Source organism: Schistocerca piceifrons, chromosome 3, assembly GCF_021461385.2.
Source record: "Schistocerca piceifrons isolate TAMUIC-IGC-003096 chromosome 3, iqSchPice1.1, whole genome shotgun sequence".
In the NCBI taxonomy this organism is placed as follows: Eukaryota; Metazoa; Arthropoda; class Insecta; order Orthoptera; family Acrididae; genus Schistocerca; species Schistocerca piceifrons.
Genome location: NC_060140.1, coordinates 883,633,753 through 883,777,931, shown reverse-complemented (window position 1 = coordinate 883,777,931; position 144,179 = coordinate 883,633,753).

The following is a 144,179-nucleotide window of genomic DNA, read 5'->3' as shown; positions in this document are numbered from 1 at the left end:
TCTGCAAGGCTTTGGCTATGTTTATGTTTGCTGTGAAGTTCCCAGTTTTCTAACTCGGTTGTTGTACCACGGTGGCTCTTTTCCATCTCTTACGATCTTGCTTGGCACATACTCATCTAACGCATAATGTACGATGGTTTTGAACTTTGTCAACTGATCCTCAACACTATCTGTACTTGAGACAAAAATTTTGTGTTGAGCCATCAGGTACGCTGAAATCTGCTTTTTGTCACTTTTGCTAAACAGAAAAATCTTCCTACCCTTTTTAATATTTCTATTTACGGCTAAAATCATCGATGCCGTAACCGCTTTATGATCGCTGATTCTCTGTTCTGCGTTAACTGTTTCAAATAGTTCGGGTCTGTTTGTCACCAGAAGGTCTAATATGTTATCGCCACGAGTCGGTTCTCTGTTTAACTGCTCAAGGTAGTTTTCAGATAAAGCACTTAAAAAAATTCACTGGATTCTTTGTCCCTGCCACCCGTTATGAACGTTTGAGTCTCCCAGTCTATATCCGGCAAAATAAAATCTCCACCCAGAACTATAACATGATGGGGAAATCTACTCGAAATATTTTCCAAATTATCCTTCAGGTACTCAGCCACAACAACTGCTGAGCCAGGGGGCCTATAGAGACATCCAATTACCAAATCATTTCACATTTCGGATCTCCGTCAATTTCCTTCGATACTATTGCACTTCTTATCGCTATAAACACGCCTCCCCCTTCACTGTCCAGCCTGTCTCTGCGGTATACATTCCAATCTGAGTTTAGGATTTCATTACTGTTTTCGTCTGGTTTCAGCCAACTTTCTGTCCTTAGTACTATATGGGCGTTGTGACCGTTTATTAATGAGAGCGGTCCTGGGACCTTTCTACAGACGCTCCTGCAGTTTACTATTAGCACATTAATATTGTTATTCCCTCTTGCATTTTGCCTACTCCTAACTTGCCGCGTCTCAGGAGGTGTCTTGTCGGGCCTAGCGAGGGAATTCTATAACCTAAAAAAAAACCATGTGCACTCCACACGTACTCCGATACCCTTGTAGCCGCTTCCGGCGTGTAGTGCACGCCTGACCTATTCAGGGGGATCCAACATTTCTCCACCCGATAGCGGAGGTCGAGAAATTTGCACCCCAGATCTCCGCAGAATCGTCTGAGCCTCTGGTTTAAGCCTTCCACTCGGCTCCAGAGGACCGCGATCGGTTCTGGGAACGATACTACAAATTGTTAGCTCTGATTCCACCCCGCGAGCGAGGCTTTCCGCCTTCACCAATTCCGCCAACCGCCTGTACGAACTGAGGATGACCTCTGAACTCAGACGGCAGGAGTCATTGGTGCCGACATGAGCAACAATTTGCAGTCGGGTGCACCCAGTGCTCTCTATCGCCGCCGGTAGGGCCTCCTCCACATCTCGGATGAGACCCCCCGGCAAGCAGACAGAGTGAACACTGGCCTTCTTCCCCGACCTTTCCGCTATTTCCCTAAGGGGCTCCATCACCCGCCTAAGGTTGGAGCTCCCAATAACTAATAAACCCCTCCCCCCATGTGCCTGCTCGGACCTTGCTGAAGGAGCAGCCACATGTCCACTCACAGGCAGAGCGGGCGATGCCACACGGCCACCCTGCACATTAACCCTCCGCCTCGTGCGCCGCGAACGCCGCTGAACCCGCCACTCCCCTTGGGGAGAGGGTGGCCCAGCCGCGCCCGGTGCCGGCGAAGATGTCTCGACAGCAGGGACCGTGGGTGAAGCATATAACATCTGGGGTGTACCTCGCGACGCACCAAACTCCCCACTGCCGCTACACTCCGAGGCAGCAGCCTGAAGACTGCTGACCGCGGCCATCAACACGCTCAGCTGTTCACGAACAGTGGCCAGCTCCTCCAGCGTCCGTACACAGCAGTCACACATCCTATCCATCCTAAGGAATCAATTTACTGAAGAGAGTTAATCAACTTTTAACTAGACTGCTAATTCACTAAAGGCGGCTGTTTATTGACTAACCTGTGGTTGCTAGCCACTTCTTGCAGAAAACAATGAAAATAGCACTACCTGTCTCTGGACTGTATTGAAAACAAACACTAGCACTACTGGCACTATGGTTGACTAAAGAGACTCTCTCTGACTGTATTCAAAACAAACACGAAATCTATGGAACACTATTAATAGCACCCGACAATTAAAGCTTCCTAAAAGCAAAAAAACACAGAAGAAGAAGAGACAAGTAAGAAAAATACAGTTAACACTTAAATTAAGGTAGCTCGGTGCACAGCAGACGTGAAGCAGACGGCTTGTTGCATGGTCATAGACAGAGCTGTTTGTGCAGTAATTACCAACGTTATTTTTGACTTGTACAACTGACTGGTAAATGTATTCACATGGAGCAGTTAAAACCCCCAGTGTTCTCAACAGATCTTTACAGTGAGTTCGACTAGTATTTTTGGTTATTATTCTTATGGCTCTTTTCTGGCTCTGTTCTAACTGCAATACTAGAAACTGGCTGGTTTGAAGTGCCAATAAGAAAGTTTTTACTCGTTGATTCCTGCAAAGAAGGAAACAGATACCAGACACTACTAAAACGCTATTTATTTTCGCATGTAGCGCCGTTACCAGTTCCGAACCGACAGTTTCATCTGTGGAGTACTGTATACGTTTATATTAAATTAGTTGTCGTTTACATCGGTTGTTGCAAAAATGAAATATAAACGTGGACAGCCGTCTGAAAATGAACCTGTCTGTTAGGAGCGGTAACGGCTCTATTGGAGTAAATAAAATCGCTGTCCTTTAAGGCCTGCTTTGAAATGTTTATACCACATGTTTGCCCTTGGTTTACTCATAACAGGCTCACCAAAAGCAATATTTAACATTTTTAAAAATTTCATACACTTTATTCCATTCTCATAACAAAATTTAATACAGATTCCCTAATTTATTTTTATATAAAACAAAATGGTTCAAATGGCTCTGAGCATTATGGGACCTAACATCTGAGGTCATCAGTCCCTTAGAACTTAGAACTACTTAAACCTAACTAAGATAAGGACATCACACACATCCATGAACCTGCGACCGTAGCGGTCGGGCGGTTCAAGACTGAAGCGCCTGGAACCGCTCGGCCACAACGGCCGGCTTCGGAGCCTTCAATGTCAAATAAAATTACCGCTTATGCACCACGTCAGTGCAGAGACTCTCATATCAGCAGGAACCGTTGAAGGAAGGAAGAATAGATTTAAGGTACGTCAACATAGACGTCAATGGACGCGGAGCACTAGGTCATTTGAGCGACGGGGCCAGATAGTTACTTCCCTCATCCCTTGTGATGTGGCGTCGCGCTGAGACGCGCGCGCATCCATTGTCGGGATCTACAAGCGCCTAGTGTTGTACGGCGAGGGAGCCGTTCTTCTTCATCATCGGTTTTCATTTTAGTTCGATGCGGCCCGTCGTGATTTCCTCTCTTTTGTGTCATCCTCTTCGTCTCAGAACAGCACGTACACTCAGCGTCCTCAATTATTTGTTGGATATATTCGAAGACAGGGCGTTTATAAATTAGTTAGACAAAAGTAACCTCTAGTTGTGAAAAAGGTAGATAACTGACAGAAATGTTTGATACAGTACTGAATGTAGTACATCTTCAAGTTATATTTGCATATCTTCAATGTGGCTATCTTTTGTAACGTGACAAATGTTCCATCTGTAATAAGTATCCTGCCAAATCCTATGAAGCAAGTCTTGAAATATGATGAAATAAGACTGTGTCTGCTCGTCGACGTTTTCTGGGAGCGGAGGAACAAACATTCTGTCTTTAATGTAATCCCATTCACAGGAGTCCATTGAGGTTAAATTAGGTGATCGTGATGGCCAGAATATTGTTCCACCACGTCCAATCCAACTCGGTACATTCTTACGGAAATACGCTACAACTTCACGACAATAATGTGGTAGAGCGCCATCTTGCTAGAAAATGAGTTTGTGCCCATATGCTGTTGTAACTGAGGCATTAGGTGATGTTTAAGCATGTCCAGGTACGATATGTCAGCTACAGTTGAATCGGTAAAAAAGAAGGGACTGTAAATCTTGTCACAGCTTACAGCGCAAAAACATCTACCTAAGGCGAGTCCTCTAAACGTTCGATTGCGTGGTTTGCGAAGGGTATCATCAACATCTGACTGACGTGTTTAATATCCAGTTCACTTCTAAGTTGTGCATATATGTCAGTATCTGCGTATGTGTTATTATCAGGAAGTAGGGCAGTTAGCAGATATTCTGCTGACTGCCTCCATCCTGCCTCCTTACGAAATGTGGACATGATAGCTGGACTCGCATTCGGGAGGACGATTGTTCAAACCCGCATCCGGCAATCCAGATTTAGGTTTTCCATAAATCTCTTCAGGAAAATGCCAGGATGTTTCCTTTGAAATGACACGGACGATTTCCGTCCGTATCCTTCCATAATCCAAGCTTGTGCTCCGTCTCTAATGGCCTCATTGTAAATGGGGCATTAAACGCTAATCTCCTCCTCCTCCTCCACCTCCATGACAATAGGTCCCTTAACCATTTCAGTCAATAATTTATATGGTCTTCGCCATAAGTCAACTTGCAGTTGCCTTTGTAGAAATTTCACCAAGTGTATTCTTTTAGTTTCCCGAAGCGATGTTTTGTAGCGCATCTAAATTTCCTGTATTCATGGAGCCTAGCAGTGCGCTCTGATTGCGCTAGAGAACGTTGATGAGCTCTTCTTCTCGATATTACCCTTGGCTTCAGCGTGCAAAGTTCTGGGCTCCAAGAGATTGTAGCCTGACTGTTTACCTTTTCCTTAAAAAAAAATGACTCTGAGCACTATGGGACTCAACTGCTGAGGTCAATAGTCCCCTAGAACTTAGAACTAGTTAAACCTAACTAACCTAAGGACATCACAAACATCCATGCCCGAGGCAGGATTCGAACTTGTGACTGTAGCGGTCTTGCGGTTCCAGACTGCAGCGCCTTTAACCGCACGGGCTCTTCGGCCGGCTACCTTTTCCTTAAGAATATGAATGTCCAGTGCTCCTTGCACCCAACTCTTCGTGCATCGGAAGCGATTCCATTGAAAGTGCTGCTGGATAGATAACTAACTCATCCCAGTCCGTTTTCCTAGTGTATAGCCCAAACCTCTCCTCTGCTTGGCTCCCTGTGTTGTTGTCTTTTCCCCCTTCGATAACAACTGCATTATGGTCACTATATGTTAGCTATTGGAGCACTTGCCAATATTGATCTTAACTGCTGCCACGCAGTTTGCTAAAGTCACAACACCTGCTCGTTCTCATATATGCTCGACTGGCCTTCTAGATTTAAGACAATGAGGTTCATGTCCTGTATTGCGTCCTCTAGTATCTCACCTCGTTCATCAGTTTGCCCACTGTGCCACAGAGAGGATTTTGTACTCGTGTCTGTTGCCCCAAGAAAACATGCACCTCGCCCATACAGAGCAACCGCCCCGAGTTTCTCTACATAAGGCACGATGAAATGAGAATACTGCACGTGTATGCTTACTACAACTCATTTTGTCTGCACATCATTCACTTCCACTGCCAAACAGCCGTGTTACCTTTGTCACAGCGAATTTGCTACTTGTAACGATAATGATAGACACTGCTTCGTCGTGGCCAGTAACTGTTTCCATATCTGCAGGAAAATGCGAGAGCTTATTATTTCTACAGTCTGGTTCTTGCAGACTATATGAAAACTCAGTTCTTCTATTACTTTTCGTATTTCAGTCATTGCCAGTTTACTTCTAACAGGATTTATCTGTGGTATGTGTTGTGTCTAGACAAGACAGCCTAGACACAATGAGAGGAAGCCGAAAGGCACGCGCTTAGACTCACGCAGGCTGGCGTGAGGTCTGAAACAGGATACGTAATGAATGCTATAAAGAAAAGTACGTAGCTGCTGGAATACTTAACTTTAATCCACAATTGGCGAATATTGGTCTTGTTGATACAGTATATGCGTCGTTAGATACATAGCAAAGGATAATTGGCGCCTTGCTAGGTCGTAGCAATTGACGTAGCTGAAGGCTATGCTAACTATCGTCTCGGCAATTGAGAGCGTAATTCTCAGTGAACCATGGCTAGCAACGTCGGCTGTACAACTGGGACGAGTGCCAGGACGTCTCTCTAGACCTGCCGTGTGGTGGCGCTCGGTCTGCTATCACTGGCAGTGGCGACACGCGGGTCCGACGTATACTAATGGACCGCGGCCGATTTAAAAGCTACCACCTAGCAAGTGTGGTGTCTGGCGGTGACACCACATTCCTCCCCCGCAAATCGGCGGACGGTTGTGTTATAAGGCTTCCGCCCGCCGTGGAGAGGACCCCATGTTGGCGCAAGCGACGAGGTGGGGAGCCTAACAACAGGCGAGGCTGTGCCACCCGCACCCGGCCATTCGGTCCGAGGGGAGCTAGGAAACGCCTGAAAACCTAGTCCAGGGTGCACGCCAATATGCGGTGTATGCGCCCTTAAAGAGGCAGGAGGGGCCGAAGGGTCGACCTCCATCGAGTCGGAGCACCCGATGGGCGAAGACGACATCAGGTCCGGAGCCGGCAAGGGTTCCAAGTCGGAGGACAGCTGGGCACGGGAAGCGATCGGCGGCGCGCGACCCAGGGAGGCGCTTGGCGGCTGCAGCGACGCGTCCACTGCGGGCGTCGCCGGCGGGAGAACAGGCGGCGGCGGCGGCGCGTCGCCATGGGGCAAAATGGAAGGCAGCGTCGGTAACACCTGGGGCTGAGGCGAGCTAGTAAATGGGTCCCCAGGGCGCTGACCGGACGGCACCGTCGCTGAAAGAAGACGGGGAGCGGCAGAACCCGTGCGACGACAGAGGCGCAGCTGATTGAGATGCCGACGCACCTCACCAGAGGCCCCAAAAACCAGATACATATCGCGGCCGAGGCAGCGAAGAATGCGCTCTGCGAGCCAACGCTGTGAACCGCGATAGTTGCGATAGTATACAACGTCGCCAGGGGCAAAAGCAAGTGTCTGCCGCTGCACAGGAACCTGATGTGGCGGATGCAACAAAGACATCAAGGTTCGATGAGGACGACCGTAAAGCTACTCAGCCGGCGAGCGACCATCGCGGGGCTGAGAGCGATACGAGGACAAAAAGAGCAATAACGCGTCCTCCCGAGAATGCGACTCTTTTAACTTCAACAACTATGACTTGAAAGTCCGGACCAATCGTTCAGCGGCACCGTTTGACTGAGGCGAAAACGGCGCGGATGTCAGATGTTGAATACCATTGGCCTTGCAGAATGACAAATTCTGCGGACATGAATTGTGGGCCATTGTCGGAAACAATAGTCTGTGGAAGACCTTCTATGCAAAAGATAGCGGATAACGCTTGGATGGTGGCAGATGACGTCGTGGAAGACATCCGGACAACAAAAGCAAAATTACTGAATGAATCTACCACAACCAACCATCGAGCATTCCAGAATGGACCAGCAAAATCGATGTGTAAGCGTTACCAAGGGGAAGTGGCTTTCGGCAAAGAATTTCCGCGGAGGTGCGGATTGTTGTTCGGCACACGCCATGCAAGAAGAGCACATATTCGTAATCGCAGCATCGATTCCGAACCAAGTACAGTGCTGACGAGCAAGTTGTTTCGTTCGCACTATACCCCAATGTCCTTGGTGGAGAAGTCGTAAGACAGAGGACTGTAACGAACGTGGGACCACGAGCCTGGACTGATCATTATCAGAACGCAACAACAAAACACCACGTCGTACAAAAAGTCTCTCCTTGTGAGCAAAAAATCTGCGAATCAACGGATCCTCGATCCGTAACTTTGACAAGGGCCATTGCGTAGCAACAAAACGCAAAACGGTAGCAAGGACAGGGTCAGCAGCTGTGGCTGTAGCTACACGACGAAAATCAATCGGAAACGATTCGACCACATCATCGGTTTCCGCATCAATGAACATGCAAGCAAGTTCGGAAGAATCGAATACTCTATCCTCAGCAACAGGCAAACGGGACAACGCATCGGCGTTTCCAGATATCGTAGCGGTACTGCGAGAGGAAAATAGACCAGCGAATGAATTTCTGCGCTGTACGTGGAGGTACAGGCTTGTTCTGATGAAAAAGCGATGTCAAAGGTTTGTGGTCGGTGATGATGGTAAAGTGACGACCATACAAGAAATCGTGAAACTTTGTAACACCAAAGACGAGAGCCAAAGCTTCTTTCTCGATCTGTGAATAATTTCTTTGCGCTGACGAGAGCAATTTGGACGCAAAGGCAATAGGGCGATCATGCGAGCCATCTTTGTGCGCAAGCACAGCTCCGATTCCGAAATCCGATGCATCTACCATCAACAAAAAGGGTTTCTGGGGATCGAATGGCGTAAGGCAAGTATTAGAAAGCAACGCCGATTTCAACTGGGGAAAGGCGCGTTCGCATTCCGTCGACCAGACGAACGGAACACCTTTACGGCGTTAGCGATGAAGCGGAGCTGAAATGGAAGAGGCATGCGGGATAAATTTATGATAATAGTTAAGTTTTCCCAACACACTCTGTAGCTGCTTCAAATTCTGCGGCGAAGGCAAGTCTTGTATGGCACGGAGGTGCTCTGGACTGGGATGTATGCCTTGGGCATTGATTACATGTCCCAGATAGGGTAAGTCACGAGCAAAAAACACACATTTGTCCTTCCGCAAGCGAAGACCATTTTGTCGCAAGACCTGAAATAATGTTCTGAGATTGGCTAAATGTTCTTCTTCTGTCTTTCCGGAGATCACAATATCGTCCAGATAGTTTGCTGCAGTACGGACCGACGCACAGTTTGTAGATACTGCTGAAACAATGCAGGGGCGGATGCACACCCGGATGGCAGTCTTTTGAATCGATACAAACCAAGATGCGTGTTAACCACCAATACGCGCTGGGATTCTTCGTCCACCGGTATTTGCAAGTACGCATCTGCTAGGTCCAACTTCGAAAAATATTTACCCGGGCACAGTTTGTCAAAAAGATCTTCCGGGCGGGGTAAAGGATAAGTTGCAATCACTAGTTGTGGATTCACTGTTGCCTTGAAGTCCACACAAAGTCTCAATTTTCCGGAAGGTTTTGGCAAAATTACTAAGGGCGATGCCCAGAGAGAAGCCTGCACACGTTCAATCACACCATGTGATTCTAAATCGTGTAATGTTCTTGCGACCTCATCACGCAATGTGTGGGGAACATTGCGCGCTCTGAAAAATTTCGGCTGCGCGTTGACTTTCAGTTCCAAATGTGCTTGATAGTTCTTAACGCAACCGAGGCCCGGTGCAAAAATGTCTGCAAATTCTTCGCATAGACGAGAAACACTGTCCGATGGCACAGTCTGGTTCACTGATAGGACCTGATTGACTATAGACAAGTTAAACAACTGAAATAAATCTAAACCAAACAAGTTCACTGCAGAAGAAGAACGAAGTATGTAAAATGACACAAGTTTTGTTTGTCCCTTGTATGTGGCAAGAAGGCTGCACTGTGCTAACACAGGGATATGCTGTCCGGAATAACTATGCAACTTAACATTTGCGGCATGCAACGGAGGTGTGCCCAGTTGTTTGTACGTGTCTTTATTGATCAATGAAACTGTAGCTCCGGTATCGAGCTGGAATGGTATGACGTGGCCATGAATGTCCAAATCTACAAAAAGTTTATTGTCCTGCTGACGACAAGAGCGACTGTCTCGTGCAACGTGAACAGATACTGGTACAGAAGCACTTGCGACTTGACGGGATTTCCGTCGACGTCGACGCACACTTTTTGCGGGACGCACACAGTCACTTTTAGAGAGAGTGGCACTGGGCAGAGTGGAATTAACTAAATGAATGTCCATGGGCGAAAAAAATGGCTCTGAGCACTATGGGACTTAACTGCTGAGGTCATCAGTCCCCTAGAACTTAGAACTACTTAAACCTAACTAACCTAAGGACATCACACACATCCATGCCCGAGGCAGGATTCGAACCTGCGACCGTAGCGGTCTCGCGGTTCCAGACTGCAGCGCCAGAACCGCGCGGCCACTTCGGCCGGCTCCATGGGCGAAGGTTCACGAGCCTGAGTATTCTTGGTGCGATTCCGGCGCGAAGCAAAGGGCCTGGAATGGTTGTGAATGTCCGATCTGAGCTTTTTCTGGCAAACACTCTGAACATGTCCTTTTTTTATCACAGAAAAAGCAAATAGCTTGGCGTGACGTACAATTCTCACGCGAATGTCTAGTAGCACTCCGCGTGCATGACTTTAGTACTGCATTTGCATGCTGGCGCGGGACACGTGGCTGCGCGGACGTGCACGAGGGCTGTTTACAGTTCCGTGCAGCTCGCCCGGCGGGCCGGTTAATATGACACACAGCTGGCGAAGTTTCAAATGATTTCTGAGCAAAGTCAAGTGTCTCTTGCCTATCCAATATGTCTATCACTTGTTGAAGGGAGGGATTGACGAGTTTCAAAATTTGCTCCCGTATATGAACATCAGAAACGTTCTGTGAAATTGCATCACGGACCATAGTATCTGAATAATGGAGTCCACATTCACACTCGAAAGCGCAATCCCTTGTAAGGCCTTGCAAAGTTGCAACCCACTCCCGATGAGTCTGACCGGCCGTACGTTTTGTACGAAAGAACGTATACCGTTTTGCAACTACATTGACTGATTCCTTGAAATATGCATCTAATGCAGACAAAATTTCATCGTAGGACAGAGTTGCTACGTCGCGTCGGGGAAACAATTTCACTATCACATGGTACGTCTGCACCCCTACACACGCCAATAAGTGAGGCTGCCGCTCGTTACCTTGAATTCTGTAGGCGGCGAGATGGAATCCAAATTGGCGTGACCACTCCGTCCAGCTTTCCATTGCCGCATCAAACTGACGAAAAGGTGGTGCAACTGTGGGGTGTGGGTGCGGTAGCTGTGAAGCGGCGGCTGCCGCATCGTTTTGCATCGCACGGTGACCCTGGACGAGCTGTCCAGCGGCATCCAATAAGGCCTGCGTCTGCTGATTCTGCAAGCGATAAAATTCGGACAGTGCATCTGGAGATTGTGGCGAAGCCATGACACAAGTAATCTAAGCAAGTATAAAGAACAAGACCCTGTTTTTACTCGTCGCCAAAAATGTTGTGTCTAGACAAGACAGCCTAGACACAATGAGAGGAAGCCGAAAGGCACGCGCTTAAACTCACGCAGGCTGGCGTGAGGTCTGAAACAGGATATGTAATGAATGCTATAAAGAAAAGTACGTAGCTGCTGGAATACTTAACTTTAATCCACAATTGGTGAACATTGGACTTGTTGATACAGTATATGCGTATTAGATACATAGCAAAGGATAATTGGCGCCTTGCTAGGTCGTAGCAATTGACGTAGCTGAAGGCTATGCTAACTATCGTCTCGGCAATTGAGAGCGTAATTCTCAGTGAACCATGGCTAGCAACGTCGGCTGTACAACTGGGACGAGTGCCAGGACGTCTCTCTAGACCTGCCGTGTGGTGGCGCTCGGTCTGCTATCACTGACAGTGGCGACACGCGGGTCCGACATATACCAATGGACCGCGGCCGATTTAAAAGCTACCACCTAGCAAGTGTGGTGTCTGGCGGTGACACCACAGTATGTTTATCCATTTATGTACCAGCCAGGGTAGCCGAGAGCGCTAACGTGCTGTTTGTTGGACTCAGGTAGGAGCGCCGGCCCTGGATCGAATCCGCCTGGCGGATTAACGACAAGGGCCAGTGTGCTGGCGAGCCTGGATGTGGTTTTGAGGCGGTTTTCCACATCCCACTAGGTGAATACCAGGCTGGTCCCCACGTTCCACCTCAGTTACACGACTTGCCGACATCTGTATACATTCACACTTTTCCATGGATTACGCTAGACACAGACAGTTGGGGTACACTAATTCCTTCCCAGGGGGGTATGGGGTGACGACAGGAACGGTGTCCGGCCAGCCCTTACAATTAACATGCACATCATATTAACCACCAGGCCCCACAAGTTGGGATAAATGCTTGGGAAGACAGATCTTTATCCATTTCTGTGTTTAGACTGTAAACAAAGCACTTCGAAGAGAGGAGGGTTGGTTCAAAGAAAACGCATCCATACGCTTCTACAAAATCCACATATATTCAATGTCAAATGTTTTTTTCCTTCTTGTGAACACCTGCCAAAGGAGGCTACTTAATGGTTGGAACTCTGTTCACAATTTATTTACTCTCAAAAGAATCCTGTCTAATGCTCCGGGTGTAGGATACATAATGGATTTTCCTTTAGGGTGCCTAAATCTAATAATATGTCTAAGAGCAACCTGCAGTACACTGGGATCCACCAAACGACTTAACTGGACATTAACTTCTAAATTATTATAAATTTTCCTTGTGTGCGATTGAAAATCATTTTTAGTAGGGCTCAAAACGCTAGAAATATTTTTTGTATTTGCTAGAAGGACCCGATTTTCACTCCACTTCACTGTTTTGCGATTCTTGTACTATCACAGTTACTACACTCCACATCAAGCGGAAATAGGGGAAACTCTTCAGATGATTTCAATGTTGCATGGGTGTCTGCTGCTACTGCAGATGCGGTGTCGACGTCATCATGATCATCACCATCTCTATCATCCCCTTTGGCAGGAGTTCCATATGGATGAGATGTCAGATTGGACAGATGATAAGACAGGAATCGTTCCATTGGAGGAGTTGCTGCACGAGGAACATTGTAATGTTGTTGCTTTATTTGTTCTGAAAGCGGTGCTGATAGACAATACCATAAAAGTGGGTTAAAAGCTGTGAGCTATCTGAGGAAGTTAACCTTGCATTACTGCGCAACTGTTTCACCAGGTATCCAGTCTAGCTTACCAAATTCCCAACCAGACTAACATTAATTATGATCTTTTAAGAGTCATAGACAACCGGTGATATATACATAAAAAAGAGAATTTAAATAAAAAGAAATAAATCAGTTTATATTTGGACATTTATTTTAACATTGACCATTGAAATTTCAGCATATTAAACTTGATTCATAACTAAACTGGTGCCTTATTTAGGATTGTGAAAATGTGAGTTTGTAATCTTACGGAACACATCAAATATGGTGCCAAGATTGGGAGACTGCATACAACACTACATTCATAAAATAACACACGAAGAACGTTGAAACATATGCAAGAGGAAATTAACCACAACCAACCGATTCAATTTTTACCCAAAGAAGTTACGTTCGTAGCGCAATCCTGTCCGTCATGTAATTACCACACACTGGTATGCTAAATTCATACTAACTCTCTGTGAAATCTTCCCGAAAAGAATAGCTGAGGGCTACTTTGATGCTTACACCACATGCTTCACGTGGTCAACTTGGTTTACACAAAGACTGTAACTCCACAATAATTTTGATAATTAAAATAAAATTACATCGAAACGCAATTTACAAAAGAAAAACCTCGAACTGGTTACTATCGTCTTACTATTAACCTGCTGGGTCAAACAATTGTATAAACACGTGGAACTGGTCTCACAAAGTACACCCCACGTGGGTTGAACATAAAGAAAAGTTGCTATATTGAAAAATATTGTCAAGACGAGACGTTATAATCTCACGCACATTCGCATTTAAGATTGATGATCTTAGTTAGAGTTACTGATCAACACGAGGTTCCACTTTACTCACAAAATAGTGACAAAGCAACTACCGGAAGATATTCTGAACTGTACACTCGAATCACACTGCGTTGCAATTTAAGATAACATTAGATATTTTAGAGCTAAACCTGAAATAAAGGTGATTAAATTTTCAGTTAGGCTGGACTTAAGAAATCCATTGTCCTACGGACTTAGCAGACACGCGCTTAGCCGGAGATCTTACCACTTCAGACGCTCGCCGCGGACAGACTGCTCTGCGCTCCTACCGAGCATGCATCACAAATACAAACGGAAGTGACCAGAGGGGCAGCTCCCTATACCAACATGACAAGGGACGGACAGGACCATACTAAGAATAGAAACCTCTTTGCTTCTAGAAAGCGTAGCTACCTGTTCCGACGTTGGTTCTGCTGCTCTCTAGCAGACAGGCTTGTCTGCTACCATCCAGCATGCAACTAGAAATACTTTTGCTCATTCATCCTCTCACACACAACGGAAGGGGGATGACTGTATCTTATCATATACAGTATATAACAGAAAGCGGATGTAGGTTCTGTATGAGACTGTGTGACATGAATTACATATAAACTGTGTTTTAAAGTGTAGTAGTGTGACAGATCGTTCTTGTTTATGTGTAAAAGTAACACGTTTCACTGCTCAGTCTCCTCTCAGATAGTCAGAAACACCACAGTAAATTTAGAAGAGGAATTTATGCCGTAAATGACAACAGATTTAAGAAATTAACATGAAAGGAATCCAACAGAGACCTTTCAACATCTCTTATATCAGCAGCCCTCGCAGCTTTAGTTGGTGAAGGTGTTGCCCGCATGGTCTCTCCCTGAACGAAGTTCACGAACTTCATCTGGTTTAATTTCGCACGTGATGAGGAAGTGCCTTCTTGTCTCGAGGACAGGTCATTATCAATTATGCTGTCTGTGTTAAAGCTTCCTGAATGTTCAGCTTCACCTGCACAAACTTACTGTAGCTCAAGTTCATTTATCATGCAACACACCTTTGTCTTCATTATTAACATTTTAAGAGATTGCCTTCTAAGTTCCTTTGCGAATGTTGTCTCTAATTTATTCTGCAGTATCATGTCGTCTACGAAACTCATGAAGTCAAGATGCTGATTCTCAATAAACTCTGTAGTAATTGGTACTGGAATATCGTCAAAATGCTACACTCCTCTTCCTGGCAGTATAATCCCGTTGCTAACGCCAAACTACGATATGACACCAGTTCCTGGCTATGTCGACTGAGCCTTGTGCTACCGTTTCCCGTGCAACTTCTCTTCTTTCTCTTGATTTACTTAGATCTGATATGGAGCTGACCACTCTACAGTTGTACAATCCTCTCCCCCCCCTCCCCGGCCCCCAAAGTATGCTCACAGGCTCCCTCAAGACTAAGACAAATCTGAGAAAACCCGGATGTATGTCAGCCGTGAGGTAGAGTAAGGGATTTCCCATGTTTGAGGGTCAAAACAACTATTCCGTATTCAATGTTTTTTCGTTAATTTATCTTATCGTGTAGCTCATTTGTCGAAATTATCTCAATGTTAGATATATATTGTAAGGTGGCAGTATTTTGCACATTACAAAGTGCCTTTCCCTCCAATATTACTTGATTAAGTGCCTACAAGGCGATATCACAATAGATTCTAATTCGTTATTGGGTCATATATGCGACTGACATCGTCAAGTACACTTAGTACTAGCTCAGTGCAAGAAAGAATGGGAGCGCATGCTTATATCAATCCGTTTTCGTTCGAGGAAGCTCTTAAGAAGCTCGTGAGACGTGTAGCCATGGGAAGGACTAGCGGTCCGTGGCGGCCATCTTTGTAGAGTTTGGCGGTGAATAGGGGCAGCAGCTTGAGAGTCGCGAACCCTGATAGACAGCGTGGCGTCCGGCGCGTGGCCGTCACGATCGTAGACAGTATAACGGATTACACAAGGCTTGAGACCCGCCATTACGGCGCCGCTAGCCGTTGACTTGTTGAGCTCGTAGGCACGACGAGTTCCCGTCGAAAATGTAACCGACTTGACGTGGTTCACATTACGTCGACGAAGTAGGGAAATATTCAAATGGTTCAAATGGCTCTGAGCACTATGGGACTTGACATGTGAGGTCATCAGTCCCCTAGAACTTAGAACTACTTAAACCTAACTAAACTAACGACAGCACACACATGCATTCCAGAGGCAGGATTCGAACCTGCGACCGTAGAGGGAAATATTCCCGAAGCGTAGACGCCAAAACCAAAATCTGAGTTGGAGATGGTCGGTGTACAGAAGAAAACGACTTCCTGAAACGTGATCCGCCACCCATGTTTAAAGGAGGGGGGGGGGGGGGGGGGAGACCGAAATTTGCTGTGGGAAACGCAGTAGAGAAACTTGTTCAGCCTGCCGTCTTAGGTCGTTCAGATCGAAAGTGCTCTGTGCAGACGACGACCGCACTTGCTCTCTTGTGCTCTTTTGTGGTAGATAGCTGGTAGGACACTGTACTTGCTGCTATAGTCTGTTGTCTGAGCTTCGCCCACAGCTGGGAGATTGCTTCGGGTTCAGCACGCGGTGATAGAGAGCGCTTCATCTGTTTTACAGTGAAGTTACAAGGCAGCATTTGTCTATAGTCCGCCGGTAAACTGAAGAGTGAGCGAGCGAGTCCCCACTCTGCCAACTCAGCTACGTCACAAAGTGCTTCTACATGGTGTTTCACAACGTAGTACCGACCCTGCCGCGGCGCGCGCTTCAAATCTGTGGCGACGCCGTGTGCAGATACGTCTCGGCTGCGTTTATTTTTAGACTATGCACTAAGACCATAAGGAATACAAAAAACGATAGAGTAAATAATGTTAACATAAGAACGAAAGTAAGGATTCTACTACAAACATAGAACCAAATGTCTGTTCATGTGAATGGATGTTCCTCTATTGCTATTCGAAAAACGAACGGCATACAATGCAATTCAAAAATGGTTCAAGTGGCTCTGAGCACTATGGGACTTAACATCTGAGGTCATCAGTCCCCTAGAACTTAGAACTACTTAAACCTAACTAACCTAAGGACATCACACACATCCATATCCGAGGCAGGATTCGAACCTGCGACCGTAGCAGTCGCGCGGGTCCAGGCTGAAGCGCCTAGAACCGCTCGGGCACACCGGCCGGCAATGCAATTAGTCTGTATAATTTAAGGCTTGTTTTTATTCTGTGTTTCTACTACAAGGTAGAAGTTTTCTTTGAATGACTGCATTGAAACTTAACAATTCTTGCAACACGAAGAGTGTTTAAAAAGTAAGCAGAAATTTATATAATTTCGTGTGTTGTGTTAGTCCGATCTGCACTACTTTTTGTCTGTGTCTTCGTGAACATGTTATGTATATTGGGTATTTACTCTGTTGTCAGCTGTCAAAAAGGTTACATGTGTTTTGGTAGTATTAACGATTATTTGTTTTATATTCGCGGTGGCCGAGCGGTGCTATGAGCTTCAGTCCGGCACCGCGCGACTCCTACGGTCTCAGGTTCTAATCCTGCCTTGGGAAAGGATGTGTGTGATGTCCTTAGGTTAGTTAGGTTTAAGTAGTTCTAAGTTCTAGGGGACTGATGACGTCAGATGTTAGGTCCCATAATGCTCAGAGCCATTTGAACCACTTTGTTTTATATAAAAATAAATTAGGGAATCTGTATTAAATTTTGTTATAAGAATGGAATAAAGTGTATGAAATTTTTAAAAATGTTAAATATTGCTTTTGGTGAGCCTGTTATGAGTAAACCAAGGGCAGACATGTGGTATACACATTTCAAAGCAGGCCTTAAAGGACAGCGATTTTACAAGTATGGATGAGATTAAAAATGCACAGTCAAGAGACCTATAAACTGTCCCAAAGAAACAGTTCCTAAAGTGTTTTGGGAATTGGAAGAAGCACTGGCATAAGTGTATAGTATGTAATGGGGAATATTTGAAGAGGATAACTTTGCTGTAGATTAAAAAATAAAGTTCTTACCAAAAAATAAAAATTAATATGTTTATGCACCTCGTATGTCTATCTTTTTGCTTAGAAGTCCAGAATCGGTGCACATGTTTTGAAGGAAATTTCAGCAGTATTTAGAATAGCTGTTGCGCACGTGTTTTAAGCAATATCTCTTAGAATCAGGTGAGTAGTGACCGAGATAGAGATTTAGTGTTCCATAAGCATAAAAGACTTTACGTGATTTTGAAACTGTCTATAACGATGGATTTCCTCCCAAAAGTATTGATTTTCCTCCGTGGCGATTACAGTAAACCATGCGGCTTATTTTTGCTTTCCTTCCTTATGCGTCAAATTGGGCTAGGCTGACGTCTGCATAAATTGCAGCCCTTTGATTGGGTCTGGTAATATTAGCCAACAGTTCTTTTTGGGTCGCCTGTTTAATACACGCTGTAATAACATTAAAGACGATCGAACGCTCGTTACTCCGCAAATACCTCCTCTTCTTCGTATTCTGCACATTTTCTTGCAATGGTAGACGATTATCCATCACTTCCGTACATCGAAGTATATCAGTAAGTATACAAAGTTAACTCACTGACACTGGCAACTAAGATCCCGCAAACAGAAACGACGTATATCACTGCACGCCGATCTACACCGCTAGACAGGTAACGGGCAACAGCTTTTCGGTGCCCCTGTAGGCCGGTGGCAGCGTTCTTCCGGGAAAGGCCACTTCCCTCACCAAAAACGCTTCTCGCTCTTGAGTTAACAGGCAGACTAGCAGTATTGGGACCGCAGTCAGCCGTCCATTGTTCTCCGAGTCACGCTCTAGCAGTGCTGTTGGCACCGACCTCTTCCGAGAAGTAGCGCTCTGTATTGCCGCATTTCTACGGTTACAGTTATTCAGCGTAAGCTCCGACAGTGCAGGGACGTAATGATAAGTTGCTGAGATTCCAAGTACTATTCTTTCGCCACTGAGATTTCACATTCCTTACTGGGTTAGTAATTTCTTCTGATATTTCGTACAACGGTCATGTCAGTCATTTCGTGTGTACTAGCAGATAGCGTGTGTTAAACAGGGCAGAGCTAAGCAGTGAAGAGTCAGTACCAATACAAGGAAAAACTGTACTCTACATTATTTCTGAGAACATTAATTTGTCAATGATTTCATTATCTGTGGGTTCAATATTAAAAACGCGTGATGAAGACAGTTGCATTCGTTCTTACATAGGTATCAATTTACCCTGATCATTTAATTTACTTGTGTCTGATTTATCTGATATACTATAGCTTTTGAAACAGTTTGAAGGGGACAGGCAACTTGTCTGCGTATCCTGAATAATTAATTGTCTGCAGGATAATTCTAGGAAACGAACAGGTAAACGATAGGCAATTTACTAGGTTAATATAAATAAGATTAACGTCCTCTTAACGAGAGAACATATAAGTGTCAGAGCACCCATCACATTGCACAATAATAATAATAAAGAAAAGACGCACCTCGAATAAAATATCCGAGCGGAGCGGAAATAGGTAGACGTTTTGTACTTTGACGGTCCAGTGCACCAGTTGGACAGAATTCGGCGCAATATCCGTCAGGAAGATATCCAACAACTCGTATCAGTCAACGCCAAGCCGAATAACTGCTTGTGTAAGGGCCAGAGGTGGACCAACTCGTTATTGACATGCTTTACTTGTGAGGGTCTTTCTCTTGATTTAATCACCAAATTTTTCTCTAATTGTAATCATTATTTTGCCTGTATACGTACATCACATCTACCGATTTCCGTCCCATTCGCGTAATTCCTTCGTGGTGCGTCGCTTTTTTTTTTTTGTCTTAGAGCATATTTTAATGTTCAGTGTTTAAAATTTTGAATGTTGTCTAAGTCCTTAAGCAATCTCGGTAGTATTTCATTTACATACAAATTTATTAATACATTATTTTAACATAAGTTTTCTGTTTACTACGTTGTGCATGATCTTACCTCAATAAAACAAGCATCAAATTTGGAGTTATCATTGATGTTCCATATTAAGGAGTTGTAAAAGTTGGTAGCTCTACTTCGATACAGTTTTTGACCTCTGCGGCTCCCTGAAGCGTGATGGAAGTCTTTTCTTGATGTCCTAACACATCTCCTATCGTCCTGTACCTTCTTTTTGTTGGTGTATTCCGTAGATTCCTTTCCTCGACGATCCTGCGTAGAACCGCGTCATTTCTTATCTTGTCCGTCCAGTTAATTTTCGCTGTTCTTCTCTTACACCATATCCAAAAGCCTTCGATCCTCATCTTTTCCGATTCTCCCACAGTCCTTGGTTTTCTTCCACGTAATGCAGAGTACGAAATGTATATTCTCAGAAATTTCTGCCTCAAATTAGGGCTGTGTGTGTGTCACTAGTACATTTTAGCAACTAATGCCCTTTTTTCTGTACTAATCATCTTCTTATAGTCTCCTTGCTTCGTGCGACATGTGTTGTTTTGCCTCCAAGGTCACACAAGTCCTTCTCTTTGCCTTCTACGAGGTCTTCAATTTTGATATTTATCTCTCATCCCATTTCTTCCGTTACGCATTACTTTCGTCTTTTTTTCTTTTTACTTTACTCTCAATTCATTCTCTGTTTCCGTTAGATTGCTCTATCCATTCGACAGGTTCTGTAATTATTCCTTTATTTTTGGTTTAGCCTTGACAGTGATCTTCACCACGCTAAAAGCACATACTGCAAGAAACGTACCTGTTGCCTCGTCCAAAGTAGCCAAATTATAGTCGTTAGTTGACCTATACTTGAAGCTGTCTACGACTGAGCTTTATTCTCGTTCTGATCACCTGATTTTGTGTATGGGAATTATTAAAACTCTCGACAACAGCTCTTCGTTTTCTTTCTTCAACCCAAGATTCAGTATTCCACTAGGACGGTGACTCTGGTGGATGCAAATGAAATGAAGATTCATAGAGCACTCGGTGATTTACTAACTAGAAAAGACACCCAGATGTGAAGTTCTTACCACGACAAGACTTATTTCTTACATAACATTGTTATTGACTGTATCCGAGCCATATATATTTTAGTTCCACTACAGGACAAAGGCTATCCCACCCCAAAAGGGCCTAATCGTTCTTTTGTTCGCTTGTTGTTGTTATAAATGTAGTAATTCTGATGACATATAATAATCAGCAAATGTGCCAGACCTATTTATTTCAATTAAATTTTACTTTCAAAAAAATGGCTCTGAGCACTATGGGACTCAACTGCTGTGGTTATCAGTCCCCTAGAACTTAGAACTACTTAAACCTAACTAACCTAAGGACATCACACACATCCATGCCCGAGGCAGGATTCGAACCTGCGACCGTAGCAGTCGCACGGTTCCGGACTGCGCGCCTAGAACCGCGAGACCACCGCGGCCGGCAAATTTTACTTTCATTTTCATTTATTTGTCATCAAGTAAGATCGCGCAGTGAAAATAGCATAAAGGAAGGACCACGACGAGGTTATTAGAGAGGGATGAGCAACGCTCATATCCACATCTGGTCATCAGACGCAACCGAGATAGTTTCTTACTGAATATTGTTTTCATCTCCATCTTTGCTCTGTCCATGCTTATACTCCGTCTCTTTTGGGTAGGCAGGGGCAAAGGTTCGCACTTAACACTTTTCTATTTTTCCCTTCTGTTTTTCTGGTTACATGACAAGAAAATTGTAGGCAGTACACCTAGGATCATACTCTACACGATACCGTAAGTTCGTGATACCATAAGTTGACATATTAAAGTTATATTTAATAAATTTTGTTACGAATGAAGGAAATGGATCTTTGCCACTTGCCTAGGGTAAACATATTGTCGTTATGGGGCAAAATTTCACACCAAAAGAAATTGTAGTAATTATAACAGACTAGGAGAATTGCAATATTTGTCAGATACTGCCATTATGAACTTGTGTAGTGTTTTACTGTATCAAAAGCATCACCATTATCACAGTCTTCTCATTATCTCCATCATCTAGATCGTTTTAAACATGAAAACATGACACTAACATCACCAATTTAAACGCAAAATATTTTAACTCAGGAAACATATATTATTATTATTTGGCCTTTTGTTGACACACTTTTTTGCAGTTCTCCCCGCACAGTATATATTCCTGTTTCGCCTTCATTATAGACTAGACGTGGCGAAAAATTGTATTTAGATTAAAAGCTTTCAAGGTGCTGAAAAAAGTTTCATTTGTGCTTTATTGAAACTCATTATCTCCTGATACAGATTTTCTTCGTTTGCCTCAAACTAAGACGAGCGATGAATGAGCGAGTCCTGTCTTTCCCTTCCACTTGCGTTTCTTTATTAAGCGGGTAGTTTACGCTATTACTTTCAGCAAACTGATAACCCAAATGTGGTAAGTGTTAAAACGTAATGCCATAGAACACAGAATTGAGATTGATTCAGTGCTCCGTCAGTTCAGCTTCCTCTGTCTCAGAAAATACGCTCTTGCAACGACCCAATGGTGCCATTCTATAGTCTGCTGTAAGTATTTTGCATAATGTGGATTCATTACATCCAAGCCTTTTAGCTGCATTTCTAGTGGAAGATCCATTGTCTGTTAGTTTCTTAGCCTCGAAAGTTTTAGAGGACAACGGCGTGGAGGATGTTTTTCTCTGGTATTTTTTGTAACATGAAGTTGAACAAGTCCTATTAATGCTGAATCAGTCAATGTGAAATAGTGAACTATAAATTAAGATCCATTAAATATGTTAAGCAAACTTACACATTCAGTGTTAAAACCGAAGAAGGACAAGACAAACGTTTTGAGGACATTTTTCCGAGCTAGTTCATAGGCTCTTTGTCCCGTGGTGCTGATTTCTGAACTTCTGGTATCCGCTGCCATATATGGCAAATTGTTGAACTAAGAACTAAGCTTAAAGTTTGAGTTAGATTATGTTCTCACATACAAGGTATTGGCAAATCTTCGGGATTTTATTATAGCAGAGGCATAAACATTAGTTGCTCTGTAAATACATAGCTCGAAAGGGCCAAGAAAACTACTTCATCTAATACCTCGAAAGGTTCAAAGCGCAAACCACTAGCACACCACCCTGATTCTTGCACCATATGAGCTCTCAACTGAAGATGCAGGGCTGCCACACTACATTCACAAGTAAGACAAACACTTTATAGATTCGGATCTTTACCCCGTGCGCATGTTTGCCCCCGCCTATCCTAATACCTCCTCTTCTACGAAACGTTTAGCTCCAATTTTCCTTTTCTTTTTCACATTTGCAATTTTTTCACATTTGCAAATACAATGAAGCCTTTCGCGTCTGAATTGTCCGATCTGAGAAGATGTCACACATAAATCAACAAACAAATCAATCTACGCAGATGTTAACCAACATGTTATCGCCTCTGACAGTGATAGTGAGTTATGCCACAGTAGCAGTATAAGCAGAATGAATATTAGGACTATCACCATTTAGCTGCACTCAAGAATTATGTGAAGACAGGCGTGAGTTCTACCGTCAGAGCGATGAATTAAATCCCAGACCAGAGCGGTTAGTGGCTAGGTGGGAGGCATCATTCCCACAGAGCGGACGAGAATAACTCGGCGACACATGTGCGGAACAGAACCGAAGGACATCTGGTTGTGATACCGGCGCCCCAGCAGCTGTCGTGACACTGAAGAGTAGCTCATTGTATTACAAGCCGTCTCAGTTCGGACCTTCCCTGTGCGATTTGCATCTTGTATTTTGCAGCATGAAGCGGAACTTCGCCCACAAAATTTTGCACATTGTTCAAGGGTGTCGAGCTATTTTGGTATAAGAGACATGTGGTCTGCGATGGCTCGCTAAGAGTAACAAAGTAATAATGATCTGTTCGAGTTTTTACCGCAGTCACATTTTTTTCTGTAAAAATATCTTAAGTCTGTAATATGTGAACACCAAAACGAACAACGCAAAACAGAGTAACACAACAATCCTCAGACGTAGAAAGTACTGTGAGGTGGTTGATTTCTCTGAGGGAACAGCTCAGGATAGCATCATTGTGCTGTTCTTTCATTGCATTCAGTGAATCCACACACGAGTTGCACTCCGGAAAGCTCTTGACCAGTAAACCTACGCCTACTGGTGTTAATGTACGACTAATTCAGCCAGAAAAAATAAACTTGAGAGAGAACCGAGAAGTGCTGAATGTGACGAGTTTCTTTTGCTGGCCATTTTTCGCATCAGCTATACATAAATTGCAGTAATCTAGAAGAAAAACGTCTTTTGCATGTTACACATTATACCAACACACGTACATCACAGTCGCATATAGTCGCAACACACTCTGGTGTGAAAGTTGTTACCGCTTGACAACTGGTGTTACTCTGGCTCTCCAAGCAGTCAGTATCAGATAGTCCAATGTGGACCAGGATAATGTATGTTTTAACTATTTTTCTATTTAATTAACAAAATAATTGTTATATTTTTTGCGTTCCATGCATTAGTACATTACCAAAAGACACGAATTATGTGAAATAAATGCAAAAACAGTCGAATCACACTTGTTCAATGACATAAGTCACAGCTTATTCATGAAGAGATACTGTCGAATATGAGCATATAATTGCAGTTTACTTCGCTAACAGAAAGAGAATATAAATATGTTTCACGCATGAGAAGCCTAAATTTCTATTGCTGTTTGTTCGTATTATGACAGGAACTTTCCTTGACAGGGAAAAAAATTTAAGCAGGCTAATGATTCGTCCATTCTTCACTCGACTTTCACACACAAATATATATGTAAATGTGATTACTTTTGGTTCAAAATCGAATGTGTTGAAGCTTCTTGCCGTTTGTGATTCAGATGTAGCAACAATTATGGAATTGGTTTGTTCTCTATCGGGAAGGCCGCGCGGGATTAGCCGAGCGGTCTGTGGCGCTGCAGTCATGGACTGTGCGGCTGGTCCCAGCGAAGTTTCGAGTCCTCCCTCGGGCATGTGTGTGTGTGTGTGTGTGTGTGTGTGTGTGTGTGTGTGTGTGTGTGTTTTTCTCCTTAGGATAATTTAGGTTAAGTAGTGTGTAAGCTTAGGGACTGATGACCTTAGCAGTAAAGTCCCATAAGATTTCACACACATTTGAACATTTCTATCGGGAAACATTTTTATTGATATCTATGTTTTATTATGTCTGTATGGTTTTCTCTTCAGCTACAGGTTTAGTGGCTTATTTGGTATATTAAATAATGTTTCCTACATTTCACATTCACTGATTTGGCTCAAAGTGTAGCGAACAAAACCTCACTTATCGGTTATATATACAATGTCTTTTAGCAGAAGGTCACGCCTTCTGCAGCTTACTAGCAATTTTTTGTTATTGAAGGAAATAACATTTTTCAATAATTGTCTGTACGTTACAAGAATATCTTAAATAAACTGTCCTGTAATGTAGTGTTTCATACGTCCCAGGGTCCTTAAGAATCTAAAGAATGACAGATGTGGTGTACCTACTTGGTTATTGTCGAGTCTCAAGGCATTACGTACGATTCCTACTGTAAAAACAGTGTAAACGATAGTTCAAAAAATGGTTCAAATGGCTCTGAGCACTTTGGGACTTAACTTCAGAGGTCATCAGTCCCCTAGAACTTAGAACTACTTAAACCTAACTAACCTAAGGACATCACAACTTCCATGCCCGAGGCAGGATTCAAACCTGCGGCCGTAGCGGTCCCACGGTTCCAGACTGTAGTGCCTAGAACCGCTCGCCCACACCGGCCGGCTGTAAACGATAGTATCCGCACTAATCCGACATCGTATTCAGAACTGTCACTTGTTGGCCGCTTGGTGCGCTCCTATCGCAGTGGGTAACAAAACGAGACAAGAGTGTCGCGATCTTTGGTCGCGACTGTTAAGTTTACTGTGCATACAGTCAAAAAAAAAATGGAGGAAGTTCTCAACACCTACAAAAACAAGTAACACTCTAGACATTGGAGGTAAGTAAGGAGGTTAGAATAAGAGAAGATCCTCCTTTGTCTGTTCTACTTGAGATTAAGCAAAATTCTGAACCGGTACCGTAGGCCAATGTCACATTTTCCACCACTTTAGCACAATAACGGCATCGACGCAGTGGTAATACAGGTTCCCATCAGACCACCGAAGCCAAGCGCTGTCGGACTTGGCCAGCACGTGGATGGGTAACCTCCCAAGTCAGCCGTGCGCTATTGGCAAACGAATTACACTCAACGCTTATGATGCCAATTGAGGAGCTACTTCACTCACAAGTAATCCTGTTTAAAGCGTACACTTCGATTTTGATCGTCTTTGCACGAGGTTAAGTCAATTATTATCTGCAATTTAGTTATATTTTTATGTATTTTGGTAGTACTGTCGTTTTACGTTGATGACGCATGCTTTCTTTATTTGTTGTCATATCTTTGCAATTTTCAAGCTGCTAGGTTAGTTTCGTCATCGCTCCCGTGCTGTTAATCATGGCTGCTCCGCTGTCTATTTGCACCAAAGAAGAGCAACGTTCAGTGATCCGTTTTTTGTGGTCGGAAGGCGTATCAGGGGCCGAAATTCATCGAATACTTTCGGTACGTTACGGGAACAGCGTTTTGCCACAACGGAGTGTCTACGGATGGATTGAAAAATTCCGAAATGGTCGCACAAGTCTTATGCACGACGAAGGAGCCGGACGACCGTTTACCGCCACAAATGAAGAAACCATTGAGCGTTCACGCGAAATGATTCTCTTAGACGATTAACTATTGACTAAGTGGCATATCGTCTGCAAATTAGTCACGGTTCTGCCTACGAAATTATACACAACAGACTTGGGTTTCATAAAGTTTATGCAAGATGTGTCCCAAAACAACTCACGCAGTTGCATAAACAAACGCTCTTGAACATCTGCAAAAAACACTTGGATCGCTATGGTAACGAAGGGGACAACTTCTTAGACAGGATCATTACTGGTGACGAAACATGGATCCATCATTACGAGCCTGAGAGTAAACGGCAAGTAAGGAATGGAAACATCCAAATTCGCTGTGAAAGAAAAAGTTCAAGACCCAAATGTCCACAGGAAAAGTGATGCTTACGGTTTTTTGGGACGCACAAGGTCCAGTACTGGAACATTATAGGGGCACAACAATAAACAGTGTACGTTACAGTGAGATGCTTACTGCCAGGCTAAAGCCTGCAATTCCAAGCAAACGCCAAGGACTGTTGTCAAAAGGTGTTATGTTGTTGCATGACAATGCCTGTCCGCATACTGCTACCCACACTGCTGAAACGCTCTAGGAACTCAAATTTGAAGTACTGGATCATCCTCCATATAGTTCCGATCTTGCCCCTTCTGACTAACACTTGTTTGGTCCATTCAAACAGGCATTAAGGGGCCGTCGATTTGCCCCGGACGAAGCAGTGAAAGAAGCGGTGCATTCCTGGCTCGCAGCTCAACCGAGAACCTTCTTTTATGAGGGCATCAGGAAGCTTATACAACGATGGACAAAGTGCGTTGAAACGCAAGAAGACTATGTCGAAAAATGATGTTCTTGTAAGTTTCCTATTTGATTACAATAAAATTTTATAACTATGTGTCTTATTTTGCTCTACACTACAACATTTAGAGGGTAAGTCAAATATTATTCGCAATTCTTATACGTGCCCATACGACCGTTAAGGGGGTGAAACACGCCCTTGAGAAAAACTGAGTATAATGTTTCTGAATGAATGCCGTTGAAACGGTAACAGACATAAAAAAACTACCTTCTGATAAACGTTCTACGGTTTTAAATGTTTGTTACAGCGGTGCACCCAGGCGTGTCGAAAAAGCAATTTTTTTCGAAATCCTCCCGCCCATTATTTTGTTTTTCATTTCGACATTTGACTAACAGCAAAGGTATGGTACCGGTAACAGCAAATGCAGTCGTATAGTACTGGAACTGTTCAGCGAGCTTGGTACACAAAATCAAATTGCGTACACCATTTTTTGACCCAAACAGTTCTGCAGTTTCTCATTATTGTACAGATTTATGCAATAATGTTACAGCAGTAATGTACAAACAATTTCAAATATAACATAATTAAATCTGAAAAAGTCGCAGCTTGAAAACCAAGACATATACCAAACGTAAAAAGAAAACACATCATAAAATTAAAAGAGTATATATGTATGTAGGACAATATATGTTCAATATACGTTTAGAATGTACAGGGTGTTCGGAAATTTCTAAACTTCTAGGACTTGTAAAGACGAGCGAGAACGTAATATTTTCGATAGGAACCCATGTCCGTTGCACGACGGTTTCGATTCCGATGTCTAACGCGTCCACGTCTGCTGAAGAAAAAGGAAAAGTCTCAGAATCGCTTGTTCTGGTATGTAGCAGGGTAGACAGAATAACGTGTACTACGTCAGACGCTCAACTGATGTAATGCATCAGTATTGTTCTGTGCGTACAGTACAATGTGTTTCTTTTTGTTTTGGAATAATGTAAACACATTGTGTTTAAGTGGTAATATGAACAAACATACTTAAGTGATAAATTGATGTTTCCTTATGTTTCTTTCGAATTTTTACTTGATAATTATACTATGTCAATTCCCCATGCAGAAATGGATGAATTAAACATCTGAATTGAAACCGTCATAGAACACATACCTCCAGACCTGGGTCCCTATTCAAAATACAGGGTGTCCACAATGAGACTCCAACATTTTAATATCCTATATCCTTCTCATTTCAGATGGTGGACCTGTGATTCCTGAAGGGGCAGACAGAGCAACTCAACAAGTTTGTGGTGTGCAAATTTGATACACCAAGTGGCCGTAGTGGAGCTGCAATCAATTGTTTTAGCAAAATGGAGGATATGAAGGAGCGTGTACAAGTGGTCAGTTGGTATGCAGAGGCAAAATCGGCAAGTGCAAAGAAACTTTCGTCGAGTTTACAACAAAGCGCCCCCGTCGTTCAAGATTATAAAGAAGTGGTGTGATCAGTTTTTGGCTACTGGGAGTGTCGCGAAAGGGCATGGTGGTGGTAAGCCTGGGATCAGCGAACATTATGTGGAACAAGTGCGGCGGTCATTCGAATAAAGTCCACGGAAGTTAGTGCGACAGGCAGCACGAGAACTTCGTATGAAACGTTCAATAGTGCACAAAGTGCTTCATCGGCGATTACGTTTGCACGCATATAAAGTGCAGGTTGTGCAAGAAATCAAGCCTGATGATCGACCAAAGCGAGAAGAATTTGCATGTGCCATGTTAGATCGCATTGCCGCGGACGAGACATTATTATTACGCGTGATGTTTACTGACGAGGCAACCTTTCACGTGTCAGAGGCTGTCAATCGTCACAATGTGCGCATCTGGGGGATCCGAAAATCCACATGCACCTAGGGAACACATGCGCGACGGTCCGAAAGTTAATAATGTGTGGTGTGGTTTGATAAATCGCATTGTTGGGCCGTTTTTCTTTCAGGAGCCGACTGTGGATGGAGCCATCTACCTGGACATGTTGGAACAATTTGCTACAGATAACAGACATGTACCCAAATGTGATGTTTCAACAGGACGGTGCACCATCCCATTGGAGCATTGATGTCCGAAAATTTTTAAATGACACATTCCTGCAACGATGGATTGGCCGTGGAGGTCCAATTCCTTGGCCGCCACGTTCGCCCGACATAACACCCCTCGATTTTTTCTTGTGGGTTTATGTGAAAGACCGGGTATACGCTACACCAGTAACGGAGCTGCAAGACTTGAAACAGCGCATAAGAATTGTCATCAACTCTGTCACAGAACAGATGCACCGCAACACGTGGCACGAAATCGATTACAGACTTGATATTTTTCGCGCTACCCGTGGCGCCCATGTTCAAGTGTACTGAACCGTCCATCTGTGTATGAAAACTTGATGAGCTGCTGTATGATTTCCCTGTATTTGTTCGTCAATAAATTGTGTTTCCCCTCAGATTTTATGAGTTCAAATGTTGGAGTCTCAATGTGGACACCCTGTATTATGTACTCTCTCCCCTCTACAAGCCCTAAAAGTCTGTAACTAGAATTTACGAACATCCTGTATTTACCTCTGAAAGACTTATTAAAGAACCAAGCACGAAAATTTGAAAATTGAAGTTGATACATATCGGGCACACGTCCGGCGATATAAAGGTATTTCTAGCTTATTTTCAACAAATTCGTCTTTGGAATACCGCATCATGATACTCTCCTCCCGCACAGGCCAGGAAGGCCCAAAGGTACCGACCGCCCGCTGTGTCATCCTCAGACTACAGGCGCTGCTGCTCATGGGCAAGTAAGGCATGAACTTAGTGACACCAGTTGAAAGGGTACAGTACCGCCCGACATTGAAAATAGGTACAACATACTTCATTATTTTTGTCAGAACAACACATTTTTTGGTAAAATAACTCCATTGCAATTAATACAGTGAAGCCGGATACCAGTGTGGGAAAGAATGACAATTTATTTATTTAATTGATCACATGTGCACTCCCACAAAATAAATCCCTACATCCAGTTTGGTGAGATCTGTGAAATGAATGAATGTATGGTCATCTGCTAACCGCAGATAGTGAATGTGAATATATGATCATCTTTGAGACGATCCTTTGGCCACCTTTGGTGGGACCAAAGAGATGAAATTTACCTGAGCTTTGAGCGCCTGAAATGTGGCTGACCAATACGGTAGCAAGGTGCTCCCCCACTTCGGCAGAGGTGCGAGAGGACCTGAAGAACGGCCATGTTTCAGCACTCTGCCGCTGGATCTTGTGCTGTTAAGACCTGTCTGAGGTGTGCTCCGTAAAGACAAAAGAGTGGAGACATGGTATGCATGTGGAATATTTAAGAGTAGTTTGAAATAATAATTTCTCTATTTCAGGAACTTTTGAGGGGAGAATTAAATGTCAGGCAGGTAATATTAATGGGATCGTAGTAATCTTCGGAAGTGACCAACGGTCACAATGAAACCACGTGTAGCAATAAGTTGAAATACTTCCGTGTGCTTAAGTTAAGCTGAATTACTAGCGTGTGTACTATAAGTTGAAATATTTAAGGAATGGCTTGTGCAGGACTTGAAATTAGAGACGAGTACTTCCACGTGGTGAGTACTGTGTGAGTCTCAATCGGTGTATGAGACAAAGGATAAAGAGAAGTACTCGTCCATTGTATCAGTTGAGGACTCGCGTGTGTGATGAATATGTTCTTAATATTACTTTGCGTGATATGATTCCGTGTGACGCTTGATTCAAACTCTGAGAGAGAAGCAAGGTGAGTCAGCCGTCTATCCAACGCCACTTGGCTTGCATTGCACAGGAAGACGTGCATATATCTGCAGAATTCATAGTAGGAAAGAAGAATTACGAAGTGGGGCAGTGTCGTGTGAAACTGGGATAAATACTAATTGAAGTGGGAAAGCTGAAAGTGATAGTGTTGTTACTATTTATTGTGTTGTATTCCATGTTGTAGTGTGGTGTATGTCATGTAATTTGGGTATTGTGGTTTACATGGGAGAGTAGCTAGGTAGTTGCAGAGGTAGTGGGTTATACGTGTTCCTTCTGTACCGGTCGGTCTGGAGGAAAGTTTCGTGATGATGGTTGTGAGAGTCGAAGTGTGAGATATAGCAAAAGATCCACCATCCTATCCAGAAAGTGCACTGTAGCGTTAAATAATTACGAGACCATAAGGTAGAGAATCATCAATGTAAAGCCATGCCCACTGGGCGGAATTTCTCATGTGTTATTGTTGTAGGTTATAGAATTTGTGTGTTTAGGTTATAGAATTTATCGGAATAAATAAGATAGTGAAAAGAAAAAGATTGGTGGACTTTTCCTTCGAATTGTATGTTGTTATCATATCCCGAATTTATAATGTGTGCGCCTTTCATATTCAGTGCGATGGCCACGTGTTGATAAAAGCCGTTAAATAAAAGAAAAAAAGAAAATGTGGTATTGCCAGTGCGTAGTGAACAGTCAGAGTAGTGTAAATTACTAATAGTCAGAAGTACGTTTCCGTTGCGTAATATTCATATAGAAGAATAATTTGTAAGTTAATTGTGAGTACTAGAGTTCATGTTACTCGATAAATAAGAATGAATCCACTCGCTTGGCAGACCACTCATCTTGCAGGCCTGACTGCTTGATGCCGCAGTATGAGCAAGGCATGTGGGTGCCTCTCACAGTAAATGGAATAAGAAAGTGAGGTGGCAGTACCGTTATAGGAGATGACAAACAATAAATGGGATAAACGTGAGCCATGCACAGCTCAACCTCCCACCCTCAAACATCAACCCGGGGGTGACATAGCAAAGTGACATTGACTGGCAGCTCCTTAATGAAAGCAAGATAATGGGCATGAGAAAGCCGCAAGCGAGACGTTCGCTCGGACCTGTCCATGCAGAGGGAACACGCCCACTGGCTAATGACATCCCTGCACTAGGAAAGGACTGACCTAAGTCCAGCAAGATGACTAATTCAAGTCTCATTGCTAGGTAAAAAGCAAAAGCGAGACACCAGCTCGAAACCACCCAGCCAGAGGAAAAACACGCCAACAGGCAGCCCGATTTCCCTGCACTGAAGAAGGTACCGAGCTAAGTCAGAGAAGATGACAAGTAAAAATAAATTACTCGCAGTTGAGAACAAAAAGAACTATCGAAAGTAATGCATTCACTATGCATGCACCCTATGCAGCTGACTGTCACTAGGTTGGGTTCCCTCCAACAGACAAATAGTGTCCTCAAGGCCTTTAATAGCCTCAAACAAAATTTCAATTGCCGCTGCCGTCTAACCCACCACCGCCGACGTGACGTCAACGAGCTGAAGAACGGCAGCGGGCAAATGGGCTACCAATTCCGGAACACTGCCCTCAATCGGTTGGTGCGTTATTGTCAATTCGTAAACAAGGTGGTCCTTTCTGAGCAGGCCGATCCCCGGACGCTGTCTGACTGCCATTACGATAAGCACCTGAAACGAGTAACAGCCAAAACAATATGGTGCCACAGAACACAAACGAAACAAGAGTGAAACTGACAGCAACTAGAATGGCAAGCACAAAAGCAAACCACGCTCTGCTACCAGTGAAACGCCCTGCTAAACCCGCAGGACAGGACAGGTAGCTTAAATTCTGTGAAGGGGCCAGAATAAGGGGTTGTCAGTTACACTCGAACATACAACTTTATTATTTGATCAAACATTTCAAGGCGCAAAAAAAATTTTTTTTAAACACGCAGCTTTAATCTTTGGGACTTAATTGCCGACTGAAAGCCACTTTAATTTAAAAACGGCTCAAGGCCAATAACTTAAAACGCAAGCATCAGAAATTTAAAAGGCCAGCCTTATCTTACAACAGTTCTTTGTTTAGGCTGAAGGCACAAAGAATCTGGAATTTTCAGACCAAACAATTTGAATTCAAAGTCGGCTGAGAGCCGAACACTTAAGGCTAAACAACATTAAATTAAAAAAAAAAAAAAACAAAGGCCTCACGTAAAACAGTTCTTAATTAGGCAAAACTCAACCAAAACAGAAATTTAAAAGGCAAAGCCTTATCTTAAAACAGTTCTTTAGTTAGGCTGAAGGCCCAAAGAATCAGACACTTCAAGAGCAAACAAGTTAAATTCAAATCGGCTGAAGGCCTAATACTTAAAACTTCATACCATTAATTTTTGTTAAATACCAAAGGCCTTACGTGAAACAGTTCTTTAATTTAGGCTAAAGGCCTTAAGAGCAAAACCATTCAAACTCAAAATCGGCTGAAGGCCCAACACTTAAAATTCAACAACATTAAAATTTTTAAAATGCCAAAGGCCTTACGTGAAACAGTTCTATGAACTAGGCTGAAGGCCTTAAGAGCAAAACAACTCAAACTCAAAATCGGCTGAAGGCCCAACACTTAAAATTCAACAACATTAAAACCTTTAAAATGCCAAATATCTTACGTGAAACAGTTCTTTAAATTAGGCAGAAGGCCTAAAGAATCTTACACCTTAAGGGCAAAACAACATTAATTAAAAAAAAAATCGGCTAGAAGCCATACAAGTACAAACAACAAGAACAAATAAAAAAAAAGGCAGTACACCCAAGGAATATATATGTTTCTCGGCACCCTGTTCTTTCGAACCATATTTTTCTTTTTGGAATGATAGAGTATAGATGCTTGATTGTAGGGTAGTTGTTATGCAATACCACAGATTCACGTGTATGAAGTCAGATAAAGAGATTAGTGTTCTGGTTAGTGTCGTGTGTCGATCCCCAGCTGATACTTTGTCCCCAAAAGGCCCCATGTTAGTGAAAGCGTTTGTCAAAAATGTTTGTGTGACGTTTCTTTAGCCATTTTTTTTGTCTTGTTATGTTGAGATTGGATAAATCTATTACAACTTCTCCTGTGTTCTGAGTAACATTACCTTGCCATTTTTATTAAAGCCCAGATTCTAAAAGAGATTAGTAAGTTTGCAAGGCAAAGGTAGACGCACTAACCAGGTTTCATTTGAATGAACCTCATACTTCACCTCAGCTTTTACCCTTTCTGCTACACTTGTCTCTACTGAACTCATCTCTGTTTTTGGTGAACCTATCTCCGCGCCCAAACACCCACACTTTAGAGTTAACAATTGTCAGAATTTCCTTTAACCATGTTTTCGAATCTTTGTCGGGTACATATTCCTTCTCTGATATCAGACTATCTGCTACACTAATGTCGTCTGTATCAACACCACCACGATTAGATTTAGGACTAACTGGATCACTCACGTTACGTGAACCACATGCACTGGGTTGCTGCTTAATCATCGGAAGCTCCATCACTGACGAGGACTCTGCCGGTTCACACATATCGGGTTCACACATATTAACACTATCGCCGCAAGTGCTTAATTTATTGGTCATGTTGGCTGCTTATACTGTACTGCTAGCGCACAAAGTGTCGAAGCTGATGAACTCGAAGTCGGCGCTGGTGGCCTGCATTGCCATGGCCGCCCGTGCAGTTATGCCGCCGTCGAGGTCTCGGCTGCCGCTGTCCGCTGCAGACTCGAACTCACCACAACTCTGCGTAGCCTTCTTCTTCTTTGTCGAAGGTTCGTGACTTAACTTCCCCATACCTAGCGTTTGCTACCGATTCTCGTGGACACAATTGCTACAAAATCTTATGCTCAGAGCCCCCACGCAAATTGCCTGCTGAGAGGTGACCTGCGAGTTGTGGCGCCCTGGAAATATTGTACGAGGTGCATTCAAGTTCTAAGGCCTCCGATTTTTTTTCTAATTAACTATTCACCCGAAATCGATGAAACTGGCGTTACTTCTCGACGTAATCGCCCTGCAGACGTACACATTTTTCACAACGCTGACGCCATGACTCCATGGCAGCGGCGAAGGCTTCTTTAGGAGTCTGTTTTGATCACTGGAAAATCGCTGAGGCAATAGCAGCATGGCTGGTGAATGTGCGGCCACGGAGAGTGTCTTTCATTGTCGGAAAAAGCCGAAAGTCACTAGGAGCCAGGTCAGGTGAGTAGGGAGCATGAGGAATCACTTCAAAGTTGTTATCACGAAGAAACTGTTGCGTAACGTTAGCTCGATGTGCGGATGCTTTGTCTTGGTGAAACAGCACACGCGCAGCCCTTCCCGGACGTTTTTGTTGCAGTGCAGAAAGGAATTTGTTCTTCAAAACATTCTCGTAGGATGCACCTGTTACTGTAGTGCCCTTTGGAACGCAATGGGTAAGGATTACGCCCTCGCTGTCCCAGAACATGGACACCATCATTTTTTCAGCATTGGCAGTTACCCGAAATTTTTTTGGTGGCGGTGAATCTGTGTGCTTCCATTGAGCTGACTGGCGCTTTGTTTCTGGATTGAAAAATGGCATCCACGTATCATCCATTGTCACAACCGACGAAAAGAAAGTCCCATTCGTGCTGTCATTGCGCGTCAACATTGCTTGGCAACATGCCACACGGGCAGCCGTGTGGTCATCCGTCAGCATTCGTGGCACCCACCTGGATGACACTTTTCGCATTTTCAGGTCGTCATGCAGGATTGTGTGCACAGAACCCACAGAAATGCCAACTCTGGAACCGATCTGTTCAACAGTCATTCGGCGATCCCCCAAAACAATTCTCTGCACTTTCTCGATCATGTAGTCAGACCGGCTTGTGTGAGCCCGAGGTTGTTTCGGTTTGTTGTCACACGATGTTCTGCCTTCATTAAACTGTCGCACCCACGAACGCACTTTCGACACATCCATAACTCCATCACCACATGTCTCCTTCAACTGTCGATGAATTTCAATTGGTTTCACACCACGCAAATTCAGAAGACGAATGACTGCACGCTGTTCAAGTAAGGAAAACGTCGCCATTTTAAGTATTTAAAACAGTTCTCAATCTCGCCGCTGGCGGTAAAATTCCATCTGCCGTACGGTGCTGCCATCTCTGGGACGTATTGACAATGAACGCGGCCTCATTTTAAAACAATGCGCATGTTTCTATCTCTTTCCAGTCCGGAGAAAAAAAATCGGAGGCCTTAGAACTTGAATTCACCTCGTATGTTCGGGGCTGGGGCGGCCGCACAGGACGCTCGTCAGAGCCGCGGCCCGGTAGCAACCACGTGGTGCCGAACATTAGCTGAGCAGGGGGGAGCACCAGCGCATGGTCCATTGAGCACGTGGCTGGGAATTCCTTGGTGAAGCTCTGCGCCAAAGATGGCGGACTTTGTGAAACCTTAATGGCAGACATTTCACAGTTCGTATAGAAATTAATAGTAGCCAGATGAATCATGATACCTCAAAAAGCAACATGTACATTAACATTATTTGCAGGACGATTCTGATTGTACAATCAGATTTTCAATATATTTATTAGTTTTAAGTTTAGTATCTGATGATAAATTATACAAGTAACACCCAGCAACGAATTCCCAAAATCGAAACGGTTCACCCGATTTCGTCGATGTATGTGTCTTTAGAAAGCTATTAGTGTAAACCTAAATTGGTATGAATTACAGGCATGTAACTTGAGATATTGGAGGTCAAAGTTGCCAATTACTATCGATCGCGTCAGGCCATAAGCACTCCACAGTTACACGAAGAAACGGTAGCAGCATGCTTATAAATATACTCATCTTGGCGCGGGGTTAGCCAAGCGGTCTGAGGCGTTGCAGTCTTGGACTGTGCGGCTGGTCCCGGCAGAGGTTCGAGTCCTCCCTCGGGCATGGGTGTGTGTGTTTGTCCTTAGGATAATTTAGGATAAGTAGTGTGCAAGCTTAGGGACTGATGATGGTTCAAATGGCTATTAGCACTATGGGACTTAACATCAGAGGTCATCAGTCCCCTAGAACCTAGAACTACTTAAACCTAACTAACCTAAGGACATCACACACATCCATGAACCTGCGACCGTAGCGGTCGGGCGGTTCCAGGCTACTGGCCTACCTTTTGTTTGTTATTCCTTTGGTATATGTTTATTTAATTTCTTTATGTATTTAATAATGCGTGTTAGAGCGTGTTTATGGTCCAGCCGTAGGAATATTTATTTAATTTCAGGTATTTAAATGTAAATCCAGTATTTTGTATGTGTTTGAATATGTTTGTGAGTGTACGTTGGCTTGGAGACACGGAGGGGAGCGCTCTAGCCAATCACAGCGCTCGTTAATGGTGAGACAGTAATGAAGTGGGGGAGGAGGATCGTTTCTGGAGAGGACACGAGGCAGTTTGGAACAGTGCGGGAGTACTGGACAGGACGGCACAGGACACGGTGAATGCTGGATGTGACGGCACGACGGACGCTTGGTCACGGCAGAGACTTGGAGAGTGTGGAGCATTTTGCGCATGGTCGCGGCAGATAGAAATACTTTGGAGTGTCGACTTGTGCACTTGTGAGATTTCCATGGCTTCTGCAGCGAAGACGTAGTGTGCGTTTAGAAGTGAATATCTCGCGAGCTGTGTTGCTGTTCATAACTACACTCCTGGAAATGGAAAAAAGAACACATTGACACCGGTGTGTCAGACCCACCATACTTGCTCCGGACACTGCGAGAGGGCTGTACAAGCAATGATCACACGCACGGCACAGCGGACACACCAGGAACCGCGGTGTTGGCCGTCGAATGGCGCTAGCTGCGCAGCATTTGTGCACCGCCGCCGTCAGTGTCAGCCAGTTTGCCGTGGCATACGGAGCTCCATCGCTGTCTTTAACACTGGTAGCATGCCGCGACAGCGTGGACGTGAACCGTATGTGCAGTTGACGGACTTTGAGCGAGGGCGTATAGTGGGCATGCGGGAGGCCGGGTGGACGTACCGCCGAATTGCTCAACACGTGGGGCGTGAGGTCTCCACAGTACATCGATGTTGTCGCCAGTGGTCGGCGGAAGGTGCACGTGCCCGTCGACCTGGGACCGGACCGCAGCGACGCACGGATGCACGCCAAGACCGTAGGATCCTACGCAGTGCCGTAGGGGACCGCACCGCCACTTCCCAGCAAATTAGGGACACTGTTGCTCCTGGGGTATCGGCGAGGACCATTCGCAACCGTCTCCATGAAGCTGGGCTACGGTCCCGCACACCGTTAGGCCGTCTTCCGCTCACGCCCCAACATCGTGCAGCCCGCCTCCAGTGGTGTCGCGACAGACGTGAATGGAGGGACGGATGGAGACGTGTCGTCGTCAGCGATGAGAGTCGCTTCTGCCTTGGTGCCAATGATGGTCGTATGCGTGTTTGGCGCCGTGCAGGTGAGCGCTACAATCAGGACTGCATACGACCGAGGCACACAGGGCCAACACCCGGCATCATGGTGTGGGGAGCGATCTCCTACACTGGCCGTACACCACTGGTGACCGTCGAGGGGACACTGAATAGTGCACGGTACATCCAAACCGTCATCGAACCCATCGTTCTACCATTCCTAGACCGGCAAGGGAACTTGCTGTTCCAACAGGACAATGCACGTCCGCATGTATCCCGTGCCACCCAACGTGCTCTAGAAGGTGTAAGTCAACTACCCTGGCCAGCAAGATCTCCGGATCTGTCGCCCATTGAGCATGTTTGGGACTGGATGAAGCGTCGTCTCACGCGGTCTGCACGTCCAGCACGAACGCTGGTCCAACTGAGGCATCAGGTGGAAATGGCATGGCAAGCCGTTCCACAGGACTACGTCCAGCATCTCTACGATCGTCTCCATGGGAGAATAGCAGCCTGCATTGCTGCGAAAGGTGGATATACACTGTACTAGTGCCGACATTGTGCATGCTCTGTTGCCTGTGTCTACGTGCCTGTGGTTCTGTCAGTGTGATCATGTGATGTATCTGACCCCAGGAATGTGTCAATAAAGTTTCCCCTTCCTGGGACAATGAATTCACGGTGTTCTTATTTCAATTTCCAGGAGTGTAATTAGGTGCTGTAGGAATCTTTTGTCTCCCTGTTATTCAACTTATATTTTATTTAATTGCTGAACCATCGACACGAATAAGTGTTTTGGAGAAATATTGTAACCTCCCCACAAAAATTTTCTATAAAAAATAATAAAAATGAAAATGGGAGCCAAATGTAACATTCCCGTAATTTTTTTTTTTTAAGGACAATAATTAAATGTTAATGTAAATGGACCCCAAGTGTGACTTCCCAGCAAAAAATAAAAGAAAACTCAATGATAATGAAAACGTGCCAAAAGTTAGTTCCCCACAAAATTACCGAATAATAATGACCCAATGTAAACTCGACACAAAAATTAAGAAATGAACATGAATCATTAAACCCACAATAATAGGGCAGCAACGCTGACCTTAGGCCCTGTGCAACAATTAATCTGATAAATTGATTCTGGGAGGAAAAGTATGGGAAATATTGTTTCAATTGGAATGATTCTTTTCTTTAAATCGATTGCTTTGAAAACAAAATTATTATTGGGGCATTTCTTGAACAAATTAATTACAAGTAACATACATTACATTATCAGATGTGCGCATTGCTGCTTCACTAGCTTATTTAACAATATACCTCGTCCTGAATCTTGACCAGATATGTAAACGGCACACGCCGCCGACCCATGACGACACCCGCTCAGTACTACCGTCGGCTGACTACAGCCGACTCAGTGCAACTCGCATGTTCCTACTCGCTGTGCCGACTCCACACACACAACTGCTCTCGCGAATCGCTACGTACAAACTGCTGTACCAGACTACTACTGCCGACTGAGTGCCACTCGCAACTGAACTCTCGCGCGGTCAAGCGCAGACTAGCAACGATAAATAACTCTCTGGTCAGAGATTCTGTCATGCCTCGCCATCGCTGGTACTGAATACATACGCGTTTCAATATACCGCATTCTCAAAAGTACTTCTACTACCGCACTCATCATTTAAAGTCATTAAGATAGTACCTGCAGATTTTGTTTAATTGCAGTCTTTCATTTATAAATTTATATGTTACATTCATAATTTGCAATTGCCGAATCATAGGAACCTTCGACCATTCAATTCATGTGTGTATTCTTATCGTATACTGTAGACTCAGCAGTATTTGGCCTGTAATGCGGCAACTACGTATCCCAGCACCTAGACAACGAAACCAGCCAAAACTTTTAATATTGCAACTCTGAGTTGGAGGGTACGTAGTTGAGGGCCACCACCAACATAATTTCGTTTATTAATTTGAAAGCCCACACTACCATGCAGCAGATTTGGGACCTGGATCACAGGATATTGGCACATGTTGGAATTACGATCACAGTTATAAAGGGATTAGATTCATGTCCTGAACTCGCTCCAAGCAGTCATCTAGCCGGCAGCCGGAACTGCCATGGCATGCCCTGAGACCTGGGCCCACCAGCATTCAGCCGTACACAACAAATTCGTCCTACCTCGTACCACTTCTTGGCGGCCGATTAGATCGCCTACTTACGCTTAGCGTTACACTGTCTATCAACTCACAAGCGTTGCTGAAGAAGTCTTGCGCGAGCACAACCCACAAGTGCCCAGGATCAACAGCCTTTCTCACACAGTACCATCTCCAGTACGCCTTAAACAAGGAATGTTTTTGACAGCCAGTCACGTGCAAGTATATCCTTCCACCCGACTTGAGCTTTTAATGTCATTTCACAGTATCTCTATCTTTGAAAAAAGGAATTAATCTTACTATATTACTTGGTGGAAGACCGACTCCCTTTGTCTAAATGCCTTGAAATTAGTAATTAGCTTATATATTAAACAGGACATACACAATTTAAATGATATGTGATTCATTGGCTCAGTTTTTGATGGTCTCCCAGTTTTTTTAGGCACACAAGGCCAACCGGACCATTGATTCCAACCCCTGGATGGTCAATTGTTATGCCTGGCGCTGCCACGTTCATGAAATCACATTCCACGTACCCTTTCGCAGAAACCAGCCGCCTACTCAACTGTGACATCTCTGAGGCATTGCTATAGAGACGTTTACAAAATATCTTTTACGTTATTGGTTGAGGAAAGCCCTAAAGCTGCCGCGCCCAGTACACTGCAACTGTCAGGGTCAGTACACCCCGACTCACCTACAGTTCAACAGTTACGTCTAACAGAACACGGATAATTTTTTTTTTGCTCTTCTCTTAATCTGACCTGGTGGACATTCCATACGTTCTAGTATTATCCAAGAATACGTGTCAGAAGGAGTTTTCACCTTGCTGCAAAAACGGTCATTACCAGAAATAAAAATTGAAAAGTTACTGCTAACTGTATTCTGCAGCCGGCCATTGTGGCCCAGCGGTTCTAGGCGCTTCAGTCCGGAACCCTGCTGCTGCTACGGTTGCAGGTTCGAATCCTGCCTCGGGCATGGATGTGTGTGATGTCATTAGATTAGTTAGGTTTAAAGTATTTCTAAGTCTAGGGCACTGATGACCTCAGATGTTAAGTCCCATAGTGCTTAGAGCCATTTGTATTCTGCAATTGACAACAATTCGAGCATAAATGAAAATGCAAACCCAAATATTATATAGTTTTTATTTTTATTGTACAAAGGTTTTAATTACAATGCTATAATCAGAATAATAACTTTGCTATTGGCTAATGACGTCTATGCAAACAAAAAATAAGTTTCCAAGATATACAAACTGCTATAGAACATTAATAGTCTGTTCAGTTTCTGAAAGTCCATCATTCTTGTGGACATGGGACAGCGTCTGACAATAAAAATAATGGAACTGGAACACCACAGCCGTATTTCCAAAGTATTTATTATTCAGACGACTAGTTTCAACGCCTTGTTTTCATCATCTTCAGGTCCTACTGTAAACGAAATAAATATTTCCAGTCATTGGCTCGTGGATCATAGGACCCATACAATACCTAGGTGTAACTTCAGGTGTGCCCCAGGGCAGCGTAATAGGTGCTATGCTTTTTACGATTTACATAAACGAACTGGTTGATGGTCTTGACAGCGGCCTTAGACTGTTTGCCGATGATGCTGTAGTCTGCAGGAAAGTAGTATCACACAAAAGTTGTGAACAAATCAATGAGGATTTGCAGAAAATAAATGCGTGATGTAATGACTGGCAGTTATCTCTCAATATTAGTAAGTGTAACCTACTGCGTACAACAAGTCGAAAATCCCCATTAATGTGCGAGTACAAAATAAATGATCAGTCTTTGGAAGCGGTAACATCAGTCAAGCATCGGGGTGACTATTCGAAATAATCTCAAATGGAATGATCAGATTACACAAGTAACGGGTAAGGCGAACTCTAGATTGCGGTTTATTGGTAGAATCCTGAAGCGATGCAGTCCTTCAACAAAGGAAATAGCTTATAATACGTTAGTTCGTCCAGTCTTAGAGTATTGTTCGTCTGTATGGCACCCTTATCAGTTGGGTCTGATTCAAGAGACTGAGAAGGTCCAAAGAAGAGCGGCAAGATTCGCGACTGGTACATTTAGCCATCGCGAGAGCGTTACAAATCTCATAGAAAGTTTGAAGTGGGACACACTTGCAGATAGACGACGCGCTAAACAGAAGGGGCAGCTCTCTAATTCCGAAATCCGATCTTCACCGAGGATGTAGAGCATATATTATTACCACCAACTTTCAAATCACGTAATGATCACCATTCAAAGATAAGGGATTTTCCCTCGCGCGATCCGCGAGTGGAACAGAGGGGGGGGGGGGGGGGGGAATGACTTTGGCACGAATTGTGCCCTTCGCCACACACCGCTTCATTCACACGCAAGAAAATTTTCAGAGCAGAAACTTTGCCGTGATTAAATATTTAAAATTTATATGTTTTGTATTTTGAAATCGTAATTAAAATTGCGTGTGCAGGTTTGATTTCAAAATTTTCGTCTGCCTTGAAACGTCAGTAATATTACGAAGTGTTGTGCTCAGTTAACGCGCAGTCGTAAGCTGCGAACTTTTGTGTTGATACAAAGCTTCCATGTGCGATAAGGGAGCAGCGCTTGGTAGCGTAGCGGTTTTGTGGCGACCCGATGCGGGAACAGGTAACGGGAGGGAAGGCAATGCGTTCCGTGTTATCGCTCTCCCGACGTAAACCGGCAAACGAGCGGTCGCAATACGTCTGATAAGAGCCGAACCTAAAGAAAAGGAAGTCATAAATACACATTTGCGGCAAACGGAACTGGAACAACGAAGCTGCATTTCCTGAGAAAATTTGTGAATAGTATCCGTAAAATCAGTCGTTTTTAATTTAAGGCTGATTACTAGTTAGTTGTGAGCAACGTAGTTCAGTGGTTAGAGCGCTGTACTCGTATTCCAGGAACGGAGGAGTCCCATATTCGTTGCGGTTACTTTTTCAGTCATGTGCGTGAATGACTAACTGTGAATGTTTAGATGGTTCAACAAGGTTACGGCCGATTACGATCTCTGCGAATATCAATCAGTCTTACAGATTTGTAAGACTTCGCTGGGACATCTCATCAAACAGATATCAGTAAATTGTATTCTCAGTTTATGATCATCATCTACCTCTGAGCGAAGGCCTTCTGTAGACTTCTTCATGCATTGCAGTTTGCAGCAATATGCGTCCGCGATGTTGTTTCTGTTGCTGCTGAGAGTATTTCTACGTTGTCTGACACTCTTTCCTAGGTCGTCTTATTGGCCTTCTCTTGTTACATAGAACCCAGTAAAGAACTTTCGTGGTCCATCTACCATTCATTCGTAGTCTTTCTTTATGCTTGACTTCATCGTCACAATAAAATTCTTGAAAGACACCGTTCTTCTGCGTGAGGCTGGTTTCTTTTGAATAACCAATTTAACTTGTGTTTGGCCGATATCGCTCGCTCACTCTTTTTTAAGCATTACACAAAAATTAAGCTACATGTTCTCACATATCTACGCCACAGCAGGTGAAGAGATCAACGTATATCGGCGTTCCATACTTTCGTCGAATGGTTGGACACGGTACAATAGCAGATTCAACGTTCGATACATAAAGCAAAAGATGTGCAGCCCATGTGCAGATTCAACCACAGAAGTAGCACCCACAGCACATTAAAATAGGTGATCATATCTCTTGAAGTGGAAACACTGGTGGTGTGATCAACGTCTATAAATCACGCTGTTTGAGGAATCAAAGAAAGCATGTGGCGCTTCTCAAGGCAGCGTGATAGTGCCGCTGCTGTTCGTTATATAGCATTAAAAAAAATTCATATACAAGATTTCGGAGTGTTTAGAGGAGATAGGAAGAAACAGCGCTACGGTCGCAGGTTCGAATCCTGCCTCGGGCATGGATGTATGTGATGTCCTTAGGTTAGTTAGGTTTAAGTAGTTCTAAGTTCTAGTGGACTGATGACCTCAGAAGTTAAGTCCCATAACGCTCAGAGCCATTTGAACCATTTGTGCCCCTGCCTTCCCCTCGGAAATCTCCGTTTTCTTATATTTTCCACCTATGTTCAATAAATTTTAATTTTGTACGTGGGTTTGATAAAACTGAAGTATAGTGAAAACTACTGTCGAGTGCAACTTGACACAAGAATTACATGGATTAAACGTTTAGCAAAGTGATTAGCAAAGTGCACAAAGATTTTGAGTGGCTTTGCATGTCTAAGAGTATCATCCATACTATAATGAGAACAAAATGTATAATATATATGTAAGTCATACTTTTAGTGGTCTTAACGATACCAGATTTTTGAGCAATGTAGCCGATCACTAATGGCGGAACATAAATTTGTTTATACAAGGGTTTAACTGAGATTTAAAAAAATTGGAAAAGTGCAGGTAAGTCTAGCGCATCGGGGGTAATATATATGAATTAAGTACCGTATTTTCTATTGCATTTATTAGAAGGTTAAATTTCTTCCACCGCCAAGGGACCGTAGATCATAGTATGTGATATAAATTGAACTTAATATGTGAGTCCGTTCCTTAGAATAAGGGATCTTAACAGAAGGACAGACAGACAGTCAGATAAAAAAAATCATGATATATAATTACAAATTAACAATTTTAGAGTTTTTTTATTTACTTGTACTGTGAAACCTTGCTTCTTCGCTAAATTTCATTACTATAGCTCAACGGGAAGTGCCTTATACGTTTTTATGAGTGAGTTTGCGAGTGTCAAAATATGTGACATATGTGGTCGCATCTTTTATTGCGTTGACGTGGAAGCTTCAATTTTCTACGCCGCGAAGGGACCGTAGACTTTAATATGTGATTTAAATTTCAACTTGATACTTCTGCCCTTTCCTGAGAAAAGGATTTGTAACAGTCGAACAGACAGAGAGTCGGACAAAAAGTGATCTTCTAAGAGATGATTTTTTATGGAATGACGTACGCAACCCTAAAAAGAGTATAGATGTTCAAGCACAATGAAAACGACTAAAAACTCCTGTAATTCACTGAAGAGTCAAAGAAACTGCTACACCTGCCTAATATCGTGTAGGGCATCCGCGAGCACGCAAAAGTGCCGCAACACGACGTGACATGGACTCGACTAATATCTGAAATAGTGCTGGAGGGAATTGACGCCACGAATCCTACAGGACTGTCTATAAATGCATAAGACTACGAGAGGGTGGAGATCTCTTTTGAACAGCACGTTGCAAGGCATCCCGGATGTGCTGAATAATGTTCATGTCTGGAGAGTTTGCTGCTCAGCGGAAGTGTTTACACTAAGAAGAGTGTTCCTGGAGCCGCTCTTTAGCAATTCTGGACGTGCAGGGTGTCGCGTTGTCCCGCTGGAGTTGCCCAAGTACGTCGGAATGCTCAATAGGCATGAATGGATGCAGGTGATCAGACAAGATGCTTACGTACGTGTCGCCTGACAGAGTCGTATCTAGGCGTACCAGGAGTCAAATATCACTCCAACTTCACACGCCCCACGCCATTACAGAGCCTCCATCAGCTTTCCTGCTGACATGCAGGGTCCATTGATTTGTGAGGTTGTCTCCATACCTGTACACGACCATCCGCTCGATACAATTTGAAACGAGACTCGTTCGACCAGGCGACATGTTTCCAATCATCAACAGTCCAGAGCTTTGTGACGTGCAGTCATCAAGGGTACACGAGTGAGCCTTCAGCTCTGAAAGTTCATATCGATGGTGTTTCGGTGAATGGCTCGCACGCTGACACTTGTTGATGGCCCAAAATTCAAATCTGCAGCAATTTGCGGAAGGGTTGCACTTCTGTCACGTTGAACTATTCTCTTTAGTCGTCGTTGGTCTCGTTCTTGCAGGATCTTTTTTCCTGCCGCAGAGATCTCGGAGATTTCATGTTTTACTGGATTCCTGATATTCACGGTACACTCGTGAAACGATCGTACGGGAAAGTCCCCACTTCATCGCTACCTCGGAGATGCTGTGTCCCATCGCTCGTGCGCCGACTATAATACAACTTTCAAACTCACTTAAATCTTGATAATCTACCATTGTAGCAGCAGTAAACGATCTAATAACTGCGCCAGACACTTGTTGTCTTATATAGGCGTTGCCGACCTCAGTGCCGTCTTCTGCCCGTTTACATATCTCAGTATTTGAATACGCTTGCCTATACCAGTTTGTTTGACGCTTCAGTGTATTATTAATCAGCCACGGAACACTTATTCGTGAATTATTATTTATTTACATATCAGACAGTACCAAGCGAAATATGGAAGCAGCAAAATTGCACATCCACATTACACTTTTTTGTTTGATTCCTCCACAGTCGCATCTCGCTCCAATAATTAGGCGGTATAAATCGGCAAAACTCGGAAACTTCGGTCAAACAGCATATCTGCTACAGCGTCTGCACATTCATCTTTGAGGTTCTGCAACGCAGTAGCGAAATAACATCAAAAACTCCAATGTTGAACATGATCGAACTGTGTAGGCATCTGCTGTCTGGATGACGGTTTAGTAATGACACTGTGTTTACACTCGCTGGTGGAGAGAAAGGCTTCTCACAGGCACAAAACAGAAGCACGAGGGGTTGAATAGCTCACGTACGTCTCCTGATTAATTCTTAATTCGTCTTTCTGTTTTTGTTTTTTGTTCGTCAGATTTTGCTCTGCCTTTGTACCTGCGTCCTTGGCAGTGGCCAACTCGACACCCCCTCTGTACCGCGCTGCGTGGCTCACTTGGCTGTTCTGACCGTGTTAGTCTGTCATCGTAAAGCAGATGCCTGTTGTGTATAATGCAAACGGAAGACATTTTCAGCAATATCTCTAAAACAGTATTGACATAGGGCAGTTTGAGTACCGTCTCTGAATATTAGTAGCGTCAAAACCTTCATCGACCCCTTAGCGAAGAAACGATGCACCTGTGACATTTGTGTCACAAAACGAAAGTGTTACTTTTTATCTCCTCTAAACACTCTAAATTATTTGGCACGTAGTTTTGTAACTGTGGAGAAATACAAAACATATCGAAACTGTCCTGCACGTTGCTCTCTGGACGACCTCTGGCTAAACAAGTCTGAAGTTTTTGACTTAACTCAGTATTGCGCCCAAACATTTACAGCTCCGGACACGAAAAAGTAAAGCAGTTTTCTAATTTTTAAGTTATTCGTAATTGTAATACCTCAATATTCAGTTGAGTTGGCAGCCTTGGGATTTGCATGATTCATCGTGTAAACATAAATTTAACGGATTCCTTTCAGTACTCATGTGGATAACTTCACACTTTTCATTATTTAGAGTCAAAAATGGTTCAAATGGCTCTGAGCACTATGGAACTTAACTTCTGAGGTCATCAATCCCCTAGAACTTAGAACTACTTAAACCTAACTAGCCCAAGGACATCACACACATCCATGCTCGAGGCAGGATTCGAACCTGCGACCGTAGCTGTCGCGCGGTTCCAGATTGTAGCGCCTAGAACTGCTCGGCCACCTCAGCCGGCATTTAGAGTCAATTTCCACTTTTCGCACCATAGAGATATCTTGTCTAAAGCATTTTGCAATTGGTTTTGATCTTCCAATGACATTATAAGGCGGTAAATGACAGCACCATCTGCAAGCAGTCTAAGAGGGCTGCTCAAATTGTTTCCTGAACCATTCATGTAGATTACTGATAACACTTCCTTAGGGAGCGCCAGATACCACTTTTGATTTACTCGATGGTTTTCCGTCAATTACTACGAAATTTCGGACAGGAAATCACGATTCCGGTCGCACTCTGAAACAATACTTCATAGGCATACAGTTTGATTAGAAGTCCTTTTCAGTAAGGGTGTCAAAAGCCTTCTCGGACTCAATGTGAAATTAAATTGAGATCCTCTGTCGATGGCACTATTACTTCGTGTGAAGAAAGAGATAGTTGTGTTTCACAACAACTGTATTTTCTGAATCCGTACTGACTGTGTCAATAGATCATTTACCGCGAATAATTCGTAATTTAACACAGTATATGTTCAAAAATCCTATTGCACCTATTGGATATCGACTTCAGTGACATGAGTCTGTAATTCAACGGATCATTCCTATATCCTTTCTTGAATTTGGTGCTACCTGCGCAACTTTCCAGTCTTTAGGTACGGATCTTCCATTGAGCGTTCGGTTGTGTGTGACTGCTAAGTATGAAGCTATTTTATTAGCATACTCTGAAAGGAACAGGAAACTACGATCAAATCAGAGAGTGCTGAATCATGAGTAACTGCTCACGGTGTCAAAATAGGAGATTTCAGTTAGTCTTCCCACATGACTCAAGCCGATGGTTTGCATTCGGAGAGCGTGATGCCCGCACTCACAAGCAAACTAAACGGCGTATTTTAAAGACTTTATTGTATTCTGGCCACAGTAATGAACAGTTAAACTGCTACTACCGCGTAGCAGTAAATGGCATACCTACTAGTCCGTTACCAGCCGAGGCGACGGCCAGATCTTTTATGGGCTGATTGGCGCCAATCTCCGATAGTCTTCCGACTTCAAAAAATAGAGCTCTTGTCGAATGCCAACTACACGGAAGGCTAAGCTAAAAGAGCCTGCCCGCTGAGACACAATAACTGACTGTGTCTTCTTCCCACAGAGGTATTGCACACTGGAGCGGTCTCAACTGTCGGAACGTTGGTTTTTACTGTGTCACTAATCCTACACGAGGAAGAAGATGACTATTTAAGACTTGAGTAGCTTATCACGGTTGGCTCCATTGTGTAAATGATCGACTCCTTCAAAGTGGCTGTAGCCAAAATCTGTTTCCAAATTTCCTCAGTAAGTTGTGAATCATCATTATGAAGTTTCTATTCTCTCACAAGGGAACCTCCCCATCGCACCCCCCTCAGATTTGGTTATAAGTTGGCACAGTGGATAGGCCTTGAAAAACTGAACACAGATCAGTCGAGAAAACAGGAAGAAGTTGTGTGTAACTATGAAAAAATAATCAAAATATACAAACTGAGTAGTCCATGTGCGAGATAAGCCACTTTTTGAATGACGCGAGCTCAGTAGCGCCGTGGTCCCGTGGTTAGCGTGAGCAGCTGCGGATCGAGAGGTCCTTGGTTCAAATCTTCAATCAACTGAAAATTTTTATTTTCAGGCAATTATCAGAGTTCAGGCACTCAAACATAATCAACTTCGCTCTCCAAAATTCCAGGACATGTTCAGATTTCCTTGGACATATACAGGTCTACACACGGAAAAATTTGAAAACGTTAAAAACATATGTTTTGAGAGAGCACAGAGGAAACTGTGCGACTGTGAAACTGTTGCATTCATTTGTTGCAGTTTATGTGACACACTCTTATGTTTTCATCACTTTTTTGGGAGTGATTATCACATCCACAAGAAAACCTAAATCGGGCAAGGTAGAAGAATCTTTTTACCCATTCGCCAAGTGTGCAAGTTAGGTGGGTCGACTACGTATTTCTGTCATGTGACGCACATGCCGTCACCAGTGTCGTATGGAATATATAAGACGTGTTTTACTGGATCAAATGTTTTCGGTTCCCATTGCAGAGGCACGTCCATTCGTCTACTAATCGCACGGTTTTGTGGTGCGGTCGCAAAACACAGACACTAAACTTGTTACAGTGAACAGAGACGTCAATGAACGAACGGACGGATCATAACTTTGCAAAAATAAAGGAAGTAAAATTTTCGCTAGAGTGAAGACTTGAACCAAGGACCTCTCGCTCCACAGCTGCTCACGCTGACCACAGGACCACGGCGACCATGCGCTTACAACTTCCTCGATATTGCCTATGTTGCCGATGGACTACTCAGTTTGTATATTTTGCTTATTTTTTCATAGTCCCACACAACTTCTTCCTGTTTTCTCGATTGATCTGTGTTCAGTTTTTCAAGGCCTATCCACTGTGCCAAATTATAACTAAATCTGAGGGGGGTGCGATGGGGAGGTTCCCTTGTCAGAAATTTCGTTAATGGTTTAAATCGTGAGTGAATAAGTTACACGATACAGAATTGATAGGGAAATTATTGATAGACTAGTGGGTTGTCCATTACTAAAGAGTCCTGGAGCTTTCATCTGATAACTGCCCATTAGTTCCTACTTGGCTCTTTCCTTGTTAGCGGCTTTGTGCGGCTGCCCACACTGACGTCTCGGCATGTGGTAGTCCTGGGGAGGTCCGCTGCGTTACATTGCGAAGTACAGATGTAGATGGAAATATAGAACGGTAAACATTTTCGTGTAATGAAGTAGGATAGGGTCCTTCTTTTCATTTCAATGTAGTGCACACAGGGGGTGAACAAAAATATGAAGCATCAAAACCACAACACATTACCGTGCCTAATACGGTGCAGGATTGCCGCTGGCATTCAAAAGAGTTCCATTCGTCTCGGAATGGAAAAATACAGGTGCTGTATGGTCTTTAAGGGAATCTTATATCATTTTTTCTGCAAAAAATGGTTCAAATGGCTCTGAGCACTATGGGACTTAACATCTGAAGTCATCCGTCCCCTAGACTTAGAACTACTTAAACCTAACTAACCTAAGGACATCACACACATCCATGGCCGAGGCAGGAATCGACCTGCGACCGTAGCAGTCGCGCGGTTCCAGGCTGAAGCGCCTAGAACCCCTCGTCCACACAGACCGGTCATTCTTTCTGCAAAATAGCAGCAAGTTGAGGTAACGATGATACAGGTGGATAGCCATTACGCTTCATTCACTCCAAATCAGACCACACAGTCTCAATAATATCACGATCTGGCGACTGTGGTGGCGATGAGGGCCGCGACGATTCATCCTTGTGCTCACGACATCAATCCTGGACGATACGAGCTGTGTGAACAGGGGCCCTGTTTCCTAGGAACACAGTATCGCCGTTGGGGAACAAGTGTTGTACCACGAGATGGACCTGACCAACCCAAACAGTCACATAACCCTTGGCAGTAATGTGGCTTTGGAGAGTAACCATGGGGCCCATGTAGTTCTACGATACGGCTACCCCAATCATCACTGAACTATTTCACTCTTGGGACTTAAACTCGGCCTGAAGTTGGAAACAGTGTGAAAAGAGACTCATCCGACCAAATGAGATTCTTCCATCGCTCTTTATTCCAGTTTCATGGCTTCGGCACCACGTTTTCCTATTACAGGTGTGACTGCTGAGTGGCTTTGGAATTCCAACTTGTTTTGCAGTTCCGTACTGATGGCACCCCTTCGTGTTGTTTATAGGTGCTGACAGAGTTAGCGAGTGCGACTTTCAGTTCTGCAGCTACTTTTGCTGATAGCGTCCTCATTTTTTTCTTCGTTAGAGTGTTCTTCAATGACCGTCACGATCTCGCAGCATACACTTTCATCCGCGTGTTGAGTTGAGCCGTTCGTCCACCGGCGCAAGCAATACAACGAAATATCCGTGAGCATCGGACAGCAGTCGCTTGCGAGTCTGATCCATTACACTTTATTGTACGTAGTCCACTGGCGCAGTCGCAACTTCCATGCAACCCCCATGCAACCGGTGCAACTGCTCTGCCAGTTGCGTCACGACTCTGGCACGCCACTGGTGCGTCTCTACACGAATTGCATGTTCTTTCGTAGTTATTAGTTACGTCAGGTTGGCACCAAGTAATTTGCTCCAAGCTGACTGAAAGAGTGGAGAGGCTCAAAATGGTTCAAATGGCTCTGAGCACTATGGGACTTAACATCTGTGGTCATCAGTTCCCTAGAACTTAGAACTACTTAAACCTAACTAACCTAAGGACATCGCACAACACCCAGTCATCACGAGGCAGAGAATATCCCGCCGGGAATCTAACCCGGGAGCTCGGGCGCGGGAGTGGAGAGGCAACAGTGAGTATACAATAATAGTTTTGCCACAGTATTCGAACAAAATTGCTGTGAAAAAGCCATGGGAATCTGTAGGAAAATGAGTTGATGTGAGTGCTAAGTAGGTTTGGGAGGTCCCATGCCTTCTTTTGCATGTCTCCTCTCATTTTCATCAATTTTATTAATGTTCTATGTCACTGAAGCGTAGTAACAGACCGAATAAGGTTATTGTAATGAGATTATTTGTACTGAGAGCTCAAAAAATACTTTTCACTTGATTCCTAAACGTGTTGGGTTACTTCCCTGGGTGGCCTGTGCGAAGCAAGCATCGGAGGACGCGGCACACTGCATTTCCGGTTGCGGGCTGCACTTTCCTGAATTCTGAGGGGTTCGTACAGTAGGCTTAAGCGCCTGGCGGAACGACTGACGTCGGTCGAGTTCCGCCTATTGTATGCAGGGTGAAACGACCTGCGAGACGTCTGACTCTCGCCGTAGTTCATGTGTTTACCGTTCCGGAGCGTCCAGAACGAAGATTCCTGGAACCGACTGACTGCATTGTCCTCATGATTCCGAGAATACTTGTGGAACCGTGCCCTGCTGGGTGCGACTGTCCGACGACGGATGGCTGGTGGTCTAGGCAGGTTGTTTTCGTAACCAGTCAAACGGCAAGTTCAGTGCCCTCAGCTGAATAGCAGGGGCATGATTGGTCAACTTAAACTGAGGCTAGTTGACGTTATAAAGTCCTGCTCGAAATTGGAGGGAACGGTCGCTATAGGCGCGAATGATGTTCTGAGACAGTGTGGGGGAATTTTGGAATCAGAACTGAATGCTTATTCGCTGTTTTCAAGGAGAGTAGGGAGTAGAGCAATGTTGGCTTCGCTCTTGCGTTGCGCGGGCAGTGGGATTGGGGATCTGATCTTCGTCGCAGTCAGACGGTCTTGCGACTTGGTCGCTCTTTTTCGGAAGAACTTAAAATACTCGGACAGCCTTCGAGGCCAGGGGTTGACACAGAGTTGCTGCATGGCAGAAGTCGGCGCAAACATCATCAGGACGCTGCCTACCGACGATGTGCTGCAGGTTTCAGTACTGGTACAATATTTTGCGGCTCTGGTATTGTAGGACCTTATCAGTTTTATACTGAATCCCTCAGCAGCACGCGCGCTCGCTTTGCTACAAGTCCACCTTGCTTGTTTCTCCATGTGATCCGATTTGAGCTCTCACTACTAACTGCGATACTGCTATATAGTCGGGAGATTAATAGTTGATTCATTAGGACCTCCAGTCATTATAGTCAGTCTACTGCATCACAGAGTGTAGGAGCCCCTTGCTCTCGAACCAACTCTTATTCTCATAATATTTCAGTATGCCCTATCCTTGAACCTATTGTTTGTGTCGACAATCACGTGCATTTATGTTCTGATGTATAATAAACCTCATTGTAATATTTAATCCGCATATCATTTCGTAGATATATGCAGAATTCCATTTCCTGTTGTTGATTATGATAAAGTTCTCTTTTTTTCTGAGTAGATTACGATTTTTATTAAATTATTGTGAGTGCGCACTCCTTATTTTACCAACTAGCGGAGTCAAAATGGTTCAAATGGCTCTGAGCACTATGGGACTTAACATCTATGGTCATCAGTCCCCTAGAACTTAGAACTACTTAAACCTAACTAACCTAAGGACATCACACAACACCCAGCCATCACGAGGCAGAGAAAATCCCTGACCCCGCCGGGAATCGAACCCGGGAACCCGGGCGTGGGAAGCGAGAACGCTACCGCGCGACCACGAGATGCGTGCAACTAGCAGAGTCCACAATAATTTCCTTCCGTTACCGTTGTGCGCATAATTAATTAGCTGGTAGATAAGGAGGGGGTCGAGTGCATGCCTCGTTCTCATACAAAATTCGTCTGAATTAAAGAGGTACAAACTCTCCTCCACCCCGGCACCTCGCAGGTTGTTATTTCAATAATATTATTACACATATGAAATTGTGGAAAATGTACAGCAGTTTTAGCTCTTTCTATACACATTATTTTTTTAAAAAATTCCTATGAACTATTTTCATTAGAGCAACAACAAACCTACCACACAGTTGCACAGCTCATAATTGTCTTTTTTTCATTTATTTATTGCTAAGACAATACTTCCATTGCAAAGGTAAAGTAACATTCGGTGTCAGAAAATATTGTGTTAAATACTTTTGTTGTTGATGGGTATTCTAGGTGTTATCAATGGGAGTGGTGTCAGCTACTTGCACTGGCTGTCCAATGTGATCCTGGCCAAAGCCATATTCACTTACTGAATATGCTTTCCCTTCTCTGTTTCTGATCAACTTGTCCAGCACGCACACAGCTTTTAAGATACTGTTCACTGTCGACATTTTTTTGCAGGTTATAGCATTTTCCAAAATTTTGAACTTTTGGCTCATCATACCGAATGCACACTGTACATTCAGATTTCCAACCCCAGCTTAGTCTGCAGTTGAAAAACCGTGTGGTGTCATTCAGTCGTTTTTTAGGACATGTTCGCATTAAATTTTTTTTCTGAGGAAATGCTTCATCAGCAACAAAATAAAATTGGAACCTTGATCTCGTAATGCCGTAAGGCAAGGTACAAGGTTCAGGTGAACCGGGAGTTCCTTCTTGTAGGCTGTGGTTCAATTCTGAAGATTTGAAAATTTCACCGTCATTGTTTCTTCCCGGATATCCTGTTTCAGTCGCAAAGAATTTTCCATCAGAATCGCTGCAGCCAACAACACCACTGAATGATATGACTTGCAGTTGAAATTTGTTGATCCACTTCTGGGATTTTTTTAATGCGTATGTGTTTTCCAGCTATGACGCCTGTGCGGTGGGTAGATTCCAGGGAGACTGAAAACGCTATGATATTTGTTTCCAACTGGTTTTGTGTGGATCAGGAATGTATTTTTTCTGCGATATGTTCCAAATAGTTTCGCAGCATTGCTTCACTGTTCTTCCGATGGTACAGTTCCGACGAGCAAAATAAAATGATAGTGAGAAGAGTCGGCATCCACTTTCCAAGTACCTGAAACAAAATTATCTGTTATAAGGAGAGTTATAGGCAAAATCACACTACTAAAATTTAATTTATAATTTTTTCTTCAGCTAGTATCAAACCTAGAAAACTGAAGCGTGGCAACTGAAAACACTATACTTAAGGAAAAGCTACTAAATATTTACAAAAAAATGGTTCAAATGGCTCTGAGCACTATGGGACTTAACTACTGAGGTCATCAGTCCCCTAGAACTTAGAACTACTTAAACCTAACTAACCTAAGGACATCACACACATCCATGCCCGAGGCAGGATTCGAACCTGCGACCGTAGCGGTCATGCGGTTCCAAACTGACGCGCTTAGAACCGCACGGCCACACCGGTCGGCTAAATATTTACAGTACCATGACTTATTATTAAAATAATTGTGTTGAATTAAATTCGAAATATTGGAAAAAAATATGTACCTTCTTCACGAATACCATTGCTGACAAACGTTTGAAATTTAGTGCAGCTTTAATCAAGTTAGATGCAAAGAAATTAGTGGAAGCAATTTTTTAAAGTAATGTACTATTCTTTATATTTTAATTGCCTCCTGTAAGGAAGGTGGAGAAATATGAAGATAGTCTTTTCAAGGAGTCTGAAACCAGGTCGTAGTGGAGGCAACCGAAAGAGACCATATTAGTTGCATAAGAAGCTATAGGTTCCAGTTCCAATCGTGAAACCTTCGATAGCAGATGTTGCTGGAAATTTGCCCCCAGCACCTGAACAGTAAAGTGACGCCCCACCCTACCACGCATCAGTGATGGTGAAGTAACTGATGACGAGTTATCAGACGAATGTGCTTCCACAAATAATACAACTCCACGGCAGACATCGCAACCTAGTCTACAACTGTATCTCCCGCAATGAAGACCAAACACACTGAGAACAGGTAAAGGGCCAGTCGCTAATATCTGCAGCCGATAAAGCTTTTATAGACTTCTGTAGTCAGTAGAGTACTGTCACAGAAGACAGTCCAGCAAAACGTTTTTTACTAAGTCTACCGACAGATGTGGAAATCATGACCGATAAACATTTTCTTTGGTTCAGAAACGAAGTGGTACCATTGACAGATGGTATTCTAGACTCCTCCAATTCGTCACAGTCTCTTCTCCATGCCCATGGATAACTCTGTATGAAACACCTCTTCAGTATAAAAGTCACGGATGTGTAACCAGACCGAGCGAGGTGGCGCAGTGGTTACCACACTGGACCGCATTTAGGTTTTCTGTGATTTCCCTAAATCGCTCCAGGCAAATGCCGGGATGGTTACTTTGAAAGGGCATGGTCGACTTCCTTCTCTGTCCTTCCCCAATCCGATGAGACCGATGACCTCGCTGTCTGGTCTCCTCCCGCCATAACAAAACAACAACAGCAACAATGACCTTTCATCAGTAACATTACCAGATGCCAAGTTTGTTTTGTTTGCCGATGATACAAACATTGCAATAAATAGCAAATCAAGTGTAGTCTTAGAAAGATCAGCCAATAAAATATTTGTGGACATTAATCAATGGTTCCTAGCCAATTCTTTGTCACTAAACTTTGAAAAAACACACTACATGCAGTTCAGAACTTGTAAGGGGTGTCCCAAGAGTATATGTCTAACATACGATGACAAGAAGATAGAAGAAGTGGACAGTGTTAAATTCTTGAGATTACAGCTTGATAATAAATTCAACTGGGAGGAGCACACCACAGAACTGCTGAAGCGTCTTAACAAATCTCTGTTTGCAATGCGAATTTTGTCAGACATAGGGGATATAAAAATGAAAAAGCTGGCATACTATGCTTACTTTCATTCCATAATGTCATATGGGATTATTTTTTGGGGTAATTCATCAAGCCAAGCTGAAGTTTTCCGGGCAAAAAAACCTACAGTAAGAATTATATGTGGTGTGAACTCAAGAACAACCTGCAGAAGCCTGTTTAGGGAACTAGGGATACTAACTACTGCTTCCCAATATATTTATTCCTTAATGAAATTTGTCATTAAAAATATATCACTTTTTCAAATCAACAGCTCAATTCATGGAATCAATACTAGAAATAAGAATAATCTTCACAAGGATTTAAAGTCACTTAGTCTTGTACAAAAAGGTGTGCATTATTCAGGAACACACATTTTCAATAACTTGCCAGCAGCCATAAAAAGCTTAACAACCAATGAAATTCAGTTTAAGAGAAGCCCAAAGGATTTATTGGTGGCCAACTCCTTCTACTCCATTGATGAATTTCTTAGTAAAACCAACTGATTTGTATATAAGTACAACATAACTTCTGCACAATTTCAGTGCAGTAATGTGTTCATTGAAAATTTGTGTGTGTGTGTGTGTGTGTGTGTGTGTGTGTGTGTGTGTGTGTGTATGTGTAAGTATAATCTAACTTCTGCACCATTTCAGTGCAGTAATGTGTTCATTGTAAATAAGTAATACAGTAGTTGTATTACATGTTTATTACCTTATAAATAAATAAAAAACTTTTTTTATTTTAAATTCAGTGCATTAGTATTTGTAAAATGACTCTTAGTGTTCATTAAAAAATGACGATCATTCCACTTGGGACCTGTGGAATGGTACATTAGCTTATTTGTTTTAGTTGTAAATATTTGTCATGTATTGTTGTTTTTCTGACATGTTCCACATCCTGGAGGACCTCCTCACTACGGATCAATTGGAATGAAAGTAAATCTAATCTAATCTAACAACGTGTAACAATTCTGGATGCCACATCCGATGAACAACCTACTTCCCAGGATTCCCAGCACCGATCAGTCAGTTGGTAGCAATTTGATGCTGGCAGCCCAAATGCTTAGTTCGAAAAACTCACTTCGTTGTTTCTCATTCCTTTATGTCAAGAAACTTCCTGGCAGATTAAAACTGTGTGCAGGACTTGCCCGCGAATGGCAAAGGTCCCGAGTTCGAGTCTCGGTCCGGCACACAGTTTTAATGTGCCAGGAAGTTTCATATCAGCGCGCACTCCGCTGCAGAGTGAAAAATCTCATTCTCTTTATGTTAACTTTTATAAATACGGTACAATTATGTCATATTTAATGAGTTTAAATTTGTAAGTATAAGGATTTGCTTCACTTGTTTATACATCATACTGATTAATAAAATGCATTTTACCTCAAAGTAAGCAACTTTCAACTGAGACACTTATCCTCCAGTTTGTACCAGCGCTGCAGTACATACGAAGGAAGGAGTGAACGGTAGATTCGCATGCTGGCTAGCACAGGCGGTTGGCCATCTTGCGCTTTCAGAGCCAGTGGGATGAGATGCCGAAGCAGAAATCGCTCGTGACGTTAGCAAAGAGAAACCAAGGGAAGTACATTTATTCTGACGCGAATCAAGTAATTGTTATTAATAAATATTTGCTAACAAAAGTTGCCTTTTGCCACTCAGACATTAGGAGGAGTCTACGGGTCATAAATACTATCAAAAATCAAATGGCTCTGAGCACTATGGGACTCAACTGCTGAGGTCATTAGTCCCCTAGAACTTAGAACTAGTTAAACCTAACTAACCTAAGGACATCACAAACATCCATGCCCGAGGCAGGATTCGAACCTGCGACCGTAGCGGTCTTGCGGTTCCAGACTGCAGCGCCTTTAACCGCACGGCCACTTCGGCCGGCATATAAATACTATCCTTCAGTAATTTTACAATGACAGGAAACGTTGATATTAATAAATAAATAACTTTGACATAACCGAAGAAGTATGACCTTGTAAGCTCAAGTCACAGACTGCGCGCCATAGTCTGCAACCCCCGATATGCTGCCTTTTTATCTAGTCATGCGATAGACCATACTCTCGCACCGGTAATAGTTAGCTTATAACCAGTGTGAATAAAGTTCATTTTACGGTGTTTATAAAACAAACGAACTATAAAGGCATCCTATGTAAAAATCGTTTGCACGGAAAACTTCTTACCATTTCATTACGTAAAACATATACAATAGTACTGCACTTGCAGAATCCGATGGCGCTGCTACGGCTCTGCGAGGGGACATAAAACTAGGAGAGCATCTCCACGTAACAGGTAGGAAGAATTCTTACGCAGCGGCTCACCAATTATCGCAAAACTCGGGTGGGAAAGCGTGGCCAGTTATGCTGTACGCTTCTTATACCATCATCTACGGACTCAGCGGCTAAACTGAGTCATTTCTGGAGGTTTACTACGAGTGGGGCGTTCTTGCAACATCCTGTACTTTCCTCTGAATTTTACTTCATCTTTTTCAAGTTCTTGCGCTAACAGGAAATCTGAACGTGACTGATTATCGCGAATGAATGGATGAATCCAGAATTTCCCCTTTCTTTGAAGCTTCCTCAAGCACCAATACGCAACTAGAACATTACGATGCGCTTGGCAATGTGTAGCAGATTCACAAAAATCAGTACGTCGCAAAAAGAGTTCTGTCGGAGTTGCATCAGTGGACGAAGAACGTGCAACTCAGCTCTCATCCAGCTGTAGCCAAAACGTCACGTTGCAGTTGCATTGCACCAGTGGACGAACAGCCAGACGGATGATGTTTTTCCGCTTTCCCTCTATGCGGTACAAATCTTCGATCCGGTGCCTCTTCAAACAGCAAACACTTCAGATATCTTGGTTACAGAAGTACCCACAATACAAGCACCAACAATTTTCCCACCTTTAAATTCATTTATCTCCTACACCGCACAGGTGACATCTTTATTCAAGCTGAACAGCGCGCGACCTGCACGCTTGGCTAGCGTCTCCATGTATGTTAAAGCAAGTATTTCTCGCGGTGTCCTCATTTTTGCCCAACATCTGTATCTATGCTGAGTGGATGATGGTGATAAATGCTTACCGAACACAGTGTTCTGTTTGTGAAGTTATGGATGATTATGTAAATGGAATAAAGTGAAGAGGAAGGGAGAAAAATGTTATTGGTGCTGTAACATTATGTGATTGCCCTACCATTGTAAATCATTCACTAACCGAGCAGTCGCCCGGCAACAGCTACAGTTAGCAAATAACGTTGCAAGAATGTAAAAAAAAAAAAGAACGTCGTGTGACGTGACGTGTTTATTGTGGAAGCGCCGTCTGAGATGCTGTGAGCTATTGACTTTGAAAGCCGCTGCGCGAAAGGCGGACAAAAGAAGAACATTTTTTACACATTCTTTTGATGTACGAGATATTCTCGATGAACGGTTACTCTTCTGTCTCTTGTAATTTGTGTCGGGCACGCATGTCTTGCCACCGTATTATTATTGTTTAAAAAATATTATTTTAGTGTAATGTGAAAGTGCCATATTGCGTAGCAGTAGATTCATATGAGAAGCTATATAGTGCGACGTGTATCTGGAAATGTTAAAAGATGTAAGTTCGTTATATATCGACTGCCATAAATTCAAAGTTAAATGGAACTTGTGCATGGACTAATTATTTAGTATTGAACCTATGTCTCACTACTTCATGACCATACGCATTTAATTTTCTTTTATATTTCTGCAAATTTTGATGGTTCACAGTCACAAATTGTTTCGTCGAAATCGGACGGAAGTTGCATACCGCGAAATACACTCCTGGAAATGGAAAAAAGAACACATTGACACCGGTATGTCAGACCCACCATACTTGCTCCGGACACTGCGAGAGGGCTGTACAAGCAATGATCACACGCACGGCACAGCGGACACACCAGGAACCGCGGTGTTGGCCGTCGAATGGCGCTAGCTGCGCAGCATTTGTGCACCGCCGCCGTCAGTGTCAGCCAGTTTGCCGTGGCATACGGAGCTCCATCGCAGTCTTTAACACTGGTAGCATGCCGCGACAGCGTGGACGTGAACCGTATGTGCAGTTGACGGACTTTGAGCGAGGGCGTATAGTGGGCATGCGGGAGGCCGGGTGGACGTACCGCCGAATTGCTCAACACGTGGGGCGTGAGGTCTCCACAGTACATCGATGTTGTCGCCAGTGGTCGGCGGAAGGTGCACGTGCCCGTCGACCTGGGACCGGACCGCAGCGACGCACGGATGCACGCCAAGACAGTAGGATCCTACGCAGTGCCGTAGGGGACCGCACCGCCACTTCCCAGCAAATTAGGGACACTGTTGCTCCTGGGGTATCGGCGAGGACCATTCGCAACCGTCTCCATGAAGCTGGGCTACGGTCCCGCACACCGTTAGGCCGTCTTCCGCTCACGCCCCAACATCGTGCAGCCCGCCTCCAGTGGTGTCGCGACAGGCGTGAATGGAGGGACGAATGGAGACGTGTCGTCTTCAGCGATGAGAGTCGCTTCTGCCTTGGTGCCAATGATGGTCGTATGCGTGTTTGGCGCCGTGCAGGTGAGCGCCACAATCAGGACTGCATACGACCGAGGCACACAGGGCCAACACCCGGCATCATGGTGTGGGGAGCGATCTCCTACACTGGCCGTACACCACTGGTGATCCTCGAGGGGACACTGAATAGTGCACGGTACATCCAAACCGTCATCGAACCCATCGTTCTACCATTCCTAGACCGGCAAGGGAACTTGTGTTCCAAGCGGACAATGCACGTCCGCATGTATCCCGTGCCACCCAACGTGCTCTAGAAGGTGCAAGTCAACTACCCTGGCCAGCAAGATCTCCGGATCTGTCCCCCATTGAGCATGTTTGGGACTGGATGAAGCGTCGTCTCACGTGGTCTGCACGTCCAGCACGAACGCTGGTCCCACTGAGGCGCCAGGTGGAAATGGCATGGCAAGCCGTTCCACAGGACTACATCCAGCATCTCTACGATCGTCTCCATGGGAGAATAGTAGCCTGCATTGCTGCAAAAGATGGATATACACTGTACTAGTGCCGACATTGTGCATGCTCTGTTGCCTGTGTCTATGTGCCTGTGGTTCTGTCAGTGTGATCATGTGATGCATCTGACCCCAGGAATGTGTCAATAAAGTTTCCCCTTCCTGGGACAATGAATTCACGGTGTTCTTATTTCAATTTCCAGGAGTGTAGTTGGTTGGTTGGTTGGTTTGGGGAAGGAGACCAGACAGCGTGGTCATCGGTCTCATCGGATTAGGGAAGGATTGGGAAGGAAGTCGGCCGTGCCCTTTCAGAGGAACCATCCCGGCATTTGCCTGGAGTGATTTAGGGAAATCACGGAAAACCTAAATCAGGATGGCCGGACGCGGGATTGAACCGTCTTCCTCCCGAATGCGAGTCCAGTGTCTAACCACTGCGCCACCCCGCTCGGTGCAGGAGTGTAGTTTCTCCGCACCTTATTCTACTTGTAAATGCATGATAAACTTCGGTCCCTTAGGAAATTCATGTTGGGTTATCCAAAAACAATTATATTTTCAATAGTCATTTAGACTCCTGTGCAAAGTAACTTCCGACTGATCAGATGATTCAAGAACATCCGCATACAGTCGGCGTAAAATTCCTGACCAGTAAAGGTATTCAAAACCTCTACAATAACTAGTTATGTCTATTGGCCTAAAATACGATGTATATCATTATGTGCTTTTCTCTGCAAATATATTTGCACCACCTATTATAGCTGTATGCTAATGCACAGAAGTAAAAATATTGTTATAGTGCACAGCACAACATCTTGGGAACAGCATCAAGGCGGCATCCGGATATAACCTCTGCGTCTGATATGAATTTCACCATCAAGTGTTACTTTCCATCACTTTACTAGAGGCTGAGGAGAAGTATTGACCCCCGTTGTTGCGTTTTTAATGGTCAGCAGTATAACTATGATAAATTTCCCATATTCACATACCACTGGTTTGTGTAGCACTATGAGTGTCGTGTTGCTATCTCTAAACATATTTTCTACGCTTCAGTGACTCTGTTGAGTTCAGCATTGTACATCAATACCTTCAGTGATGTAACAGTAGCATCAAAGAAAGCGCTTAGCGCAAGAATGTAAGATAAGTGCAGGAAGTGCGCGAGAGTCATCTGATAGGCGCAGGGACAGCGTACATTGCACAGTCACCTGGTAGGCGCAGAGAGAGCGTACGTTACAACGAGAACCAACCAGTTCTTGGGAGCTGTTCAATAGTTTAACGGGGTCCTGACTGATTTCTTGGAAAGGTGTTTACGCTGTAAAGTTTCGGGCGTTGTCTCACCGAATAACGAGGCTTAAGGTCCGGATGGGGTTACACGCTTGACTGAGCATACAGGAAGTTCAGCGCAGCTTACCATACGCAGCAGCAAACAGTCTCGCTGCGAGCGAGCCGTACTCTTCCCCGAAAGCTTTCTCACACAATGCACTTAACTGAATACGAGTGAAACGAAGAAATATTGTCTGCAGGGAGATTGTAGAACGGTAACACTTCAACCAGATTTTCTGAGAGCAGGTAGCCTATTTCGCGCCACGCGAATAGGACACGGCGTTTTGCGTCGGCAGAACTGAAATACGTCACGCGTTTAGGTTTTCCTAGAAAACGAAACCGTGAGCGCATAGACTATTCAGTCCACTCGCGCTACATGCTAAGAGTGCCCAAACGAAGTGTTGTTATGAAACTAGAAAGTGTTGTTACTTTAAAAAAGGTGCTAATATACTGTTCATTATTGATGGAACGCATGGGAGAAATGAACAGGAAATTTCTGGGTGTGCTGATAGCTAAACGTATAATTTATGATAAAGAAGAGGCCTATTTATTCCAGAGTTACGCTCGGCGCAGAGAAATAGTCTGCAATATATTTGCTAAACGTATAATTTATGATAAAGAAGAGGCCTATTTATTCCAGAGTTACGCTCGGCGCAGAGAAATAGTCTGCAATATATTTGCTAAACGTATAATTTATGATAAAGAAGAGGCCTATTTACGAGGGTAGTTCAATAAGTAATGCAACACATTTTTTTTCTGAAACAGGGGTTGTTTTATTCAGCATTGAAATACACCATGTTATTCCCCAATCTTTTAGCGACACAACACTATTTTCAACGTAATCTCCATTCAATGCTACGGCCTTACGCCGCCTTGAAATGAGGGCCTGTATGCCTGCACGGTACCATTCCACTGGTCGATGTCGGAGCCAACGTCGTACTGCATCAATAACTTCTTCATCATCCGCGTAGTGCCTCCCACGGATTGCGTCCTTCATTGGGCCAAACATATGGAAATCCGACGGTGCGAGATCGGGGCTGTAGGGTGCATGAGGAAGAACAGTCCACTGAAGTTTTGTGAGCTCCTCTCGGGTGCGAAGACTTGTGTGAGGTCTTGCGTTGTCATGAAGAAGGAGAAGTTCATTCAGATTTTTGTGCCTACGAACACGCTGAAGTCGTTTCTTCAATTTCTGAAGAGTAGCACAATACACTTCAGAGTTGATCGTTTGACCATGGGGAAGGACATCGATCAGAATAGCCCCTTCAGCGTCCCAGAAGACTGTAACCATGACTTTACCGGCTGAGGGTATGGCTTTAAACTTTTTCTTGGTAGGGGAGTGGGTGTGGCACCACTCCATTGATTGCCGTTTTGTTTCAGGTTCGAAGTGATGAACCCATGTTTCATCGCCTGTAACAATCTTTGACAAGAAATTGTCACCCTCAGCCACATGACGAGCAAGCAATTCCGCACAGATGGTTCTCCTTTGCTCTTTATGGTGTTCGGTTAGACAACGAGGGACCCAGTGGGAACAAACCTTTGAATATCCCAACTAGTGAACAATTGTAACAGCACTACCAACAGAGATGTCAAGTTGAGCACTGAGTTGTTTGATGGTGATCTGTCGATCATCTCGAACGAGTGTGTTCGCACGCTCCGCCATTGCAGGAGTCACAGCTGTGCACGGCCGGCCCGCACGCGGGAGATCAGACAGTCTTGCTTGACCTTGCGGCGATGATGACACACGCTTTGCCCAACGACTCACCGTGCTTTTGTCCACTGCCAGATCACCGTAGACATTCTGCAAGCGCCTATGAATATCTGAGATGCCCTGGTTTTCCGCCAAAAGAAACTCGATCACTGCCCGTTGTTTGCAACGCACATCCGTTACAGACGCCATTTTAACAGCTCCGTACAGCGCTGCCACCTGTCGGAAGTCAATGAAACTATACGAGACGAAGCGGGAATGTTTGAAAATATTCCACAAGAAATTTCCGGTTTTTTCAACCAAAACTGGCCGAGAAAAAAAATGTGTTGCATTACTTATTGAACTGCCCTCGTATTTCAGAGTTACGCTCGGCGCACAGAAATAGTCTGCAATATGTTTCTGACAATGCGTCAATTAACTATTCATTTTCCTCGGCACTGAAACGCACTCGTATACTTTTAGCACACATTGTAGACTTTTGCATGCGAACTTTGCTTGACCTGCAGCAACTTCTTTACTATATCTCACCGTACAACGCATTAGACTCGTCCACAACCAGTTGGCCTGTCACATCTGAGTGAAGCGCTGGAGCTCTACGCCTCCACTATTGTTTCACTGTCGAGGGGACGACGCACTACATCGGGCAATTATACGTATCCTCTCTAAAAGAAAGGATACAAATATACTTTCAGATCATATCAGGCGCTTATAGTGTGGTAATTGTTATGTTGCATTCACTTAAATACATGTTCAAGTACATCTTAAATTTCTCGTTGCGCTGTGAAGTCTTTTCTGCTTTTGATTATCAATCAAATAGCTGCGATATCGCGTTATTATACACTCATGGGTCAAAATTATGGATGAAATGGGAAATATTTTCAGCGCGTTTTCACTGAAGTAGTGCCAGTTGCGCTCTCGGCTTCGTTCAAAAAAGGAACAAGAGGCTTTCAGGTTTTCTCTAAGGATATAGGTTGACGCAACAAAGATAAATCGTTTATTGGATTTAGTACCAGAGAAGAGAAAGCACTAATATGATATCTAATAGGAAAATTCAGAGTAGCAGTGGGTGAAAATTTGCGACGGCAGTGTGTCCCCTTACCATCCCTATATCTTTTTGCTCTTGCTTATGATTTAAAACAAACCTCCTGATTAATTTAGATCGTTATTGAAAATTGGAGCCATTCCATTTCACTTCTGAATGCCACAAGTTGCAAGAGCATCAAGATGAATCAACTGTTTAGCATTAATAACTTGATAAAAGATCGATCTAGTAATATTTTTATTTTTCTGTACTCGATTAAGAACATACTGCTGTTGTTTCCCCGCACGCTGAATTGTACTGGAATTGCTTTGAAAACGCGCATAGCATGTTAATAAATAATGTAAGCGAGTCTAACTCTGTTAGATGACTCACCTTTAATTAACTTCCAGGTAACATCTCACAGAGTATTATCAAAATTAACGAGAGTGCCCACAGTAACGTCAGCTTCCGATCAAGTAAGAAAGCTAGCACGTACCGTTTCTGGTTGCTCTCATAAGAAGCGTTCCTCGGGATTAGCCGAGCGGTCTGGGGCGGTGCAGTCATGGACTGTGCGGCTGGTCCCGTCGGAGGTCCCAGTCCTCCCTAGGGCATGGGTGTGTATGTTTGTCCTTAGGATAATTTAGGTTAAGTAGTGTGTAAGCTTAGGGACTGATGACCTTAGCAGTTAAGTCCTATAAGATTTCACACACATTTGAAGCGTTCCTGCTCGTTTCGAATGACAACTGAATCTGAGGCGAGAGCTAATCGATTTAAAAAAACAACAATACAAACGCTACAGTAAATCGCTTATCTAAATGGATTAATTTAGGTCGCAGACAGAGGCGGTACAATGTGACAAGCACACACACACTCAAGGGTTAACTAAGTGCTAGAGACATTTTAAAAAAATCGCAACCAGGAATAGAATAGGTTTTTAGCAAACGATGAAGTCCTCACACACAGAAACTTTTGACGGGGAAGTACATATTGTGATGAATCGAAAACAGACTGTGTTAAGGAAAAACAGTGATCATGTTGTACTCGTACAAGCTTTCTAAATTACATATTGTAGCCTCGTGTCAAACAAATAGTTTCATTATCTGTTTCAATTTATTATCAAGCGAACTTCAGATGATCTGAAGTTAAAAATCTTCTGGGTTATTAGGCCGCGTCGTGTTTCTTCTAAAATGTTCGACGTTTCGACCCCTCTGCTGGGATCTTCCTCAGGATCTTTTGGTGTCCACTAGTCTAGATGTTCTAGTAGTGTGGACACCAAAAGATCCTGAGGAAGATCCCAGCAGAGGGGTCGAAACGTCGAACATTTTAGAAGAAACATGACGCGGCCTAATAACCCAGAAGATTTCAACTTCAGTGACAACGGCCACGAAAGCCTCCAGACTTACATTCAGATGATCTGTTTAAAAAACAGAAGGGAGATAGTAAAATATTGTTCTTCTTCTGCCGATACAGGATTAGTACCTATAGCCTGCTCCGGCCTTACCATCACTTCCTCGGTCTTCCCACATTCCTTTTTCCAATAGAGTTGTTTGTTACCACTGAGATGACGTACGCAGTACATGCCCTTTCCAATCCTGCATTCATTGGACCACCTTTTGATGGTTCAGATGGCTCTGAGCACTATGGGACTTAACTTCTGAGGTTATCAGACCCCTAGAACTTAGAACTACTTAAACCTAACTAACCTAAAGACATCACACACATCCATGCCCGAGGCAGGATTCGAACCTGCGACCGTAGCGGTCGCGAAGTTCCAGACTGTAGCGCCTAGAACCGCTCGACCACCCTGGCCGGCGATCACTTTTAGAGTTAATGACGGAACCCCCAGTTCTTTCCTTATTTCTTGTATTGTCTTCTCTTGTTCAGCCTTTCACTGACTTAAGGAACTTCATTCCTGATGTTTCAAGTTGCTTTAGATCTTTTGATCTTAATGTCCAACTTTCTGCACCGTATAATACTGTGGGTAGTGTCATGACTTTATATATATATATATATAACGCACATATATTGAAAATGGAACACCTCATGATTATCTTGATCCTTATGGGGTAATTTCCTAAAAAGACCATTGTCTTTATTTTAGTTGTTATTATCTTCGGTTTATAATTTATGCTCATATTGTTCAACTCCTGTTTAGTATTAAATGTTATTATGCAGATTGGTAGCCCTGTTACTTTTTATTAATTGTTGGAATCAATGGTTGAAATTCATGTTTACATGTTTTTGCAGTTGCATTCGCAGTCGAGTTTTATTTGTTGCCATGGCAGATGTAAGCGGTCATAATTACGCTACTGAGGAACGCTTAGTGACAAATGTGTGAGTGCACGAATGGCGACACACAGGGCAGACGATGAGACAGATTATGGGAGCATTCCGGGTAAGATTTAACAAGGCTCCACCGCGAAAGGCAACGCTTCTGGATTGGGACGTGCTTTTGCTTTGGCAGTGTCAAGATATCCGCCAATTGGAAGGAAGAAAACACTAGTAGAAAAATGTGCCGGAGTCTCTGCTTCGACGGCACAATCTCTACATCTACATCTACATTTATACTCCGCAAGCCACCCAACGGTCTGTGGCGGAGGGCACTTTACGTGCCACTGTCATTACCTCCCTTTCCTGTTCCAGTCGCGTATGGTTCGCGGGAAGAACGACTGTCTGAAAGCCTCCGTGCGCGCTCTAATCTCTCTAATTTTACATTCGTGATCTCCTCGGGAGGTATAAGTAGGGGGAAGCAATATATTCGATACCTCATCCAGAAACGCACCCTCTCGAAACCTGGCGAGCAAGCTACACCGCGATGCAGAGCGCCTCTCTTGCAGAGTCTGCCACTTGAGTTTATTAAACATCTCCGTAACGCTATCACGGTTACCAAATAACTCTGTGACGAAACGCGCCGCTCTTCTTTGGATCTTCTCTATCTCCTCCGTCAAACCGATCTGATACGGATCCCACACTGATGAGCAATACTCAAGTATAGGTCGAACGAGTGTTTTGTAAGCCACCTCCTTTGTTGATGGACTACATTTTCTAAGCACTCTCCCAATGAATCTCAACCTGGTACCCGCCTTACCAACAATTAATTTTATATGATTATTCCACTTCAAATCGTTCCGCACGCATACTCCCAGATATTTTACAGAAGTAACTGCTACCAGTGTTTGTTCCGCTATAATATAATCATACAATAAAGGATCCTTCTTTCTATGTATTCGCAATACATTACATTTGTCTATGTTAAGGGACAGTTGCCACTCCCTGCACCAAGTGCCTATCTGCTGCAGATCTTCCTGCATTTCGCTACAATTTTCTAATGCTGCAACTTCTCTGTATACTACAGCATCATCCGCGAAAAGCCGCATGGAGCTTCCGACACTATCTACTAGGTCATTTATATATATTGTGAAAAGCAATGGTCCCATAACACTCCCCTGTGGCACGCCAGAGGTTACTTTAACGTCTGTAGACGTCTCTCCATTGATAACAACATGCTGTGTTCTGTTTGCTAAAAATTCTTCAATCCAGCCACACAGCTGGTCTGATATTCCGTAGGCTCTTACTTTGTTTATCAGGCGACAGTGCGGAACTGTATCGAACGCCTTCCGGAAGTCAAGAAAAATAGCATCTACCTGGAAGCCTGTATCTAATATTTTCTGGGTCTCATGAACAAATAAAGCGAGTTGGGTCTCACACGATCGCTGTTTCCGGAATCCATGTTGATTCCTACATAGTAGATTCTGGGTTTCCACAAACGACATGATACTCGAGCAAAAAACATGTTCTAAAATTCTACAACAGATCGACGTCAGAGATATAGGTCTATAGTTTCGCGCATCTGCTCGACGACCCTTCTTGAAGACTGGGACTACCTGTGCTCTTTTCCAATCATTTGGAACCCTCCGTTCCTCTAGAGACTTGCGGTACACGGCTGTTAGAAGGGGGGCAAGTTCTTTCGCGTACTCTGTGTAGAATCGAATTGGTATCCCGTCAGGTCCAGTGGACTTTCCTCTATTGAGTGATTCCAGTTGCTTTTCTATTCCTTGGACACTTATTTCGATGTCAGCCATTTTTTCGTTTGTGCGAGGATTTAGAGAAGGAACTGCAGTGCGGTCTTCCTCTGTGAAACAGCTTTGGAAAAAGGTGTTTAGTATTTCAGCTTTACGCGTGTCATCCTCTGTTTCAATGCCATCATCATCCCGGAGTGTCTGGATATGCTGTTTCGAGCCACTTACTGATTTAACGTAAGACCAGAACTTCCTAGGATTTTCTGTCAAGTCGGTACATAGAATTTTACTTTCGAATTCACTGAACGCTTCACGCATAGCCCTCCTTACGCTAACTTTGACATCGTTTAGCTTCTGTTTTTCTGAGAGGTTTTGGCTGCGTTTAAACTTGGAGTGAAGCTCTCTTTGCTTTCGCAGTAGTTTCCTAACTTTGTTGTTGTACCACGGTGGGTTTTTCCCGTCCCTCACAGTTTTACTCGGCACGTACCTGTCTAAAACGCATTTTACGATTGCCTTGAACTTTTTCCATAAACACTCAACATTGCCAGTATCGGAACAGAAATTTTCGTTTTGATCTGTTAGGTAGTCTGAAATCTGCCTTCTATTACTCTTGCTAAACAGATAAACCTTCCTCCCTTTTTTTATATTCCTATTAACTTCCATATTCAGGGATGCTGCAACGGCCTTATGATCACTGATTCCCTGTTCTGCACTTAAAGAGTCGAAAAGTTCGGGTCTGTTTGATATCAGTAGGTCCAAGATGTTATCTCCACGAGTCGGTTCTCTGTTTAATTGCTCGAGGTAATTTTCGGATAGTGCACTCAGTATAATGTCACTCGATGCTCTGTCCCTACCACCCGTCCTAAACATCTCCTATGAAATCAACAAGCAGAGGGGCTTCGGAAGATCACATGCAAAAAGACCCCAAGGTCAGGCTTTTTCGATCGACATTCGTAAACGAGCTATCGGACGTAGACTGGAATGAGCGCATTTTAACATGCCGTGCTTTGTTAACTCAGTTTTCGAATGCAGTGGACCGTGCCAAGGTTGTGTTTTCAGATGAATGTGACATTTATCGCAGCTCAAGTACTCGAAATATTGTCGTTTGTGCCAAAGAGAATCTTCATTACGCGGTCGAGTCAGAAAAGAATCCGTCTCACTTAATGTGGGCAGCGATGACATCACAATATCTACTTGAACCCTACTATTTTGAAGGGACTTTGAATGGTGCAATTTATTTACAAAAAATATTACAGCTTGAGGAAAGGGACTTCACAGAACGCATATGGCTGGAGCAAGACGAACGCCTCGATACTATGCTCTTGCAGTGCGCAAGTTCCTAAACAAGCTCTTGTCAGCACGGTGGATATGTCGTGATTTATCAGCAATACCAGCAGCTTTGAAATGGCCACCGAGAAATCCTCACGTCACGACGGCTAACAACTCATTACGAGGAGTCGTTAAGGCGCATGTATCTGCACGTCGTTATGCTACAAACGATGAACTGCGCAATGTTGTGGAGGATGCATTTCGCACTATAACACCGGACATGCTCAAAAATATGTCAATAAGAACATGGAGGTGAATTGAAATGTGTTTACACATGGTGGGGAACACACTGATATATTAGACAATTAATGTGTAAGTAAGAACTTGTGCTAAGACAAATAAAATCAATACTAGGGGGAACAGGGATTTCTCACCCCAATTTATAATTTGTCTTCACCGCCTGTATGATTACGTGGTCCCCAGTAAAAAGACATTGTATTTGGAAATTAATCTGTTCCAGTTATTATACCTTGAGGTAATCTATCTTTCACCTATTGTCTGACCAGGTCCTCGATGTAGATGTTGAACAGTCTTCTCTACTCCGTGGTTTAACAAGCACGTTTCCGTGAAGGAAGGTCCTGAGTCGACTAGGTTTTCACACTGAAGCAAATTGTACCAAACAGCATTTATCAAATATGAAAGGGCATTTGACCTCATCCACAGAAAAATACTCTTGTCGCTAATGGAGGAAAGAGGTTTCCGCAGACACCGATAGTAATAAGGCAATGTTTATACGTACGAAAACACCAAAATAAGGAAATATACTGACGAAGAGACGACACCAGAAACAGTAAAATATTAGAAATCTAATTTGCAAATCAATTTCTGTACGTAACTTTACGAATTTGCCTCATCGACAGGCCTGGAAAGGCGGTCACGGTGTAAACATACCTGAGCTCTGAATGTTAAAACTGAATGCTTCAGTTGAAAACATAATGGGATAGGCTGCGAGAGGAAGTCTTATCAAAGAGAAAACTGGTAAAACTATACCTAACTACTCGTTTCGTTAAGCTATACGTGTATTACAGGCACGACACATGATGCCCCCCAGCAGACGCTATCCACGAATAGAAAGTTACATAGTAGCTGCCGGTCGCAAGCGTACACTAAGTAGTTGCTATGAAAGAACAGATAACTCAAGCTACTATTAGACAAGTGTGTGCGTAAAGAAAGAATAAACAAATAGCATGCGCAAAATTATATCACTAACAATACTGAGTTTGGCGAATGTAATGTACAAGACTACCATAAATGACTCTTTTTTCAGAGCTCTATGTTTTCCAAAGTATTACATGTGCTGATGTGATTTATGCTTGGATAGAACCACAAACTCACCAAGTTTGCATTTTGCACTCTATGAATGTTGTATGACTGCCCCTCTGGCCACACATCACATTTCCAAGCAGTAGCCAAGTTCGTCCCATATAATATGTAGCAGGATTCTTCAGTGGTCATCACGACAGCATTTAAGCGTTCTCTGAGCCGTTGCAGTGTCCTTGGCAGTGGGAGTTCGTAAACACGGCCCTTAATGTAACCCAAAACGAAAGAGCCACAAGGCATTAGATCGGACGATTTGGGCGGTCAAGGAAACAGAGCCATATCATCTTCACCACTACGTCCCACCCATCGATGCGAAAGTTCGTGTTTAGATGGCGACGAATATCGATACTACAGCCCTCCCTGCCTTATTGGAAGATGAAATTCTCAGAATTAACAGTCGCTGGTGGAAACAACAACAACTGCAACATATTAAGGTAAGAGGTACCCATCACAGTCTTCTCAAAGAATAAAACTGGCCCATATAGCTTCATCTGTAACACTGCACAGAAAACAACCTTCGGCGAATCTCATTCTTGCGTCGCAAATTCACTGTAGCACTCTCAAATTCTGCTTCTGGTCTACGAGGTCCGGGTTCGATTTCCGTCCGGTTTGCGAATTTTCTCTGCCTGGGGACTGGGTGCTTGTGTTGTCCTCATCATTTCAGCATCACCATCATCATCATCATTCGTGACAGTGGCTAGTGGACCGTGAAATAAATTGGACTGTGTAAAAATTGTGACTTTGTCTGGGTGCTGATGACCGCACACTTGAGCGCCCCACAAACCAAACCAAACCAATCCAAACAGCACTCTCACATTGTAGCATTAACATTTCCACGTGAACGGAATGTCGCTTCGTCGCTGAATGGCATCTTGGAGGCGAATGTTCATCCTCAAGTGCTTCCCGCATTGTGACGCAAAATTGAAGGCGCCGGCCATAATCTTCTGGTTTTAACTGTTGCACGAGCTGCAGACGGTACGATCTGAAATGTAACCGCCGTAGCAAAAACATCCACACAGTTTGTTGCGGTATTCCAAGCTTACGCGCGGACCGTTGATTTTTTTTAACTGTATATGAAACTTCCTCCCCCCCCCCCCTCCCTCCCACCTTCTCCAACGTTGCAAATGGTTCAAATGGCTCTGAGCACTATGGGACTTAACTTCTGAGGTCATCAGCCCCCTAAAACTTAGAACTACTTAAACCTAACTAACCTAAGGACATCATACACATCCATGCCCGAGGCAGGATTCGAACCTGCGACCGTAGCGGTCGCGCGGTTCCAGGCTGAAGCGCCTAGAACCGCTCGGTCACACCGGCCGGATCCACTATTGCATCTGTCACACTTGACTGACCAGTAGTTTTCTTTTTACAGAGGCAATCAGTGTCCCTAAATCGTCAGTAGCAACGTACAATGCTTCATTAACATGGTGGTCTTGTTACACGATTCCTTCTGAATGCACGCTCCAGTGTTATAACAGATAAAGATGTCGCATTTTCCAACACACAAAAGATCTTTTCGTGCTCTGGTCTTCATTTTGTCAAGCAGTTGCACTAGTAACGCCAACTGGAGGGCACAATGCAAACTTGTTGACTTTACCGTTCCATTCATACATCAGTCACATTTGCACATGTAATACTTTTCAAACTACAAAACTCTGAAGGCGAACGAATCATTTATTGCAGCCCTGCGCTTGATTTTGATTTCGGTTGTAAGTTCTACGGTCCATCCTGCCGAAGGTTCCAGTCCCCCCTTGGGCATGGTGTGTGTGTTGTCCTTGAGCTTAAGTTAGTTTAAGTAGTGTATAAGTTTAGGGACCGATGACATCAGCAGTTTGGTCCCTTAGGAATTCACAGGCATTTGAACATTTTTTTTGTAAGGTCTACGTAAACAAGTCCAGAAAGAAAGCTTCCTGGCTCAAATCGTCGAGGCCGCCTCTAAGCGAATGCTAATGACCTGGGAGTGCTTAGCCGAGCTGCGCCGTCGGCTGCGACCCGTCTGTACAAATGGACCAGAGCCAGCTGCTGCTAAATGATTAAACTGCCGGCGCTTGGGGAGGAGGCGAGTGGCAGCGACAGTTGAAAATGCCATCCACGCACCTCGCCTGAAAGGAAGTAGCAGCGACTGACACTTTACGACTAACTGGTAGCAAATAATTGAACTTTTTTATGTTGTTAGAACAGTAGAAGTAAAAAGATCCTAACCGACGGGTACCAGAAAAAATTTTCACGCATTGTCAATGACAGTCGGTTTCAGGTGCAACAGGAAATGCTGATACCACAAGCCTCAAGTGCTATCAACCGCCGGCCGCTGTGGCCGAGCGGTTCTAGGCGCTTCAGTCCGGAACCGCGTTGCTGCTACGGTCGCAGGTTCGAATCCTGCCTCGGGCGTGGATGTGTGTGATGTCATTAGGTTAGTTAGGTTTAAGTCGTTCTAAGCCTAGGGAACTGATGACCTCAGAAGTTAAGGCCCATAGTGCTCAGAGCCATTTGAACCATTTTTTACTATCGACCCTCTCTCCGACCGCTACGGCTTTTCGTCTCGTGACATTCCACACATCCGTCCGAAGCGAAGTGGACTCTTCTGTGTATCTTCCTATTGGATGGCTAGCTACACGTGTCAGAACTCTTGCACTGTTGCCGTGCTTTGTTTCTAATTTTTGGGTCTTGCGTGTTATCACAGACCAGAGACGTACATATTACGCTTTTAAAACCCAAGCAGGCTGAAGGAATCTTGCTTGCTTGCCCATCTTCCCACAAAAGTACGCTACATAGTAGTTTATTCTGTACGCTTTCACTGTAGTGTTATAAGTAGGGTTCGGAAGCTTTTTACCCGAGTAACACAAAGCGAGGCCCAATATAAAGTATAGAGGGTGTTCAGAACAAGTGTCGAGTACTTTCAGAGGTGGTAGTACTCATCGATCAATTACTGTACCTACATCATCTACGACGCATTGAGGCCACAAGACAATAAGATCATCACGGCAGACGGCGCTTCTGTCAATGGCTGTCGCAGATCCACTGTTCACATCCAAGGTTTTATTTACCGACGAGGCAGGATTCACAAGAGATGGTGTTATGATTTACCATAACCAGCATGTATGGGTGACGTAAATTCCCATGCAGTTCAGGAAATAGGGCACCAACACCGATTTTCAGACAACGCATGGGCAGGCGTACTAGATGATAGACTGGTAGGGTCATAAATGCTACCACAAAGCTTAACTGAGGCTCATTACCTGGACTTTCTAATTAATGTATTGCGTACCTTGCTGGAGGCTGTGCGATTGCAGCAACAAATACAAATGACCGAGCGGGGTGGCGCAGTGGTTAGACACTGGACTCGCATTCGGGAGGACGACGGTTCAATCCCGCGTCCGGCCATCCTGATTTAGGTTTTCCGTGATTTCCCTAAATCACTCCAGGCAAATGCCGGGATGGTTCCTCTGAAAGGGCACGGCCGACTTCTTTCCCAATCCTTCCCTAATCTGATGAGACCGATGACCACGCTGTCTGGTCTCATTCCGCCAACCAACCAACCACCAAATACAAATGTGTTTCATATATGATGGCGCACCACTCCACTTTCGTCACAACGTGCACGAACCTCTGAATTGGTGGGGGGGGGGGGGGGGGGGCAACAACTTGGCTTGCTCGATCGTCGACCTCAATCCTCGAGGCTTGTGGTATTCAGGGAGTTGATTTACGCCCCCCCCCCCCCCTCACCCCGCCAATCAACGATGTGCGGACAATACAGGCCGCGTCTTCAGAAGGTACAACAAAAGCGTATACTTAAAAGGGTGCATCATTCCTTACGCCGGAGGACAGTGGAGCACATTATCATGAATGGACGCCACGTTGAACACCACCTGTAAACACGTGTTTATCGCAGAAAGTATGCATTTCCGCACGCATATGTACTGGACTTATCTCACAAAATATGCAATTCCGGACCCATGTGTATTGCACTTACTTTTCTTGTTTCGATGAGTACTACCACCTTTCAAAATATTCTGTGGTGTCGCCGCCATACACCACACTTGCTAGGTCGTAGCCTTTAAATCGGCCGCGGTCCGTTAGTATACGTCGGACCCGCGTGTCGCCACTATCAGTGATTGCAGACCGAGCGCCGCCACACGGCAGGTCTAGTCTACAGAGACTCCCTAGCACTTGCCCCAGTTTTACAGCCGACTTTGCTAGCGATGGTTCACTGACTACAGACGCTCTCATTTGCAGACAACCGTTTAGCATAGCCTTTAGCTATGTCATTTGCTACGTTCTAGCAAGGCGCCATATTCAGTTATTATGTCTTCTGAAGAGATAATATTGTGACTCATGTACCGTCAAGAGCGACGTTCATCATTAATGGATTAAAGTTAAGTATCAAACTAATTACGTCCGCTTTCTGAATTCTAATTCCTTGTCATGTTCGAGACCTCACGTCAGTATAGTTCTTCCCTCCTGCGTGAGCTAAAACGCGTGCATTTCAGCCTCCTCTAGTAACACGGTGTTGGCTCTAAAGCCAACACAACATATTCAACACTTTTTTTAACACCTTGTATTCATTCTAGGTCATTGTAGCCCAGAATATTGTGGATTTTATTTGTCCTTTTTTCTTCTCAACGTATTTCGGGCTTATTTATTTATTTCTGTACGAACGGTTTTTTCTGCAACTTTACCCTCTCTCGACTAGTACTGGCTATTCTCATTTCGAATCATCATCAGATCACCTCTAACATATGTTTTCTTTAGTAATCAGGAGCATCTCTGAAAGTTGAGATTCTTTGCACTTAAGGACCTGGGAAATGTCTATTATACTGCAACACCAACTAAAATGAGGTTTAGGAAGTATAGTTTCTGACACCTTAGCGTGTTTGAGCCAAATATGGATCCAGTTATATTAATTCTCATTGCTTTTTCCTGTATGTGTACTGTAAATTCGCTGAATTGATTCTAAGTGGCCAAAATAGTTCATTCTAAATTCCCCAAACGCATTTTAGCAAACATGAAGTTTGTTTTTCATATTATGTTAATATGAAACGTACATGTCTGAAAGGAGAAGCTGTCCCTTCATAGCAAACTCTCTTCGCACTACGTTGCGTATCACCGGAATGTGAATACCAACTGAGCCAAATTTTTTCCCACGCCGATCAATATTTGCTCTAAATTTAGAAAGCTTTACTGCTAAATGGCCTTAAGGAAGTACCACACATTTCCACACACTTGTCTACATCTACATATATACTCCGCTAGCCACCGAGCGGTGTGTGGCGGAGGGCATAATTCGCGCCAAAGTCATATTTCCCCCCCTCTGTTCCACTCGCGGATTGCGAGAGGGAAAAACGATTGTCTGAACGCCTCAATACGAGCTCTAATTTCCCGTATCTTTGAATGGTGATCATTGCGCGATCTGAAAGTTGGTGGTAATAATATATGCTCTACATCCTCGGCGAAGATCGGATTTCGGAATTTAGTGAGCAGCCCCTTCCGTTTAGCGCGTCGTCTATCTGCAAGTGTGTCCCACTTCAAACTTTCAATGAGATCTGCAACGCTCTCACGATGGCTAAATGTCCCAGTCACGAATCTTGCCACTCTTCTTTGGACCTTCTCACTCTCTTGAATCAGACCCAACTGTAAGTGTCCCATACAGACGAACAATATTCTAATACTGGACGAACTAACGTATTGTTAGCAATTTCCTTTGTTGAAGGACTGCATCGCTTCAGGATTCTACCAATAAACCGCAATCTAGAGTTCGCCTTGCCCGTTACTTGTGTAATCTGATCGTTCCATTTGAGATCATTTCGAATAGTCACACCCAGATACTTGACGAATGTTACCGTTTCCAAAGACTCGGCATTCATTTTGTACCCGTACATTAATGGGGATTTTCGTCTTGTTATACGCAGTAGGTTACACTTACTAATATTGGGAGATAACTGCCAGTCATTACACCACACATTTATTTTCTGCAAATGCTCATTGATTGGTTCACAACTTTCGTGTGATACTACTTTCCTGTAGACTACAGCATCATCGGCAAACAGTCTAACGCCGCTGTCAGCCATTAAGTCATTATCCTCTTGCAGAATATTTATGGAGTGAGAAAAGTGCTGATCAAATTTACAAGTATATCTTAACATACTCGAGGTTCACGAATGAGTGTTAAGTAATTTTTTACACAATTTGCACTGCGAGACATCTACCGGTTTGTTTGAAGCTGTCTCATAAACTCGCGAAAACTTTTCCCATTCTGGACTTGTGCTCTGTTTCGTGACTGGTGTATATTCCCCAGTACTTAATTTCTTCTCAGTTTCCTTGAAGTTTAGTTTGCTCATTTTGCTACTCCCACCGTTAAGATAGATGAGCTGCAGCGAAACTACCTACGCAAACGTATACCTGACTATACTGTAGTAAATGAAATGAAACGAGCGTATGGCATTGTTGGCCGGGAGGCCCAACCTGGGAAAGTTCGCCCGCCAAGTGCAAGAATTATTTCAGTCGACGCCACATTAGGCGACTTGCGTGCCGGTGATGAGGATGAAACGATGATGAGGACAACACAACACCCAGTACACGAGCGGAGAAAATCTCCAAACCGGACGGGAATCAAACCCGAGCCCGCTTGCATGGGGGGCGAGCACCTTACCAGCTAGCCAAGCAGGCGGACCATGCTATAGTAAAGCTGGGTTGACAGAGCAACCGATCCAGCAGGCCGAACGGGTCCCGTGAAGCCTGCGGTAACCCGCGTTGGCGTGCCTTAAGCACTGTGCTTCAGTGCGCATGTACTCTTGGGTCTCTGTAGCGGCCGACTGAGCTGCTTTAATGGTGGCAGTGGAAATAGCGGCAACCCGCCAGGTTAGCCGAGAGCGCTAATGCGCTGCTTCCTGGACTCGGGTAGGTGCCCCGGCCCCGGATCGAATCCGCCCGGCAGATTACCGGCGTCAGCCGGTGTGTCGGCCAGCCTGGATGTAGTTTTTAGGCGGTTTTCCACATCCCGCTAGGTGAATACCGGGCTGGTCCCCACGTTCCGCCTCAGTTACACGACTCGCAGACACCTGAACACGTTCGCAATATTCCATGGCTTACACTAGACACAGCCAGCTGGGGTAGACTAATTCTGTCCCGGGGGGTGCGGGGGGGGGGGGGGGGCGGCAAGAAGGACATCCGGCCATCCCTTCTCACTAACCTTGCCAAATCCGTTCCTAACTGTGCCGACCTTGTGAAACTGTGTGACAAGGCACCAGCAAAAGAAAGAAAGTGAAGATAGCAGCAGGCAGGTTGAAAGTAGACTTTGTACGTCTCTGTCACAGACGTACAATAGTGTTTGCGTGTTGTGTTTTTATTGAATGTTACCATTACGCCATGGCGAGAAGGGCTGAATCTTCTATGCAACGAGTTTTATGCAGATAGGTATGGATGTTCAAGAAAGAATCAGTGAATCCTCAGATGAAGACCGCAACCACATCGGATAACGACCCTGATTTCCAGATATTTAGTGATCATGGCACGGCCGGCCGATGTGGCCGAACCGTTCTAGACGCTTCAGTCTGGAACCCCGCGACCGCTACGGTAGTTCTAAGGGACTGATGACCTCAGGTGTTAAGTCCCATAGTGCTCAGAGCCATTTGAACCATTTTTTTGATCATGACACTAATTCGTAGCGGCAAACTGAAAGTGATGAAGATGTGAAGTTAACGACGATGGAGAACTTACTTCTTTGGTAAGAACAGATGTTTTCGGTGGAGAAACCAGTAGCCTCTAATTAACGTAAGAACAAGGCAACACAACACCGTCTTGCAGCTGCTTGGAGTACGGCGGATGCGAAAAGTCTCGGAGAAAACCTTTCTATTTTAGAGGTATGGACTCCGTTCTTCACCTAAGAAAGAATAGTCTGAAAAACGAAAAACTAGTGCTTTACCTTTGAAGAGAAACACTACAAATTCGTGTCAACAGTGTGGTGTTTCTTTTTGTTTGGAGTGTTCTAAGAAGGTCTAGAAGATCATGAAGGATGAAAGTGGTTTAGATATGATTGAAGGCCTCATAAGAATACATGACTACTTTCTACTTCAATTAAACAGTAGCGTTGTTTCTCTCTTCATAGATGGACTGCGCTAGTTCCTCTATAATGAAACGATGAATAGCGAAGTCAAAGCTGATTTCACATAGAATTTCTCATAACTGAAATGTGTTTTCCGAAATAGATGTTGTGAATCTATAATATTATCTTCCACATAACTATGTGGGAAAAGTAACTATCTACAGTTATTTTAGTAATGCATAAGGCAAAAATGTTCTGCAAATTTTCCTGAGTTTTAGTTGTTTAATTGTTTTAAGACTTGCAAAATTTAAAAAATATTAAAGTTTCTGGGTAGTCTGCTTCCAAGAAGTGTGCTGAACAATGGAAGTCATCAAAATATATATTCACCGAAACAATAGCTTCATATACCAAAAATAAAAATGCGTTCTGAGAGACCCCTCCAAAGTAATTGTGTTGCTGTCGTCATCATTAATAGTTGAGGGTTTTACAGATCCACCTCAACCAGTATCCGAGCGAACATTGTGAACAAAACTGCATGCTACAGTCGCATTCCTCGAAAAAAGCCATTGCTCGCAGCTCATTACTCACACATAGAGATGCACATGTTCAGTGGGCCAAGCCACAGAGTGGGGAGTAGCTGATTAAAGGCGTATATTGTGTGGTACGAGAAATCGTGATTTTGGAGGAGGAGGTCCAGACCAATGGTGGTTCTATGATGTTTTGGGGCTATTATCCATACAATGACCTGGGCCCACTCATTCTCGTTACGGTTAATGTGAACCAGGTTGTTTAGTTTAACATTCTTTCTGACAAAATATTGCCCTTTCTGTTACAGCGTAAAGCCAGCGCTGGCACGCCAGTCGGGAACGACAGAGAAGAGAAGGCTGTGAGAAGAAGTCAGCCAATCGCACAACAACGCGACAGCAACGGCCCCTACGTGAAGAGGACATAAGCGCCGCGCCCGACTGGCAACGCCCACTTCAATAGCAGCTTCAAGATTAGCCACTTCGATAGCAGCTTCAACGTTCGCCACCTCGACAGCACTTCAGGACAGACTTCTGTCAGAGATCAGCAGTCACTGCAAAGACTGATTATTTCGTATATCGTCTTCGTTTGCAACAAATCTGTGTAATTGCCAAAGTTAAGAATTGTATTTGATTAATTGTAATAAAACTCCTTAGTATTAGCTGTTTGATTGTTTGTCTAGCGAACCGAGTAGGCAAGATTCGTAGACACAACAACATTGACGACGAGGCTGGTCCAAAACAGTGACGAAGAGGCTTGTCCAAAACACTTTCTTCTACAAGTTCGTCATGAGCGTGCTGTGGGTACATCCGTTTTCTGAGATGATAACAGCTGTGTTCACAGGCTGTCGACATTCTCTTCTGATTTGACGAACATTCGGGCATCCTATCGCATTCTGAATGGCCCGCTAAATCACTCGATCTTAATTTCAGAGAAAATTTCTGCGACTATCTTAAGTAGCGAGTGAAACCTGTCATCGTTCCTGCAATCTGGTAGAATGCGTGAATTACATGGTCGCTAGCTGTGCCGACATTTCGTTCTCAAATGACGAAATATTCACTAAGTGTGACAACAATCTGATTAAACATTTGATGTATCTTTAGCATAAAATTATTTTATTTTTTATTTTTCTACTTTTCACTCATATGTTTGCGACGTAGCGAGACAGAAATGTTTTGGAATTAGCATAACTATTCCATTTAGTTAAAATAGGTTGTTTTAGGGATTTGACAGAGACATATATAATTTTATAATGTTTACTGAAAGATGTAAAGCAATTTCGACGGTATAGTCAGAAGTTGCTTGAGGCAAAATTATTTATGGTGATGATTGCAGAGAACATTAAAGCCTGTTCTTCTTGGTTACATTTTTTTCAACATACATCATTTGCATTGAACTACTGCAGATCTAACAAAGACGAAGAAGTAAGTGCAAGATTCTGTGAGAATTACAGTAAGTGGAGTGCAAACGAAATTTGCTGCGGCTGATCATATCTCCGCTTTGTGAATACACTGTATCTTAGTGCCAATTATAATAATTTTGGAAGGATTTAAAAGGAACACCGATCTCAGCCGCAGTTAGGTACTGAATTAAGTTCAGTGGCGACAAGTGAAATTTTGTGTCGGACCAGGGCTCGGACATGGAGTTCCCATTTTACACGAGCGGTCGTCTTAATCGCTTCGGCTACCCGGACACACTTTCTTTCTGTCTAACCCTGATTCTCAACTCGTCGCACGCTGCACATCTAGCATCCACAGCCCATTATCCTTGTTGCTCACAGCTTTGCCAGATTCCTGCAAGAGTCTGGATGTAGAGTGCATCCTCCCTGAAGTTATTATTACCGTGAAGGTGTTGATACGTTATTATATGTGTGGTGTCTGTCGCGTTGGACATGTCTGACAGAACAGACACCACAATATAACGATTCTCACTGGGTTTCGGTGTCAAGTGAAATACAATACTCATTACATTCACATTCTGTAAGTAATTGAAGGCACTGGTTCAATAACCAGATAAGTCACATTTACACAATTTCGAGTAAAAAAAGAAAAAAACTCTCCACAGATTGGAAAAATTTTGATCGGTTTTGTTTTTTCCCGAATTTTGTTCAGGCCACCGGCACACTGTAATTACTTATTACATAACCAAACAAAGATTTAGTATGATATTTATTGAATTTAAAAAAGTCGGACTTGTCTCTCTCTTGCATCAAACAACTCTGTTGTATGTCCAACGAATAAAGAAGGAACTAAAGAAACAATAACAATTAATACTTTACAAGTTACTGAATATTTTGAGGAGTGCGGGAGTTAAAAATTAGGGGTACCCTAATAAAAGTCATGTCTGCGGAAATGTCAATATGAAGCTGATTGTGGTTCTCCTTCATATTAACTAGATGCAGCATCTGTAACAGTTCTGTCACAAGCCAGATTATCATAAAATTACATGTCCGAGACTGGCACACACTTTTTGGCAAACTTCATTGCGTCCTTATTATTCTTAGTTACAGTCACGAAGTTAGTTCTCAGTAAAAGTCAATATAGTTGAGATTTTATGAATGGTGAAATCACGATTAATAAGTGTGATCACGATGCACTGTAGCGTATTATATGCTTGAGTTCTGTGGAGTATTCAAAGAACCTGTACTTTGAAATAGTTAACTTATTATCATTACCACTCTTAATGTTAGAGCGACACAGCTTTTTTAAATGGGACGAGAAGCTTAAAAGCAGACCTTGTAAATCATGAACCACAGTGAACCTCTTGGGTGGATTTTCGATTAATTTTTTTCCAGTCACTTGGTCGGGAAAACCGTTTACGTTTCATTCTTTCTTTGCCAACTAACCCAAAGCTACGGTCACAGGGTAAAAAGCTGTGACGTGGTACAGGGAAAGCGTGGTTTATTGTGTTGAGACGTCCTTCGAGCATTTGTGTCTACAGATACTGCACTTTGTTTTGAGCACTACAATTGTCCGTAAATACATGCAAAAAGCACAAAAATGAATGTGAAATACTGTTTGCAAGTTGCAATGTTACGTAAATTCAATAAAATGAATAAATGTCTTTTTGTTTAAGCATGACATTCTGTACACGGAGGATGCCCTCCAGTAATACCGGTGTACTGTTCTACTCTTTTCACATGCCAGAATCTGTTTACAGTTTGGTGCAATGACAACGGCTATATCACGAAGAAAAAAGGAGTTTTTTAAATCAGCACATTCCTGGGCGTCGTATATTCTATGGCGTTTAATAGTTTTTAATTAGGCTGTACATTATTTTGACGTGTAGTATCTGTCAACAGTCGTAAATAATCTTACCATAGTCACAGCTTCTGCGATACAGGGCTTAAAGTACCTCGTGAAAGAAAAAGGGAAATGTCTCTTATGGCCAGAACAAATAGCGATCCTACTTTAGTTGCAAACTACAAAAACTACTAAAAATTACTAAGGAAGGTTACTAAAAATCAAAGAACATACACACAATGTCAGAAATCAGTAATCCAGACAACAGGCTTAAGGCTATACAGAACTCGCTGCAACGGGAGACCGAACAAGCGGTCACAGAGTAAGCTAACATCACTATTGAACTAGGTGGAAGGGCTATAAATGATGAGTCACAGGTAGCAAATGTATTTAATAATCGTTTCTTAAATATAGTAGAAAGTACAGGTATGTTGAAAAAGTAACTCACATAAAACTCTCCTTCTGAAATTAAGAAAATCATACTTTCTCTCAAAAATAAAAGGTCATCTGGTTCTGATGGTGTTTCCAATGGAGTATTGAAGATATGTTCCCATATCATAAATATCTAATGCATGGCTAACTCAAGGCATTTTTCCAGAGAGAGTGAAATATGCTGTTGTTAAACACCTCTTTAAGGAAGGTGGCAAGAGAGATGCCAATAACTATCGACCTGTTTCGCTGTTGGCATCATTTTCTAAAATTTTTGGGAAGATAATGTATTCTTGTATTGTATGTCGCGTTAGCAACAATAATATCCTCACCAAATCACAGTTTGGGGTTTCAGAAGGGTAGTTCTGCTGAGAATGCCATTTACATGTTCACCCGCCAGACTTTACGAGCATTAAGTAATAAAAAGCGCTGGTTGGTTTTTTCTGTGACCTGTCTAAGGCAATGGACTGTGTGAATCGCAGTACTCTCCTAGATAAACTACTTTCAAAAGCACTTTTATGGGTAACCAAGCAATGGATAGCGTCGTATCTAATCAAAATAATAAGAAAGTTGTACTTAGTAATTCAACAAATATAATATGGGGACATAATTCTTTTCTGACTGGGGAGAAATTAGGTACAGGGTTCTCTGAGGCTATTGATCTTCCTGCTAGAATACAACAAGCAGAATTAATTCTTTTTCAGATTATACTAGTATTATAATAGATCCAAACATACACACAGAAGAAATAGTAAACAATGTTCTTGAAAGTCCATTCACTGGTTTTCTGAGACTGGTCTCGCCCTCAATTTTATAAAGACACAACAATTCAGATCTGCAGGTCTAGAGGTACTACAGAAATGATCAGTGCAACACAAGGCCGGCCTGAGTGGCCGAGCGGTTCTAGGCGCTTCAGTCTGGAACCGCGCGACCGCTACGGCCGCAGGTTCGAATCCTGCCTCGGACATGGATGTGTGTCATGTCCTTAAGTTAGTTAGGTTTAAGTAGTTCTAAGTTCTAGGGGACTGATGACCTCAGATGTTAAGTCCCATAGTGCTGAGAGCCATTTGAACCATTCTTTGTAACACAAAGTGAGAAAATAATAAATAGGACGGAAAGTTCAAAATTCTCAGGTGTCCATATTGATGAGAATTGAAATCGCATTCTGAAACTCCTAAAACAACTTCGTTCTGCCACACTTTCACTTAGAAGCATTGCAAATCTTGAGGACAGACAAGTGAGTAAGCTGAGATATTTTGCATATTTTCCTTCAATAATAGCATATGGAATAATGTTCTGAGATAAATCATCTGTAAGAAAGAAAATCTCCATTGCGCAAAAACGTGGTGTAAGAACAATGTGTGGTGATCACCCACGATAATTCTGTAGACATCTGTTGGGAATCCCGAGTACTGCTTCACAGTTTGTTTATTCCCTCATCAGGTTTGTTGTAAATAATCCACTAAAGTTCAAAAGGAACAATGATGTACGGTAATTGCAATTCCAGAAGGAAAAACGACATTCATTACTCCAGATTAAGATCGTTTTCAGTACAAAAAGGGATGCAGTGCATATTGCTGCAACAAAAATTGTTGGTTACTTACCCAGTGAGGTAAAATGTCCGAGTAAAGTAAAATTTGAAAACAAACTGAGAAAGTTTCTCTTTGACAATTCCTTCTATTCTGTAGAATAATGTCTATTCTGTGATGTGTAAAAAGTGATGGATAGGAATAGCTAACTCACAGCTGTACATCTTTCTTGTTTTTGTAAGAAAATGTTAAGAATGTAAGCATATGCACCAATCAGTTTGCGATGACAGTGTGAAGTGACTCGTTCCGCATCATTACGTCCTATCGTGCAAAATTATCAAAATGGCTCTGAGCACTATGGGACTCAACTTCTGAGGTCATTAGTCCCCTAGAACTTAGAACTAGTTAAACCTAACTAACCTAAGGACATCACACACATCCATGCCCGAGGTAGGATTCGAACCTGCGACCGTAGCGGCCTCGCGGTTCCAGACTGCAGCCCCTAGAACCGCACTGCCACTGCGGCCGGCTGCAAAATGATCTATGGGACCTCTAACTAAGTAACAAACAGGAACTATCTTCTTAAAATGTTGGCAGCACTGCCCAGTCTGACTTGAGGAACACTAGAGACACAGGTAGCAGATCGCTCGTGGCTATCAGTTGCAGCGGTCCGAGGTTGCAACTAGGAAGCCGCAAGGAACCCGCAGGCCTTGGCCGAGACAAGGAAGCAACCCGACACCCAGACCCGGGGCTGGGGAGACCGCAACGCTCCGCCAGGCCGCTGGCTCGCTTTCTGAGCTCCCCGGGTCAGGAGAACTAATAATCAGCTTCTGTTCTTCGACACAGTTCCTCTGCAGGATGATGCTCTCCGGAAAAACGAATAGTTTCTCTAAATTGCTCAAATCAGATGCCAGCACAGTTGATTTCGTTGCCCATTCTTCCCCAGTTAGCTCTTGTGGCCCAACGACAATGGCTTCGTCGTCAGCAAGACGAATTTTCTTTCCTTCGGAGAAACTCGCAGAAGAACTTTTCCTCTCTTTAAAGAAATAAAGAAAGAAATAAAAAGGTACAGAATCGAACTCTGATCCCTGCCTTTCGTGGCCATCACTTTTCCAAATGATATGTCCCAGCATGCCTCACGCTGTTACGTCCCTGCTGGCTGAGTTAACGATTCCTTCACTCCTTATGTATTTATACCGAACTAATACCATCTTCGTAAGTGCAACTCGTCGTCTCTATTATGGAATTCGCTGGTATGAGGCGGAGGAAAACACAACAACGTGTGATTATACCGGTAGATTGCTGAAATAAATTATCTCGAATACCTTACTAATTCTTTTGCTTTCTTTCTCTCTCGAATTTCAAAATCGTTGGAGAAGACGGGCCGAATTTAAAATCGTATATACGAGGGTCACTCCAAAATAAATGCACACTATTTTTTTTAAAAAATCCATCTTTTATTCTACATGTTTGCAAGTTTTACAGTGTGTAGATACATCTTTTAGGAACAATATTTTCATTTCTCCACATAATTTCCATCCCTCTCAACTGCCTTACGCCATCTTGGAACCAGCGCCTGTATACCCGCACTGTAAAATTCTGGACCAGCCTGTTGGAGCCACTGTTTGGCAGTGTGCACAAACCTTGTTCCACGAAGAGAGTCTTTCAGTTTCCCAAAGAGATGATAGTCACATGGAGGCAGGTCAGGACTGTAAGGCGGGTGTTTCAGTGTTGTCCATCCGAGTTTTGTGATCGCTTCCATGGTTTTTTGACTGACATGTGGCCATGCAACAGCAAAACATCCTGCTTTTGCCGATGTGGTCGAACACGACTCAGTCGAGCTTGAAGTTTCTTCAGTGCCTTCTCATATGCATCAGAATTTATGGTGGTTCCACTTGGCATGATGTCCACAAGCAAGAGTCCTTTGGAATCGAAAAACACCGCAGCCATAACTTTTCCAGCAGAAGGTATGGTTTCGAATTTTTTTTTCTTGGGTGAATTCGCATGATGCCACTCCATTGATTGCCTTTTCGTCTCTGGTGAAAAATGATGCAGCCATGTTTCATCACCTGTCACAATTCTTCCAAGAAATTCACCTCCATCATTCTCGTACTGTTCCAAAAGTTCGCTGATGCCGTTTTTCTTGTTTCTATGTAAGCCACTGTCAACATCCTGAGAACCCACCTGGCACAAACCTTTTTTAACGCCAATACTTTCAGTATTCTGCAAACACTTCCTTACCCTATCCCAACGTAGCGTGACCGTTCACTGTGATCCGTCTGTCAACAGTCACCAGGTCGTTAACTCTCTGCACATTGTCTGGAGTGTGTGCAGTACCAGGCCTGCCGCTGCGAGGACAATCCTCAATATTTCCGTGCCCGCTTTCATCACATAACCTGCTTGCCCACCGACTAACTGTACTGCGATCGACAGCAGCATCTCCATACACCTTTTTCAACCTCTTGTGGATGTTTCCCACTGTCTCATTTACACATCACAGGAATTCTATGACAGCACGTTGCTTCTGACGAACGTCAAGTGCAGCAGCCGTCTTGAAGACATGCTGTGACGGCGCCACTCACGGGAACAGGATGAACTAAGTTTGAAAACAAGCCAGTAGGATGTATCTACGTACTGTAGAACTTTCAGACATGCAGAATGAAAACTGTATTTTTACAAAAACAGTGTACATTTCTTTTGGAGTGACCCTCGTATTTACAAGCCAAAACAGTTGCTACTCGAGCAACTAATCGGATGAATAATTACTCAGACACACTCTGAGCCTATTTATTTATGGCTGTGGCGTACTTTATTAGATATACATTGTCTGACAAAACAGGTGAACCACCCATAAGGGGAGAGAGAAACGAAATAACACTCACAGGTTTAAGGGGTATGTGCCGTCGCAGTGATTAAAAAATTGAATCAGATTTATAAAGCACTTGGCAGCATGAGACCACTTTTCAACATGAGGGTGCACCCCCACTGACCTGAATGTATGCACTGATTCGGTTCTGTGGGGTGACGTGAAGCCGTTGTACCCTTTCCTGAGACAAGGTGTCTCACGACTGTTGTAACCGGTCATTGATATCTGGGATACTGTCACTGGGACGGAGCATCCGGGATATTGCCACTGGGACAGAGTTAACATCCAAGCCGGTCGCAGACATGTTTTATTGGGAACAGATCTGGGGGCCTTGCTAGCCACAGGAGTACCGCAACATCACGCAGATAGTTTATAGAGGCATGAGCCATGCGTAGACGAGAATTGTCACATTGAAAAATAACATCACAATGTCATAATATTGACACATGACAGGTTACACAAGGGGACACAGGATGTCCGTGACGTACTGTTGTACCGTCAGAGTTTCTTCAATCACTACGAGATGACCTGAAGCCATATCTGCTGTGTCTCTCCAAAAGATTGGTGGTCAGACGTGGTCGATCACAGCACTGGCGACGAGTATACCTGCCCAAACGTTCCCATGCGGTCCAACATGATGCTACTGTCGCATCCGAATGTCCCACCTATGTGGATATTGTACGATTCGACCAGCCAGCTATATGGAGACCCAAAATGAGGCCACTTTGAAATTCTGTGTCCGCAGCTCGTGGTCGTGCGGTAGCGTTCTCGCTTCCCGCGCCCGGATTCCCGGGTTAGATTTCCGGGGGGTCAGGGATTTTCTCTGCCTCGTGATGACTGGCTGTTGTGTGATGTCCTTAGGTTAGTTAGGTTTAAGTAGTTCTAAGTTCTAGGGGACTGATGACCATAGGTGTTAAGTCCCATAGTGCTCAGAGCCATTTGAACTATTTTGAAATTCTGTCAGGTGCTGACAACGCTGTCTCAGACAAGTACGTAGCATCTCCGTGTCCTTTATAGTGAACACTCAAAATCTAACGCTAATCACGCCCGTTGCACAGCCTACACTAAACCTGAACAACATTAATGCACCCCGTGGTCGCTCTGCCTGTCAGAGAGATTTGCAACTCTAATCATTCACATACCTGCTAATGATGTCTAGTGTACGAAGTTACATTGACATCAGACCATGTCATCGGGATGCTCCCTGTTTTTGTTAGGCAGTGTAAATTAAAACTAATTCCAAATCCCCGATCACATTTTCCATGCCGGCCGGAGTGGTCGTGCGGTTCTAGGCGCTACAGTTTGGAACCGAGCGACCGCTACGGTCGCAGGTTCGAATCCTGCCTCGGGAATGGATCTGTGTGATGTACTTAGGTTAGTTAGGTTTAATTAGTTCTAAGTTCTAGGCGACTGATGACCTCAGAAGTTAAGTCGCATGGCCGGCCGGTGTGGCCCTGCGGTTCTAGGCGCTTCAGTCTGGAATCGCGTGACCGCTACGGTCGCAGGTTCGAATCCTGCCTCGGGCATGGATGTGTGTGATGTCCTTAGGTTAGTTAGGTTTAAGTAGTTCTAAGTTCTAGGGGACTGATGACCTCAGATGTTAAGTCCCATAGTGCTCAGACCCATTTAGTTAAGTCGCATAGTGCTCAGAGCCATTTGAACCATTTGAACATTTTCCATATGTTTACCTTAGTTTAAAGACAAATGCCGGAGCCACAAATCTCCCCTCAAATATTCACAACTGGAATCCCTTCTGCTGCACTATCAGCTCGCCTGGTTTTGGTTGAGAAGGTCTGAGCTCAACTTCCTGACCTCGAACAGCCAGCTGTACCCTTTGCTGTGGAGACTGGAAGGTATATAATTTAAAAATAGGACCGCACTCGATAGATACTGGTGTCGGATCATCGACTGCGATCAGCACTAACATATGTACCATACAAATGTCGAGCAAGTCACCGACTGTGCTCTGTTATACAGCGTGTCCCAGGAGGAATGGTCAGTATTCAGTGATATGACAGGAATGACCATACGGGTCAAAGAAGTGCAAGAAACATGCGCGCTAAAATGTATACTTAAGAAGTACGCGCACTTCTACATATTCCATACTGTGAAACAAATCTCTTTTACTGAACGAGTGCTCATAGCTCTTAAGGTACGCATTCTATAACCTATGTTTACTACACATTTTTTTTTTCAATTTTGGCCCATACTTCCCCTCCCGAAAATTAGGAAACAGAGAGAAGGTAGCACTCAAGCATGCATTTTTACGAGTGGCTCGCTGTACATACTACACGCCTATACGTCAATATCCTGGATAGCAAAAAATGGTTCAAATGGCTTTGAGCACTATGCGACTTAACTTCTGAGGTCATCAGTCGCCTAGAACTTAGAACTAATTAAACGTAACTAACGTAAGGAAATCACACACATCCATGCCCGGGGCAGGATTCGAACCTGCGACCGTAGCGATCGCTCGGTTCCAGACTGTAGCGCCTAGAACCGCACGGCTACTCCGGCCGGCCCCTGGATAGCACAATTTAACACTGACACACCCTTTTACAGACAATACCATCCATACTGTTTCCCAGTAACGATACTTTTTTTACAGTTTAATGAGCAGGAAACCAAGTTTCATCTGTATAAACCCTAGCCTCTTCGATTCTACATTTTATCGAAAAATCAAATATAGCACCGTAAACTGGGTGTACTTTCACCCCCGTGGTTACTTTGACCGCTCATACACTAAACGTTTTACAGCTCTCTGCTGGCTCGCTTGAAGTTGTTCGGTATGTACTGTTTGATAGTACAGCTCCATCAATGTATGCTAAAATTGTGTGTAAAAAATAGTATTGTGCAAAATCCACTGATATCATTTAACAGTAAAGCCGTCGGTGATTTCAACTGTATCATGTATGTTACTCGGTTAATTCTCAAAACAGATCACTCATTAGTTTTCGTTCGCATATAAATATCTGCCAGCATATTATGATTTCTGAGGTCATGTGCACGATTTTTTTTTGTTTTGGAGTTACTTAGACGCAACATGCAACGCCATCTGTGAGACGGCCGTGTTAACATAAAATTGTTGACATAAATAAAACTAACTGAGGCTGCATTTTCATGCCGCGCTAACAAATGGCGTTACTTCAGTACTTGAGCCAAGCTCGTAACAGTATTTTGCAAAATCTGAACAGAATTGGGTCTTGTCGGGATATTGGAACAAAAAAGTCCACAACGGTGACGGTCCCAATATACCGGGATAGATGTTGCCTAGTGTTGATGCAAATTACAGTGTGGAACTAAGGATACAAACATTAACCATCGGTATGTAGAAGGAGGCTCGTTTGTAATTGTTAGTGTGTCTACAACTAAATAAAACAAATGTCATATATTGCGGAAACTGCAAACTCTTGTGCTTCAGGCAGTGGCCAGGTGTACAACGAATAATGTCAAATATCTCTAGAAACAAGGAATGAAGTTTGGTTGGCCACAAGTGCCAGATATTGACCTAACAAATGAAGATAACCGTATTTCTAACTGCACTGGATGTTTTGAAACGAGGATATAGGTTTCATATAGATGAAATTTAAGGTAATATGGCCAACTAAATTTTGAGCTATGTGTGTGGTACTCCATCCTACCTTTCATTATATTTATAATTTTGATGGTGGATGATATTGTTTAATTTATGTACTGTACTAGTTTTTATTCTTTTATGAGTCTTAATAAAGCACTTAAGAAAATTTTAGATCAGTGCACTTACTTCTGGGTGGTCAAAGTTTAATTTCGTTTTTGAAATATTTACCACAAATGGGGATGGTAGTTGACAGTTGTGGTGAAAGTTTAGGCCAGTCAGTGTATCCCCAGCCTTTGACCACCTACAATTTTTTTCCATCACCTTCTGTGCATTTAAAAAACATATTGTACTAATTAGTGCAATCCTTTCATACAAGCCCTTAGGTTCGCGAACATAAATATCACACAAATTAAAAAACACTCATTATAATTACATTTGACTCTGAAAGTCGGTCAGAGGATATGCGGTTTACGGTATGCCTTGTTTTAACTACGTCATCTCGTTCGCACACGACTGGTTTATCCTGGCACCTTTTAAAACCAAATTCTATGCATAATACAATATTTTCACGGCTCCCTTGCTAGAGTTGAAACACATTTCTCTGCAACAAAACCTGTGACTAATAGCAACTGAGACCGTTACAATATATATTGTAAAAATTTATACAGATGCGGCATTTCTCGTGACATTACGTCACCCATTATTACACCTGGAGTCACGAACGATGGCGATCGAACTAATGTTTGTTCTGCATTCTCCCGACAGGCAATGAGCATGCAGTGGAGTTCTGAAGCGCTATACTGTGAATGCGGTAGCCAATACGAGCACTAAACGTGATCGTTGCGAGTTATTTAGTGACTTTTTATTCCGTTTGTAGCGAGTTGTCATCGCTGATGAAGGTGGCAAGCGCCAAATTCTAGATAAGTAAGCGTGAGACGTAATTTTCAGGACACACGCTTTCTTCAAGCGCAAAGCACGTGTATGCGCGGATCGCAGCTGCCGCTTGGAAACGGCAACAGTGCAGCCCCACCTCCTCGAACCGCCCTCTTTCGTGAATCGGGCTGTAAAAGCTGTGAAGTTTTTTTCAAATTTAGTAGTTGTTTGCGTCGTTCATAGCACGAAAGCGTATCAAATGTGAGCCGGAATTTAAATCTGGCGGCTGATGTTGTTGAGGATGTCTAGTACAGCACTGTGATGCTGGAGTCACCCCAGCTCGTGCGAGCAAGAGGAATACTGTTGCGCGACTGATAATGGTCACGTTTCTCGCGAAAGAAGGCACCAAACCTGCGGAAATTTTGAGGAGGTTCCGTGCACAGATTGGGGAAGAAACCTTTTCCAGGACCCAAGTCTATGATGGCATGAAACATTTGTTTCAGGACGGGTAACTGTGGAGAATGTACCCCGTCAAAGACGGCCACAGACAAACACCAGACAACATTCCTGCCTCACAGGACCTTACTGCAGAAACAGGCGCATAAACTTTTCCGAAATTGCTTCAGCTCTAGGAATAAGCTATGGTAATGCTCAAGCCATCGTCACTGATGTACTCGACTACCGAAAATTGTCTGCTACGTGCTCTGCCGCTTTAACAAGAGAAAAAACTGGAGGAAATGCTTTGGGCAAATATGGATCGTCCTCCATCACCCTACGAATACCACATGCTTGGACAACTTAAAGAAGAATTTGAAAGATGCCTGTCTGATGACAACGTAACAGAGGAGGAGTTTGTGCGCAAGTGGCTGCGCACACGTCCCGCTTCTTAATTCGAGGATGGCTTCAAAGACCTGCCAATTCGATAGGTAAAATGTGTAGCGACGTCAGCAGACTAAGTAGAAAAACGAGGTGCGTGTATTTTTGTTTTGATTCATCCAATAAGGTTTACAAATAAACAATCCCGGCTCATATTTGATGATGATGACGATAAGGTTCGTATTTGAGACCCCTCCTACTACAGAGATTGCTGCCTAGTCACACACCTATCTGTTATCGTCAGTGGGGATGTTTTGCTTGTACTTTGCTTCTGCTCCTTTGGGGCAGATAGTGGTATCGCACTCTGCACATCATCGTGTCCCCCCTGTCGTAGTTTGCACACCATCACCTTACTCAACCTTAACATTTTGCTAGTACGATCCCATCATCAGTAAATATGAAGACATCAACAGGTAGCTGTCGAGGCTGTTAGTGAAGGCGCCGTCCGTGGTGGCCGAGTGGTTCTAGACGCTTCAGTCTGGAACCGCGCTACCGCCACGGTCGCAGGTTCGAATCCTGCCTCGGGCATGGATGTGTGTGGTGTCCTTAGGTTAGTTAGGTTTAAGTAGTTCTAAGTTCTAGGGGACTGATGACCTCAGAAGTGAAGTCCCATAGTGCTCAGAGCCATTTGAATTTTTGTTAGTGAAGGTATGTTCCGCTATTACCTTCCGTGCTTGATGTGAGAGGTGACATGCGCTACGTTGAACTAGAACCTGCCTGTTATGTCAACTAGTTGGCTTCCTTTTTCGGAAATCCCTGACGGAGTGTTATGTTGCATCTCTCACTTATTACAACTGGTTCCAGTCCTCGACCATCATCCAGGTATCTGAATCAACGTAAAGCAAAGAACACACAATGTAGAAACAACGAATAGCAAGAACACGCTTAAACAACTTTCGACGATTTCCTCCTCCATCTTTGCCAAGAACTGACTGTCGTATCTGATGCTGAGCTGGTATTTCATATGTAACAATCAATCGAATTACGCCTTGTAAAAGCGAAGGAGCTCCCAGAGATTACATCGATGTGTGGATGAAAGAAAAGCAATTGATTCCGTGGGAAAGTAAACAATTCGACATATTCCTTTGTAGTTTTTTCAGGTCTAGCGACTGCTTCCATGCACCACTAAGTATACAGAGTGTTAAAAAAGTATTCCATAGTTTGTGAGGTGGGAAAATGGAGAAAGAAACGTTCCCCACATTCGAGATTGAAATATGTTTCATGAGATTCCCATTACGTTCATAAGTCAGTGGTGACGCTTACGAATAAAGATCTTCCCTCACTGGCTTTCCATGGTAGAAGGTGGTATCTTTGGAGAGCTACTAGGGGTACAGTCTTGAAACTAGGAAATATTGAGAGGCTGAACAATTTAGAATTTGCAACAGCGTCCACTGCGTCTCGCACCAAACATCATTCAGTGCTCATATTAAGATAATTCTCTTTGTGCTGCTGTAATCACGGTAGAAGACTGTTGACAACTCAGGGCCGATAACGTCCTCTTTATTTATACAGCTTTAAGGTGACGCACTCAATATTCGAGTGTTTGGAAGCTGCTATCTAACTGTTAGCTTCTGACGACAGTGGCTAGTGGCGCCAAAGTGATACAGTATATGTCAACTTTCGATACAGCTCCACGCTATCGCTAAGCGAAAAAAATAACAGCTTTCGGATTATGGTATCAACTTCAAGCAAAGACTGCCCTAATAGAAGGAACTGTTCTTCTTAACGAAGAGAAATCGTGAAATACTAAATCAGCTTCAGGTTTACGCAAGGGATAGTGTTGTGGTCTTCAGGCCGAAGACTTCTTTGATATAGTACTGAGAATGTTACGCACCAGATATCAAACGAGTGACATATTTATCACAGCATGTTTCGGGACTACGTTATCCCATTACCAATTTCTATAAAACAAGGACACAAATCAATACATCGTAACACTTCACATACTGATGAGAATATAAGTGTTTATAGCGTTCTGTATCACAGCATGCCACAAATCTTCTATGCCATTAGACACTATCTAAAGGATCTAAAGGACAAAGCCAGCAGCAAACATGCACTGTCAAACACAAAACTTTTTCTTGGACATCTCATGTTGGCGCATCAAACTCTCCCAACTCTAAGTTGATAACCAAAGGCCTTCGTCTACCAAAGATAGTACTATTTTTTGGGGGGGGGGGGGGGGGGAGAGACCAAACAGTGAGGTTATCGGTCTCATAGGATTAGGGAAGGAAGTCGGCCGTGCCCTTTCAAAGGAACCATCCCGGCATTTGCCTGGAGCGGTTTAGGGAAATCACGGAAAACCAAAATCAGGATGGCCGGACGCGGGATTGAACCGTAGTCCTCCCGAATGCGAGTCCAGTGGATAGTACTATGCTATAAAGTATGTGTCACAGACCCCCAGAAATGTTACTGTCTACCGTAAAATCTTTGAGCGTTATGTCTCAAGCCCCAGAAAATTCTTAAAAACCAATACTTCACTTATGTTGCTATGTCTGCATTTACATAGAACAACCAAAAGAAAACCTAACGCCGCTAATCAGAATACGTTGGTGGTTGCTTATCAAGGAGGACATCGCTAAAGTTGACCCAGAAATGTCCCTTGGACACTTCTGTCTTCTAATTTAACACGCTGACGCATTCTTGTCCTAAAGCCCAAAAAATATGAACTTTCTCTAAATATGACAGCAGCTAGCCTTTATGACAAAAGTGCAGTACCCTCACGCTGTCTGTGAGGTTACCCAACAAATGCTGCTCATTCTTGAGGTTCTTAGCCACCGCCAATGAGCCATTCTCTTTATTAACTTATTTAAAATTTCTAACCTTTCTTACGTACTACATTTTACAATCGTGAAACTTTATTTCACAAACTTCCTCTTTCCTCATCCTGTTCTTCTGCTTCTGCTTCAGCCTCTGCTGCACTTTGTTGTCCGTCCTGGTTGTAATTTTAAGCCTGTGTTGTTAAACAATCCCGCCAATTTGCTTGACAATGTATGTCTGTTGCTGACTTTTTATTTTTGACAGTTCCTAAAGGCATAGAAACTTTAAGGTATGTTATACTACAGGACAATGTAAACATCTGGGTTTTAAGACTTTGTTACATTTATTACAATCAAATTACAATTATAAATAATACATCAAATGAAAGAACAACTCAAACAGTTTTTCTTACAAGTATTAAATGTAAGTACCATTCGTCACACTGCACATAAGTGACTGAAGAACGTGTTGAACAAGTTAGTATCCGCAAGAAATCGGTTCGAAAGGCTAGTCGTGAATTAGCAGTACCAGTGAGGTCTGTGTGGAGACTTTTAAGGACACATTTACAACCACGTCATTATCGTTTGCAATTGTTACAATCTATGAAAGTCTGAAGCCTACAGGATATGTTCTAAGTGCCAACTTTGCAAACGACGTGTTGCTGCATGGCGATGAAGATTTCCTGGATCGTGTCCTCTTCAGTGATGAATCGACATTTCACTTAAGTGGAAATGTGGACGCACGTAATGTGCGCATGATGGGGTTCGGAAATACCCATGAGATGATACAGCAGTAACGAGATTCCCCTAAAGCAAATGTTTTTGTGCGATATCCCGGCGGAAAGTTTAGAGTGACTTTTTTTTTGATGAAGCAACTGTCACTGATATTTCTTACCTTGACGCTCTGGAAGTACGGCTCTTTCTTACTAGGAAGAAGGTGAATCACAGAACGTTGCCTGGAGCGGTTTAGGGAAATCACGGAAAACCAAAATCAGGATGGCCGGACGCGTGATTGAACCGTAGTCCTTCCGAATGCGAGTCCAGTTGTTTGGCAGCGACATGGAGCTCCGCCTCACTGGCGTAACTTAGTACGCGATTGGTTAAACAACGTTGTTCCCGACGGTTGGGTTGTTCACAAGAGGCTGAATGACAGAGCTTGTTTCGCATGGCCTCCACTTTCACCCGATCTGACGCCATGCCGTCTTTATCATTGGGGGTACATAAAGGTTCACGTGTACACGTACGTGCTTCAGCTACCAGCTGATCTACCCAACTGAAGAAACAGGCCTGAAGTATCCAGAATGAAATTTTCACTCTGCAGCGGAGTGTGCGCTGATATGAATCTTCCTGGCACATTAAAACTGTATGCCGGACCGAGACTCGAACTCGGGACCTTTGCCTTTCATGAGCAAGTGCTATACCAACTGAGTTACCCAAGCACGACTCAGGCCCCATCCATTTCATATCAGGGCACACTCCGCTGCAGAGTGAAAATTTCATTTTGGAAACATCCCCTAGGCTTTGGCTAAGCCATGTCTCCGCAATACCCTTTCTTCTAGCAGTATTAGTTCTGCAAGGTATGCAGGAGAACTTCTGCGAAGTTTGGAACGTAAGAGACGAGGTACTGGCGGAATTAAAGCTATGAGGACGGGGCGTGAGTGGTGCTTTGGTAACTCAGTTTTTAGAGCACTTGCCCGCGAATAGCGAAGGTCCCGAGTTCGAGTCTCGGTCTGGCACACGGTTTTAATCTGCCAGGAAGTTTCAGGACTGAAGTAGTTGTTGCACCAATTACTCCAGACACTTTGATCAAGGATGGGGGGAAAAACTAGCCTGTCGACTCGATGTGTGCAGTGTGACGAATGGTGCTCACGATGAACTCTTTTAAGAAAAATTGTTTGAGATGCTTTCTCATACGATGTATTCTTTATAATTGTAAGTTGAGTATAATAGATGCTACAAAGCATTAAAACACCGATATTCGTTTTGAAACACCAGACATTTACAAAGTCGTCACTGTGTATAGTATTAAGATGTATTGATTTGTTTTCTTGTTTTATAGCACTCGATAATGGGATAACATAGTCTCGAAACACGTTGTAGTAAACATACCACATGTTTGACAAGTGGTGCGTAACATTCTCAGCACTGATTCAGATGTACGATGGCTTCAGAACAGATAACGTAGTTTGATACAGCTCTCCACGCGCGATTATCCTGCTCTCGTGTGTTGAAATCTGCATAACTATTGCAACCTAAACCCATTTGAACTTGCTTGCTAAAGTAGAATCTAGGTCTCTCCGCGAGTGATTCGGTGCCCCTTCATTAATTATCCGACGTATCTTTTAACAATCTTGAGTTCGAGCTTTTCAGAAAAGCTTTTCTTGCTATTGACAGATTGCATTTCATATCTTTTCTTCGAACATGGTCAGTTATTTTGCTGCCCCAATAAGGAAACTCGACAACTTTTTGTGTCTCATTTCCTAATTTAATTCACTTATCGTCACCTGATTTAATTTAACTATATTCTGTCACCTTTCTTTTAATTCAGTTGATGTTCATCTTACAACCTCTTTCCAAAACACTATCCATTCTTTTCAACAGATCTTTCAAAGCTTTAGCTGTCCGTCACAATGTTGCAGTGTCATGGACAAACCTTAAGGTTTTCACTCGGTTTCCCTGCACTTAAATAGTTCTCCAAATTCACTTTGGTTTCCGTTACTGTCGCTAAGTGTACAGTTTGAATTACAGTGGTGATGGGCTGTTACCCTTTCTCACTCCCATTTCAAATACTGCCTTCCTTTCATGTCTTTCGAACACTTTAATGGCCATCTTATTCCGGTACAACTTGTAGGTAACCTTTCGCTCGCTGTATTTTGTTCCTGTTACGTTCAGAATTTCAACGAACATATTGTCCTCTGGACAAACAAACGCTGTAAAGGTAGCTTGTCTTTCTTCCGTCTGTCTTCTAAAATACATCGTAAGGTCAATATTGCCTTGCGTGTTACTACTTTTTTTTTAAACCCAAACTGCTGCTTCCCGAAGTCAGCTTCTACCATTTTTTTCATTATTCGGCAAGTTTTTCGTTCCAGCAATCTGTGATAATGACTTATCAAACTGATGGTTCAGTAGCATTCACATCTCTCGGTAACTGCCTTCTTTGGAATATGAATTATTAGAGTCTTCTTTGAGTATGAAGGCAATCTTGCACACTAGGTGGAACAGTTTTGTCATGGCTAGCTTCCCCAAGGATTTCAATAAATCTGAAGAGTTGTCGTCTACTACAGCTGCAGTGGTGTGCAGTGCAATTTTTCTTGGACATCTCCCATATCTTCTTCATATACTTCCTCCTCACCTTCCACAATGTTGTCTTCAAGCTTCCTGCCTTTATATAGAACTTTCATACACACTGTCCGTCGAAAAAGTTCCGAGACTGATTTTATTCCGAAGGTATAAGTGACGTCAGCACAGCAACTATAGTAGAGTAGTGGAGAGCCGGCCAGAGTGGCCGAGCGGTTCTAGGCGCTACAGTCTGGAACCGCGCGACCACTAAGGTCGCAGGTTCGAATCCTGCCTCGGGCATGGATGTGTGTGATATCCTTAGATTAGTTAGGTTTAAGTAGTTCTAAGTCTAGGGGACTGATGACCTCAGATGTTAAGTCCCATAGTGCTTAGAGCCATTTCAACCATTTGATTTTACTCTACAATTGAAGGTCGACCACTTTGTTGTTCTCAATCACACTGATGTTTCCCTGGCAGTCTTCTACCATGCCAAAGATGTGGTTTGATAGTAGATAGTCGCACATCTCCATTTTGTTAAAAATCCCAGCGAAATATTGCGGTATGCCCAAATCCGAAAGGTAATAATCGTCTACACTTAGCTGTTGCAATATTCTAGGCAGCTCTTCCATTATAACTTTCATTTCAACGTCAGCTAATTCCACTTTATATGGTGTAGCCACAGGAGGTTTATTCCTCTTGTTGACACACTGTCGTTCGTGTGTATGAGAAATCGTAGCTTCGCCTTGATACTATGTCTTGCAATGACGAACTTGGAGAATTTACTGTGTACATAATACTGAAATGAGTCACACCTCTCCATCTTTAATATTACAAATCGTTCCATCTCTAATTGATCCTCACAGTCCATTTGTCACAGATTTTAATTACCACAATGTTATAGCAAAACGGCTCTGAAATAGCAATAAGCACATAAAGCTTCCTTAATATTTACCATTTCTCTCTTACATGTGTCACCTTTTGTACACTCAAGGTAAACACAGGCTGACGATTATTCAAACTGATGACAGAAAACAACATCTGGTGAAGATGGAAGCACTTTCGTCATGAAGGTCGCTACCATTTCAACCACCTAATAAACTCCTGTTCAACCCATTACATCCTAGAGATATCTATACAACCACCAGTTAGGTCTCTCTTTGCTAACGAGCTTACAATTATCAGAAAAAAGCGTTCCACATTGTTCATAAAGAAATGGAAAACTATGTGAGTTTTCAATTACACGATTGACAATTAGTCGCTGGAAACTATCTAGTCATTTGCGTCCTGTGCGACCTAAAACGAAATGACCACAGAAAATCAGTTGCCGGAAAGAGTGTTATCAGTCTGAGATGGATTAGGGCAAAGCAATAGAAAAGTAATTCATTCATGAAGGAGGTTGCTAACAAAACCCTTCTTCGACGGATACTAGAATATTGGTCATCAGCAGTGGATCGTTACAAGGTAGAGAATTAGTAGAGCAGGTCCCAAGACAAGGAGCAAGTTTCTTCCCTAGTTCGCGTATTTTATATAATCGCGAGAGCGTCATGGGTGTATTCATTCAACCGAAGTGGCAGATGCTACAAGACAGGCAGTGTGCATCACGTAGCAGTTTCTATTAAAGTTCCGAGAACTCACTTTCCACAAAGAGTCAGCCAAATAAACAATGTGGTCACGTCCAAAAGAATAGTCACCACGCATTCATATAATTGGTTCGCTTCGATGGGCAATGAATCCATCAACTTCAGTGCAGATGCAGAATTACGTTCGACCTCCTGCGGGAATCTCAAACTAGCTGGCATGGAGGACATGGGCGGGGACTGCGGATATGGGGCTCTACATCTACATCTACATCCATACTCCGTAAGCCACCTGACGGTGTGTGGCGGAGGGTACCTTGAGTACATCTATCGGTTCTCCCTTCTATTCCAGCCTCGTATTGTTCGTGGAAAGAAAGAGTGTCGGTATGCCTCTGTGTGGACTCTAATCTCTCTGATTTTATCCTCATGGTCTCTTCTCGAGATATACGTAGGAGAGAGCAATATACTGCTTGACTCCACTGAAGTTTATCTATCATCTCCGTAACGTTTTCGCGATTACTAAATGATCCTGTAAGGAAGCGTGCTGCTCTCCGTTGGATCTCCTCTATCCCTTCTATCAACCCTATCTGGTACGATTCCCTTAGTGGTGAGCAGTATTCAAGCAGTGGGCGAACAAGTGTACTGTAACCTACTTCCTTTGTTTTCGGATTGCATTTCCTTAGGATTCTTCCAATGAATTCAGTCTGGCATCTGCTTTACCGACGTTTAATTTTATATGGTCATTCCAATTTAGATCACTTCTAATGCCTACTCCCAGATAGTTAATGGAATTAACTGCTTCCAGTTGCTGACCTGCTATGTTGTAGCATCTGCTTTACCGACGTGTGAATGTGAGTCGTACGAGAGGCGTGTCAAGATAGACCGTGCAATTGCGATAAACACTGTGTATGGTGGCGGAGTGGTTAACGCAATTGCCTAGTAAGAAGGAGATCTTGCGTTCGAATTCTGGTCTGGCACGCGTTTTCACTCATTCCGCTGTTCCTGCATAAAGTCCCGATGCAGCTGACATCAGTGTTTCCTTTCCTTTCTTTCCCTTTCACCTTCAATTCACATAATATGTATTACAGTTGCGGATTTGACAGACACCACACATTCATCTAAACGAAAATTAATTACTTGTCGCAGAAAAAGTGAAATGATGACCCGGCCCAAGTGACATCATGGTCGTGTTTACGCATGAGAAACAGAGGGGAGAGATAGAGGCAGCAACAGCGTATACTCTGGTAGTCTTACGAGTGGCTCGATGCTACACACTACACATCTATACATGACTGCCCTGAGTAGTAAATAAAACCCTGACTGGCACCTCTAATAGACAATACCACCCATATAGTCCCCCAGTGTCCGTACATTTTTTACAGTGTAATATGCATGAATTTTGGCAACGGCCTTGCCGAAGTGGATACACCGGTTCCCGTGAGATCACCGAAGTTAAGCGCTGTCGGGTGTGGTCTGCACTTGGATGGGTGACCATCCAGCCGCCATGCGCTGTTGCCCTTTTTCGGGGTGCACTCAGCCTCGTGATGCCAAATGAGGAGCTACTCGACCGAATAGTAGCGGCTCCGGTCAAAGAAAACCATCATAACGACCGGGAGAGCGGTGTGCTGACCACATGCCCCTCCTATCCGCATCCTCCACTGGGGATGACATGGAGGTCGGATGGTCCCGGTGGGCCACTTGTGGCCTGAAGACGGAGTGCTTAATATGCATGAATTTATATTTCCTGTGATAAACCCTGGCCGTTTTAATTTTGTGCTTCATTTTATCGCAAAAATCAAATGTAGTAAGCCTTTTTTTTAAAAAAAATTACGTCATATGAGGATTCGCTTACCCTGGCACATTTTAAAATAAAATTCTATGCCTAGTACAATATTTTCACAGTTTCCTTACTAGAGTTAAAGCCCATTTCTCTGCAACAAATCCTGCGTCTAATTACAACTGAGACTGCTGCAATAAATACATGACGGAAAAAAATCAGAAGACCAAGAATGAATTGTGACACATAAACGAAAGTTGATAGGCGTGTTTCTACATCTGAAAGATGATGACTGTTCCTATTTCGCGCCAATCCCATAAGAGTTGCGTTAATAGCGCCATTATGAGGATGCAAAATCAGATTTGCTTTAAATACACGCTGTAACGGTCGTGAGCGTTAGCTACCTTTGAGATTGGACGTGGTGAGTTGACATTAAGCAAGAAGGTCTTTAACGAGACAAGGACGTCATTATCAGCACCTCACTGATTCTGAACGAGGTCATGTAATAGGACTACGAGAATCTGGATGCTCCTTCATTGACATTGCAGAAAGACTTGCCAGAAAAGTAACCACTGTAAATGATTGCTGGCAGAGGTGGTCACGGGAATGTACGAGGTGCATTCAAGTTCTAAGGCCTGCGATTTTTTTTTCTAATTAACTACTCACCAGAAATCGATGAAACTGGCGTTACTTCTCGGCGTAATCGCCCTGCAGACGTACACATTTTTCACAATGCTGACGCCATGATTCCATGGCAGCGGCGAAGGCTTCTTTAGGAGTCTGTTTTGATCACTGGAAAATCGCTGGTGAATGTGCGGCCACGGAGAGCGTCTTTCATTGTCACTAGAGGCCAGGTCAGGTGAGTAGGGAGCATGAGGAATCACTTCAAAGTTGTTATCACGAAGAAACTGTTGCGTAACGTTAGCTCGATGTGTGGGTGCGTTGTCTTGGTGAAATAGCACACGCGCAGAACTTCCCGGGCGTTTTTGTAGCAGTGCAGGAAGGAATTTGTTCTTCAAAACATTTTCGTAGGATGCACCTGTTACCGTAGTTCCCTTTGGAACGCAATGGGTAAGGATTACGCCCTCGCTGTCCCAGAACATGGACACCATCATTTTTTCAGCACTGGCGGTTACCCAAAATTTTTTTGGTGGCGGTGAATCTGTGTGCTTCCATTGAGCTGACTGGCGCTTTGTTTCTGGATTGAAAAATGGCATCCATGTCTGATCCATTGTCACAACCGACGAAAAGAAAGTCCCATTCATGCTGTTGTTGCGCGTCAACATTGCTTGGCAACATGCCACACGGGCAGCCGTGTGGTCGTCCGTTAGCATTCGTGGCACCCACCTGGATGACACTTTTCGCATTTTCAGGTCGTCATGCAGGATTGTGTGCACAGAACCCACAGAAATGCCAACTCTGGAGGCGATCTGTTCAACAGTCATTCAGCGATCCCCCAAAACAATTCTCTCCACTTTCTCGATCATGTCGTCAGACCGGCTTGTGCGAGCCCGAGATTGTTTCGGTTTGTTGTCACACGATGTTCTGCCTTCATTAAACTGTCGTGCCCACGAACACACTCTCGACACATCCATAATTCCATCACCACATGTCTCCTTCAACTGTATATGAATTTCAGTTGGTTTCACACCATGCAAATTCAGAAAACGAATGACTGCACGCTGTTCAAGTAAGGAAAACGTCGCCATTTTAAGTATTTAAAACAGTTCTCATTCTCGCCGCTGGCGGTAAAATTCCATCTGCCGTACTGTGTTCTGCCATCTCTGGGACGTATTGACAATGAACGCGGCCTCATTTTAAAACAATGCGCATGTTTCTATCTCTTTCCAGTCCGGAGAAAAAGAATCAGAGGCCTTAGAACTTGAATGCACCTCGTACAATCATAAGAATACCAGGTCCCTGACAGCCACTACCGAGAGGAAGACCATCGTGTTCGGCACATGGCTCTGGCACATCATAATGTGTCTGCAGGAGGAGTAGTTGGCACCACTGTGACACAACGAACTGTTACTTCAAGGACAGCTCCGAGCCACACGCCCTGTAGCGTACATTCCCAAACACCCGCCATTTGCGTCTCCAGTGGAGTCAAACGAGAGCTCATTGTAGGGTAGGGTAGAGATCTGTTATGTTTTCTGATATAAGATGGTTCTGCCTTGGTGCCAGTGATGGCAGTGTGTTTGTTAGATGGAGGTCACTTGAAGGCCTACAATCAACTTGCCCATGTGCTAGTCACACTTAATCTACGCTTGAAGTTATGTTGTGGGTTGCGATTTCTTATGACAGCAGGAGCACTCTCTTGATTATCCCACGCAGTCTGACTGCAAATTTGTGCCTCAGCCTGGTAATTAGACCTGTTATGCTGCTATTTACGAGCAACATTGCAAAGGGTGTGTTCCAACAGGATAACGCTTGTCCAGATACCGCCGTTGTAACACAACATGCTCTACAAAATGTCGACATGTTGCCTCGGCCTGCTCGATCAGCAGTATGCCTCTAATCGATCACATATGGGACATCATCGGACGACAAATCCACAAACAGCATTGATCGTTCCTCTATTGACCAGCTGGCTGGGGTGGCCGAGCGGTTCTAGGCGCTACAGCCTGGAACCGCGCGACCGCTACGATCGCAGGTTCGAATCCTGCCTCGGACATGGATGTGTGTGATGTCCTTAGGTGAGTTAGGTTTAAGTAGTTCTAAGTTCTAGGGGACTGATGACCTCAGTAGTTAAGTCCCATAGTGTTCAGTGCCATTTTTTTGTATTGACCATCAAGTGCAACTGGCACGAAACTCCGGCCCACAAACTGACATCCGGCATTTGTCTAATACAATGCATGTTTGCACGCTTGCATTCAACATTCTGGCCGTTACACTGGTTTTTAATATACCAGCATTTCACATTCGCAATGAGTTATCTCGCACTTACAGTAACCTGTTTTGTTGCAGTACCTAGACAAATATATTCCCGAAATTTAAGTACTCTACATTAATTATTTTTTGGCGTTGCCATTTTCTCCGTTAGTGTATTTTAAAAACTTATACGGTTGCGACATCTCTCGTGAAAGTATCTCAACCACTATTAGAAGACAAAGTTTTCTCAGATTTAGTATTTGTTTGTGTCATTCATAATACTATAGAAATTGATGATTATTAACACACTTACCTACTATCGTTAGTGGGATTTTTTTGTGTGTACTTTGCTTCTACCTCTTTGAGGCAGATACTGGGATTGCTCTCTGCCCGGCATTGTTTCGTCCTGTTGTAATATGCAAGCCATTAATTTACTCCACTTCAGCTTTTTGCTAGCACTGTCGTCATCTTTCCCGTCACTATTGTCACGCATTTCTCCTTCCCATCGTCAGTAAATATAAGGAGTTAACGCCAAGCTGTTGAGACTGCCGCTGAAGGCATCTTCCTCGATCGCTTTCCGTGCTTAGAGCGCGAGGTGACAACACACAGTACTTTGAACTGGGACGAGCCAGTACCCAGTCACGCCAACAAGCTATAGTTTCTGCTACAACCTGGACCATAGTTCCCTTTGTCTACTAATGGCAAGAGAACATTTTGTGTAGTATTCCGTGTTGCCAACCGAGAAATCTGTATTTCCGTGAGAACAAAATCAAATAATACCTGAAACCAGGAAAGAAATTTTTAAAAAATGATGTTGGCAGAATTTAGCTCAAACATGGGTAAAAATTGCCTCGCTTTCTTGGTGCGTTAGGTTTAAGATGGCTTTCGACGATTTCCTCCACCACCAGCATCAAGATCTGGTATTTTATAAGTAACAGCGACCGAATTGTGTCTTGGTGACGCCTTGCAAGGCGAAGGAGTATGGTCCCAAAGATTATCGACATCTGCGATGGAGGAAAAACCACCGATCCCATTGGAAAACAAACAAGTCACCATATTCCTTTACAGTTTTTTCGCAAAGAGCGACCGCTTTCATGTATCACTAAGAATACAAGGTGTTAAAAAAAGGCATTCCATATTTTGAGTGGTGGTAGTACGCAGCAAAACAAGAAAACATCTCCAGTAAACATAGGTTCTAAGACACTTACGTTAAAAGCGATGATCACTTGTTCCTCTTTACTTCTATGAATCACAACTTATGTACTGCAAGTTCTTTGCCACTACCAACGGCCTAACGAATGCACCGTCGGCGGTTCGAGTCCTCCCTCGGGCATGGGTGTGTGTGTCGTCCTTAGCGTAAGTCAGTTTAAGTTAGATTAAGTAGTGTGTAAGCTTAGGGGCCGATGACCTCAGCAGTTTGGTCGCATAAGGCCTTACCATAAATTTCTATTTTAATGAATGCAGTAGGCAAATGAGGAAGCATTCCTCTGTTATTATCCACGCATATAGCGCGCAATAAACGTACATTAGCGCTCTTACTGTAAACTGTATTCACAGTTCTGGGTATTTGCAGCGCGTACGTTATTTCTAACGGAACCAGTTTGTTTCTTGGTAAGTTTGTGCTAAGCTTTTACATTCTAGTTTTATCTCTGCACTTACAGCATAATGGAAGCCTATTATTCCACACCGGAAATATACGGGCTCGACTGTTGCTTTTATTTGCCAGTCCATAAAAGAAGATAATGTCTGTCATTTCCCAAGTGGAGCAAAAGACTTCCATTATGTTGGTAAGTGGAAAGATAAAACTGGAATATAAAAGTATTTCACAGACTCATGAAAACACGAACTGGATCCTTTAGAACTAATGTATGCGTTGCACTTATCCGGAGTTACGAATACGGTTTACAGAAACAAAACTGTCAGGCGTTTGCAGTAGGCTGTATATATGGACAATAACAGAGGAGTGGTCGACATCTGCTTACTGCATTATGTCGGTAGTCCGTAATAGCAAAGAGCTTGCAAGAGACGAGATGTGTTTCACAGCTGCGATGATGAACAAGTTCTCAGAGCTCTTAGGGTATGCTTTTTAGAACCAGTATTTACTAGACATTGTTTTCTTGTTTTCGTGCATACTACCACCTCTGAAAATACGGAAACTTTTTTTTTTAATTTCTTGTATACGGACGGAAGAAAGATTAGGATTTAACGTCCCATCGAGGAGGAGGTGGTTAGAGACGCAGCTCAATCTCGATTGTGGAGGGAAGGGGAAGAAAAGCGACAGTGTCCTTTTGAAAGGAACGATGTCGCTATTTGCCTTAAGCTATTAGGTAAACCGCGCAAAATCTCCTGTAAACACCAATGACCGGAAGAGTATCTGAACTATATTCCATTGTCTCATCATTGCGTCACCTCGCTCGGGAGTATAAGTGGGTAGCCAATGAACCGGTTAACATTGATGTAATTGATGCATACCCTTCCGTTAATCGCAAGCTCTTGTAGACATTATTAAGACTTAGTTCTGTTTTATATTTGTGGTGTGTTCTTTTGGACATGCCCGAAACAGAACCGACACCACATATATGCAATTAAGGTGAGGCTGGCCTGTGACCTCTTCAGTGCAGATGCACACAGGCTCGAACTTTGAGGGAAATCAGCGAAATGCTGTAACCAGGAAAATGGGCAAGGAGCAATGCACTGGTAGTGTGTGGATAACATGAGAATTTGTGTCTGACGGGAGGCGTGCTAAAGTAGTCCGAGCAGGTGCCAACTGCCTAGTAAGCAAAAGACCCGGGCGCTTAACTCCGTGATTTAGATCAATGTGCACTCGCAGACAATGTCTGTAACTTGTTTATGTCCTAGTTTTATTTTTTTCCCTGCGGGAATCGAAGAAAGATAGAATATATCCACTATATGTTGCAGAGGAACCATCCTTCCACAAAATACATTCCTCACATTCGAAATTGAAATATGTTTCATGCGATCTGTGATACGTTCATAAGTCAGTGGTAACGCTTACAAACACAGATCTTCAGTCATTTGCTTGTCATGATAGGTGGTGTCTCTGAAGAGCTACTCAAGATATACTCTCGAAATTGGGAAATAATGACAGGCTGAACGGTTTGGAATACGCAAGAATGTCCTCTGCGGTTCGCAAACGTCATTCTGTGCTTATACCGCGGTGATTCTCTTCGTGCGGTTGCAATCACGCGAGAAGACTGTTGACAACGCACGCTTGAGTCCAAGCGCCGATAACAGCCTCTTTATTTACACAGCTCCAACGTAACGCTCTTGACATTCAAGTATTTGGACGCTGCTATCTCATAACTTTTGGCCCCTCGCGGTAATCGCGAGGCTTATTATGGACCACTTAGGGCTCCCGCAGAACCAGCATCGACAATGTCATACAACTTAACAAGGGAACAGTACAGCTCGTGGCTTATCAAACAGTATCGGCAAGAGTAATTTCACTACCTGCATGGGATCCAGATAGCAGTAGCTAGTAGCGCCCAAAGTGGTGCAGTACCGGCATACCTTGACTTTCGTAAGACGTTCGATATAGCTGCGTGCTGTCGCGCTAAGTGAACAAAATACCGGCTTACAGGATATCGTCCCAGCGTTATGCAAGGATTTGGGACTTCTTAGTGGATAGAACTCTTCCTCTTAATGAAGAGAAATCATCAAATATGAAATTAACTTTGGGTGTACACCAAGGAAGTGTGTTGTTCTTGTTCCAGTGTGTTGTTGTTGTGGTCTTTAGTCCGGAGACTGGTTTGATAGAGCTCTCCATGGTAGATTATCCTGTGCACGCCTGTTCATATTTGCATAATTGCTGCAACCTAAATTTATTTTAAATTGCTTATTATAGTCCAACTAACTCCGCCATAGCCGGTCCCAAGCCCGGTCGAGAAAGGAGGAGGGGGAGGAGTAACACCTCGTTAAAAAACCTTGGTTCACCTGGCCTGGGTGATAGTACCTCGTGAGGGCCCCTTGCCAGGGATACGGTGAAGACCTCAACGGCAGCGAAGGCGGAGAAGATGGGCTTCGGTACGGCGGAGCTGGCGGAAGAGGCACCTTTTCTCTTTGGGTACAAAAAGAGTACAAGCAGCGACAGAACCCTAGAGGGGCGGCTACAGACAGCGTCTGACTCATGGTGAGCGGCTGACTTTAGGCTGGGCATCCTACTGCCTATGTAGAAAGTAACGGGAAACTACCACATTACATTCCCAAGCAGTACATGGTATGTCTCTCCATGTGAAAGATTCCGGAGTTAAAACTTCCCCTCATTCGGATCTCCGGGAGGGGAACACATTGAGAGTAGACATATTTGAAAGGAAGAAAGGTACAGTGAAGGGAGGAAAGATATGGATTGGAACATGGAATGTGAGGATACTTCTGCAAGCAGGAAAGCTAGAGAATGCAAAACAGGAGATGAAAAGGAACAGATTAGATGGCCTCGGTCTGTGTGAAATGAGATGGGGAGAGAATGGGGAGATAGAAAGTGGAGATTATAAACTTTTTTATTCTGGGGAAATCAAGAGCGGTCAAAACGGAGTAGGAACATTGATAGGGCAAAAGTTGAAAAATAAGGTAATAGAGGTACAATATATTGATGGAAGACTGATGATGATACGACTGAAGGGTAGTTCAAAAGATTTGGTATTAATACAGGTATATATGCCAACCAGCCAGCACGGAGATGAGGAAGTGGAAGAATATTATGAGAAAATACAAGAACTCATCGAGAAAGAAACTAGAAATGCCTGCATTATCTTCATGGGGGACTGGAATGCAGTGGTGGGTGAAGGAAGAGATGAAGATACAGTAGGAAAATTTGTATTAGGAATCAGAAATCAGAGAGGTGAACGACTAATTAGTTTCTGTAAAGAAAATTCATTAGCAGTGGGTAACACATTATTTGAACACCACAAAAGGAGACGTTACACATGGATATCAAATCTGAATAGGGAAAGATATCAGCTGGACTACAGCCTGATACAAAAAAGGTTTAGGAACTGTTTGAAGAGTGTTAAAGCTTATCCAGGAGCGGATATAAATTCAGAATACAACCTGGTGATTGGAGAAATACAAGTGAATTGAAAAAAGTCTGGAGAGGTAAAGCAAAGGAAAGACTAAACATAGAAAGACTCAAAGAGGTAGGAAAGGCATCAGATTTGGAGAACAGATTTATGGAAAAATGGCAAAGAGGTAGTGTTGATGAAAGTGTTAATGACAAGTGGATAAAAATGAGGGAAGGACTCATGGACTCTGCCAAAGAAGTACTAGGAATTAGAGTATCCCAAAGCACCAGGAAAGAATGGATAACAGAAAACATGTTGAAAAAGATGGAAGAGCGCACAAAGTGGAAAGGTTCGTAACTGAAGAAGGCAAAAAGAGGTACAGGAAATTGAATAATGAATTAATAATAGAAACTGAAGAAGCAAGAGAAAAATGGATGAAACAGAAATGCGACGAAATAGTGAAAATGGAGAGAGAGGGAAAGTATGAAATGATGTAGAGACTGGCTAGTGAGAAAGAGGAATAACATGGAAATAGAAAGAGCGGATGGTACTCTAGCAGAAGAATCACAGGAGGTTTTGAACAGATTGGAAGAATATATTGAATGTCTGTATAAGGGGGATGAAATGCAAAGCGAAATTAAGGTTGAAGAGGAGCAAAATGTGCCGGAAGATGGAAAGGGATTTACCATCTTGGAAGCAGAAGTAGAAAAGGCGCTGAAGGAGATGAACAATAGGAAGGCATGTGGAATAGATGATTTGCCAGCAGAACTGTTGAAGAGTCTGGGAAACAATGCAAGAAAAGAAATAGTCTACCTCTGTAACGAGATATATGACAAAGGGGAATGGCCTGAGGACTTCGCTGCAACAGTTATGATACCAATAGAGAAAAAGAGAAATACTAAAAAATGTGAAGAGCACCAGACGATCAGTCTAATTTCTCATGCAGCTAAAGTCTTGCTGAGAGTGTTGAATAGAAGGTTATATGGCAAGCTGAATAGAGGGCTTGCAGAGGAGCAGTTCGGATTTAGAAGAGGAAAAGGAACAAGAGATGCTAAAAACTATAGGGGAAAGATATATGGAAAAGGGTAGAGAAATCTTTGCTGTTTTCATAGATTTAGAAAAGGCTTTTGACAGAGTACAGTGGAACAAGCTGATGGATATCTTGAAGAGGAAAGGAGTAAATTGGAAAGAGAGACGACTGATACAGAATCTATATTTACACCAGAAAGTAAGGATAAGGATTGGAAATGAAATGTCAGAAGGAAGCAGCACTGGACGAGGTGTTAGACAAAGTTGTTGCCTTTCCCCACTGTTGTTTAACGTATACCTTGAAGAGATTATTACGAAAGGCTTAGATGGGAAAAGAGGAATATGTATTGGTGGAAAGAGAATAGAATGTATAAGATTTGCTGATGACATGGTATTAGTGGCAGAAATTGAGCGGACAGTGAATAACATGCTCAAGGATCTGAATGAAGGTTGTGTGGAATATGGGATGCAAATAAACACAGCAAAAACAAAGAGTATGATCACCAGTAAAAGACGCAGACTGTCCAATATTAAAATAGGACAATCTACCATTAGCCAAGTAAGTGAGTTTAAATATCTCGGAAGCAAAACAACTGAAGACTTGAGATGTCACCAGGAGGTGAAAACTTGAATTGCCATAGCGAAGGAGGCATTCAACAGAAAGAGGAGACTCTTATGTGGCAAATTAGATAAAGGACTAAGGAAAAGGCTTGGCAAATGTTTTGTCTGGAGTGTGGCACTATATGGGGCAGAAACATGGACACTGAGACGAGAGGATGAAAAAAGGTTAGAAGCAATTGAGATGTGGATGTGGAGGAGAATGGAGAGAATAAGCTGGATGGAAAGAGTGAGTAATGAAAGAGTATTGGAAAGGGTTGGTGAGAGAAGATGTCTGCTGAAGGTTGTAAGACAAAGGAAAAAGAACTGGTTAGGACATTCACTGAGAATGGAGTGCTTGCTAGTAGATGCTTTGGAAGGATTGGTTTGTGGGAGAAGACTGAGAGGAAGAAGGAGATACAAGATGGTAGACGACATAAAGGGAAGAGGAAATTATGCAGACCTGAAGAGGATGGCAGAAGACCGGACAGCCTGGAGAACTACCATGTGAAAACCTGCCTTTAGGCAGAACACTGATGATGATGATAGTCCAGCTAATGTTTTAACACCTCCCCCCTCCAGACATACACACACACTCACACACAAACTTTTCTCCAATACAATTCCTTGACACCTCAGGTCTTATCCTATCAACCTATCCTTTCTTTTAAACAGGTTTTATCAAAAATTTCTTATCTCCCCAATAGGTGTAATACCTCTTCATTAATTATCCGATCTACCCATCAGCATTCATCTGTAGCTCCACAGTCAAAAAACTTTTTTTCTGACCTGTACTGCTTGTGGTCCGCGTTTACACATCCGTGTAATGCTACACTCCAAACGAACACCATTAGAAAACACTTTCAAACACTTGCATTGCTATTCGACATTAATAGGTTCCTGTTTTTCAGAGAAGCTCTCCTTGCAATTTACAGATTGCATTTTATATCTTTTCTTTGGCAAGTGTCAATAATTTTGTTGCCCAAATAACAAAATTCGTCTGCTATTTTTTATGTCTCGCTTGCTAACATAATTTCCTCAGCATCGCCTGATTTCATTTCACTATATTTTGTCACCCATGTTTTACTTCTGTTTATGTTCATCTAATAACTTCTTTTCAAGACATTATCCATTCCTTTCAACCGATCTCCCAAGTCTTTTGCTCTCCTTCAGAGAATTGCAGTCTCATCGGCAAACCTTAAAGATTTAATTTGTTTCCCTCAACTTAAACATCGTTTCCCAGTCTGTCTGTGGCGCACGTTACTTTTGCTCAATGTACAGACTGAATAATCATAGGGATAGGCTATAATCCTGTCTCACTCCCATCTCATGTGCGGCCTTCCATTCACGTCTTTCGACACTTTACAGCTGCAGTCTGGTTTCTGTGCAAGATGTAGATACCGTTTCGCTCCCTGTATTTTACCCCTATTACCGTCAGTACTTCAAAGAGGATATTCCAGTCAAAACTGTCAAAAGCGTTCTGTAAACTTACAAATGCTTTAAACGTAGTATTGGCTCTCTTGAGCCGGCCGCGGTGGTCTAGCGGTTCTAGGCGCTCAGTCCGGAGCCGCGCGACTGCTACGGTCGCAGGTTCGAATCCTGCCTCGGGCATGGATGTGTGTGATGTCCTTAGGTTAGTTAGGTTTAAGTAGTTCTAAGTTCTAGGGGACTGATGACCATAGATGTTAAGTCCCATAGTGCTCAGAGCCATTTGAACCATTGGCTCTCTTGAAATTATCTTCTAAGGTAAGTCATAGGCTCAGTATTGTCTCCCGTGTTTCCACTTTTTTGCGGAACCCAAACTCGTCTTCCCAGAGGTCCACTTCTACCACTTTCTCCATTCTTCTGTAGACAATAAGTGTCAGCGTTTTGCGAGAATGACTTACTAAACTGATGATTCAGTAGCGTTCACATCCCTCGCCAGCTGCCTTCTTTGGAATATGAGTTACTAGATTCTCCTTTAAGTATGAGGGCATGTCTTGCATATATGGTTGAGTAGTTTTGCCATGGCTTTCTTTCCCAAGTATTTCAATAGTTGTGTGTCGTTGTCGTCTACTTCGGGGACTTTGTTTCGAGTATGTCTTCCAGTGCTGTAACAAATTCTTCTCGCAGCATCATGTCTCTCAACTCACCTTCATATACATCCTCTTCACTTTCCACAGTGTTCCCTGCAAGCTTCCTTTCTTTCTGTGGCCCTTTCCTACACACCATACGCTCTAAAAGTTCGAGACTGATTTTATTCCTGTCTTGTAAGGGACGTCAGCGCGGTAACTACAGTGGAAGCTTGAACTAGAACTGTAAACAACAGATGTTCCTTCGATCTCTCACTTGAGAGGGGGCGGGGTTAAGTGGTGGACATGTGCCTATAATCAAAGTGGCTGTTTCACAAATCGCACTGAAGCAAGCTCTCTAAATCTAATCTTCAAGACATTCTCCAGAATGCTTTCAAGAAGAGAAAAGTGTGTGTGACGTTTGTCCCGAGCTCATTGACTCCCGAACAAAAAACGACAAACTACACATGGACTCCTGCTGCGATTTGGCAGAAACCCAAAACGCGAACAGTTCTTTTACGGAATCGTCACTGGTGGCAAGACTCGGTGTTATCAATACGAACCTACCACAGAGTGCAAAAATTCACATGAAGGGTCAACACTTTGACAACGTAACCAGCATCCAAGACGAAATGACACGCATGTTGAACAACAGCCCAAAGAAGGGCCTTTCTGATCGTTTCACAAGGTTATACGAACGTTCTGTGCATTCTTCTCAAGTGGGAAAAGTCTATACACCGCAACTGATAGGACCCTTCGTATGTTCTATCGAACCTGGTAAGAACACCGGCCGGCCGCTGTGGCCGAGCGGTTCTAGGTGCTTCAGTCTGGAACCACGAGACCGCTACGGTCGCAGATTCGAATCCTGCCTCGAGCATGGATGTGTGTGATGTCCTTACGTTACTTAGGTTTAAGTAGTTCTAAGCTCTAGGAGACTGATGACCTCAGATGTGAAGTCCCATAGTGCTCAGAGCTATTTGAACCATTTGGTAAGAACACAAACATGGATAACACTAGTGCACTTTGGTGGCTATTCTACCAGTCAGAGAGAACTGCAGCTATAATCATTCACATCTCCACCGATGATGTGGTACGTGTGGTAAGTGACACTAACATCGAACCATGTCTTCTGAGTGCTTCACTTTTTTGTTAGACTGTGCGTATTTCAAGCCTAAAATGGCTTTAAATACCTCCTCTGGTATTGTTTCCTGAATGCCAATATTTTCATTATTAACTACATTGCCGGAAAAAAATAGCACAGCTGGGAAGACGGCGTCAATTTGGTCTGATGACGGCAGATGCCGCCCGGGGGATAGTAGATGTACTGAATATGGTTTCATCGTCGTCCGCCATCAGATAGCGTAACTGTATATCTACCAGAGTGCCGTCTGTGTCTATCTTTTGATAGGGAATGCTCACAGCCAGGAGGCTTGGTGTGGTGGGAAGCAAGCAGGCAACCTTGCCAGGGAGATGCATATGTGCTTCCTACGGCCAATTGAGTGAGTTTGAAGGGGTTAAGATTGTAGTTTTAAGAAACTACCATCTTAACTTTTCCCGGATTTTTTATTAATTCAGTCTCGCAGCTTTTTGGACTGGCAGGGACTCCTTCCATGTTTCAACCTTCTCTTCTTTGCTTAATACGGGCGTGCTGTCTGAGCTCTTGATGCTCATACAGTGTGCAGGTACATGGTGAAAGACCCCCACGATATCGTAAAGTTAATATGTATTAAAAACAAAAAATGAAACACCGATCGACTATAAGCGTCGCCAAAGACATTAATTATGAATGCGCGGTAAGGCGCAGACAAATGAAAAAAAAAATCGTTCATTTTTCTTTGTACATGGTTTTTTTTTTGTCACTCCCTCGTATGTAGAAGGACGATTAAGATGTAGTGCTTAAAATATGAAGTATTACGAGTGTTATGTATTATAAGTGTGTATCAATGAAATAATACTTAAAAACAGTATTAAGTACTTTTTATTGATGTCCTTCTGACAGTAGTCATGCACGTTTTCTCTGGCGTTTCGGCAGATATTTGCAAATCCCCTTTTGTAGTGTGTAGCTGGAGTCAGGCCAAATGATGCAATGCTCAATGTTTGTTTCCGAGGATAACTAAAATGATTTTTACGGCGGACTGGTTACGTGCCCATTCGGTAGAGTGGCCACGGATTAGTCAAGCACGAAATTTTTTAATAGATTTGTATTAATTGGGACATTAAAACACGATGAATAACGAATACTCCAGTAGCGACACGTTTACTGGCTTGGACCGAGCTCATTAATACCGCCAACCAGCAGCGCTACTCGGTCACTGCTGAATTACCGATTATTCTTCGTGTTTTAATGTCCCTGTCAGTACAAATCGACGAGGACGTCCAGATTTAGGTTTTCCGTAATTTCCCTGAATCGCTGCAGGCAAATGCCGCTATGGTTTCTGTAAACAGCGCACGTCCGATTTCCTTCCCCATCCTTTCGAAATCCGAGCTTGTACTCCGTCTCTAATGACCACACTGTCGACAGAATGTTAACCTTTCCCTTTTTATCATCGTCCTCCTGAATGCGCAAGTAGAATATCCACGTGGAATTGACAGCCTTTTGGTGAAGTTTAGTATTGTCCGGAAGTGGTTTAAAGGCGGCTTCGGACATAAGTCTATGGAAATACGTTGCTGACTCTCTCCCTCTTTCTTTGCCCCCAAAACACGACACTCGAGCAGTTAAAATACGCTGCGTCACGTTTACTGGATTCGCAGCAGCTGCAGCTACCGCCACGGCTTCCCCTCTTGTCTTGTATAAAGTGACATTGTGGCGGCAGTGATAGCTTTAGGCCATAGAAACAAAAGCTAAGCTCAGGAGCAGGGATTCCCTATCACGAAACCGGAGCATATACCATCACGAAATCAACAGTAACAAAGAAGAGAGACTGCAGCTGGGAATTACGTGGTTATTCTTGTACGCATGCATGCCATGCAAGTCTTGTACTGCCGTGTGTTCAGCTACACTCCTGGAAATTGAAATAAGAACACCGTGAATTCATTGTCCCAGGAAGGGGAAACTTTATTGACACATTCCTGGGGTCAGATACATCACATGATCACACTGACAGAACCACAGGCACATAGACACAGGCAACAGAGCATGCACAATGTCGGCACTAGTACAGTGTATATCCACCTTTCGCAGCAATGCAGGCTGCTATTCTCCCATGGAGACGATCGTAGAGATGCTGGATGTAGTCCTGTGGAACGGCTTGCCATGCCCTTTCCACCTGGCGCCTCAGTTGGACCAGCGTTCGTGCTGGACGTGCAGACCGCGTGAGACGACGCTTCGTCCAGTCCCAAACATGCTCAATGGGGGACAGATCCGGAGATCTTGCTGGCCAGGGTAGTTGACTTACACCTTCTAGAGCACGTTGGGTGGCACGGGATACATGCGGACGTGCATTGTCCTGTTGGAACAGCAAGTTCCCTTGCCGGTCTAGGAATGGTAGAACGATGGGTTCGATGACGGTTTGGATGTACCGTGCACTATTCAGTGTCCCCTCGACGATCACCAGTGGTGTACGGCCAGTGTAGGAGATCGCTCCCCACACCATGATGCCGGGTGTTGGCCCTGTGTGCCTCGGTCGTATGCAGTCCTGATTGTGGCGCTCACCTACACGGCGCCAAACACGCATACGACCATCATTGGCACCAAGGCAGAAGCGACTCTCATCGCTGAAGACGACACGTCTCCATTCGTCCCTCCACTCACGCCTGTCGCGTCACCACTGGAGGCGGGCTGCACGATGTTGGGGCGTGAGCGGAAGACGGCCTAACGGTGTGCGGGACCGTAGCCCAGCTTCATGGAGACGGTTGCGAATGGTCCTCGCCGATACCCCAGGAGCAACAGTGTCCCTAATTTGCTGGGAAGTGGCGGTGCGGTCCCCTACGGCACTGCGTAGGATCCTACGGTCTTGGCGTGCATCCGTGCGTCGCTGCGGTCCGGTCCCAGGTCGACGGGCACGTGCACCTTCCGCCGACCACTGGCGACAACATCGATGTACTGTGGAGACCTCACGCCCCACGTGTTGAGCAATTCGGCGGTACGTCCACCCGGCCTCCCGCATGCCCACTATACGCCCTCGCTCAAAGTCGTCAACTGCACATACGGTTCACGTCCACGCTGTCGCGGCATGCTACCAGTGTTAAAGACTGCGAAGGAGCTCCGTATGCCACGGCAAACTGGCTGACACTGACGGCGGCGGTGCACAAATGCTGCGCAGCTAGCGCCATTCGACGGCCAACACCGCGGTTCCTGGTGTGTCCGCTGTGCCGTGCGTGTGATCATTGCTTGTACAGCCCTCTCGCAGTGTCCGGAGCAAGTATGGTGGGTCTGACACACCGGTGTCAATGTGTTCTTTTTTCCATTTCCAGGAGTGTATAAACACGTAATGGGAATTAAGTGCACAGTACTCACGCTTGTTATCTGCCGAGTGCAGAAGCTTATGTAATCGTCTCATCGGGCCCAAGTTCAAAGTCACGTCAGTAATCACTAAGAGTGCACTGCCATTTGTTACATTAATAACATCGCAATCATATGGCACAGCAACGAACAACATTATACAAGCATTCCGAGACTCTTATAAATTAAAGTAGTAGTTTCAGAGATGAATCGGAAACATAAATATATTGCCGGAAAAAAAGATAGTACCCCCTTTTATAGGTTTTCAATTGACTCAGTCTTTATTGTTGCATGGAGTACATGAAATGATAATATTTACAGATCAATAGCACAAGCTGTTCTGAGGTACCATGTATCGACCCATGCTGAAACACTCGTATTAGTACTTGGTATAGCGTCCACGGACGGTAGAGGTGGGCAAAGTCGTTCCTCCTCGGGAACTAGTTCACTGGTGATCGCTCTTTTTTGGGAACCGTTCATTTTTATTCGTTCACCGTTCATTGTGCTTGGTATATTGCTCTTATGAAAAACTGAAAATTAGTAGCATAGGTGACTGAAGGATGGAAGGCGCCAAGAGAGGGCACTTGCCTCCCCCTGGAGTACAGAGCTTTTATTTGTAACAGAATTCTCACACACTTGTAATTTTCGTCATTCTGTAAAACCACTCGTTTAGCCAACTGTAGCGTTATGTGGCTGATCGCAGTGAAATAATATAAGGTGGCGCACGAAAAACCGGCCCCGAATACAGACTGCTCGCCAATCACGCACGATTTGTTGACCGCTACGAGAAGGGATACATAAACGTGTAACAATTAGGCAGTGAACAAAAAAGAAATAAGCCACTGCAAACAACTTGGAAACAATAGATGATGATTGGTAAGCGACAACGAGCAGTCTAGTACTCGGGGCCGATTTTTCGTGCGCCACCCTGTGCCACTGAAATAATATTGTAGGAATTATCATATTCTTTTTTATAAAATGTGACACTAGACACTCGATTACGAAGCGCGGGCTTCATTCGGTTGTAAGTCGGTCTGCCTTCCATAACAATGAACATGCTCTTTTACCTTGGATAAAAAAAAAACGGAAAATGGCCACTCGTGTGCGCCCTGCCGACGTCCTTTGCGTGCCTAAAAACAAAGAATCTTGCCTTTTTACAAATATTTCTTCCTTTGTTTACCGAAATATTGAAGTATGCTGATACACAGTTTTGTTGCCTGAAGAGATGTATGTATTACATGCCACACAATTTTTATGTAATTTACGTCATTATAAACTACATTTTAACTACCGGTCCTGGATGCTGAATAGAATACGAAAAGAACCAGAAGTTCAGAGTTCAAAAAAGGTTTGAAACAGATCTAGAATGGGCGTACGAAGCGAACGAAACGAACAACAACTCTGTATTGAATTGTCTATGAGTAGTCGGCAGTGGAACTGCGACGAGTGGCCACGCGAAGAAGGACGAGTCCGGCCGGCGAGACCGAGACCGAGACAGACGGCAACGGGACCGAGGCTGGAACGAGACCGACCGAACTGTCAAAGACCGTCCCCTACAATTCGTTCCTCGCTCGTTCCGTTCATCTTGCTGAACTGTTCCTTTGGACCCGTTAGTTCGCGAACGACCCATCTCTACAATGCAGGTGCTTACTCTGACATCCTGTCGATCGCATAGATCGCGAATACTGTCCTGGAATACGTTAGGCCACCACTGCTCGACCTGTTCACGTAATTATGTAAGAATTAGTTAGCGAGTCGTACGAGTCACTTCTCGTCCCATCGTTTCCCACACGTGCTCGAGTGGACAGAGGTCTGGAGATCTTGCTGGCCAGGGAAGTTGCTGCACTTCTTGCACAGCACATTGAGTTTAACGGGTAGTGTGTGGGCGAGCTTTATCCTGTTGGAACAACACATCACCATTCTGTTGCAAGAACGACAAAATATCCGGTCTAATAACATTCTGCACGTACCGAGCACTGGTTAGCGTGCGCTCCAGAAACACCAAAGGTGAAGGGGAGTCGTAACTTATCGTACCCCAGACAATAAGGCCGTGGGTGGGGCCAAACGGCCGTCACTTGCGTGCAGGCAGAATCTGCTTTTATCGCTGAAGACCATGACGTGCCATTCCATCCTCCAACTGATCGTCTGCCAGCATCAATCGAGCCGCGTACGTCGATGCTGTGGATTGGGTGGAAGACAGGCTAAAGTTGTGTGTGACCGTAGTTCCACTGCTAACAACACGTTTGCAACAGTTCGCGTTGATTTTAAATTAAATGAAACAACAAGTTTACTGTTACCAGTCACCGTTTTAATTTATCTCCACGACGCGTTTCAAAGGTTTAAACCTCCACAATCATGTGGATTTACATTAGTTGGTATGACGTTTGTGTTTGTGTTGTGTTACGAGTTTTTGGAGAAACTAGTGGCACTGTATAATGGAGAAACAAGACACTATTTCAGAACATGGTTTTGGGTTTCTTCTGACAAAAAATAAATTAAACTTATATCTAACAGTAAGCATAAAATAAGTAAAATAGAGTACATCCAGTGGTCGCAGGTTCCTTTCGCTGCCATAACACATCACACGTATATTGTCATATTTGTAAGCAAATACGGTGTCTCCAGTTTCCAGAAGAAACCCAAAACCATGTTCTGAAATAGTGTCTTGTTTCTCCACTAGATAGTGCCACAAGTTCCTCCAAAAAATCGTAACACAACACACACACAAATGTCATACTAACTAATGTAAATCCACCTGATGATGGAGGTTTAAACCTCTTGAAACGCCTCGTGGAAATAAATAAAACGGTGACTGGTAACAGTAAACTTGTTGTTTCGTTTAATGTCAATAACAGTCACGGAAAGCCTAATCTAAAATGTTCGCATTTAAAGTTCGCGTTGATACGTCTCGGCCAACAAGTTCTCTTACCTGTGTTATGGTAGCTGTACGATCTGCCACTACTGCCCTTCCAGGACATCTATTCTGGCGAGGGTCTGTGCTGAGTGGATTTCCAGAACCTCGTTTACCGGTTTGAGAATGTTCATGTGACCACTGATACCAGCGTCATGGCACAACTGACGCAGCGCGTCCAACTTGTGCGGCACGACCATCCCGCTACTTGGAAGGCCATAATTCGGTCCCCTTCAAACTCGCTCAGTTGGCTGTAGGAAGCACATATGCATCTCCGTGGCAAGGTTGCCTGCTTGCTTCACAGGTTTGCACCACAATGAACCTTCTGCCTGTGAGCATTCCCTATTAAAAGATAGACACAGACGGCACTCTGGTAGATACACCGTTACACTATCTGATGGCGGACGACGATGAAATCATATTCAGTACATCTACTATCTCCCAGGCGGCATGTGCCGTCATCAGACCTCCAAGTGATCATCTTCCAGCATCAATCGAGCCGTGTACGTCGATGCTGTGGATTGGGTGGCAGACAGGCTAAAGTTGTGTGTGACCGTAGTTCCACTGCTATTTTCTTCCGGCAATGTACACTCATGCTCATAAATTAAGGATAACTGCAGAATGTGGTGCCCCACAACGTGGCACTACGCAAAACTGGCGCGAATAGCATAGGCACATAGGGAACACACACGACACAGATCTGTAAGTCCACAGTACTGGTGATAAGTTGAGAAAACCGTCCCGAAACACACGTGCTACAAAACGCCAGTGTTTCCTGCGCATGTACCCCGGCATCAATATGGGATATGATCACCATGCACACGTACACAGGCCGCACAACGGGTTGGCATACTCTGGATCAGGTGGTCGAGCAGCTGCTGAGTTACAGCCTCCCGTTCTTGCCCCAGTGCCTGCCGGAGCTCCTGAAGTATCGTAGGGGTTTGAAGGTGTGCAGCGATACGTCGACCGAGAGCATCCCAGAAGTGCTCGATGGATTTTAGGTCTGGAGAACAGGCAAGCCACTCCATTCGCGTGATATCTTCTGTTTCAAGGTACTCCTCCACGACGGCAGCTCGGTCGGGCGGGGCGTTATCATCCATCAGGAGGAAGGTGCGAGCCACTGCACCCCTGAAAAGGCGGACATACTGGTGCAAAATGACGTCCTGATACACCTGACCTGTTACAATTCCTCTGTCAAGACATGCAGGGGTGTACTTGCACCAATCATACTCCCATCCCACACCATCAAACCACGTCCTCCATACAGGTCCCTTTCAAGGACATGAAGGGGTTGGTATCTGGTTCCTGGTTCACGCCAGATGAAAACCCGGCGAGAATCACTGTTCAGACTATGCCTGGACTCATCCGTGAACATAACCTGGGACCACTGTTCCAATGACCATGTACTGTGTTCTTGACACCACGCTTTACGGGCTCTCCAGTGATCAGGTCAGTGAAATGCACCTTGCAGGTCTCCGGGCGAATAAACCATGTACTGTTCAGTCGTCTGTAGATTGTATGGAGACAACTGTTCCAGAGGCTGCGGTAAGGTCCTGAGCAAGGCTTCCTGCAGTACTCTGTGGCGGTCTGCGTGTACTGATGGTGAGATATCGGTCTTCTTGTGGTGTTTTATACTGTGGACGTCCCGTACTGTAGCGCCTGGACACGTTTCCTGCCTGCTAGAATCGTTGCCATAATCTTGAAATCACACTTTGCGGCACACAGAGGGCCTGTGGTACGACCTGCTGTGTTTGACCAGCCTCCAGTCGGCCTAGTGTTCTACCCCTCATAACGTCTTCAATATGTGTTCTTTGAGCCATTTTTAATACACAGTCACCAGTAGCACGTCTGAAAACTCTCACCTCTGCATACGTGGACTGCTGCCAGCGCCACCGTGCGACGACCGTAGGTCAAGTTCATGCCCCGAGATGATTTAAACCCACAAATCGGCCACCAGAGTGTTGCTTCACCATGTTTCTGCATTATCCTTAATTTACGAGCACGAGTGTAGTTAATAATGAAAAAACTGGAATTCAGGAAACAATACCAGATGAGGTATTTAAAAGCCATTTTAGGCATAAAATACGCTTTGTTTGAAAAAAAAGTAAGTCACTCAGAAGACATATTTAGATGTCAGTGTCACTTACTACACGTACCACATCATGAATGATTATAGTTGCAATTCTCTCTTACTGGTAGAATAGCTACCAGAGTGCACTAGTGTTATCCGTGTTTGGTGTTCTTACCAGGCTCGATAGGGCATACAAATGTTCCTAGCAGTGTCAGATCGTGCAGGATCACTGCGAAGGATACGGAGCTGCCGCGTACTCGGGTAGGACAATGTTATCAGCACTTGACAGAGTATGAAAGAGGCCTCATTGTATGTCTCCATTTGACTGATTGGTCGAATCGTGGAATATGAAATTCACCAAATAACTCGCTACGATCACGCTTACTTATCGCATTGGATACGATATTCACAGCAGTAAGCTCAGAACACTACTAAAAGCTCGTTGGCTTTCGGGCTGTGGGTGATATAGGGAGCCAAAACTGGGCCACCATCGTTCATGAGTCCAATTATAGCAGTAACTGGACTGGGGATTACTGTCACATGCATAGGCTGCTATTAACAGGTGTAACGGTACATCCTCCTCTAGCATTACTTTTCCTCAACAGTAGTTGTCGATACCAGTATTATTTTTCGAATTTTGCGCAGGTCAGTATTACCTCAACTGCTTTTCTGAAAACTTTCATACAATTTTAGCTAAAATTTATGAAAAGGAATTACTTTATAAAGTATTTTAGTTTCGATGTTACAACCGTTAAGTACTAGTTCTGAAAGTACAGTTAAAGTTATTTTTTTAGAAACATTTGAAATTACGAATTATTTGCACACTTAAAATTTCTATTATTAATTGTGCAATCCTATACAGTTTACTATGTTTATTTCTGGATTCATTTAAGAAACAATAATCGAAATTAATAATATAACGAAAACCAGTAGGAATTTATTTGTCAAGGAAAACTGTAAACCCTTTTGAATATTGTTATTTCCGCAGAGTGGGGGAGTCATAAGCTTGCCTCTGATGCGATCAGACATACCTTTGTATAACAGGTGCGAACAATGTAATTTCGGCTTTGTTAATGTGAAAAATCAAAATACTGTAAGATATATTAAAATGTGAGAAAATCAGTGGAAAATATATTTACGTAAAAAAAAATACTGCAACAACAATCTTCCGATTTATTTAGTTCAAACTAACCTTAAGGACCCGACGTTAGATTTTCATCTTCAAGCATCAGACCCCCAGACAAGAACTGGAGCGATCTCAACATGACAGGCTAAGTAAACTTGAAAGTTTATTGTAAACTTCGCTCCTCTCATAACTTGATAAAAGACTTTGCTTATTAACTACTTGGACTGGGCATTGTTTAAGAAGGACAATAGATGGAAGAAGGAAGGAGAGGGTAGACTACACAGACTACACTTGGAATGGTGCCATGACTAGGAAGCATGGTCTGCAGATGAATGGAGTTGCTTTGTGTTCAATATTGAATCGCGGTTCTGTACTACCTCAGATGAGCATCATTCACGAAGGAAAGTGCCAATCTTCAAATTTTTTCAAGAGGCGCAGTGGTGTTACTCCTTGCATAATAGTGTGTGAAGCCACTGGGTATGACTTCAGGTCACAGCTGGTTATGACTGAGCGAAGTCTGACGGCACAACTCTGATGGTAGAATGATACGCTGGGCACATCCGGAGTCCTCCCATGTGACAGTATTGTGATGCCAGTTTTCTATAGAACAGTGCTCTTTCATGCATGGTGCGTGTGTTTATGTATTCTCTGCGTGATGTTGAGGTATTCACACGGACAGTGATGTTGATAAGTGAGAACATCTATTAACGACTGCACCAGTATAGCGTCGGAGACTACACAAACAAACAGTCCAGGTACAATAACAGCTTTTATTAGAACACTCAATGGAATGTAGAACTCTGGTATAAATAAATACAAATAACACTTCTAGTATCAGATAACTTCCACTAACTAAGTCCGCAACCTGATATACAGTACAAGTCTGATATTTCCTCTTACAATTTATAATGTACCAAGTTATCTTCCAAGATGACTTCCCATATGACCATTGTACTGGCGGCGATACTGCTGACTGATGACTACCATAGGCAGTGACTTGTTAGCGTGGGCTCCAACCATGGACTGATACTCCCGTGAACTCGCTATGAACTGACTGTAGACTGACTGTACAGGCCAGGCAGAGCTGATTTGACTATCAAGCGGATGAGCACAAACAATCCGCAGGATCGGCTGCCGCCAGCCGAGATGAGAAGCCGTTTGTTCGTTGGCTCTCCACATAATTTGATGTCATCTGGCGGATGATTGGCGTCTGCCGAAGGCGTGGCGAAGTAGTTCCATCGGCTACAGTGCGCTCTTCAGGGGGTCATCACTGTCAACGACTGCGCCAGTATAGTGTCGGAGACTGCTGTTTATGCACCCAGTGACACTGCAACATCCAAAGGAATGTCGTCTGGCAGGTATCGGAGGATGTAACATCCCTCCCCCTTACAGAAAGGGAAGCGATGTGCCTTCAACATCGTCTATAACCATTACTGAGGTGACATCCACCTGGTGTCCAGTCGTCAGGTAACGTTGTAGGTCGCTGCCTCTGGGCAGTGAAATGTCCTCTCACCTCCCCGCCCCTTCAGAAATATGATATAACGGAGCTTGGAGTTAAAAAGGATCCTGAGATGGAGACAGACCAAAGGAACTGATTTGTAGGCTTAAGTCAGCGGCAGAAGGATGGCAGGCACGTTCTGGTCAGCCCACCCGCAGCAGAGTGTTGCCTAGCACTGGAGGGGAGCCAGTTGCACTAGGAGTATCACTGTGGCAGAGTGCCAATATGGACAGATGGTGCAGCCAATTGAGCTTGTGAGACCCTCCAAGTGGTAAAATGCTTGCAAAAGAAGTAAGCCTGGGAAGAGTGCTTAACTCAAGAGAGGCTTTCATCTGAAGAACAACAGCAGAAGGATCTTGCTTGGAGGCTGGACGCAGATGGAGGAAGCTGTCAGCGGGTCCGTCCGGTGTCATGGAGGAGACATATGCCGTAGGCTGTGTCAGACAATGAAGAATCACATAACCTGAATGAGCATCAGAGACCTGGATGATGTGAGCACCAGCGGGTTGTCCTGAGTTTGATTTATGGGTATCTGGAGTAAATATCTAGAATGACCATTCAGTTTGTATCCTGAATGGGTCCTCGGAGTGGGAGCTGATACCCTGGTACCAATGGCTACAGTCCAGATGGGGAAGGAGGTAGTGAGGCACCACCATAGGCTACCTCCGAGATCTGGACGAGGACATTTGGAATGAGGACACAGAAACACAGGCACTAGAGTAGATCAAAGCTAAAAATGTTAGCTGATGTGTGCGAGCGGCCGGGAGCAGCTGATCATGCGGATTGTGTAGTCATCCGCTTGATAATTCTACTGTCTGATCACAGCAAGTTCACGGCATGATAAATCCATGGTTGGAGTCCGCTCTACCAAGCCAATAACCTCCTGTCTACGGCAGTCATCAGTCAGCAGTATCGCCCCAGTATAGTGGCATACAGGAAGTCGTCTTGGAGGAAATTTGAATTTGTAGACGATGATGTGCGCGAGCGAGTGACAAAAAACTATTCTGGCACGCTGACTGAACCGTGTTACTGATGCACATGACAACTACCTTAAAGTGGTACTTCAGAGTTATTACAGTTTTTGAGAGTACCAGAACAGAGCATTTGCCGATAACCAATTAAAGCATAAGTATCCCCATTAATAATAGACTTAGAAGACCCAGTACCTACTTAAAATTTAATAATGTGTCCATCAATGTCCAAATTATCATTGCCAAACACCCGCTCCTGCTGATTGTGCACCGTCTCACAGAAAGGAATGTTATCCAGAGGGCACCGGAGGACATATTTTCACTCGAGTTTTAATCAACAAAATCTCTCGAACTGTGAAGATTCATTTCGTTGCCTCCTCCCCTGTTGCGTCTTCACTTTTTAGTCAGTCGCTGTACGACTGTAATAAAAATAGTATTGAGATAGGCCAGACAAGTAGCTAGGCGAAGGGACTGCAGATGGACAAAGGAAGTTCTTTGGCGGATTCCATTAGGGAAAAATCCGAGATGATGTCATAATAATGGTTTGTAGATGACAACAGTCGAATTAAATCGGGTGATGCTGAGGGTATTAGATTAGGAAATGAGACGCTTAAAGTAGTAAAGGAGTTTTGCTATTTGGGGAGCAAAATAACTGATTATGGCAGAAGTAGAGAGGATATAAAATGTAGACTGGCAATGGCAAGGAAAGCGTTTCTGAAGAAGAGAAATTTGTTAACATCGAGTATAGATTTAAGTGTCAGGAAGTCTTTTCTGAAAGTATTTGTATGGAGTGTAGCCATGTATGGAAGTGAAACGTGGACGATAAATAGTTTAGACAGGAAGAGAATAGAAGCTTTCGAAATGTGGTGCTACAGAAGAATGCTGAAGATTAGATGGGTAGATCACATAACTAATGAGGAGGTATTGAATAGAATTGGGGAGAAGAGAAATTTGTGGCACACCATGACTAGAAGAAGGGATAGCTTGGTAGGACATATTCTGAGGCATCAAGGGATCACCAATTTAGTATTGGAGGGCAGCGTGGAGGGTAAAAATCGTAGAGGGAGACAGTGAGATTAATACACTAAACAGATAGAGAAGGATGTAGGTTGCAGTAGATACTGGGTGATGGAAAAGCTTGCACAGGATAGAGTAGCATGGAAAGCTGCATCAAACCAGACTCTGAACTGAAGACCACAACAACAACAGAAGACAACAGAGAGTACGCACAAATAATATTGATACATATCACTTAAAGCTGTAGTGCAACGAGGACACCTTTATCTGGTACTGCATGACAAGTGGCTGATGAATGTCAGAGAGACTCACTTATAAAATATCGTCGTTATCTTAAAGTTTATCGGTCATTATCATTAGTCATTTGTCATAACACACTGACGGAAAAAAATCGCAGCAGCAAGGAGTTGTGCTACATAAACGAAAGTTGCGAGGCGCGTTTTTAAATCTGAAAGATTGAAGGATAATGGCTCAGTATGGGGTACCTGAAAAGCTGATAAAGCTAATAAAATGTGTGTGATGGAATCATAGTGTAGAGTGAAAGTACAGGAAGAGTTCTCAGAAGCATTTGAAGTAAAAACACAAGTGAGACATCGAGATTACCAACACTGTTCAATTTGGCCCTCAACAACATCCTGAGGAGGAGTAACATGTGAAAGTGCAGGAGTGACCATAGGAAAAAAGATAAATGTCCTGGCTTTTGCGGATGATATTGTACTGATAGGAAAGAACATGGATGGCCTGGAGAAAATGGGGACTGTGCTAATGGAAGAAGCTAAGAAAGTAGGCCTAAGTATAAATGAAAGTAAAACACAGTTCATGGTAGTAGGAAGAAGAGCCCATTTAGGATCAAGCCATCTAAAAATCGGAAATCCAACAATACAGAAGACAGACACATCCACGTACGTCGGAGTCAACATCAACCAACAAAACCTTATAGACAAGAGATAGTAACAAGAATTCAAGCTGGGGAAGATGTCCAGGGGCTGTGCACAACATCATAAAATCGAAATTACTATCTAGGCAGGCGAAAATAAGAATATATCAGACCATCATCAAGCCAATAGTGTGCTATGGAAGTGAGACATGGACCCTGACAAAGAAAACAGAGAAAAAACTCGTCACTCTTGAAAATAAAGTACTGAGAAAACTATATGGACCAATGAAAGAAAATGATTAGTGAAGAATGAGGGAAAACAGAGAACTATAACAATTATACACACTGCCTGACGTCGCAGAGAGTGTGAAAATTACGAGACTACGATGGTACGGACATGTGAGGAGGAGAGGGTAATAAAGGCTGTAATGTATGGAGAAGCTGAAGGAAAGAGACCACTGGGACGGCCGAGAATGAGATGGAAGGATAATACCATTCGAGACATGCACATACTGGGCCTGGGAGATGAAGATGCAGATGACAGGAAAGTGTGAAAGGCTGGACTGAGTGAGCCCAAGGACCGGCTGCAGTTTGTGTGGCCAGTATAAGTAAGTAATTACTCGAGCACTTCCTGTGTCGCAACACCGGTAGATGTCATACTGCAGAATGGAATGCGCTCCAACAATACTATCTCTCTTACGAATATGGGGCTCTTTTCTTTAAACACCAGATGCACGACACGCCACTATTACCGTCTAAGCTGCCTTGGGCAGATTTCTTGATACAAATAAATTTTTGAAACAAGTGTGCGGTATAAGATCTAAAGTGATTTTTGAAGGAGCTAGGAGCACCAAAATATGCTGATTTGAAATGTGTGATTTGACGAAGAGAAATTGGGAATTATATGCAACAACAGCACGAAAACTGGTTTACAGAAAAATGCTCACAAGACACTTCTTGGCAGATTAAAACTATGTGCCGGACCGGAAATCTAGCCCTGAATGTTGCTGAAGTTCGCTCTTGCCTGCTGAGCTATCCACGCACGACTCATGATCCGCTGACACAGCTTCACTTCTGCCCGTGTATGTCCTCTAGTTTCCAACTTTCACAGTAGCTCTTCAGCATACCTTACCTCCGCTTTCGAGTCCCGATCCGGCACACAGTTTTAATCTGTCAGGAGAAACAACAGCTTAGCAGTTAAAACAACAGTTTGCACCCAGATTTGCTTCGAACTTCGTAACCGTGGACCTGAAGCAAGTTCAAACGATATGTTAGAAAACAAAATGCGAAAATCAGTAGATCGTTGTATTCGTAGTATGGGATGATCCTCACCGTTAACGCCGAAATCACACTTTCTGTTTAGAAAGTCACTGGAAGCTATACAGTGCACATTACCTTAAAATACAGTACGTCTATCAAAACTAGACATATATCTCATAAGGAGTGTCCACACTCGTTACTTACATAAAACTGTCCAAGTTTGGTCTCCTGATCACGCGGAAACAGAAAAAGGGAAGGAATCTGGAGACTGAATTTGGACAGTTTTTTTAAAAATAAGTCGTTTACCTGTGCAAGCTGTTCTTTAATTTTGAAATAAATACTTTATTTCAGTGATACAAATTAGTTAATTCCACCACCACAGGCATTATGAAGCTACCTGGTGGTAAAAACATTGACAGCTGTTCCAGACAGTTTCAACTGAAATAAGAGATAATAAGTAAACCAAAAAATATAGAAAAATATAAAAATACGCTCCCTAATTTACTTACACTATTTTTATATTTTCCTTTTTTTGTTATTTCTGCAATTACATTTTTCCTACTTTCAACCCTTCACTCGTTCTGTTTTACTTGAAGCTGTCCATAACTTTTATTATTATTTTTACCTGCAGGCAGCTTTATAATGACCACGCGGTCGAGTTTAGCTACTAACTTAATAATCAAACAAATTTTGTAAATAAAAGAAGAACCTACACAGGAAAATAACTTCTTATGAGAAGTCTACATGGGCTGTGAACCCATGTAGCGCGTGCAGTGCATTATAGTGTATGTAGTGCATTGTAGTGCACGTAGTGTAAACCGATATTCTGGAAATCTCTACCGCTGAGCTCTGTAGGCGCAACCTTCAGAAACCTTGCTATCCATTACACGTACGATAATTCTCTTGCTAAATTGTTGTAATGTTTGTTGAACGAAAAATAAACCAGGTTTCCTGTATTAGCTTTTCACTTACTTTATTTGTTATGACCTGAGATTATATGGTTACTACACATACGGAATATGTGAACTACTTATCCAAAGCACGCTACTGACGTATTACACATCTCTGTTGGAACTGGTGAAGAATTGTTTACGGTGTAAACGACCATTGCGCTGCTCCCAGCAAGGCAACCACACTGCCACCTGACACGGCAGTAAATGAAACCGATGAAGTGGGTCTCTTGGTGTCTTGCTAGAGCTGGAAAAGTACTGTAGGCTACAGTAGACTACCATAAATAGGCACTGACTATGGTACTTTTCGTAATTGCCTTGGTTAGTTAAGATCTTAACCACGTTACCTGTTTGTTAGGTGTGTTGTATATCTATTGGGCATTATCTCATTTCGATCCCTTTGTTTGTGTATGCGATCAGTGTTGAACCACATTATTCCCCTAGAAACCGGAAGCAGTACACCGTCTAGAAACTGAGTCGGGATACATAAAGGACCACGTAACCTAGGGAACATTTTTGTTCTACATAGTTATCCTTCTGTCCGTTACTTAAATATTAACAGTATTTATAGCAAAATTGAAATTGCCTACGTTTAATTCAGGTTTTATTCGAAAATTGTTGATTTGCAACTTGAAACCGAGGGATGATGTCATAGAAACAAAACAAAAAGCAGAGTTATCGTATAAAAATAGAAAACACAATTTCCTGAAAAAAGGGGTTAAATTAAAAAAAACGCAAAACAAATACATACTAAACATCGTTTCAGTACTTCGTCTACCATTTATAAAACATGTTTCTGTTAGCGACAAAACAACTTCACACTTATCAATAGTAACAGGAAACTCTTGCCTTTCATAATGATGAAGAACGTTCTGTTGAGTACAAAATAACAGCGATAATTATATAGATTTTTCTTGGGCATGTAGACTGTACTTGAATCAAAAGTAATTGCTTAGGGTACACGTAAGCAGAGAAGTTACGTGATCCACTAATTTTTTTTACTCATAAAATGCAGTTTATATTATTGAGGATATAAAGTACACAAATGACTAACGTTGAAAGATGTGTGGTTCTAATTATGTGCAAAACAAGCAAACAAAAAACAAAGAGAAGTCATCGTCTTCCAGTTTCTCTCTCACACATTTATTAATGAATGGTTCTTCCCCTTCCAATGCTGCCAATGCCACCGGCAGTCCTGCCATTTACTACGTCACTTATGTACTGTACCGAAACAACCGAACCGTAGTCTTGGCAGAGCACAACTCCGGCTCTTGCCCATAGCAGTTTCTTAGATTTTGTGAGCTCGTTGGTTTAGGATAAGACTGTTAACCGGCATATGACTTCTCTCGGGAAGCACAACAGCAGTGTAAGTTGGCTAACTCCAAGGCAACCACGTATTTGCCTTCCACCGAAGAATTTTGATTTCTTCACAAACACATAGTATTAGGGCTTAATTACTTCTAGCATGCTGCCTCCTGAAAGATCGTGTAGATTTGCTTAAAGCCCTTAATTACAAAGTTCTAAGTAATTTCAGATTGAAATTTACTGTGGTATCTCCATAATCCTGTGATGAGCGGTAATGAGCCTTGGGAATATTTGTCTGTGTGCCAATTTTCGTAGTATTGCAGAAAATGGTTTCCGATATATCGTGAAATAACTCATTTCAATTTAGAAATTTTCAGGGCGCCTATCTCTTTCAGGAGACCCTTTAGACTCTATAAAATATCTACACCGATGAGCCAAAGAATAATAACCACCTGCTTCATAGCTTATCGCTACGCCTTCGGAACGAAATGCAGCAGCTGTTCTGCGTGACATACATTTGACGAGTCCTTTCTACGCTTCCTGATGAGCACGCGTAGGTCACGCAATTCCTATAAACTGCAGGTCGGTGATTCGTGGCCGCGGCGCTTCTGCCCGATAGCTTCCCAGATGTCTTCCGTCTGGTTAACGTCAGGCGAATATGGCGGCCAAGACATCAACGTGAGTTCACTGTTTGCTCCTCAGACCATTGTACAACGATTCTGGCCTTCAGACACGGGGAGTTATCCCAATATACTACTGGCCGTTAAAACTGCTACACCACGAAGATGACGTTCTACAGGCGCGAAATTTAACAGACAGGAAGAAGATGCTGTGATATGCAAATGATTAGCTTTTCAGAGCATTCACACAAGGTTGGCGCCGGTGGCGACACCTACAATGTGCTGACATGAGGAAAGGTTGAAATGGCTCTGAGCACTATGGGACTCAACTGCTGAGGTCATTAGTCCCCTAGAACTTAGAACTAGTTAAACCTAACTAACCTAAGGACACCACACACATCCATGCCCGAGACAGGACTCGAACCTGCGACCGTAGCGGTCTCGCGGTTCCAGACTGCAGCGCCAGAACCGCGCGGCCACTTCGGCCGGCACATGAGGAAAGTTTCCAACCGATTTCTCATACACAAACAGCAGTTGACCGGCGTTGCCTGGTGAAACGTTGTTGTGATGCCTCGTGTAAGGAGGAGAAATGCGTACCATCACGTTTCCGACTTTGATAAAGGTCAGGTTGTAGCCTATCGCGATTGCGGTTTATCGTATCACGACATTGCTGGTGGCGTTGGTCGAGATCCATGACTGTTATCAGAATATGGAATCGGTGGGTTCAGGAGGGTAATACGGAACGCCGTGCTGCATCCCAACAGCCTCGTATCACTAGCAGTCGAGATGACAGGCATCTTATCCACATGGCTGTAACGGATCGTGCAGCCACGTCTCGATCCCTGAGTCAACAGATGGGGACGTTTGCAAGATAACAACCATCTGCACGAACAGTTCGACGACGTTTGCAGCAGCATGGACTATCAGCTCGGAGACCATTGGTGCGGTTACCCTTGACGCTGCATCACAGACAGGAGCGCCTGCGATGGTGTACTCAACGACGAACCTGGGTGCACGAATGGCAAAACGTCATTTTTTCGGATGAATCCAGGTTCTGTTTACAGCATCATAATAGTCGCATCCGTGTTTGGAGACATCGCGGTGAACGCACACTGGAAGTGTGTATTCATCATCACCATACTGGCGTATCACCCGGCGTGATGGTATGGGGTGCCATTGGTTACACGTTTCAGTCACCTCTTGTTCGCGTTGACGGCACTTTGAACAGTGAACGTTACATTTCAGATGTGTTAGGACCCGTAGCTCCACCCTTCATTCGATCCCTGCAAAACCCTACATTTCAGCAGGATAATGCACGACCGCAGATTGCAGGTCCTGTACGGGCCTTTCTGGATACAGAAAATGTTCGACTACTGCCCTGGCCAGCACATTCTCCAGATCTCTGACCAATTGAAAACGTCTGGTCAACGGTGGCCGCGCAACTGGCTCGTCACAGTACGCCAGTCACTACTCTTGATGAACTGTGGTATCGTGTTGAAGCTGCATGGGCAGCTGTACTTGTACACGCCATCCAAGCTCTGCTTGACTCAATGCCCAGGCGTATCAAGGCCGTTATTACGACCAGATGTGGTTGTTCTGGGTACTGATTTCTCAGACTGTATCGACCCAAACTGCGTGAAAATGTAATCACATGTCAGTTCCAGTATAATATATTTGTCCAATGAATACCCGTTTATCATCTGCAGTTCTTCTTGGTGTATCAATTTTAATGGCCAGTAGTGTAGAAAATGCCATTGTGGACAATAAGACGTCAAGATGGTTCACAGTAATGTTCACGTAGTCCACAGCTGTCATTCCGCCTTCGAGTATTACCACAGGCTTCATAGCAGAGCAGGAGAACGTCTCCCAGAGCAAAATAGTGCCTTCACTAGCCAGTGCCCGTGGTGAGGTGCATGTTTCGAGCAGCCGTTTGCCTGGATGACACCATATACGGGCACTGCCAACGACATTATATAAGAAGAAACGTGAGTCAACTGACCAGGCGACACGCGTCTACTGACGTTGGTCCAGTATCGACGATTTCGTGGCGTCTTTAGTTTGCAGTTGACGATGTCGTTTAGTCAGTATCAGAACTAGTGTCTGCATGCTGCACAACGCCATTTCCAACAATGTACGATGAATGGGGTGCTCCGAAACTTGCTTGCACCACTACTGATCCGCCACTGAAATCCGCCTGCCCTGCCTCACAAATTGGGCAGCACTCCGACCTCAGCTTTCTGTGATGAGGCGTGGGCGCCCAAAATAGTTTCGTTTACTAGTGGTTTCATGGTCCTTCCAGCAGTTTACACACGTACCCACGACAAAGGCACGCGAACAGCCGACCAGCTGCACCGTTTCCGAGGTGCTCGTTCCCAGCTGCCAAGCCGTAACAGTCTGCCATTTAGCAGAAGTTGAAAATACCGCTCCAGTTGTAAGGTTCTTTTTATTTAAAACACGATTGGTTTCGACTCTTACATGCCCTATCATCAGGTGTTATAACTTCGTGCCGTGACCCTGAGCGCTACGGTGGACGCGTACAGGACACGGTGCAGCACCAGCGAACGCAGTCATTTCGAAATTTTAAAATGATATTAATTTTATACAAGTGTTTTCAAAAGTCCCTTCACGTGTAGCTGCTTACGAAGAGAGTCTACCTGAGTACCGTTACCCCCTCAGCCCATTCTTACTACATGAGGTACTTGCGTGGAAACTTCAATGTTTTACTCTCAGAATTTTGATGCCATTAAATCGGTATGAAGTAAAATTGACAGGTAGTTAACTGCAATAAAATAAATATTTTAATAGTTAATTATAAAGTCTATGCTTCTTTCATTTTACGCAGCAAACAGTTTCTCGCTAGATGATGCTGATTGCGTCAGAGATGCACAAGCAGCATTTGAATTCAAAAATATATGTAGGATTCAATTAACGTTAAGACAAACTTCTCTAAATCGCCCTCTTCAATAACAAAACAGAACCCAAGTCTCTGCCACCGATAAACTCAATATCCATTGTTGAGGAATTCCGAAGATTTTACAATCATCTCCTAGGGAAAGTCGGAGTAGGTGCAAAGACATCCACGTGTCTTCCACTAGTAAACTCAGTATCAACTGTTGAGGAATTCCAGAGATTCCACAATCATGTCCAAAGGAAAGACGGAGTAGACGCAAGAACAAGCTGCACAGTGTCATAAGCAAGAATCCTGACTACCGAGTCCTTTATTCGGTGAAGAAAGTATTTTGCGGCGAAAACAATAATGTTTCACTTGACCTGGCACTGTCACAAATGTGTACGTTCAAATTTTGCGCCTATGACTCCTTGTGATGTAAAAGGGTCATTTTCTGCCTACAAAAATATTTTGACTAACAAGCGCACGCATATCACAAAAAAAATTAGAAATTTTGTTAGTTGTTAAGTGTGCTAAAAGGGATGTGAATTTATAAATTGGGAACAAAAATGACAAGGTGGTGCATATTTTGAAGTATTTTCACTTGATCATGCATGTATTGCAGGTTAATAGTGCAGGAATGTATGAATATTTTGGGATTTTATATTGCATGGAATTCTCGTCTTACTCATCAGCATATGTTTCAGTACTATTTGTGTACAGAAACCTGCTCATGAAGGGTTAATGTACAATTGCGCACGTCTACAGTGTGTTTCATTATTCATGTTCCACACTTCTAGAGATTATAGAGGGGATTTAGTAGATCAAGTTTTACATAGGAAATATATTCGTTTCCAAGTTACTAGGGAAACAAGAGCTACTCAATCGCGCGCTATATTTTTCTCACTCAGTTCGCCTGTTACGGTAATCTGCACACGTTCCTGAACGATTCGATGACGCGATGTCACGTGAGGTCCTCTGTTTCCATCGGCCTTGTTGTCATGCTTCCTAGTGATGCCTCATTTGACATTTATATGACTACTACTGCAATAACGGGATGCCTGAATACATGTTCGCGGACTACACCGTTATTGATTTACGGTGAAGCTCGCCGTAATGGAAAATAAGCTCTGCGTCTGTGCCACGAGTACTTTCCAAATCTCATGCCTCCATCTCATCCCATTTTTTCCAGAGTAGTACAAGGCTGCGGGAAGGTGGGAAATTCACAAGCGATAGAGGAAACTGTGGTGCGGTGCACGGGAAGAATGGATGCTTATACGTCTCCCTGCGCGCTGTAATTAGTGGAATGATACTCGGAGGATTGAAGAATATTCCTTAATTCATCACTTGAAATAGGTTATAAAAATATTCTGAGTAGGCTTTCAGATGATAGCATGTGTCTATCTTCATTTCGTCCAGCATCTCTGTGACAGTCTCCCACCTGTTAAACGAACCTATGACCACTCGCGCTGCCCTTCTTTGTGTCCGTTAAATATCCCCAGTTAGTCGTATCTGGCAAGTGTCCCAAACACTTGATTAATATGCTAGAGCGAGTCACACGAGTGTCTTGTATACAGTCTTCTTTGTAGACTGGTTACATTTCTCCAGGAGAACCACAGTCTGCCACCTGCTTACGCATGGCAGAGCCCATGTGATCATTTCATTTCATGTCCCTACAAAGTATTACACCAAGGTATTTGTATGACAATGCCGATTCCAACTGTGACTCGTTGATTTTGTAGTAGCAGGATACTATGTTATTTTCACTTTGGAAGTCCAGAGTTTCACGTTTTTGAGCATTTAACGTGAGTTGCCAATCTTTGCATCACTTTGAAATCCTAAGTGAAGTAAGTGAATATTTGTGCAGCTTCTGTCAGGTGGTGCTTAGTTATAGACAACTGCGCCATCTGCGAAAAGCCTGAGGTTACTATTTATATTGCCTGCGGGGTCATTAATATACATTGAAGAGCCAAAGAAACTGCTACACCTGCTTAATATCGTGCAGAGCCCCGTGAGCACGCAGAAACACAACAAAACGACGTGGTATGGACTCGACTAATGTCTGAAGTAGTGCTGCAGGGAACTGACACCATCAATCCTGCAGGGCTGTCCACACATCCGTAGGAGTACGAGGAGGTGGAGATCTCTTCTGAACAGCACGTTGCAAGGCATCCCAGATATGCTCAATAATGTTCGCGTCTGGGGAGTTTGGTGGCCAGCGGAAGTGTTTAAACTCAGAAGAGTCTTCCTGGAGCCACTCTGTAGCAATTCTGGGCGTGTGCGGTGTCACATTGTCGTACTGGAATTGCCCAAGTCCGTCGGAATGCACAATAGGCATGAATGGATCCAAGTGATCAGACAGGATGCTTACGTACGTGTCACCTGTCAGAGTCGTATCCAGACGTTTCAGGGATCCCACATCACTCCAACAGCACACGCTCACACCTTTACAGAGCGTGCAACAGCTTGAACAGTCCCCTGCGTACACGAGATTGTCTTCATACCCGTGCACGTCCACCCACTCGATACAAAACGAGACTCGTCCGACCAGGCAACATGTTTCCAGTCATCACCAGTCCAATGTCAGTGTTGACGGGCGTAAAGCTTTGTGTCGTGGAATCTTCAAGGGTACACGAATGGGCCTTGGGCTCCGAAAGCCCATATCGATGACGTTTCGTTGAATGGTTCGCACGCTGACACTTGTTGATGGCCCAGCGTTGAAATCTGCAGCAATTTGCGGAAAGGTTGCACTTCTGTCATGCTGAACGATTCTCTACACTAGTCGTTGGTCCAGTTCTTGCAGGATCTTTCCCCAGCAGCAGCGATGTCGGAGATTTGATATTTCACCGGATTCCTGATATTCAAGGTACACTTCTGAAATGGTCCTACGCGAAAATCCCCACTTCATCGCAACCTCGCAGATGCTGTGTCCCATCGTTCGTGCGTGGATTATCACCACGTTCAAACTCACTTAAATCGTGATAACCTACCATTGTAGCAGCAGTAATCGATCTAACAACTGCGCCAGACACTTATCTTAAATAGGCGTTGACGACCGTAGCGCTGTATTGGCATGTTTACATATCTCTGTATTTGAATACTCATGATTATACCAGTTTCTTTGACGCTTCAGTGTACAACACGAACACCTAGGATCCCAATACATTTCCCTCGGTAACACTTGAAGTTACTTCTACATCTGTCCATGCCTCTCCATCGAAGATAACGTGTTGCATTCTTCCCACCAAGAAATCCTCACAAATCTTGCATAATATCTCATACGATCGTAGTTTCGATAATAAGCCTATGTGTGGTTCTGAGTCAAATGGCTTTCGGAAGTAAAGAGACGCCGCATATATCTAACTGCCTTGATCCATGTTTTTCAGGGTGTCATGTAAAAAACGTGTGAGTTGGGTTTTACATGATGACATTTCCGGAATCCACGCTGGTTGGCGTGGAAGAGGTCTTTCTGTTCGAGGCCATCCTGATTTAGGTTTTCCGTGATTTCCCTAAATCGTTTCAGGCAAATGCCGGGATGGTTCCTTTGAAAGGGCACGGTCGATTTCCTTCCCCATCCTTCCCTAACCCGAGCTTGTGCTCCCTCTCTAATGACCTCGTTGTCGACGGGACGTTAAACAACACTAACCTAACCTAGTTTCGTTACATTTGAGCTCAGGATATACATTAAGTGTCTGCAAAAAATGGATGTCAAGGATACTGGACGCTAGTTTTGTGGCTCACTTTCGCTGTCCATCTTGCAGCCGGATGTGATCTGTGCTTTCTTCCATCATATAAGGTAAAGCGGCATAATGTGAACTAGAAATGTACAGTCTTGCTGTAGTTAGTTTACTGCTATGTTAATAGTATGCGAAGAACGTAGATCAACCACGATGACAAAATGAGACGAAATCGTACGAACTGGATTACTCGGATGCTGTATGAAATTATTTTTTTCTGGTGTTTGCTATTTCCACTAACACTTGGCGATAGACACTCTCATAACTCATTTATTTTCTTCAGGAAGAGCTATTATTCAATTCAAAAATTTTCAGAGCTCATTCATCAATGTTTTCAGGACAAAGTCATATTTATTTTTGTAGTAATAATAAGGAAATTTCCTATGATCAGGATGAAGGTTTGAGACATAAACTAAATAAATTCCAACTGATGTATGTCACCATAAAAAGAACGCTTATCAACAAAACAACAAAGAACGTAGAAATGAAATTTTACAAAGTTATTGCGGAGCCTATGCTGTTGTATGGTTGTGAAGAGGAAGTAAAAGAGATTAGATATGAAATTCCTGAGAAGAACAGATGGATATCACAGACAGGAACTGAAACGTTTAATGTAAATGAAAAGATACAGAAACAAAAAAAAACTTAACTAATGAATAGAAGACAATAGACCTTAGAAAGAAGCTTTACTGTACAAATCGACTTGTCGTAGAGATGTTAAATGCCCAAGAATGAGGTGTGAGAATGACCTTGGAATTCCTATTTGAATGGGACAGACTACATGAAAATCAGGAAGTTCGTCTATACACATGATATGACTCGGTAATAATTCCGAATGAATGATGTTGAAAGGTGGCTACACTGAGCCACAGCGCCAGAGAGTTTTGTTTCGCCGCCTCCACTGGCAGTGATTATTGAGAAGCAGCGGAGGGCAGTGCTTGTTGAGAACTCGTAGTAGTCAGTGCTTGCTGAGATGTCGTAGTGAAGAGTGCTTGTCGAGATGTGGCAGTAGTCAGTTCTTGTTGAGATGTGGTGGTAGCGAGTCGGTGTGGAGATATTGTAATGATTAGAGTGCTTTTCATCAATATAAATGTAGGTAACAAACTCCTTTTCTTTTTTTTTCTCATTATTTCAATGTCCTGAATAATGCATCATTACAGGTTCAGTCAACAAAGCATCTGGCTTGTGTTCTTGTATTAGAGTGTAATTCTGGTTTTCTTGCGCAATTATAGTATTTCTAATTTTTTTTTATCACGTCAGTATAAATGGTATTTAAAATTTCTTGTCTTATTGAAGAAGAACCGTGCCAGATGTGTACGTTGAATCATACTTCCACACACAGAACAGTTATACTTGTGCTTTGGTTTCGTAGGTTTTATAGTTGCTGGGGACTTAATTAATTAATTGTGTTAACGAAAATTTTCATTTCATTCTTTGTTGTTGTTCTATGCAGTCAGATTGCGTAATAATACTAGTCAGGGCCAACCGTTTACGAGACACAGCGTAATCGGACATACAGCTACTAAAAATTTAAAAAGAATTTGCATTTCATATTTATATAATTAAGCCCCCATGCAATGTCACTTGATATCTTTGCTGATTGGTAATTAATTAACTACAAAGGAGTTGACACGCGGGAAAAACTAACTACAATTCATGTATCCGACATGTGAACTATAAAATTGCCAGAAGGTGACCCTTATCGCCTGCTAATTCTACTGAACATTGGTTTCTTACAGCCTGTTGGAGAAATTCGTCATTTGTTAGCGCCCGTAGTTTGTAAACTAGCCTTACGATAAAGCGTCTTTATTTTCGAAAGACAGAACACCAATTTCTATGTATCTTTTCCTTGGAAAACTTCACAACAAAGCTCTGCAACAATAATATTAACATCTTATCGCTTTTCTCAGATCAACATCTCACTCATTATGGGATGCTGACTCGGTTTCTCAGGCAAATGAATGAAAAGTTACGGAACACTAAACGGAAACCAAATATCATCGTCATGGATCTGATGTTACTTGACAGTGGTGTACGCTACGTGGTTGGTGTTCAGAAATAAGTCAACAGTGAACCCCTAACTACTTACATTATGAAACAGCATGTGTATCCTACAATGTATGTACATCTACATCTACACGATTACTCTGCAATTCACACTTAAGTGCCCGGCAGAGGGTTCATCGAACCATTTTCATACAACTACTCTACCATTCCACTCTCGAATGGCGCGTGGGAAAAGGAACACCTAAATCTTTCCGTTCGAGCTCTGATTTCTATTATTTTATTATGATGATCATTTCTCCCTACGTATGTGGATGTCAACAAAATATTTACGCATTCGGAAGAGAAAGTTGGTGATTGAAATTTCGTAAATAGATCTCGCCGCAAAGAAAACCGCCTTTGTTTCAGTGACTGTCACCCCAACTCGCGTATCATATTAGTGACACTCTCACACCTATTGCACGATAACACGAAACGGGCTGCCCTTCTTTGCACTTTTTCGATGTCCTCCGTCAATCCTACCTGGTAAGGATCCCACAACGCGCACCAATATTCCAGCAGAGAACGGACAAGTGTAATTAATGTAGGCTGTCTCTTTCGTGGGTTTGTCGCATCATCTACGTGTTTTGCCAACAAAACGCAGTCTTTGTTTCGCTTTCCCCACAATATTATCTATGTGGTCTTTCCAATTTAAGTTGCTCGTAATTGTAATTCCTAGGTATTTAGTCGAATTGACAGCCCCTAGATTTGTGCGATTTATCGTATAACCAAAATTTATCGGATTTCTTTTAGTGCCCATGTGGATGACCTCGCACTTTTCTTTGTTTAGTGCCAATTGC